Below are 144179 nucleotides of genomic sequence, written 5' to 3'. Positions count from 1 at the left end.
TATTCCACTCTATTCCATACCAATCCATTCCCTTACTTTCCGGGTGATTCCACTCCATTCCATTCCATTCCATTGCATTCCATTCCATTCCATTCCATTGCATTCCACTCCATTCCATTCCATTCCATTCCATTCCATTCGGGTTGATTCCATTCCATTCCATTCCATTCCATTCCATTTCATTCCATTCGGGTTGATTCCATTCCATTCCATTCCATTACCTTCAGGTTGATTCCATTCCATTCCATTCCATTCCATTCCATTCCATTCGGGTTGATTCTATTCCATTCCATTCCATTCCATTCGCGTTGATTCTCTTCCATTCCATTCCATTCCATTCAGGTTGATTCCATTGCATTCCATTCCATTACATTACATTACACTACAATCCATTCCATTCCTTTCCATTCCATTGCATTCCATTCCACTCCATTTCACTCCATTCAGGTTGATTCCATTCCATTCCATTCCATTGCATTCCATTCCATTCCATTCCTTTCGGGTTGATTCCATTCCATTCCATTCCATTCCATTCAATTCCATTCCATTCCATTGAACTCCATTCCATTCCATTCCATTGCATTCCATTGCATTCCATTTCATTCCATTCGCGTTGATTCCATTCCATTCCATTCCATTCCATTCGGGTTGATTCCATTACATTCCGTTCCATTCGGGTTGATTGGATTCCAGTCCATTCCATTCCATTCTATTCCATTTTATTCCATTTGTGTTGATTCCATTCCATTCCATTCCATTCCATTCCATTACATTACATTCAGGTTGATTCCATTCCATTCCTTTCCATTCCCTTCCATTGCATTCCATTTCATTCCATTCCATTCCATTCCATTGCATTCCATTGCATTCTATTTCATTCCATTCGGGTTGATTCCTTTCCATTCCATTCCATTCCTTTCGGGTTGATTCGATTACATTCCATTCCATTCAGGTTGATTGGATTCCATTCCATTCCATTCCATTCCATTCCATTTTATTCCATTTGGGTTGATTCCATTCCATTTCATTCCATTCCATTCGGGTTGATTCCATTCCATTCCATTCCATTCCATTCCATTCCATTTCATTGCATTCCATTCGGGTTGATTCCATTCCATTCCATTCCATTCCATTCCATTCTATTCCCTTCGCGTTTATTCCATTCTATTCCATTCCATTCCATTCCATTCCATTCGGGTTGATTCTGTTTCATTCCATTCCATTCCATTCGGGTTGATTCCATTCCATTCCATTCCATTCCAATCAATTCGGGTTGATTCCATTCTATTCCATTCCATTCCATTCCATTTGGGTTGATTCCTTTCCATTCCATTACATTCCATTCCATTTGGGTTGATACCATTGCATTCCATTCCATTCTATTCCATTCCATTCCGTTCGTGATGCTTCCATTCCATTCCATTCCATTCCATTCCATTCCATTGCATTCTACTCCGGTTAATTCCATTCCATTCCAATCCATTCGTTTTGATTCCATTCCATTCCATTGCATTGCATTCCATTCCATTGCATTGCATTGCGTTGCATTCCATTCCATTACATTCCATTGAATTCCATTCCATTCCATTGCATTCCATTCCATTCCATTTCATTCCATTCGGTTTGATTCTATTCCATTCCATTCCATTCCATTCCGTTTCATTCCATTACATTCGGATTGATTCCATTCCATTCCATTCCATTCCATTCCCTTCGGGTTTATTCCATTCCATTCCATTCCATTCCATTGCATTCCATTCCATTCCAGTTCATTCCACTACATTCGGGTTGATTCCCTTCCATTCAATTCCATTCCCTTCGGGTTGATTCCATTCCATTCCATTCCATTCCATTCCATTCGGTTGATTCCATTCCATTCCATTTCATTCCATTCTCGTTGATTCCATTCCATTCCATTCCATTCCATTCCATTCCTTTCCATTCCATTGCATTCCATACCATTCCATTCCATTGCATTCCATTCCATTCCATTCCATTCCATTGCATTCCATTCCATTCCATTCCATTGCATTCCATTCCATTTCATTCCACTCATGTTGATTCCATTCCATTCCGTTCCATTCCATTCCATTCCATTCTATTGCATTCCATTTCATTCCATTCGTGTATATTCCATTCTATTCCATTCCAATCCATTCCCTTACTTTCCGGGTGATTACACTCCATTCCATTCCATTCCATTGCATTCCATTCCATTGCATTCCATTCCATTCCATTCCATTGCATTCCACTCCATTCCATTCCATTCCATTCCATTCCATTCCATTCGGGTTGATTCCATTCCATGCCATTCCATTTCATTCCATTCGGGTTGATTCCATTCCATTCCATTCCATTCCCTTCAGGTTGATTCCATTCTATTCCATTCCATTCCACTCCATTCCATTCCATTCGGGTTGATTCTATTCCATTCCATTCCATTCAGGTTGATTCCATTCCATTCCATTCCATTCCATTCCATTCCATTACATTGCAATCCATTCCATTCCTTTCCATTCCATTGCATTCCATTCCACTCCATTTCACTCCATTCAGGTTGATTCCATTCCATTCCATTCCATTGCATTCCATTCCATTCCATTTAATTCGGGTTGATTCCATTCCATTCCATTACATTCCATTACATTCGGGTTGATTCCATTCCATTCCATTCCATTCCATTCCATTCCATTCTGGTGGATTCCATTCCTTTCCCTTCCATTCCATTCCATTCCTTTCCATTCCATTCCATTCGCGTTGATTCCATTCCATTCCATTCCATTCAATCCCATTCCATTCCATTTCATTCGGGTTTATTCGATTCGATTCCATTCAATTCCATTCCATTCCATTCTGGTTGATTCTTTCCATTCCATTCAATTAAATTCCATTCTATTCCATTCCATTCGGGTTGATTCCATTCCATTCCATTGCATTCCATTCCATTCCATTCCATTGCATTCCATTCCATTCCATTTCATTCCACTCATGTTGATTCCATTCCATTCCGTTCCATTCCATTCCATTACATTCTATTGCATTCCATTTCATTCCATTCGTGTATATTCCATTCTATTCCATTCCAATCCATTCCCTTACTTTCCGGGTGATTGCACTCCATTGCATTCCATTCCATTCCATTCCATTCCATTCCTTTGCATTGCATTCCATTCCATTCCATTGCATTCCACTCCATTCCATTCCATTCCATTCCATTCCATTCCATTCGGGTTGATTCCATTCCATGCCATTCCATTTCATTCCATTCGGGTTGATTCCATTCCATTCCATTCCATTCTATTCCCTTCAGGTTGATTGCATTCCATTCCATTCCATTCCATTCCATTCCATTCCATTCAGGTTGATTCCATTCCATTCCATTCCATTACATTGCATTACACTGCAATCCATTGCATTCCTTTCCATTCCGTTGCATGCCATTCCACTCCATTTCACTCCATTCAGGTTGATTCCATTCCATTCCATTCCATTGCATTCCATTCCATTCCATTCCATTCGGGTTGATTCCATTCCATTCCATTCCATTCCATTCCATTCCATTCCATTCTGGTGGATTCCATTCCTTTCCATTCCATTCCATTCCATTCCTTTCCATTCCATTCCATTCGTGTTTATTCCATTCCTTTCCATTCTATTCCACTCAATTAAATTCAATTCGTGTTGATTCCATTCCATTCCATTCCATTCCATTCCATTCCATTTGGGTTGATTCCTTTCCATTCTATTACATGCCATTACATTTGGGTTGATACCATTGCATTCCATTCCATTCTATTCCATTCCATTCCGTTCGGGATGATTCCATTCCATTCCAGAACATTCCATTCCATTCCATTCTACTCCGGTTCATTCCATTCCTTTCCAATCCATTCGTTTCGATTCCATTCCATTCCATTCCATTCCATTGCATTGCATTGCATTCCATTCCGTTCCATTCCATTGAATTCCATTCCATTCCATTTCATTCCATTCCATTCCATTCCATTCCATTCCATTCCATTCTACTCCGGGTCATTCCCTTCCTTTCCAATCCATTCGTTTTGATTCCATTCCATTCCATTCCATTCCATTGCATTCCATTCCATTCCATTCCTTTCCAATCCATTCGGTTTGATTCCATTTCATTGCATGCCATTCCATTCCAATTCATTCGATTCGGGTTGATTCCATTCCATTCCATTCCATTCCATTCGGGTTATTTCCATTCCATTCCATTTCATTCCATTCGTGTTGATTCCATTCCATTCCACTCCATTCCATTCCATTCCATTGCATTCCTTTCCATTCCATTCCATTGCATTCCACTCCGTTCCATTCCATTCCATTCCAATCCATTCCATTCCATTCGGGTTGATTCCATTCCATTCCATTCCATTCCATTCCATTCCATTTCATTCCATTCGGGTTGATTCCATTCCATTCCATTCCATTCCCTTCAGGTTTATTCCATTCCATTCCATTCCATTCCATTCCATTCGGGTTGATTCTATTCCATTCCATTCCATTCCATTCGGGTTGATTCTATTCCATTCCATTCCATTCCATTCAGGTTGATTCCATTCCATTCCATTCCATTCCATTACATTGCATTGCAATCCATTCCATTCCTTTCCATTCCATTGCATTCCATTCCACTCCATTTCACTCCATTCAGATTGATTCCATTCCATTCCATTACATTGCCTTCCATTCCTTTCCATTCCATTCGGGTTGATTCCATTCCATTCCATTCCATTCCATTCCATTCCATTGCACTCCATTCCATTCCATTCCATTGCATTCCATTGCATTCCATTTCATTCCATTCGCGTTGATTCCATCCCATTCCGTTCCATTCCATTCGGGTTGATTCCATTACATTCCGTTCCATTCGGGTTGATTGGATTCCAGTCCATTCCATTCCATTCCATTCCATTCTATTCCATTTTATTCCATTTGGGTTGATTCCATTCCATTCCATTCCATTCCATTACATTACATTCAGGTTGATTCCATTCCATTCCTTTCCATTCCATTCCATTGCATTCCATTTCAGTCCATTCCATTCCATTCCATTGCATTCCATTTATTCTATTTCATTCCATTCGGGTTGATTTCTTTCCATTCCACTCCATTCCTTTCGGGTTGATTCGATTACATTCCATTCCATTCAGGTTGATTGGATTCCATTCCATTCCATTCCATTCCATTTTATTCCATTTGGGTTGATTCCATTCCATTCGATTCCATTCCATTCGGGTTGATTCCATTCCATTCCATTGCATTCCATTCCATTCCATTCCATTCGGGTTGATTCCATTCCATTGCATTCCATTCAATTCCATTTCATTCCATTCGGGTTGATTCCATCCTATTCCATTCCATTCCATTCGCGTGGATTCCATTCCATTCCATTCCATTCCATTCCATTGTATTCCATTCCATTCCAATCCATTGCATTCCATTCCATTCCATTCCATTGCATTTCGTTCCATTCCATTGCATTCCATTCCATTCCATTCCATTGCATTCCATTCCATTCCATTTCTTTCCACACATGTTGATTCCATTCCATTCCGTTCCATTCCATTCCGTTCCGTTCTATTGCATTCCATTTCATTCCATTCGTGTATATTCCACTCTATTCCATACCAGTCCTTTCCCTTACTTTCCGGGTGATTCCACTCCATTCCATTCCATTCCATTGCATTCCATTCCATTCCATTCCATTGCATTCCACTCCATTCCATTCCATTCCATTCCATTCCATTTCATTCCATTCGGGTTGATTCCATTCCATTCCATTCCATTCCCTTCAGGTTTATTCCATTCCATTCCATTCCATTCCATTCCATTCCATTCGGGTTGATTCTTTCCATTCCATTCCATTCCATTCGGTTTGATTCTATTCCATTCCATTCCATTCCATTCAGATTGATTCCATTCCATTCCATTCCATTCCATTACATAACATTGCAATCCATTCCATTCCTTTCCATTCCATTGCATTCCATTCCACTCCATTTCACTCCATTCAGATTGATTCCATTCCATTCGATTCCATTGCCTTCCATTCCATTCCATTCCGTTCGGGTTGATTCCATTCCATTCCATTCCATTCCATTCCATTCCATTCCATTGCACTCCATTCCATTCCATTCCATTGCATTCCATTTCATTCCTTTCGTGTTGATTCCATTCCATTCCATTCCATTCCATTCGGGTTGATTCCATTACATTCCGTTCCATTCGGGTTGATTGGATTCCAGTCCATTCCATTGCATTCCATTCCATTCTATTCCATTTTATTCCATTTGGGTTGATTCCATTCCATTCCATTCCATTCCATTCCGTTACATTACATTACATTCAGGTTGATTCCATTCCATTCCTTTCCATTCCATTCCATTGCATTCCATTTCATTCCATTCCATTCCATTCCATTGCATTCCATTGCATTCTATTTCATTCCATTCGGGTTGATTCCTTTCCATTCCATTCCATTCCTTTCGGGTTGATTCGATTACATTCCATTCCATTCAGGTTGATTGGATTCCATTCCATTCCTTCCCATTCCATTTTATTCCATTTGGGTTGATTCCATTCCATTCCATTCCATTCCATTCGGGTTGATTCCATTCCATTCCATTCCATTCCATTCAATTCCATTCTATTGCATTCCATTTCATTCCATTCGTGTATATTCCATTCTATTCCATTCCAATCCATTCCCTTATTTTCCGGGTGATTACACTCCATTCAATTCCATTCCATTGCATTCCATTCCATTGCATTCCATTCCATTCCATTCCATTGCATTCCACTCCATTCCATTCCATTCCATTCCATTCCATTCCATTCGGGTTGATTCCATTCCATGCCATTCCATTTCATTCCATTCAGGTTGATTCCATTCCATTCCATTCCATTCCATTCCATTCCCTTCAGGTTGATTCCATTCTATTCCATTCCATTCCATTCCATTCCATTCCATTCGGGTTGATTCTATTCCATTCCATTCCATTCAGTTTGATTCCATTCCATTCCATTCCATTCCATTCCATTACATTACATTACATTGCAATCCATTCCATTCCTTTCCATTCCATTGCATTCCATTCCACTCCATTTCACTCCATTCAGGTTGATTCCATCCCATTCCATTCCATTGCATTCCATTCCATTCCATTCCATTCGGGTTGATTCCATTCCATTCCATTCCATTCCATTCGGGTTGATTCCGTTCCATTCCATTCCATTCCATTCCATTCCATTCTGGTGGATTCCATTCCTTTCCATTCCATTCCATTCCATTCCTTTCCTTTCCATTCCATTCCATTCGTGTTGATTCCATTCCATTCCATTCTATTCCATTCCATTACATTCTATTCGCGTTGATTCCATTCCATTCCATTCCATTCAATCTCATTCCATTCCATTTCATTCGGGTTTATTCGATTCGATTCCATTCCATTCCATTCCATTCCATTCTGGTTGATTCTTTCCATTCCATTCCATTCCATTCAGTTAAATTCCATTCTATTCCATTCCATTCGGGTTGATTCCATTCCATTCCATTGCATTCCATTCCATTCCATTCCATTGCATTCCATTCCATTCCATTTCATTCCACTCATGTTGATTCCATTCCATTCCGTTCCATTCCATTCCATTCCATTCTATTGCATTCCATATCATTCCATTCGTGTATATTCCATTCTATGCCATTCCAATCCATTCCCTTACTTTCCGGGTGAATGCACTCCATTCCTTTCCGTTCCATTCCATTCCATTCCATTCCATTCCATTCCATTGCATTCCATTCCATTCCATTCCATTGCATTCCACTCCATTCCATTCCATTCCATTCCATTCCATTGCATTCCATTCCATTCCATTGCATTCCACTCCATTCCATTCCATTCCATTCCTTTCCATTCCATTCGGGTTGATTCCATTCCATGCCATTCCATTTCATTCCATTCGGGTTGATTCCATTCCATTCCATTCCATTCTATTCCCTTCAGGTTGATTCCATTCCATTCCATTCTATTCCATTCCATTCGGGTTGATTCTATTCCATTCCATTCCATTCCATTCAGGTTGATTCCATTCCCTTCCGTTCCATTACATTACATTACATTGCAATCCATTCCATTCCTTTCCATTCCATTGCATTCCATTCCACTCCATTTCACTACATTCAGGTTGATTCCATTCCATTCCATTCCATTGCATTCCATTCCATTCCATTCCATTCGGGTTGATTCCATTCCATTCCATTCCATTCCATTCCATTCTGGTACATTCCATTCCTTTCCATTCCATTCCATTCCATTCCTTTCCATTCCATTCCATTCGTGTTTATTCCATTCCATTCCAGTCTATTCCACTCCATTAAATTCAATTCGTGTTGATTCCATTCCATTCCATTCCATTCCATTCCATTCCATTCTATTCCATTCCATTCGGGTTGATTCCATTCCATTCCATTCCATTCCATTCCAATCAATTCGGGTTGATTCCATTCTTTTCCATTCCATTCCATTCCATTCCATTTGGGTTGATTCCTTTCCATTCTATTACATTCCATTACATTTGGGTTGATACCATTGCATTCCATTCCATTCTATTCCATTCCATTCCGTTCGGGATGATTCCATTCCATTCCAGAACATTCCATTCCATTCCATTCCATTCCATCCTACTCCGGTTCATTCCATTCTTTCCAATCCATTCGTTTCGATTCCATTCCATTCCATTCCATTCCATTGCATTGCATTGCATTCCATTCCATTCCAACCCATTGAATTCCATTCCATTCCATTTCATTCCATTCCATTCCATTCCATTCCATTCCATTCCATTCTACTCCGGTTCATTCCCTTCCTTTCCAATCCATTCGTTTTGACTCCATTCCATTCCATTCCATTCCATTGCATTCCATTCCATTCCATTCCTTTCCAATCCATTCGGTTTGATTCCATTTCATTGCATGCCATTCCATTCCAATTCATTCGATTCGGGTTGATTCCATTCCATTCCATTCCATTCCATTCCATTCCATTCGGGTTGATTCCATTCCATTCCATTTCATTCCATTCGGGTTGATTCCATTCCATTCCACTCCATTCTATTCCATTCCATTTCATTCCATTCCATTGCATTCCATTCCATTCCATTCCCTTCTATTCCACTCCATTAAATTCAATTCGTGTTGATTCCATTCCATTCCATTCCATTCCATTCCATTCTATTCCATTCCATTCGGGTTGATTCCATTCCATTCCATTCCATTCCATTCCAATCAATTCGGGTTGATTCCATTCTTTTCCATTCCATTCCATTCCATTCCATTTGGGTTGATTCGTTTCCATTCTCTTACATTACATTACATTTGGGTTGATACCATTGCATTCCATTCCATTCTATTCCATTCCATTCCGTTCGGGATGATTCCATTCCATTCCAGAACATTCCATTCCATTCCATTCCATTCCATTCTACTCCGGTTCATTCCATTCCTTTCCAATCCATTCGTTTCGATTGCATTCCATTCCATTCCATTCCATTCCATTGCATTGCATTGCATTCCATTCCATTCCATTCCATTGAATTCCATTCCATTCCATTTCATTCCATTCCATTCCATTCCATTCCATTCCATTCCATTCTACTCCGGTTCATTCCCTTCCTTTCCAATCCATTCGTTTTGATTCCATTCCATTCCATTCCATTCCGTTGCATTCCATTCCATTCCATTCCTTTCCAATCCATTCGGTTTGATTCCATTTCATTGCATGCCATTCCATTCCAATTCATTCGATTCGGGTTGATTCCATTCCATTCCATTCCATTCCATTCCATTCGGGTTGATTCCATTCCATTCCATTTCATTCCATTCGGGTTGATTCCATTCCATTCCACTCCATTCTATTCCATTCCATTTCATTCCATTCCATTGCATTCCATTCCATTCCATTCCATTGCATTTCATTCCATTCCATTCCATTCCATTCCATTCCGTTCCATTGCATTCCATTCCATTCCATTCCATTGCATTCCATTCCAGTCCATTTCTTTCCACTCATGTTGATTCTATTCCATTCCGTTCCATTCCATTCCATTCCATTCTATTGCATTCCATTTCATTCCATTCGTGTATATTCCACTCTATTCCATACCAATCCATTCCCTTACTTTCCGGGTGATTCCACTCCATTCCATTCCATTCCATTGCATTCCATTCCATTCCATTCCATTGCATTCCACTCCATTCCATTCCATTCCATTCCATTCCATTCGGGTTGATTCCATTCCATTCCATTCCATTCCATTCCATTTCATTCCATTCGGGTTGATTCCATTCCATTCCATTCCATTACCTTCAGGTTGATTCCATTCCATTCCATTCCATTCCATTCCATTCCATTCGGGTTGATTCTATTCCATTCCATTCCATTCCATTCGCGTTGATTCTCTTCCATTCCATTCCATTCCATTCAGGTTGATTCCATTGCATTCCATTCCATTCCATTACATTACACTACAATCCATTCCATTCCTTTCCATTCCATTGCATTCCATTCCACTCCATTTCACTCCATTCAGGTTGATTCCATTCCATTCCATTCCATTGCATTCCATTCCATTCCATTCCTTTCGGGTTGATTCCATTACATTCCATTCCATTCCATTCAATTCCATTCCATTCCATTGCACTCCATTCCATTCCATTCCATTGCATTCCATTGCATTCCATTTCATTCCATTCGCGTTGATTCCATTCCATTCCATTCCATTCCATTCGGGTTGATTCCATTACATTCCGTTCCATTCGGGTTGATTGGATTCCAGTCCATTCCATTCCATTCTATTCCATTTTATTCCATTTGTGTTGATTCCATTCCATTCCATTCCATTCCATTCCATTACATTACATTCAGGTTGATTCCATTCCATTCCTTTCCATTCCCTTCCATTGCATTCCATTTCATTCCATTCCATTCCATTCCATTGCATTCCATTGCATTCTATTTCATTCCATTCGGGTTGATTCCTTTCCATTCCATTCCATTCCTTTCGGGTTGATTCGATTACATTCCATTCCATTCAGGTTGATTGGATTCCATTCCATTCCATTCCATTCCATTCCATTTTATTCCATTTGGGTTGATTCCATTCCATTTCATTCCATTCCATTCGGGTTGATTCCATTCCATTCCATTCCATTCCATTCCATTCCATTTCATTGCATTCCATTCGGGTTGATTCCATTCCATTCCATTCCATTCCATTCCATTCTATTCCCTTCGCGTTTATTCCATTCTATTCCATTCCATTCCATTCCATTCCATTCCGGTTGATTCTGTTTCATTCCATTCCATTCCATTCGGGTTGATTCCATTCCATTCCATTCCATTCCAATCAATTCGGGTTGATTCCATTCTATTCCATTCCATTCCATTCCATTTGGGTTGATTCCTTTCCATTCCATTACATTCCATTCCATTTGGGTTGATACCATTGCATTCCATTCCATTCTATTCCATTCCATTCCGTTCGTGATGCTTCCATTCCATTCCATTCCATTCCATTCCATTCCATTCCATTGCATTCTACTCCGGTTAATTCCATTCCATTCCAATCCATTCGTTTTGATTCCATTCCATTCCATTGCATTGCATTCCATTCCATTGCATTGCATTGCGTTGCATTCCATTCCATTACATTCCATTGAATTCCATTCCATTCCATTGCATTCCATTCCATTCCATTTCATTCCATTCGGTTTGATTCTATTCCATTCCATTCCATTCCATTCTGTTTCATTCCATTCCATTCGGATTGATTCCATTCCATTCCATTCCATTCCATTCCCTTCGGGTTTATTCCATTCCATTCCATTCCATTCCATTGCATTCCATTCCATTCCAGTTCATTCCACTACATTCGGGTTGATTCCCTTCCATTCAATTCCATTCCCTTCGGGTTGATTCCATTCCATTCCATTCCATTCCATTCCATTCGGTTGATTCCATTCCATTCCATTTCATTCCATTCTCGTTGATTCCATTCCATTCCATTCCATTCCATTCCATTCCTTTCCATTCCATTGCATTCCATACCATTCCATTCCATTGCATTCCATTCCATTCCATTCCATTCCATTGCATTCCATTCCATTCCATTCCATTGCATTCCATTCCATTCCATTCCATTGCATTCCACTCCATTTCATTCCACTCATGTTGATTCCATTCCATTCCGTTCCATTCCATTCCATTCCATTCTATTGCATTCCATTTCATTCCATTCGTGTATATTCCATACTATTCCATTCCAATCCATTCCCTTACTTTCCGGGTGATTACACTCCATTCCATTCCATTCCATTGCATTCCATTCCATTGCATTCCATTCCATTCCATTCCATTGCATTCCACTCCATTCCATTCCGTTCCATTCCTTTCCATTCGGGTTGATTCCATTCCATGCCATTCCATTTCATTCCATTCGGGTTGATTCCATTCCATTCCATTCCATTCCCCTCAGGTTGATTCCATTCTATTCCATTCCATTCCATTCCATTCCATTCCGGTTGATTCTATTCCATTCCATTCCATTCAGGTTGATTCCATTCCATTCCATTCCATTCCATTCCATTACATTACATTGCAATCCATTCCATTCCTTTCCATTCCATTGCATTCCATTCCACTCCATTTCACTCCATTCAGGTTGATTCCATTCCATTCCATTCCATTGCATTCCATTCCATTCCATTTAATTCGGGTTGATTCCATTCCATTCCATTACATTCCATTACATTCGGGTTGATTCCATTCCATTCCATTCCATTCCATTCCATTCTGGTGGATTCCATTCCTTTCCCTTCCATTCCATTCCATTCCTTTCCATTCCATTCCATTCGTGTTGATTCCATTCCATTCCATTCTATTCCATTCCATTACATTCTATTCGCGTTGATTCCATTCATTCCATTCCATTCAATCCCATTCCATTCCATTTCATTCGGGTTTATTCGATTCGATTCCATTCCATTCCATTCCATTCCATTCTGGTTGATTCTTTCCATTCCATTCAATTAAATTCCATTCTATTCCATTCCATTCGGGTTGATTCCATTCCATTCCATTGCATTCCATTCCATTCCATTCCATTGCATTCCATTCCATTCCACTTCATTCCACTCATGTTGATTCCATTCCATTCCGTTCCATTCCATTCCATTCCATTCTATTGCATTCCATTTCATTCCATTCGTGTATATTCCATTCTATTCCATTCCAATCCATTCCCTTACTTTCCGGGTGATTGCACTCCATTGCATTCCATTCCATTCCATTCCATTCCATTCCTTTGCATTGCATTCCATTCCATTCCATTGCATTCCACTCCATTCCATTCCATTCCATTCCATTCCATTCCATTCCATTCCATTCGGGTTGATTCCATTCCATGCCATTCCATTTCATTCCATTCGGGTTGATTCCATTCCATTCCATTCCATTCTATTCCCTTCAGGTTGAGTCCATTCCATGCCATTCCTTTCCATTCCATTCCATTCGGGTTGATTCTATTCCATTCCATTCCATTCCATTCAGGTTGATTCCATTCCATTCCATTCCATTCCATTACATTACATTGCAATCCATTGCATTCCTTTCCATTCCATTGCATGCCATTCCACTCCATTTCACTCCATTCAGGTTGATTCCATTCCATTCCATTCCATTGCATTCCATTCCATTCCATTCCATTCGGGTTGATTCCATTCCATTCCATTCCATTCCATTCCATTCCATTCCATTCTGTTGGATTCCATTCCTTTCCATTCCATTCCATTCCATTCCTTTCCATTCCATTCCATTCGCGTTGATTCCATTCCATTCCATTCCATTCCATTCCATTGCATTCCATTCCATTCCATTCCATTCCACTCCATTCCTTTCCATTCCATTTGGGTTAATTGCATTCCATTCCATTCCATTCCATTCTTTTGGGTTGATTCCATTCCATTCCATTCCATTCCATTCAGTTGCTTCTATTCCATTCCAGAACATTTCATTCCATTCCATTCCGGTTGATTCCATTCCATTCCATTCCATTCCATTCCATTCCATTTCGTTCCATTCTATTCCATTCCATTCCTTTTGATTCCATTCCATTCAATTCCATTCTATTGCATTCGGGTTGATTGGATTCCAGTCCATTCCATTCCATTCCATTCCATTCTATTCCATTTTATTCCATTTGTGTTGATTCCATTCCATTCCATTCCATTCCATTCCATTCCATTCCATTACATTACATTACATTACATTCAGGTTGATTCCATTCCATTCCTTTCCATTCCCTTCCATTGCATTCCATTTCATTCCATTCGCGTTGATTCCATTCCATTCCATTCCATTCCATTCGGGTTGATTCCATTACATTCCGTTCCATTCGGGTTGATTGGATTCCAGTCCATTCCATTCCATTCCATTCCATTACATTACATTCAGGTTGATTCCATTCCATTCCTTTCCATTCCCTTCCATTGCATTCCATTTCATTCCATTCCATTCCATTCCATTGCATTCCATTGCATTCTATTTCATTCCATTCGGGTTGATTCCTTTCCATTCCATTCCATTCCTTTCGGGTTGATTCGATTACATTCCATTCCATTCAGGTTGATTGGATTCCATTCCATTCCATTCCATTCCATTCCATTCCATTTTATTCCATTTGGGTTGATTCCATTCCATTTCATTCCATTCCATTCGGGTTGATTCCATTCCATTCCATTCCATTCCATTCCATTCCATTTCATTGCATTCCATTCGGGTTGATTCCATTCCATTCCATTCCATTCTATTCCCTTCGCGTTTATTCCATTCTATTCCATTCCATTCCATTCCATTCCATTCGGGTTGATTCTGTTTCATTCCATTCCATTCCATTCGGGTTGATTCCATTCCATTCCATTCCATTCCAATCAATTCGGGTTGATTCCATTCTATTCCATTCCATTCCATTCCATTTGGGTTGATTCCTTTCCATTCCATTACATTCCATTCCATTTGGGTTGATACCATTGCATTCCATTCCATTCCGTTCGTGATGCTTCCATTCCATTCCATTCCATTCCATTCCATTCCATTGCATTCTACTCCGGTTAATTCCATTCCATTCCAATCCATTCGTTTTGATTCCATTCCATTCCATTGCATTGCATTCCATTCCATTGCATTGCATTGCGTTGCATTCCATTCCATTACATTCCATTGAATTCCATTCCATTCCATTGCATTCCATTCCATTCCATTTCATTCCATTCGGTTTGATTCTATTCCATTCCATTCCATTCCATTCCGTTTCATTCCATTACATTCGGATTGATTCCATTCCATTCCATTCCCTTCGGGTTTATTCCATTCCATTCCATTCCATTCCATTGCATTCCATTCCATTCCAGTTCATTCCACTACATTCGGGTTGATTCCCTTCCATTCAATTCCATTCCCTTCGGGTTGATTCCATTCCATTCCATTCCATTCCATTCCATTCGGTTGATTCCATTCCATTCCATTTCATTCCATTCTCGTTGATTCCATTCCATTCCATTCCATTCCATTCCTTTCCATTCCATTGCATTCCATACCATTCCATTCCATTGCATTCCATTCCATTCCATTCCATTCCATTGCATTCCATTCCATTCCATTCCATTGCATTCCATTCCATTTCATTCCACTCATGTTGATTCCATTCCATTCCGTTCCATTCCATTCCATTCCATTCTATTGCATTCCATTTCATTCCTTTCGTGTATATTCCATTCTATTCCATTCCAATCCATTCCCTTACTTTCCGGGTGATTACACTCCATTCCATTCCATTCCATTGCATTCCATTCCATTGCATTCCATTCCATTCCATTCCATTGCATTCCACTCCATTCCATTCCATTCCATTCCATTCCATTCCGGTTGATTCCATTCCATGCCATTCCATTTCATTCCATTCGGGTTGATTCCATTCCATTCCATTCCATTCCCTTCAGGTTGATTCCATTCTATTCCATTCCATTCCACTCCATTCCATTCCATTCGGGTTGATTCTATTCCATTCCATTCCATTCAGGTTGATTCCATTCCATTCCATTCCATTCCATTCCATTGCATTCCATTCCATTCCATTCCATTCCATTCCATTCCATTGCACTCCATTCCATTCCATTCCATTGCATTCCATTGCATTCCATTTCATTCCATTCGCGTTGATTCCATTCCATTCCATTCGGGTTGATTCCATTACATTCCGTTCCATTCGGGTTGATTGGATTCCAGTCCATTCCATTCCATTCCATTCCATTCTATTCCATTTTATTCCATTTGTGTTGATTCCATTCCATTCCATTCCATTCCATTCCATTCCATTACATTCAGGTTGATTCCATTCCATTCCTTTCCATTCCCTTCCATTGCATTCCATTTCATTCCATTCCATTCCATTCCATTGCATTCCATTGGATTCTATTTCATTCCATTCGGGTTGATTCCTTTCCATTCCATTCCATTCCTTTTGGGTTGATTCGATTACATTCCATTCCATTCAGGTTGATTGGATTCCATTCCATTCCATCCCATTCCATTCCATTTTATTCCATTTGGGTTGATTCCATTCCATTCCATTCCATTCCATTCGTTTTGATTCCATTCCATTCGTTTCCATTGCATGTCATTCCATTCGGTTTGATTCCATTCCATAGCATTCCATTCCATTACAATTCATTCCATTCTTGTTGATTCCATTCCATTCCATTCAATTCCATTCCATTCGTGTAGATTCCATTCTTTTCCATTCCAATCCATTCCATTGCATTCCGATTGATTCCACTCCATTCCATTCCATTGCATTCCAATCCATTCCATTCCATTGCATTCCATTCCATTCCATTCCATTGGTTTTGATTCCATTCCATTCCATTCGTTTCCATTCTATTCCATTCGCTTTGATTCCATTCCATTCCATTCCATTGCATTCCATTCCATTCCATCCCATTCCATTCGGTTTTTTTCCATTCCATTCCATTCCATTCCGGTTGATTCCATTCCATTCCATTCCCTTCCATTCCATTCCATTCCATTCCATTCAGGTTGCTTCTATTCCATTCCAGAACTTTCCACTCCTTTCCATTCCATTCCGGTTGATTCCTTTCCATTCCATTCCCTTCCATTCCATTCCATTCCATTCGGGTTGCTTCTATTCCATTCCAGAACATTCCACTCCCTTCCATTCCATTCCATTCCATTCCGGTTGATTGCATTCCATTCCATTCCATTCCATTCGTTTTGATTCCATTCCACTCCATTCTATTCCATTCCATTCAATTCCATTCGGTTTGATTCCATTCCATTTCATTCCATTGCATTCCATTCTATTCCATTTCATTCAATTCGGTTTGATTCCATTCTTTTCCATTCCATCCCATTCCATTCTGGTTGATTCCATTCCATTCCCTTCCATTCCATTCCATTCCATTCCATTCGGTTTGCTTCTATTCCATTCCAGAACATTCCATTCTATTCCATTCCACTCCATTGCATTCCATTTCATTCCATTCGGGTAGATTCCATTCTATTCCATTCCAAATCATTCAATTCCATTCCGGGTGTTTCCATTCCTTTCCATTCCATTCCAATCCATTCCATTTGGGTTGATTCCATTCCATTCCATTCCATTCCATTCCATTCCATTCTATTCCATTCTATTCGCGTTGATTCCATTCCATTCCATTCCATTCCATTCCATCCAATCCCATTCCATTCCATTCCATTCAGGTTGATTCGATTCCATTCCAATCCATTCCATTCCAATCCATTCCGGTTGATTCCATTCCATTTCATTCGTAGTGATTCCATTCCATTCCATTCTATTTCATTGCATTCCATTTAATTCATGTTGATTCCATTCCATTCCATTCCATACCATTCCATGACATTCGGGTTGATTCCATTCCTTTCCATTTGATTCCATTCCATTCCATTCCATTCCATTTGGTTTGATTCCATTCCATTCCATTCTAATGCATTCCATTTCATTCCATTCGTGTAGATTCCATTCTTTTCCATTCCAATCCATTACATTCCATTCAGGTTGATTCCACTCCATTCCATTCCATTGCATTCCAATCCATTCCATTCCATTGCTTTCCATTCCATTCCATTCCGTTCCATTGGTTTTGAATCCATTCCATTCCATTCGATTCCATTCCATTCCATTCCATTCCATTCGCTTTGATTCCATTCCATTCCATTCCATTGCATTCCATTCCTTTCCATTTCATTCCATTCGGTTTGGTTCCATTCCAGTCCATTCCATTCCATTCCGGTTGATTTCATTCTATTCCATTCCCTTCCATTCCATTCCATTCCATTCGGGTTGCTTCTATTCCATTCCAGAACATTCCACTAAATTCCATTCCATTCCATTCCGGTTGAATCCATTCCATTCCATTCCATTCCATTCGTTTTGATTCCATTCCATTCAATTCCATTCCGTTCTATTCAATTCCATTCGGTTTGATTCCATTCCATTTCATTCCGTTGCATTCCATTCCATTCCATTTCATTGCATTCGGTTTGATTCCATTCTTTTCCATTCCATTCCATTCCATTCTGGTTGATTCCATTCCATTCCATTCCCTTCCAGTACATTCCATTCTGGTTGCGTCTATTCCATTCCAGAACATTCCATTCCATTATATTCCATTCCATTCGTGTTGTCTCGATTCCATTCCATTCCATTCCATTGCATTGAATTTCATTACATTTGGGTTGATTCCGTTCTATTCCATTCCTATCCATTCCATTCCATTCCGGTTGCTTCCATTCCTTTCCATTCCATTCCACTCCATTCCATTTGGGTTGATTCAATTCCATTCCATTCCATTCCATTTGGTTTGATTCCTTCCGTTCCATTCCATTCCATTCCATTGCATTCCATTCGGGTTCATTCCATTCCATCCCATTGCATTCCATTCCATTCCATTCCATTCCATTCGGGTTGATTCCATTCCATTCCATTCCATTCCATTCCATTGCATTCCATTCGGGTTGATTCCATTCCATTCCATTCCATTCCACTCCATTCCATTTGGGTTGATTCCATTCCGTTCCATTCCATTCCATTTCATTCCTTTCGGTTCCTTCGATTCCATTCCAGAACATTCCATTCCATTGCATTCCATTCCATTCCATTCCAGTTGATTTCATTCCGTTCTATTCCATTCCATTCCATTTTATTCAATTCTGGTTGATTCCATTCCATTCCATTCCATTGCATTCCTTTCGGGTTGATTCCATTCCATTCAATTTTATTCCATTCCATTCCATTCTATTCGAGTTGAATTCATTCCATTCCATTCCATTCCATTTGCATTGATTCCATTCCATTCCATTCCATTGCATTCAATTCCATTCCATTCCATTGCATTCCATTCCATTCCATTGCATTCTATTCCACTCCATTCCATTGCATTCCATTCCATTCCATTTCATTCCATTTGGGTTGATTCCATTCCCTTCCATTCCATTCCATTCGGGTTGATTCCATTCCATTCCATTCCATTCAATTCCATTGCATTCCGTTCCATTCCATTCCTTTGCATTCCATTCCATTCCATTTCATTCCATTCCGTTCGGGTTGATTCCATTCCATTCCATTGCATTCGGGGTGATTCCATTCCATTCCATTCCATTGCATTCCATTCCATTCCATCTCATTCCATTCTGGTCAATTCCATTCCATTCCATTCCATTCCATTCCATTTTCCCTGATACCATTCCATTCCATTCCATTCCTTTCCATTCCATTCCATTCCATTCCATTGCATTCCATTCCATTGCATTCCATTCAATTCCATTTCATTCCATTCGGGTTGATTCCATCCTATTCCATTCCATTCCATTCGCGTTGATTCCATCCCATTCCATTCCATTCCATTCCATTCCATTGGATTCCTTTCCATTCCAGTGCATTGCATTCCATTCCATTCCATTGCATTCCATTCGGGTTGATTCCATTCCTTTACATTGCATTCCATTCCATTTAATTCCATTCCGTTCGGGTTGATTCCATTCCTTTCCATTCCATACCATTCCATTCCATTCGGGTTGATTCTATTCCATTCCATTCCATTCCATTCCATTTGAGTTGATTCCATTCCATTCCACTCCATTCCATTCAGGTTGATTCCACTCCATTCCATTCCATTACATTCCATTCCATTTAATTTCATTCCATAAGGGTTGATTCCATTCCATTCCATTCCATTCCATTCCATTCCATTCCATTCCCTGCGGGTTGATTCCATTCCATTCCTATCCATTCCATTCCATTCCATTCCGTTGTTTCCATTCCATTGCAGAACAGTCCATTCCATTCCATTCCATTCCATTCCCTTCGATTCGGTCTGATTCCATTCCATTCCATTCCAATGCATTCCATTCCATTCCATTCCCTTCCATTCGGTCGCATTCCATTTCATTCCATTCCAATGCATTCCATTCCATTCCATTTCATTCCATTCGGATTGATTCCATTCCATTCCATTCCATTCCATTGGGGTTGATTCCATTCCATTCCATTCCATTCCATTGCATTCCATTCCATTCCATTCCATTGCATTCCATTCCATTCCATTCCATTGCATTCCATTCCATTCCATTCCATTGCATACCATTCGTGAGGATTCCTTTGCATTCCATTCCATTCCATTCCATTTCATTCCATTCCGTTCAGGTTGATTCCATTAAATTCCATTCCACTCCATTCCATTCCATTCGGGTTCATTCTATTCCATTCCATTCCATTCCATTCGGGTTGATTCCATTCCATTACTTTCCATTCCATTCCATTCCATTCCATTGCATTCCATTCCGTTCCTTTCCATTCCATTGCATTGCATTCAACTCCATTTCACTCCATTCAGGTTGATTCCATTCCATTCCATTTCATTCCTTTCCATTGCATTCCATTCCATTCGGGTTGATTCCATTCGATTCCATTCCACTCCATTCCATTGAATCCCATTCCATTCTGGTTGATTCCATTCCATTCCATTCCATTCCATTCCATTCCATTTAGTTTGATTCCATTCCATTCCATTACATTCCACTCCATTTGGTTTTATTCCATTTCATTCCATTCCATTCCATTTCATTCCATTCCATTCGGGTTGCTTCCATTCCATTCCAGAACATTCCATTCCAGTCCATTCCACTCCGATTGATTCCATTCCATTCCATTCCATTCCACTCCGGTTGATTCCATTCCATTCCATTCCATTCCATTCGTTTTGATTCCATTCCATTCGTTTCCATTGCATTTCATTCCATTATGTTTGATTCCATTCCATTGCATTCCATTCCATTACAATTCATTCCATTCTTGTTGATTCCATTCCAATCCATTCCATTCCATTCCATCCAATCCCATTCCATTCCATTCCATTCGGGTTGATTCGATTCCATTCCATTGCATTCCATTCCAATACATTCGGGTTGATTCCATTCCATTCCATTGCATTCCATTTCATTGCATTCCATTCCATTCCATTCCATTTCATTCCATCCGGGTTGATTCCGTTCCATTCCATTCCATTCCATTCCATTCCATTCCATTCCATTCCATTCCCTTCGGGTTGATTCCATTCCATTTCTTTCCAGTCCATTCCATTTCATTAAATTCCATTCAATTCGGGTTGATTCCATTCCATTCCATCCCATTGCATTCCAATCCATTCCATTCCATTCCATTCCATTCCATTCGGGTTGATTCCATTCCATTTCATTCCATTCCATTCCATTGCATTCCATTTGGGTTGATTCCATTCCATTTGATTCCACTCCATTCCATTCCACTCCATTCCATTCGGGTTGATTCCATTCCATTCCATTCCATTCTATTCCATTCCATTCGTAGTGATTCCATTCCATTCCATTCTATTTCATTGCTTTCCATTTCGTTCAGGTTGATTTCATTCCATTCCATTCCATACCATTCCATTACATTCGGGTTGATTCCATTCCATTCCATTTGATTCCATTCCATTCCATTCCATTCCATTCGGGTTGATTCCATTCCATTCCATTCTATCGCATTCCATTTCATTCCAATCGTGTAGATTCCATTCTTTTCCATTCCAATCCATTCCATTCCATTCCGGTTGATTCCACTCCATTCCATTCCATTCCATTCCATTGCATTCCATTCCATTCCATTCCATTGCATTCCATTCCATTCCATTGCATTCCATTCATGTTGATACCATTCCATTCCATTCCCTTCGTGTTGAATCCATTCCATTCCATTCCATTCCGGTTGATTCCATTCCATTCCATGCAATTGCATTGCATTCCATTCCATTTCATTCCCTTTGGATTGATTCCATTCCATTCCATTCCATTCCATTCGTTTTGATTCCATTCCATTCCATTCTATTGCATTCTATTCAATTCCATTCGGTTTGATTCCATATCATTTCATTCCATTTCATTCCATTCTATTCCATTTCATACTATTAGGGTTGATTCCATAATTTTCCATTCCATTCCATTCCATTCTGGTTGACTCCACTCCATTCCCTTCCATTCCATTCCATTCCATTCCATTCGGTTTGCTTCTATTCCATTCCAGAACATTCCATTCCATTCCATTCCATTCGGGTTGTCTCGATTCCATTCCATTCCATTCCATTCCACTCCATTGCATTCCATTTCATTCTATTCGGGTAGATTCCGTTCTATTCCATTCCAAACAATTCCATTCCATTCCGGTTGTTTCCATTCCTTTCCATTCCATTGCACTCCATTCCATTCGGGTTGATTCCATTCGATTCCATTCCATTCCATTCCATTCCATCCAATCCCACTCCATTCCATTCCATTCGGGTTGATTCTATTCCATTCCATTCCATTCCATTCGGGTTGATTCCATTCCATTTCATACCATTCCATTCCATTCCATTCCATTCCATTCCATTGCATTCCATTCGGGTTGATTCGATTCCATTCCATTCCATTCCATTCCATTCCTTTCCATTCTGTTCCATTCCATTCGTGGTGATTCCATTCCATTTCATTCCATTCAATTGCATTCCATTTCATTCAGGTTGATTCCATTCCAATCCATTCCATTCCATTCCATTCGGGTCGATTTCATTTCATTCCATTTGATTCCATTCCATTCCATTCCTTTCCATTCAGGTTGATTCCATTCAATTCCATTTCATTCCATTCGTGTAGATTCCATTCTATTCCGTTCCAATCCATTACTTTCCATTCCGGGTGATTCCAGTACATTCCATTCCATTCCATTCCATTCCATTCCATTGCACTGCGTTCCATTCCATTCCATTCCATTCCATTGCATTCCATTCCAATCCAATCCATTCCATTGCCTTCCATTCCATTCCATTTCACTCCACTCAGGTTGATTCCATTCAATTCCGTTTCATTCCATTCCATTCCATTCCATTCGGGTTGATTCCATTCCATTCCATTCCATTAATTTGCATTCCATTCCATTCCATTCCATTCCATTCCATTGCATTCCATTCCATTCCATTCCATTGCATTCCATTCCATTCCATTTTATTCCATTCGGGTTGCTTCCATTTCATTCCAGAACATTCCATTCCATTCCATTCCATTCCATTCCGGTTGATTCCATTCCATTCCGGTCCATTCCATTCCACTCCATTACACTTGGGTTGATTCCATTCCATTCCATTCGTGTTGATTCCATTCCATTCCATTCCATTCCATTGCATTCCATTCCATTTCATTCCATTCGGGTTTATTCCATTCAACTCCATTCCATTCCATTCTGGTGGATTCCATTCCATTCCATTCCATTCCATTAGGTTTGATTCCATTCCATTCCATTCTATTCCATTCCATTCCATTCTATTCGCCTTGATTCCATTCCATTCCATTCCATTCAATCCCATTCCATTCCATTTCATTCGGGTTGAATCGATTCCATTCCATGCCATTCCATTCGGGTTGATTCCATTCCATTCCATTCCATTCCATTCCTCTCCATTACATTCAATTCGTGTTGATTCCATTCCATTTCATTCCATTCCATTCAATTCCATTCCATTCTATTCCATTCCATTCTGGTTGATTCCATTCCATTCCATTCCATTCCATTCCAATCCATTCGGGTTGATTCCATTCTATTCCATTCCATTCCATTCCATTTGGGTTGATTCCTTTCCATTCCATTACATTCCATTCCATTTCGGTTGATACCGTTGCATTCCATTCCATTCCATTCCATTCCGTTCGTGATGCTTCCATTCCATTCCAGAACATTCCATTTCATTCCATTCCACTCCGGTTGAATCCATTCCATTCCATTCCAGTCGTTTTGATTCCATTCCATTCCATTCCATTCCATTGCATTCCATTCCATTCCATTCTATTCCATTGCATTCCATTCCATTCCATTTGATTCCATTCGTGTTGATTCTATTCCATTCCATTCCATTCCATTCCATTTCATTCCATTCCATTCGTGTTGATTCTATTCCATTCCATTCCATTCCATTCCATTTCATTCCATTCCATTCGGGTTGACTCCATTCCATTCCATTCCCCTCGGGTTGATTCCATTCCATTCCATTCCATTGCATTCGGGTTGATTCCACTCCATTCCATTCCATTCCATTCCATTCCATTGCATTCCATTCCATTCCATTCCATTTCAATCCACTCAGGTTGATTCAATTCCATTCCGTTCCATTCCATTCCATTCCATTCCATTCCATTACTTTGCATTCCATTCCATTCCAATCCATTCCATCGCATTCCATTCCATTCCATTTCATTCCATTTGGGTTGCTTCCATTCCATTCCAGAACATTCCATTCCATTCCATTCCATTCCAGTTGATTCCATTCCATTCCATTCCATTCCATTCGTTTTGATTCCATTCCATTCCATTCCATTCCATTCCATTACATTCGGTTTGATTCCAGTCCATTCCATTCGGGTTGATTCCATTCCATTCCATTCCATTCCATTGCATTCCATTCAATTGCATTCCATTCGGGTTGATTCCATTCCATTCCATTCCATTCCATTCCATTCCATTCCATTCCATTCTGGTGGATTCCATTCCATTCCATTCCATTCCATACCATTCGGGTTGATTCCATTCCATTCCATTCTATTCCATTCCATTCCATTGTATTCGCTTTGATTCTATTCCATTCTATTCCATTCCATTCCATTCGGGTTGATTCCATTCCATTCCATTCCATTCCATTCCACTCCATTCCACTCAATTACATTCAAATCCTGTTGATTCCATTCCATTCCATTCCATTCCATTTTATTCCATTTAGGGTGATTCCATTCCATTCCATTCCATTCCATTACTTTCCATTCAGGTTGATTCCATTCCTTTCCATTCCTTTGCATTCCATTCCATTCCATTGCATTCCAAGCATTCCATTTCATTCCATTCGGGTTGATTCCATTCCATTCCATTCCATTCCAATCCATTCGGGTTGATTCGATTCCATTCAATTCTTTCCATTCCATTCCATTCTGTTCCATTCCATTCGGGTTGATTCCATTCCATTTCATTCCATTCCATTGCATTCTATTTCATTCAGGTTGATTCCATTCCATTCCATTCCATTCCATTCGGGTTGATTCGATTCGATTCCATGCCATTCCATTCCATTCCTTTCCATTCTGTTCCATTCCATTCGTGGTGATTCCATTCCAATTCATTCCATTCCATTGCATTCCATTTCATTCAGGTTGATTCCATTCCATTCCATACCATTCCTTTCCATTCGGGTTGATTTCATTCCATTCCATTTGATTCCATTCCATTCCATTCCATTCCATTCCGGTTGATTCCATTCAATTCCATTCCAATCCATTCGTGTAGATTCCATTCTATTCCATTCCAATCCATTACTTTCCATTCCGGGTGATTCCACTACTTTCCTTTCCATTCCATTCCATTCCATTCCATTCCATTCCATTCCACTCCATTCCGTTGCACTGCGTTCCATTCCATTCCATTCCTTTCCGTTGCATTCCATTCCAATCCATTCCATTCCATTGCCTTCCATTCCATTCCATTTCACTCCACTCAGGTTGATTCCATTCCATTCCATTCTTTTTGATTCCATTCCATTCCATTCCATTCCATTCGGGTTGATTCCATTCCATTCCATTCCATTCCATTGCATTCCATTCCATTCCATTCCATTGGATTCCATTCCATTCCATTCCATTCCATTTCATTCCACTCATGTTGATTCCATTCCATTCCCTTCCATTCCATTCCATTCCATTCCATTTGGGTTGATTCCATTCTGTTTCATTCCATTACTTTGCATTCCATTCCATTCCATTCCATTCCATTCCATTCCATTGCATTCCATTCCATTTCATTCCATTCGGGGTGCTTCCATTCCATTCCAGAACATTCCATTCCATTCCATTCCATTCCGGTTGATTCCATTCCATTCGTTTTCATTCCATTCCTGTCCATTCCATTCCATTCCATTACATTTGGGTTGATTCCATTCCATTCCATTCGGGTTGATTCTATTCCATTCCATGCCATTCCATTGCATTCCATTCCATTTCATTCCATTCGGGTTTATTCCATTCAATTCCATTCCATTCCATTCTGCTGGATTCCATTCCATTCCATTCCATTCCATTCGGTTTGATTCCATTTCATTCCATTCTATTCCATTCCATTCATTTCTATTCGCCTTGATTCCATTCCATTCCATTCCATTCAATCCCATTCCATTCCATTTCATTCGGGTTGATTCGATTCCAATCCATTCCATTCAATTCCATTCCATTCGGGTTGATTCCATTCCATTCCATTCCATTCCATTCCACTTCATTACATTCAATTCGTGTTGATTCCATTCCATTTCATTCCATTCCATTCAATTCCATTCCATTCTATTCCATTCCATTCGGGTTGATTCCATTCCATTCCATTACATTCCATTCCAATCCATTCGGGTTGATTCCATTCTATTCCATTCCATTCCATTCCATTTGGGTTGATTCCTTTCCATTCCATTCCATTCCATTCCATTTGGGGTGATACGATTGCATTCCATTCCATTCCATTCCATTCCATTCCGTTTGGGATGCTTCCATTCCATTCCAGAACATTCCATTCCATTCCATTCCACTCCGGTTGATTCCATTCCATTCCATTCCATTCGTTTTGATTCCATTCCATTCCATTCCATTCCATTGCATTCCATTCCATTCCATTGCATTCCATTCCATTCCATTGCATTGCATTCCATTCCATTGCATTCCATTCCATTACATTGCATTCCATTCCATTCCATTGCATTGCATTCCATTCCATTCCATTCCATTGCATTCCATTCCATTCCATTTGATACCATTCGTGTTGCTTCTATTCCATTCCATTCCGTTCCATTCCATTTCATCCCAATCCATTCGGGTTGATTCCATTCCATTCCATTCCATTCCATTCCCTTCGGGTTGATTCCATTCCATTCCGTTCCATTCCATTCCATGCGGGTTGATTCCATTCCATTCCATTCCATTGCACTCGGGTTGATTCCATTGCATTCCATTCCATTGCATTCCATTCCATTCCATTCCATTCCATTGCATTCCATTCCATTCCATTTCATCCCACTCAGGTTGATTCAATTCCATTCCGTTCCATTCCATTCCATTCCATTCCCTTCCATTCCATTCCATTCCATTCGGGTTGATTCCATTCCTTTCCATTCCATTACTTTGCATTCCATTCCATTCCATTCCATTCCATCGCATTCCATTCCATTCCATTTCATTCCACTCGGGTTGCATCCATTCAATTCCAGAACATTCCATTCCATTCCATTCCATTCCAGTTGATTCCATTCCATTCCATTCCATTCCATTGGTTTTGATTCCATTCCAGTTCATTCCATTCCATTCCATTACATTCGGTTTGATTCCAGTCCATTCCATTCGGGTTGATTCCATTCCATTCCATTCCATTCCATTGCATTCCATTCAATTGCATTCCATTCGGGTTGATTCCATTCCATTCCATTCCTTTCCATTCCATTCCATTCCAATCCATTCTGGTGGATTCCATTCCATTCCATTCCATTCCATTGTATTCGCCTTGATTCCACTCCATTCATTCCATTCAATCCCATTCCATTCCATTTCATTCGGGCTTATTCGATTCCATTCCATTCCATTCCATTGCATTCCATTCGGGTTGCATCCATTCCATTCCATTCCATTACATTACATTCCACTCAATTGCATTCAATTCGTGTTGATTCCATTCCATTCCATTCCATTCCATTCCATTCCATTTGGGTTGGTTCCATTGCATTCCATTCCATTCCATTCCATTCTACTCGGATTGATTCCTTTCCATTCCATTCCATTCCATTCCATTCGGGTTGATTCGATTCCATTCCATTCCATTTAATTCCATTCCATTGCATTGCATTTCATGCCATTCGGGGGTGTCCGTTCTATTCCATTCCAATCCATTCCATTCCATTCTAGTTGATTCCATTCCATTCCATTCCATTCCATTCCATTACATTCGGGTTGATTCCATTCCATTCCATTCTATTCCATTCCATTACATTCAATTCGCGTTGATTCCATTCCATTCCATTCCATTCCATTCCATCCCATCCCGTTCCATTCCATTCAATTTGGTTTGATTCCATTTCATTCCATTCCATTCCATTCCATTTTATTCCATTTGGTGTGATTCCATTCCATTCCATTCCATTCCATTACTTTCCATTCAGGTTGATTCCATTCCTTTCCATTCCATTGCATTCCATTCCATTCCATTCCATTGCATTCCATTGCATTCCAATTCATTCCATTCGGGTTGATTCCATTCCATTCCATTCCATTCCATTCCATTCCATTCCATTCGGGTTGATTCGATTCCATTCCATTCCATTCCATTCCATTCTGTTCCATTCCATTCGGGTTGATTCCATTCCATTTCATTCCATTACATTGCATTCCATTTCATTCAGTTTGATTCCATTCCATTCCATTCCATTCCATTCCATTCGGGTTGATTCGATTCCATTCCATTCCATTCCATTCCATTCCTTTCCATTCTGTTCCATTCCATTCGTGGTGATTCCATTCCATTTCATTCCATTCCATTGCATTCCATTTCATTCAGGTTGATTCCATTCCATTCCATACCATTCCATTCCATTCGGGTTGATTTCATTCCATTCCATTTGAATCCATTCCATTCCATTCCATTCCATTCCGGTTGATTCCATTCAATTCCATTCCATTCCATTCGTGTAGATTCCATTCTATTCCATTCCAATCCATTACTTTCCATTCCGGGTGATTCCACTACATACTATTCCATTCCATTCCATTCCATTCCATTCCATTGCACTGCGTTCCATTCCATTCCATTGCATTCCATTCCAATCCGTTCCATTCCATTGCCTTCCATTCCATTGCATTTCACTCCACTCAGGTTGATTCCATTCAATTCCATTCTTTTTGATTCCATTCCATTCCATTACATTCCATTCGGGTAGATTCCATTCCATTCCATTCCATTCCATTGCATTCCATTCCATTCCATTCCATTGGATTCCATTCCATTCCATTCCATTCCATTCCATTGCATTCCATTCTATTCCATTCCATTCCATTTCATTCCACTCATGTTGATTCCATTCCATTCCATTCCATTCGGGTTGATTCCATTCCATTTCATTCCATTACTTTGCTTTCCATTCCATTCCAATCCATTCCATTCCATTGCATTCCATTCCATTCCATTTCATTCCATTCGGAGTGCTTCCATTCCATTCCAGAACATTCCATTCCATTCCATTCCATTCCATTCCATTCCATTCCATTCCGGTTGATTCCATTCCATTCCATTCCATTCCATTCCATTCGTTTTCATTCCATTCCATTCCATTACATTTGGGTTGATTCCATTCCATTCCATTCGGGTTGATTCTATTCCATTCCATTCCATTCCATTCCATTCCATTCCATTCCATTCCATTCTATTCCATTCATGTTGATTCCTTACCATTCCATACCATTAAATTCCATTCCATTACATTAGGGTTGATTCCATTCCATTCCATTCCACTCCATTCCGGTTGATTGCATTCCATTCCATTCCATTCCATTCGCGTTGATTACATTCCACTCCGTTCCATTCCATTCTATTCCTTTCCATTCGGGTTGATTCCATTCCACTCCATTCCATTCCATTCCATTCCATGCAGGTTGATTCCATTCCATTCCATTCCATTGCATTCGGGTTGATTCCATTCCATTCCATTCCATTCCATTTCATTGCATTCCGTTCCATTACATTCCATTCCATTGCATTCCATTCCATTCCATTTCAATCCACTAAGGTTGATTCAATTCCATTCCGTTCCATTCCATTCCATTCCATTCCATTCGGGTTGATTCCATTCCTTTCCATTCCATTACTTTGAATTCCATTCCATTCCATTCCATTCCATCGCATTCCATTCCATTCCATTTCATTCCATTCGGGTTGCTTCCATTCCATTCCAGAACATTCCATTCCATTCCATTCCATTCCAGTTGATTCCATTCCATTCCATTCCATTCCATTCGTTTTGATTCCATTCCTGTCCATTCCATTCCATTCCATTACATTCGGGTTGATTTCAGTCCATTCCATTCGGGTTGATTACATTCCATTCCATTCCATTCCATTGCATTCCATTCAATTGCATTCCATTCGGGTTGATTCCATTCCATTCCATTCCTTTCCATTCCATTCCATTCCATTCCATTCCATTCCTTTCCTTTCCATTCTGGTGGATTCCATTCCATTCCATTCCATTCCATTCCATACCATTCGGGTTGATTCCATTCCATTAAATTCTATTCCCTTCCATTGCATTGTATTCGCGTTGATTCCATTCCATTCCATTCCATTACTTTGCATTCCATTCCATTCCACTCAATTACATTCAATTCGTGTTGATTCCATTGAATTCCATTCCATTCCATTCCATTCCATTCCATTTGGGTTGGTTCCACTGCATTCCATTCCATTCCATTCCATTCGGGATGCTTCCATTCAATTCCAGAACATTCCATTCCATTCCATCCCATTCCATTCCATACCACTCCGGTTGATTCCATTCCATTCCATTCGTTTTGATTCCCTTTAATTCCATTCCATCCCATTCCATTCGATTTAATTCCATTCCATTCCATTCCATTGCATTCCATTCCATTCCATTGCATTCCATTCCATTCCATTTCATTGCATTCGGGTTGATTAAATTCCATTCCATTCCATTCCACTCCATTCTGGTTGATTCCATTCCATTCCATTCCATTCTACTCGGATTGATTCCTTTCCATTCCATTCCAATCCATTCCATTCAATCCCATTCCATTCCATTCCATTCGGGTTGATTCGATTCCATTCCATTCCATTTAATTCCATTCCATTGCATTCCATTTTATGCCATTCGGGGGTGTCCGTTCTATTCCATTCCAATCCATTCCATTCCATTCTGGATGATTCCATTCCATTCCACTCCATTCCATTCCATTCTGGTTGATTCCATTCCATTCCATTCCATTCCATTGCATTACTTACGGGTTGATTCCGTTCCATTCCATTCTATTCCATTCCATTACATTCAATTCGCGTTGATTCCATTCCATTCCATTCCATTCCATCCCATTCCATTCCATTCAATTTGGGTTGATTCCATTTCATTCCATTCCATTCCATTCCATTTTATTCCATTTAGGGTGATTCCATTCCATTCCATTACTTTCCATTCAGGTTGATTCCATTCCTTTCCATTCCATTCGGGTTGATTCGATTCCATTCCATTCCATTCGGGTTGATTCGATTCCATTCCATTCCATTCCATTCCATTCCAATCTGTTCCATTCCATTCGTGTTGATTCCATTCCATTCCATTCCATTCCATTCGGGTTGATTCCATTCCATACCATTCCATTCCATTCGGGTTGATTTCATTCCATTCCGTTTGATTCCATTCCATTCCATTCCATTCCCTTCCGGTTGATTCCATTCAATTCCATTTCATTCCATTCGTGTAGATTCCATTCTATTCCATTCCAATCCATTACTTTCCATTCTGGGTGATTCCACTACATTCCATTCCATTCCATTCCATTCCATTCCATTCCATTGCACTGCATTCCATTCCATTCCATTCCATTCCATTGCATTCCATTGCAATCCATTCCATTCCATTGCCTTCCATTCCATTCCATTTCACTCCACTCAGGTTGATTCCATTCAATTCCATTCTTTTTGATTCCATTACATTCCATTCGTGTTGATTCCATTCCATTCCATTCCATTCCATTCCATTGCATTCCATTCCATTCCATTCCATTGGATTCCATTACATTCCATTACATTCCATTGCATTCCATTCAATTCCATTCCATTGTATTCCATTCCATTCCATTTCATTCCACTCATGTTGATTCCATTCCATTCCGTTCCATTCCATTCCATTCCATTCGGGTTGATTCCATTCCATTCCATTCCATTACTTTGCATTCCTTTCCATTCCATTCCATTGCATTCCAACCCATTCCATTCTATTCCATTGCATTCCATTCCATTCCATTTCATTCCATTCGGGGTGCTTCCATTCCATTCCAGAACCTTCCATTCCATTCCATTCCATTCCGGTTGATTCCATTCCATTCCATTCGTTTTCATTCCATTCCGGTCCATTCCATTCCATTCCATTACATTTGGGTTGATTCCATTCCATTCCATTCGGGTTGATTCCATTCCATTCCATTCCATTCCATTCCATTCCATTGCATTCCATTCCATTTCATTCCATTCGGGTTTATTCCATTCAATTCCATTCCATTCCATTCTGGTGGATTCCATTCCATTCCATTCCATTCCATTCTGTTTGATTCCATTCCATTCCATTCTATTCCATTCCATTCCATTCTATTCGCCTTGATTCCATTCCATTCCATTCCATTCAATCCAATTCCATTCCATTTCATTCGGGTTGATTCGATTCTATTCCATTCCATTCCATTCCATTCCATTCGGGTTGATTCCATTCCATTCCATTCCATTCCATTCCATTCCACACCATTACATTCAATTCGTGTTGATTCCATTCCATTTCATTCCATTCCATTCAATTCCATTCCATTCTATTCCATTCCATTCGGGTTGATTCCATTCCATTCCATTCCATTCCATTCCAATCCATTCGGGTTGATTCCATTCTATTCCAATCCATTCCGTTCCACTTGGGTTGATTCCTTTCCATTCCATTACATTCCATTCCATTTCGGTTGATACCATTGCATTCCATTCCATTCCATTCCATTCCATTCCGTTCGGGATGCTTCCATTCCATTCCAGAACATTCCATTCCATTCCATTCCACTCCGGTTGATTCCATTCCATTCCATTCCATTCGTTTTGATTCCATTCCATTCCATTCCATTGCATTGCCTTCCATTCCATTCCATTGCATTCCATTCCATTCCATTCCATTCCATTCCATTTGATTCCATTCGTGTTGATTCTATTCCATTCCATTCCATTCCATTCCATTCCATTTCATTCCATTCCTTTCGGGTTGATTCCATTCCATTCCATTCCATTCCATTCCCTTCGGGTTGATTCCATTCCATTACATTCCATTCCATTCCATGTGGGTTGATTCCATTCCATTCCATTCCATTGCATTCGGGTTGATTCCATTCCATTCCATTGCATTCCATTCCATTCCATTCCATTCCATTCCATTGCATTCGATTCCATTCCATTTCACTACACTCAGGTTGATTCAATTCCATTCCGTTCCATTCCATTCCATTCCATTCCATTCCATTGGGGTTGATTCCATTCCTTTCCATTCCATTACTTTGCATTCCATTCCATTCCATTCCATTCAATCGCATTCACTTCCATTCCATTTCATTCCATTCAGGTTGCTTCCATTCCATTCCAGAACATTCCATTCCATTCCATTCCATTCCAGTTGATTCCATTCCATTCCATTCCATTCCATTCGTTTTGATTCCATTCCATTCCATTCCATCCCATTCCATTCGGTTTTATTCCATTCCATTCCATTGCATTCCATTCCATTCCATTTCATTCCATTCGGGTTGATTAAATTCCATTCCATTCCATTCCATTCCATTCTGGTTGATTCCATTCCATTCCATTCGATTCCATTCTATTCGGATTGATTCCATTCCATTCCATTCCTTCCATTCCATTCAATCCCATTCCATTCCATTCCATTCGGGTTGATTCGATTCCATTCCATTCCATTTAATTCCATTCCATTGCATTCCATTTCATGCCATTCGGGGGTGTCCGTTCTATCCATTCCAATCCATTCCATTCCCTTCTGGATGATTCCATTCCATTCCACTCCATTCCATTCCATTCTGGTTGATTCCATTCCATTCCATTCTATTACATTCAATTCGCGTTGATTCCATTCCATTCCATTCCATTCCATTCCATTCCATCCCATCCCATTCCATTCCATTCCATCCCATTCCATTCCATTCAATTTGGGTTGATTCCATTTCATTCCATTCCATTCCATTCCATTTTATTCCATTTGGGGTGATTCCATTCCATTCCATTCCATTCCATTACCTTCCATTCAGGTTGATTCCATTCCTTTCCATTCCATTCCATTCCATTCCATTCCATTCCATTCCGGTTGATTCCATTCAATTCCATTCCATTCCATTCGTGTAGATTCCATTCTATTCCATTCCAATCCATTACTCTCCATTCCGTGTGACTCCACTACATTCCATTCCATTCAATTCCATTCCATTCCATTGCACTGCGTTCCATTCCATTCCATTCCATTCCATTGCATTCCATTCCAATCCATTCCATTCCATTGCCTTTCATTCCATTCCATTTCACTACACTCAAGTTGATTCCATTCAATTCCATTCTTTTTGATTCCATTCCATTCAATTCCATTCCATTCCATTCAGGTCGATTCCATTCCATTCCATTGCATTCCATTCCATTGCATTCCATTCAATTCCATTCCACTAGATTCCATTCCATTCCGTTCCATTGCATTGCATTCCATTCTATTCCATTCCATTGCATTCCATTCCATTCCATTTCATTCCACTCATGTTGATTCCATTCCATTCCGTTCCATTCCATTCTGATGGATTCCATTCCATTCCATTCCATTCCATTCGGGTTGATTCGATTCCATTCCATTCCATTCCATTCCATTCCATTTCATTCCATTCCATTCCATTCCATTGCGTACCATTTGGGTTGATTCCATTCCATTCCATTCCATTCGTTTTGATTCCATTCCATTCCATTCCATTCCATTCCATTCCATTCCATTCGGTTTGATTCCATTCCATTCCAATCCATTGCATTCCATTCCATTCCATTTCATTCCATTCGGTTTGATTCCATTCCATTCCATAATATTCTGGTTGATTCTATTCCATTCCGTTCCCGTCCATTCCATTCCATTCCATTCCATTCTATTCGGGTTGCCTCTATTCCATTCCATTCCATTCCATTCAATTCCATTCCATTCCGGTTGATTCCCTTCCGTTCCATTCCATTCGTTTTGATTCCATTCCATTCCATTCCATTGCATTGCATTCCATTTCATTCCATGTCATTCCATTCTGGTTGAGTCCATTACATTCCATTCCATTGCATTCCATTCCATTCCATTCCATTCCATTGCTTTCCATTCCATTCCATTCGGGTTGATTCCATTCCATTCCATTCCATTCCATTCGAGTTGATTCCATTCCATTCCAATCCATTCCATTCCATTCCATTGAATTCCATTCCATTCCATTCCATTCCATTGGATTCCATTCCATTCCATTGCATTCCATTCGCGTTGCTTCCATTCCATTCCATCCCATTCCATTCCCTTCGGGTTGATTCCATTCCATTCCATTCCATTCCATTTCATTCCTGTTGATTCCATTCCATTCCATTCCATTCTACTCCATTCCATTCCTTTTGATTCCATTCGATTCCAGTCCAGTCCATTCCATTCCATTCCATTCGGTTTGATTCCATTTCATTCCATTCCAATGCATTCCATTCTATTCCATTTCATTCCAATCGGGTTGATTCCGTTCCATTCCATTCCATTCGGTTCCATTCCATTCCATTCCATTCAATTCCATTCTGGTTGATTTCATTCCATTCCATGCCATTCCATTCCATTCGGATTGATTCCATTCCATTCCATTCTATTCCATTCCATTCCATTCTATGCGCGTTGATTCCATTGCATCCCATTCCATTCCATTCCATCCCATTCCATTCCATTCTATTCGGGTTTATTCCATTCCATTCCATTCCATTCCATTCCATTTGTGTCGATTCCATTCCATTCCATTGCATTCGGGTTGATTCCATTAAATTCCATTCCATTGCATTCCATTCCATTCTATTCCATTCCATTCGTGTTGATTCCATTCCATTCCATTCCATTGCATTCCATTCCATTCCGTTTCATTCCATTCATGTTGATTCCATTCCATTCCATTCCATTCCATTCCATTTTATTCCATTCCCTTCGATTCGGGTTTTTTCCATTCCATTCCATTTGATTCCATCCCATTCCATTCCATTCCGGTTGATTCCACTCCATTCAATTCCATTCCATTCCATTGCATTCCACATCATTCCATTCCATTCCATTGCATTCCATTCCATTCCATTGCATTCCATTCGGATTGATTCCATTTCATTCCATTCCATTCCATTTCATTCCTTTCCATTCGTGTTGATTCCATTAATTTCCATTCCATTCCATTAAATTCCATTCCCTTCGGGTTAAATCCATTCCATTCCGTTCTGTTCCATTCCATTCCATTCCATTCCATTGCATTCCATTCCATTCCTTTCCATTCCATTGCATTCCATTCCACTCCATTTCACTCCATTCAGGTTGATTCCATTCCATTCCATTCCATTGCATTCCATTCCATTCCTGTCGGGTTGATTCCATTCCATTCCATTCCATTCCATTCTGGTGGATTCCATTCCATTCCATTCGTGTTGATTCCATTCCTTTTCATTCTATTCCATTCCATTCCATTCTATTCGCGTTGATTCCATTCCATTCCATTCCATTCAATCCCATTCCATTCTATTTCATTCGGGTTGATTCGATTCCATTCCATTCCATTACATTCCATTCCATTCTGGTTAATTCCACTCCATTCCATTCCATTCCATTCCATTGCACTCCACTCCATTACGTTCAATTCGGGTTGATTCCATTCTATTCCATTCCATTCCATACCATTCCATTTGGGTTGATTCCATTCCATTCCATTCCATTCCATTCCATTCCATTCCCTTCAGGTTGATTCCATTCCATTCCATTCCATTCGGGTTGATTCTATTCCATTCCATTCCATTCCATTCAGGTTGATTCCATTCCATTCCATTCCATTCCATTCCATTACATTGCAATCCATTACATTCCTTTCCATTCCATTGCATTCCATTCCATTCCTTTCCATTCCATTGCATTGCATTCCACTCCATTTCACTCCATTCAGGTTGATTCCATTCCATTCCATTCCATTGCATTCCATTCCAATCCATTCCATTCGTGTTGATTCCATTCCATTCCATTCCATTCCATTCCATTCCATTAAATTCCATTCCATTCCATTCTGGTGGATTCCATTCCATTCCATTCCATTCCATTCAATTCGTGTTGATTCCATTCCATTTCATTCTATTCCATTCCATTCCATTCTATTCGTGTTGATTCCATTCCATTCCATTCCATTCAATCGCATTGCATTCCATTTCCTTCGGTTGCTTCGATTCCATTCCATTCCATTCCATTCCATTCCATTCGGGTTGATTCCACTCCATTCCATTCCATTCCATCCCATTACTTTCTGTTTAATTCCATTCCATTCCATTCCATTGCATTCGATTCCATTCCATTTCATTAAATTCGGGTTGATTAAATTCCATTGCATTCCATTCGGGTTGATTCCATTCCATTCCATTTGATTCCACTCCATTCCTTTCTGGTTGATTCCATTCCATTCCATTCTATTCCATTCCATTCCATTGTATTCGCGTTGATTCCATTCCATTCCATTTCATTCCATTCGGGTTGATTCCATTCCATTTCATCCCATTCCATTCCATTCCATTCCATTCCATTCCATTTCATTCGGCTTGATTCGATTCCATTCGATTCCATTCCATTCCATTCTATTCCATTACATTCGTGGGATTCCATTCCATTTCATTCCATTCCATTGCATTCCATTTCATTCAGGTTGTTTCCATTCCATTCCATTCCATACCATTCCATTCCATTCGGGTTGATTCCATTCCATTCCATTTGATTACATTCCATTACATTCCATTCCTTTATGGTTGATTCCATTCCATTTCATTCCATTCCATTCCATTCCGTTCCATTCTATTGCATTCCATTTCATTCCGTTCGTGTAGATTCCATTCTATTCCATTCCAATCCATTCCCTTCCATTCCGGGTGATTCCACTCCATTCCATTCCATTCCATTCCATTCCATTCCATTCCATTCCATTCCATTGCATTCCACTCCATTCCATTCTATTCCATTCCATTTGGGTTGATTCCATTCCCGTTCCATTCCATTCCATTTCATTCCATTCCATGCTGGTTGATTCCATTCCATTCCATTCCATTCCATTCCATTCCATTCGGGGTGATTCCATTACATTCCATTCTATTCCATTCCATTCCATTCTATTCGCGTTGATTCCATTCAATCCCATTCCATTCCATTCCATCAAATTCCATTCTATTCAATCTCATTCCATTCCATTCCACTCGGGTTGATTCCATCCCATTCCATTCGCGTTGATTCCATTCCATTCCATTGCATTCCATTCCATTGTATTCCATTCCATTGCATTCCATTCCATTCCATTGCAATCCATCCGGGTTGATTCCATTCCATTCCATTCCATTTCATTTCATACCATTCCATTCCATTCCCTTCCATTCCGGTTCATTCCATTCCATTTCATTGCATTCCATTCCATTGCATTCCATTCCATTCGGGATGATTCCATTCCATTCCATTCCTTTCCATTCCATTCCACTTGGGTTGATTGATTTCCATTCCATTCCTTTCCAGTACATTCCATTCCATTCCATTCCATTCCATTTGGGTTGATTCCATTCCATTCAAATCCATTCCATTCCATTCCATTCCACTTAAATTCGGGTTGACTCCATTCCATTCCATTCCATTCGGTTCCATTCCATTCCATTCTATTCGCGTTGATTCCATTCCATTCCATTCCATTACATTACATTCACGATGACTCCATTCCATTCCTTTCCATTCCGTTCCATTCCATTCCATTCCATTCGGATTGACTCCTTTCCATTCCATTACATTCCATTCCATTCTGTTTGATTCCATTCCATTTCATTCCATTCCATTCCATTAGGGTTGATTCCATTTCCTTCCATTCCATTCCATTCCACTCCATTCCACGTGGGGTTATTCCATTCCAATCCTTCCCATTCTCTTCCATTCCATTCCATTCGGGTTGACTCCATTCCATTCCATTCCATTCCATTGCATTCCATTGCATTCCATTCCATTCCATTCCATTCCATTCCATTGCATTTCATTCCATTCCATTCCATTCCATTCTATTCCATTCCATTCCATTCCATTCAGGTCTATTCCATTCCATTATATTCCATTGCATTCCATTCCATTCCATTCGGGTTAATTCCATTCCATTCCATTCCACTCCATTCCATTGCATTCCACTCTGGTTGATTAAATTCCGTTGCATTCCATTCCACTCCATTTCATTCCATTCGGGTTGATTCCATTCCATTCCATTCCATTCCAGTCCATTCCATTCCATTCCATTCGTGTTGATTCCATTCCATTCCATTCGGATTCATACCATTCCATTCCATTCCATTCCAATCCATTCCATTCCATTCGGGTTGATTCCCTTCCATTCCATTCCATTTGATTTGATTCCATTCCTTAGCATTATATTCCATTCCATTCCATTCCATTCGGGTTGATTCCATTTTATTCCATTCCATTCCATTGCATTCCTTTCCATTCCATTCCATTCTATTCCAGTCCATACCATTCCATTCCATTCATTTCGTTTCCTTTCCATTACATTCCATTCCTTCCCATTCCGTTCCATTCGGTTTGATTCCATTTCATTCCAATCCGTTGCATTCCATTCCATTCCATCTCATTCCATTTGGGTTGACTCCATTCCATTCCATTCCATTCCTTTCCAATCCATTCCATTCCATTCCATTCGGGTTGATTTCATTCCAGTTCATTCTATTCCATTCGGGTTGATTCCATTCCATTTCATTCCATTGCATTTCATTCCATTTGGGTTGATTCCATGCCATTCCATTCCATTCCTGTTGATTCCATTCCATTCCGTTCCATTCCGATCCTTTCTATTGCATTCCATTCCATTCGGGTTGATTGCATGCCATTCCATTCCATTCCATTCCATTCCATTCCAACCCATTTGGGTTGATTTCATTCCATTCCATTCCAGTCCATTGCATTCCATTCCATTCCATTCCGTTTCGGTTGATTCCGTTCCATTCCATTCCATTCCATTCCATTCTATTCCACTAGGGTTGATTCCATTCCTTTCCATTTCATTCCATTGCATTCCATTCCATTCCATTCCATTCTATTCCATTCATTCGGGTTGATTCTATTCCATTCCATTCCATTCCATTCCAATCCATTCGTGTTGAATCCATTGTATTCCATTCCATTCCATTCCATTCAATTCCATTCCATTCCATTCGTGTTGATTCCATTCCATTCCATTCCATTCCATTCGGGTTGATTCCATTCCATTCCATTCCATTCCATTCACTTCGGGTTGATTCCATTCCATTCCATTCAATTGCATTCCATTTCATTTCACTCCTTTCCTGTCCATTCCATTCGCGTTTATTTCATTCCATTCCATTCCATTCCATACCATTCCATTCGGGTTGATTCCATTCCATTTCATACCATTCCAATCCATTCCATTCCATTCCATTGCATTCCATTCGGGTTGATTTGATTCCATTCCATTCCATTCCATTCCATTCCTTTCCATTCTGTTCCATTCCATTCGTGGTGATTCCATTCCATTTCATTCCATTCCATTTCATTCCATTTCATTCAGGTTGATTCCATTCCAATCCATTCCATTCCATTCCATTCGGGTTGATTTCATTTCACTCCATTTGATTCCATTCCATTCCATTCCATTCCATTCCGTTTGATTCCATTCAATTCCATTTCATTCCATTCGTGTAGATTCCATTCTATTCCATTCCAATGCATTACTTTCCATTTTGGGTGATTCCACTACATTCCATTCCATTACATTCCATTCCATTCCATTGCACTGCGTTCCATTCCATTCCATTGCATTTCATTCCAATCCATTCCATTCCATTGCCTTCCATTCCATTCCATTTCACTCCACTCAGGTTGATTCCATTCAATTCCATTCTTTTTGATTCCATTCCATTCCATTCGGGTTAACTCAATTCCATTCCATTCCATTCCATTCCATTCCATTGCATTCCATTCCATTCCATTCCATTGCATTCCATTCCATTCCATTCCATTGCATTGCATTCCATTCTATTCCATTCCATTGCATTCCATTCCGTTCCATTTCATTCCAATCATGTTTTTTCCATTCCATTCCGTTGCATTCAATTGCATTCCATTCCATTCGTGTTGATTCCATTCCATTCCATTCCATTAATTTGCATTCCATTCCATTCCATTCCATTCCATTCCATTGCATTCCATTCCATTCCATTGCATTCCTTTCCATTCCATTCCATTCTATTCCAGTCCATACCATTCCATTCCATTCATTTCGATTCCTTTCCATTACATTCCATTCCTTCCCATTCCGTTCCATTCGGTTTGATTCCATTTCATTCCATTCCGTTGCATTCCATTCCATTCCATCTCATTCCATTTGGGTTGACTCCATTCCATTCCATTCCATTCCTTTCCAATCCATTCCATTCCATTCCATTCGGGTTGATTTCATTCCAGTTCATTCTATTCCATTCGGGTTGATTCCATTCCATTTCATTCCATTGCATTTCATTGCATTTGGGTTGATTGCATTCCATTCCATTCCATTCCATTCCACTCCATTCCATTCCATTCCATTCGGGTTGATTCAATTCCATTCCATTCCATTCCATTCCATTCCGTTCGGGTTGATTCCATTACATTCCATTCCATTCCATTGCATTCCATTCCATTCCATTTCATTCCATTCTGGTTGATTCCATGCCATTCCATTCCATTCCTGTTGATTCCATTCCATTCCGTTCCATTCCGTTCCTTTCTATTCCATTCCATTCCATTCGGGTTGATTGCATGCCATTCCATTCCATTCCATTCCATTCCATTCCAACCCATTTGGGTTGATTTCATTCCATTCCATTCCAGTCCATTGCATTCCATTCCATTCCATTCCGTTTCGGTTGATTCCGTTCCATTCCATTCCATTCCATTCCATTCTATTCCACTAGGGTTGATTCCATTCCTTTCCATTTCATTCCATTGCATTCCATTCCATTCCATTCCATTCTATTCCATTCATTCGGGTTGATTCTATTCCATTCCATTCCATTCCATTCCAATCCATTCGTGTTGAATCCATTGTATTCCATTCCATTCCATTCCATTCAATTCCATTCCATTCCATTCGTGTTGATTCCATTCCATTCCATTCCATTCCATTCGGGTTGATTCCATTCCATTCCATTCCATTCACTTCGGGTTGATTCCATTCCATTCCATTCAATTGCATTCCATTTCATTTCACTCCTTTCCTGTCCATTCCATTCGGGTTTATTTCATTCCATTCCATTCCATTCCATACCATTCCATTCGGGTTGATTCCATTCCATTTCATAACATTCCAATCCATTCCATTCCATTCCATTGCATTCCATTCGGGTTGATTTGATTCCATTCCATTCCATTCCATTCCATTCCTTTCCATTCTGTTCCATTCCATTCGTGGTGATTCCATTCCATTTCATTCCATTCCATTGCATTCCATTTCATTCAGGTTGATTCCATTCCAATCCATTCCATTCCATTCCATTCGGGTTGATTTCATTTCACTCCATTTGATTCCATTCCATTCCATTCCATTCCATTCCGTTTGATTCCATTCAATTCCATTTCATTCCATTCGTGTAGATTCCATTCTATTCCATTCCAATGCATTACTTTCCATTCCGGGTGATTCCACTACATTCCATTCCATTACATTCCATTCCATTCCATTGCACTGCGTTCCATTCCATTCCATTCCATTCCATTGCATTTCATTCCAATCCATTCCATTCCATTGCCTTCCATTCCATTCCATTTCACTCCACTCAGGTTGATTCCATTCAATTCCATTCTTTTTGATTCCATTCCATTCCATTCGGGTTGACTCAATTCCATTCCATTCCATTCCATTCCATGCCATTGCATTCCATTCCATTCCATTCCATTGCATTCCATTCCATTCCATTCCATTGCATTGCATTCCATTCTATTCCATTCCATTGCATTCCATTCCGTTCCATTTCATTCCAATCATGTTTTTTCCATTCCATTCCGTTGCATTCCATTGCATTCCATTCCATTCGTGTTGATTCCATTCCATTCCATTCCATTAATTTGCATTCCATTCCATTCCATTCCATTCCATTGCATTCCATTCCATTCCTTTCCATTGCATTCCATTCCATTCCATTTTATTCCATTCGGGTTGCTTCCATTCCATTCCAGAACATTCCATTCCATTCCATTCCATTCCATTCCGGTTGATTCCATTCCATTCCATTCCATTCCATTCCATTCGTTTTCATTCCATTCCGGTCCATTCCATTCCATTCCATTACACTTGGGTTGATTCCATTCCATTCCATTCGGGTTGATTCCATTCCATTCGATTCCATTCCATTGCATTCCATTCCATTTCATTCCATTCGGGTTTATTCCAATGAATTCCATTCCATTCCATTCTGGAGGATTCCATTCCATTCCATTCCATTCGGTTTGATTCCATTCCATTCCATTCTATTCCATTCCATTCCATTCTATTCGCCTTGATTCCATTCCATTCCATTCCGTTCAATCCCATTCCATTCCATTTCAATCGGGTTGATTCGATTCGATTCCATTCCATTCCATTCCATTCCATTCGGGTTGATTCCATTCCATTCCATTCCATTCCATTCCATTCCTCTCCATTACATTCAATTCGTGTTGATTCCATTCCATTTCATTCCATTCCATTCAATTCCATTCCATTGTATTCCATTCCATTCGGGTTGATTCCATTCCATTCCATTCCATTCCATTCCAATCCATTGGGGTTGATTCCATTCTACTCCATTCCATTCCATTCCATTTGGGTTGATTCCTTTCCATTCCATTACATTCCATTCCATTTCGGGTGATACCATTGCATTCCATTCCATTCCATTCCATTCCATTCCATTCCATTCCATTCCGTTCGGGATGCTTCCATTCCATTCCAGAACATTCCATTCCATTCCATTCCACTCCGGTTGATTCCATTCCATTCCATTCCATTCGTTTTCATTCCATTCCATTCCAGAACATTCCATTCCATTCCATTGCATTCCATTCCATTCCATTTGATTCCATTCGTGTTGATTCTATTCCATTCCATTCCATTCCATTCCATTTCATTCCATTCCATTCGTGTTGATTCTATTCCATTCCATTCCATTCCATTCCATTTCATTCCATTCCATTTGGGTTGATTCCATTCCATTCCATTCCATTCCATTTCATTCCATTCCATTTGGGTTGATTCCATTCCATTCCATTCCATTCCATTCCCTTCGGGTTGATTCCATTCCATTCCATTCCATTCCATGCGGGTTGATTCCATTCCATTCCATTCCATTGCATTCGGGTTGATTCCATTCCATTCCATTCCATTCCATTGCATTCCATTCCATTCCATTCCATTCCATTCCATTCCATTCCATTGCATTCCATTTCATTCCATTTCAATCCACTCCGGTTGATTCAATTCCATTCCGTTCCATTCCATTCCATTCCATTCCATTCCATTCGGGTTGATTCCATTCCTTTCCATTACATTGCTTTGCATTCCATTCCATTCCAATCCATTCCATCGCATTCCATTCCATTCCATTTCATTCTATTCGGGTTGCTTCCATTCCATTCCAGAACATTCCATTCCATTCCATTCCATTCCTGTTGATTCCATTCCATTCCATTCCATTCCATTCGTTTTGATGCCATTCTAGTCCATTCCATTCCATTCCATTACATTCGGTTTGATTCCAGTCCATTCCATTCTGGTTGATTCCATTCCATTCCATTCCATTCCATTGCATTCCATTCAATTGCATTCCATTCGGGTTGATTCCATTCCATTCCATTCCTTTCCATTCCATTCCATTCCATTCCACTCCATTCCATTCCATTCTGGTGGATTCCATTCTATTCCATTCCATTCCATACCATTCGGTTTGATTCCATTCCATTCCTATCTAATCCATTCCATTCCATTTTATTCGCTTTGATTCCATTCCATTCCATTCCATTCAATCCCATTCCATTCCATTTCATTCGGGCTTATTCGATTCCATTCCATTCCATTCCATTCCATTCCATTCGTGTTGATTCCATTCCATTCCATTCCATTCCATCCCATTCCACTCAATTACATTCAATTCGTGTTGATTCCATTCCATTCCATTCCATTCCATTCCATTCCATTTGGGTTGGTTCCATTGCATTCCATTCCATTCCATTCCATTCGGGATGCTTCCATTCCATTCCAGAACATTCCATTCCATTCCATCCCATTCCATTCCATACCACTCTGGTTGATTCCATTCCATTCCATTCCATTCCATTCCATTCGTTTTGATTCCATTCCATTCCATTCCATCCCATTCCATTCGGTTTAATTCCATTGCATTCCATTGCATTCCATTCCATTCCATTTCATTCCATTCGGGTTGATTAAATTCCATTCCATTCCATTCCATTCCATTCTGGTTGATTCCATTCCATTCCATTCCATTCCATTCTATTCGGATTGATTCCATTCCATTCCATTCCATTCCATTCCATTCCATTCGGGTTGATTCGATTCTATTCCATTCCATTTAATTCCATTCCATTGCATTCCATTTCATGCCATTCGGGGGTGTCCGTTCTATTCCATTCCAATCCATTCCATTCCATTCTGGATGATTCCATTCCATTCCACTCCATTCCATTCCATTCTGGTTGATTCCATTCCATTACATTCCATTCCATTCCATTCCATTACATTCGGTTTGATTCCATTCCATTGCATTCTATTCCATTCCATTTCATTCAATTCGCGTTGATTCCATTCCATTCCATTCCATTCCATTCCATCCCATTCCATTCCATGCAATTTGGGTTGATTCCATTTCATTCCATTCCTTTCCATTCTATTTTATTCCATTTGGTGTGATTCCATTCCATTCCATTCCATTCCATTACTTTCCATTCAGGTTGATTCCATTCCTTTCCATTCCATTGCATTCCATTCCATTCCATTCCATTGCATTACAAAGCATTCCATTTGATTCCATTCGTGGTGATTCCATTCCATTCCATTCCATTCCAATCCATTCGGGTTGATTCGATTCGATTCCATTCCATTCCATTCCATTCAGTTCTGTTCCATTCCATTCGGGTTGATTCCATTCCATTTCATTCAATTCCATTGCATTCCATTTCATTCAGGTTGATTCCATTCCATTCCATACCATTGCATTCCATTCGGGTTTATTTCATTCCATTCCATTTGATTCCATTCCATTCCATTCCATTCCATTCCATTCCGGTTGATTCCATTCAATTCCATTCCATTCCATTCGTGTAGATTCCATTCTATTCCATTCCAATCCATTACTTTCCATTCCGGTTGATTCCACTACATTCCATTCCATTCCATTCCATTGCACGGCGTTCCATTCCATTCCTTTGCATTCCATTCCAATCCATTCCATTCCATTGCCTTCCATTCCATTCCATTTCACTCCACTCAGGTTGATTCCATTCAATTCCATTCTTTTTGATTCCATTCCATTCCATTCCATTCCATTCGGGTTGATTCCATTCCATTCCATTCCATTCCATTGCATTCCATTCCATTCCATTCCATTGGATTCCATTACATTCCATTACATTCCATTGCATTCCATTCTATTCCATTCCATTGCATTCCATTCCATTCCATTTCATTCCACTCATGTTGATTCCATTCCATTCCGTTCCATTCCATTCCATTCCATTCGGGTTGATTCTATTCCATTCCATTCCATTACTTTGCATTCCATTCTATTCCATTCCATTGCATTCCATTCCATTCCATTCCATTCCATTGCATTCCATTCCATTCCATTTCATTCCATTCGGGGTGCTTCCATTCCATTCCAGAACCTTCCATTCCATTCCATTCCATTCCATTCCATTCCATTCCATTCCGGTTGATTCCATTCCATTCCATCCCATTCCATTCCCTACAGGTTGATTCCATTCCATTCCATTCCATTCCATTCGGGTTGATTCCATTCCATTTCATCCCATTCCATTCCATTCCATTCTGGTTGATTCCATTCCATTCCCTTCCATTCAATTCCATTCCATTCGGGTTGCTTATACTCGATTCCAGAACATTCCATTCCATTCCATTCCATTCCATTGCGGTTTATTCCATTCCATTCCATCCCATTCCATTCCGGTTGATTCCATTCCATTCCATTCCATTCCATTCCATTCCATTCCATTTCATTCCTGTTGATTCCATTCCATTCCATTCCATTCCTTTCTAATCCTTTCCATTCCTTTTGATTCCATTCCATTCCAGTCCAGTCCATTCCATTCCATTCCATGCGGTTTGATTCGATTTCATTCCATTCCAATGCATTCCATTCTATTCCATTTCATTCCATTCGGGTTGATTCCATTCCATTCCATTCCATTCCATTCCCTTCAATTCCATTCTGGTTGATTTCATTCCATTTCATGCCATTTCATTCCATTCGGGTTGATTCCAATTCATTCCATTCTATTCCATTCCATTCCATTCTATGCGCGTTGATTCCATTGCATCCCATTCCATTCCATTCCATCTCATTCCATTCCATTCTATTCGGGTTGATTCCATTCCATTCCATTCCATTCCATTCCATTCTATTCCATTTGGGTTGATTCCATTCCATTCCATTCCATTCCATTGCATTCGGGTGGATTCCATTAAATTCCATTCCACTGCATTCCATTCCATTCTATTCCATTCCATTCGTGTTGATTCCATTCCATTCCATTCCATTGCATTCCATTCCATTCCGTTTGATTCCATTCATGTTGATTCCATTCCATTCCATTCCATTCCATTCCATTCCATTCACTTCCATTCATGTTGATTCCTTTCCATGCCATTCCATTCCATTCCATTCTGGTTGATTCCTTTCCATTCCATTCCATTGCATTCCATTGCATTCCATTCCATCCGATTTCATTCCCTTCGGGTTGACTCCATTCCATTCCATTCCATTCCATTCCCTTCGGGTTGATTCCATTCCATTCTATTCCATTCCAATCCATTCGGGTTGATTCCATTCCATTTCATCCCATTGAATTCCATTCCATTCCATTCCATTCCATCCCATCCCATTCCATTCCATTCCTTTCCATTCCATTCCATTCCATTCGGGTTGCTTATATTCCATTCCAGAACATTACATTCCATTCCATTCCATTCCGGTTGATTCCATTCCATTCCATTGCATTCCATTCGTTTTGATTCCATTCCATTCCATTCCATTCCATTCCATTCCATTGCATTCGGGGTGATTCCATTCAATTCCATTCCATTGCATTGCATTCCATTCCATGTCATTCCATTCTGGTTGATTCAATTCCATTCCATTCCATTCCATTCCACTCTGTTTGATTCCATTCCATTCCATTCCATTCGCGGTGATTCCATTCCATTCCATGCTACTCCATTCCATTCCATTCTATTAGCGTTGATGCCATTCCATTCCTTTCCATTCCATTCCATTGCATCCCATTCCATTCCATTCAATCCCATTCCATTCCATTCCATTCGGGTTGATTCGATTCGATTCCATTTCATTGCATTCCATTCCATTGCATTCCATTTCATTCCATTCGGGTAGATTCCGTTCTATTCCATTCCAATCCTTTCCATTCCATTCCAGTTCATTCCATTCCATTCCATTCCGTACCATTTTGGTTGATTCAATTCCATTCCATTCCATTCGTTTTGATTCATTCCATTCAATTCCATTCCATTCCATTCCATTCCATTCTGTTTGATTCCATTCCATTCCATTCCATTGCATGCCACATCATTCCATTCCATTCCATTGCAATCCATTCCATTCCATTTCATTCCATTCGGATTGATTTCATTTCATTCCATTCCATTCCATTTCATTCCATTCCATTCTGGTTGATTCCATTAATTTCCATTCCATTCCAATCCATTCCATTGCATTCCATTCCATTCCATTGCATTCCATTCCACTCCATTTCACTCCATTCAGGTTGATTTCATTGCATTCCATTCCACTGCATTACATTCCATTCCATTCCATTCGGGTTGATTTCATTCCATTCCATTCCACTCCTTTCTATTCCATTCCATTCCATTCCGGTTGATTCCATTCCATTCCATTCCACTCCATTCCATTCCATTCCATTGGGGTTGATTCCATTCCATTGCATTACATTCCATTCCATTTGGTTTGATTCCATTCCATTCCATTCCATTCCGTTCCATTCGGGTTTCTTCTATTCCATTCCAGAACATTCCATTCCATTCCATTCCTTCCATTCCATTTCATTCCAATCCATTCGGTTGCTTCCATTCCATTCGAGAACACTCCATTCCATTCAATTCCATTTCATTCCTGTTGATTCCATTCCATTCCATTCCATTCCATTCTAATCCATTCCATTCCTTTTGATTCCATTCCATTCCATTCCAGTCCATTCCATTCCATTCCATTCGGTTTGATCCCATTTCATTCCATTCCAATGCATTCCATTCTATTCCGCTTCATTCCATTCGGGTTGATACCATTCCATTCCATTCCATTCAATTACATTCTGGTTGATTTCATTCCATTCCACGCCATTCCATTCCATTTGGTTTGATTCCATTCCATTCCATTCCATTCCATTCCATTCCATTCCATTCTATTGGCGTTGATTCCATTGCATCCCATTCCATTGCATTCCATCCCATTCCATTCCATTCTATTCGGGTTGATTCCGTTCCATTCCATTCCATTCCATTCCATTTGGATTGATTCCATTCCATTCCATTCCATTCCATTCCATTGCATTCGGGGTGATTCCTTTCAATTCCACTCCATTGCATTCCATTCCATACCATGTCATTCCATTCTGGTTGATTCAATTCCATTCCATTCCATTCCATTCCATTAGGGGTGATTCCATTCCATTCCATTCTATTCCATTCCATTCCATTCTATTCGACTTGATTCCATTCCATTCCATTCCATTCCATTCCATTGCATCCCATTCCATTCCATTTAATCCCATTCCATTCCATTCCATTCGGGTTGATTCGATTCCATTCCATACCATTCCATTCCATTCCACTGCATTCCATTTCATTCCATTCGGGTAGATTACGTTCTATTCCGTTCCAATCCATTCCATTCCATTGCAGTTGATTCCATTCCATTCCATTCCATTCCATTCCATACCATTTGCGTTGATTCAATTCCATTCCATTCCATTCATTTTGATTCCATTCCATTCCATTCCATTCCATTCTGTTTGATTCCATTCCATTCCATTGCATTCCATTCCAATCCATTTCTTTCCATTCGGTTTGATTCCATTCCATTCCATTCAAGTCTCGTTGATTCTATTCCATTCCGTTCTCTTCCATTCCATTCCATTCCATTCTATTCGGGTTGCCTCTATTCCATTCCATTCCATTCCATTCCGTTCCATTCCATTCGGTTTGATTCCTTTCCATTCAATTCCATTGCATTCCATTCCATTCCATTTCATTCCATTCGGTTTGATTCCATTCCATTCCATTCTATTCCATTCCATTCCATTTCATTCCATTTCATTCCATGTCATTCCATTCTGGTTGATTCCATTACGTTCCATTCCGTTGCATTGCATTCTATTAAATTCCATTCCATTCCATTGCATTCCATTCCATTCCATTCGGGTTGATTCCATTCCCTTCCATTCCATTCCATTCGAGTTGATTCCATTCCATTCCATTCCATTGAATTCCATTCCATTCCATTCCATTGAATTCCATTCCATTCCATTCCATCGGATTCCATTCCATTGCATTGCATTCCGTTCGCGTTGATTCCATTCCATTGCATCCCTTTCCATTCCCTTCAGGTTGATTCCATTCCATTCCAATCCCTTCCATTCCATTCCATTCCATTCCATTCGGGTTGATTCCATTCCATTTCATCCCATTCCATTCCATTCCATTCTGGTTGATTCCATTCCATTCCGTTCCATTCCATTCCATTCCATTCCATTCCATTCCATTCGGGTTGTTTATATTCCATTCCAGAACATTCCATTCCATTTCATTCCATTCCATTCCATTCCATTCCATTTCATTCCATTCCATTCCATTCCGGTTTATTCCATTCCATTCCATCCCATTCCATTCCGGTTGTTTCCATTCCATTCCATTCCATTCCATTCCATATCATTCCTGTTGATTCCATTCCATTCCATGCCATTCCATTCCATTTGGGTTGATTCCATTCCATTCCATTCTATTCCATTCCATTCCATTCTATGCGCGTTGATTCCATTGCATCCCATTCCATTCCATTCCATCCCATTCCATTCCATTCCATTTGGGTTGATTCCATTCCATTCCATTCCATTCCATTGCATTCGGGTTGATTCCATTAAATTCCATTCCATTGCATTCCATTCCATTCTATTCCATTCCTTTCGTGTTGGTTCCATTCCATTCCATTCCATTGCATTCCATTCCATTCCGTTTCATACCGTTCATGTTGATTCCATTCCATTCCATTCCATTCCATTCCATTCCATTCCATTCGAGTTGATTCCATTCCATGCCATTCCATTCCATTCCATTCTGGTTGATTCCATTCCATTCAATTCCATTGCATTCCATTCCATTCCATTTCATTCCCTTCGGGTTGACTCCATTCCATTCCATTCCATTCCATTCCATTCCATTCCATTCCCTTTGGGTTGATTCCATTCCAATCTATTCCATTCCAATCCATTCGGGTTGATTCCATTCCATTTCATCCCATTGCATTCCATTCCATTCCATTCCATTCCATCCCATTCCATTCCATTCCATTCGGGTTGCTTATATTCCATTCCAGAACATTCCATTCCATTCCATTCCATTCCGTTCCATTCCGGTTGATTCCATTCCATTCCATTGCATTCCATTCGTTTTGATTCCATTCCATTCCATTCCATTCCATTCCATTCCATTCCATTGCATTCGTGGTGATTCCATTCAATTCCATTCCATTGCATTCCATTCCATTCCATGTTATTCCATTCTGGTTGATTGAATTCCATTCCATTCCATTCCATTCCATTCTGTTTGTTTCCATTCCATTCCATTCCATTCCATTCCATTCCATTCCATTCCATTCGGGGTGATTCCATTCCATTCCATGCTATTCCATTCCATTCCATTCTATTCGCGTTGATTCCATTCCATTCCATTCCATTCCATTGCATCCCATTCCATTGCATTCACTCCCATTCCATTCCATTCCATTCCATTCGGGTTGATTCAATTCCATTCCCTTCCATTCCATTCCATTCCATTGCATTTCATTTCATTCCATTCGGGTAGATTCCGTTCTATTCCATTCCAATCCATTCCATTCCATTCCAGTTGATTCCATTCCATTCCATTCCATTCCGTACCATTTGGGTTGATTCCATTCCATTCCTTTCGTTTTGATTCCATTCCATTCCATTCCATTCCATTCCATTCGGTTTGATTCCATTCCATTCCATTCCATTGCATTCCATTCCATTCCATTTCATTCCATTCGGTTTGATTCCATTACATTCCATTCTATTCTGGTTGATTCTATTCCATTCCGTTCCCTTCCATTCCATTCCATTCCATTCTATTCGGGATGCCTCTATTCCATTCCATTCCATTCCATTCCATTCCATTCCATTCCATTCCATTCCATTCCACTCCATTCCATTCCGGTTGATTCCCTTCCATTCCATTCCATTCGTTTTGATTCCATTGCATTCCATTCCATTCCATTGCATTCCATTTCATTCCATGTCATTCCATTCTGGTTGATTCCATTCCATTCCATTCCATTCCATTCCATTCCATTGAATTCCATTCCATTCCATTCCATTGGATTCCATTCCATTCCATTGCATTCCATTCGGGTTGATTCCATTCCATTCCATCCCATTCCATTCCCTTCGTGTTGATTCTATTCCATTCCATTCCATTCTATTCCACTCCATTCCATTCGGGTTGATTCCATTCCATTTCATCCCATTCCATTCCATTCCATTCTGGTTGATTCCATTCCATTCCGTTCCATTCCATTCCATTCCATTCCATTCCATTCCATTCCATTCCGGTTTATTCCATTCCATTCCATCCCATTCCATTCCGGTTGATTCCATTCCATTCCATTCCATTCCATTCCGTTTCATTCCTGTTGATTCCATTCTATTCCATTCCATTCCATTCTAATACATTCCATGCTTTTGATTCCATTCCATTCCAGTCCAGTCCATTCCATTCCATTCCATTCGGTTTGATTCCACTTCATTCCATTCCAATGCATTCCATTCTATTCCATTTCATTCCATTCGGGTTGATTCCATTCCATTCCATTCCATTCCATTCCATTCCATTCCATTGCGGTTGGTTTCATTCCATTCCATGCCATTCCATTCCATTCGGGTTGATTCCATTCCATTCCATTCTATTCCATTCCATTCCATTCTATGCGCGTTGATTCCATTGCATCCCATTCAATTCCATTCCATCCCATTCCATTCCATTCTATTTGGGTTGATTCCATTCCATTCCATTCCATTCCATTTGTGTTGATTCCATTCCATTCCATTCCATTCCACTGCATTCGGGTTGATTCCATTAAATTCCATTCTATTGCATTCCATTCCATTCTATTCCATTCCATTCGTGTTGATTCCATTCCATTCCATTGCATTCCATTCCATTCCGTTTCATTCCATTCATGTTGATTCCATTCCATTCCATTCCATTCCATTCCATTCCCTTCCATTTGTGTTGATTCCATTCCATGCCATTCCATTCCATTCCATTCCATTCTTGTTGATTCCATTCCATTCAATTCCTTTGCATTCCATTGCATTCCATTCCATTCCATTTCATTCCCTTCGGGTTGACTCCATTCCATTCCATTCCATTACATTCCATTCCATTCCATTCCATTCCCTTAGGGTTTATTCCATTCCATTCTATTCCATTCAAATCCATTCGGGTTGATTGCATTCCATTTCATCCCATTGCATTCCATTACATTCCATTGCATTCCATCGCATTCCATTCCATTCCATTCCATTCCATTCCATTCGGGTTGCTTAAATTCCATTCCAGAACATTCCATTCCATTCCATTGCATTGCATTCCATTGCATTATGGTTGATTCCATTCCATTCCATTGCATTGCGTTCGTTTTTATTCCATTCCATTCCATTCCATTCCATTGCATTCGGGGTGATTCCCTTCAATTCCTTTACATTGCATTCCATTCCATTCCATGTCATTCCATTCTGGTTGATTCCATTCCATTCCATTCCATTCTGTTTGATTCCATTCCATTCCATTCCATTCCATTCCATTCCATTCCTTTCGTGGTGATTCCATACCATTCCATGGTATTCCATTCCATTCCATTCTATTCGCGTTGATTCCATTCCATTCCATTCCATTGCATCCGATTCCATTCCATTCCATTCTGTTTGATTCCATTCCATTCCATTCCATTCCATTCCATTCCATTCCATTCTGGTTGATTCCATTCCATTCCATTCCATTCCATTCCGGTTGATTCCTTTCCATTCCATTCTATTCCATTCAATTCCTTTCTATTCGCGTTGATTGCATTCCATCACATTCCATTCCATTCCATCCCATTCCATTCCATTCGTGTTGACTCCATTCTATTCCATTCGATTTCATTTCATTCCATTCGTGTTGATTCCATTCCATCCCATTCCATTCCATTCCATCCCATTCCATTCCATTCGTGTTGATTCCATTCCATTCCATTTAATCCCATTCCATTTCATTCCATTCGGGTTGATTCGATTCCATTCCATTCAATTCCATTCCATTCCATTGCATTCCAGTTGATTCCATTCCTCTCCATTCCATTCCATTCCGTACCATTTGGGTTGATTCCATTCCATTCCATTCCATTCCATTCGGTTTGATTCCATTCCATTCCATTCCATTGTATTCCATTCCATTCCATTTCATTCAATTCGGTTTGATTCCATTCCATTCAATTCTATTCTGGTTGATTCTATTGCATTCCTTTCCCTTCCCTTCCATTCCATTCCATTCTATTCGGGTTGCCTCTATTCCATTCCATTCCCTTCCTTTCCATTCCATTCCATTCCATTCGGGTTGCTTATATTCCATTCCAGAACATTCCATTCCATTCCATTCCGGTTGATTCTATTCCATTCCATCCCATTCCATTCCGGTTGATTCCATTCAATTCCATTCCATTCCCTTCCTTTCCATTCCATTCCATTTGGTCTGATTCCATTCCATTCCATTACATTCCATTCCATTTGGTTTGATTCCATTCCGTTCCATTCCTTTCCGTTCCATTCAATTCCATTCCATTCCATTCGGGTTGCTTCCATTCCATTCCACAACATTCATTCCATTCCATTCCACTCCGGTTGATTTCATTCCATTCCATTCCACTCCGGTTGATTCCATTCCATTCCGTTCCATTCCATTCGTTTTGATTCCATTCCATTCCATTCCACTCCATTCCATTCCAATCCATTCGGTTTGATTCCTTTCCACTGCATTCCATTCCACTCCAATTCATTCCATTCGTGTTGATTCCATTCCATTCCATTCCATTTCATTCCATGCTGGTTGATTCCATTCCATTAAATTCCATTCCATTTGGGTTGATTCCATTCCATTCCATTCTATTCCATTCCATTCTATTGGTGTTGATTCCATTCCATTCCATTCCATTCCATTCAATCCCATTCCATTCCATTCCATTCGGGTTGATTCGATTCCATTCCATTCCATTGCATTCCAAACCATTATGGTTGATTCCATTCTATTCCATTCCATTCCCTTCCATTCCATTCCATTCCATTTGGGTTGGTATTCCATTCCATTCCGTTCCATTCCATTCGGGTTGAGTCCATTCCATTCCATTCCATTCCATTCGATTTCATTCCATTCGGGTTGATTCCATTCCATTCCATTCCATTCCATTCCATTCCATTCCCTTCGGGTTGATTCCATTCCATTCCTTTCCAGTCAATTCCATTCCATTCCATTCCATTCCATTCGGTTGCTTCCATTCCATTCCAGAACATTCCGTTCCATTCCATTCCATTCCATTGCATTCCATTTCATTCCGGTTGATTCCATTCCATTCCATTCCGTTCTATTCCATTCCATTCCTTTTTATTCCATTCCATTCCATTCCATTCCACTTCCTTCCATTCGGTCTGACTCCATTCCATTCCATTCCAATGCAATCCATTCCAATCCATTCCCTTCCATTCGGTCTGATTCTATTACATCCCATTCCAATACATTCCATTCCATTCCATTTCATTCCATTCGGGATGATTCCGTTCCATTCCATTCCATTCCATTCCATTCCATTCTGGTTGATTCCATTCCATTCCATTCCATTCCATTCCGGTTGATTCCTTTCCATTCCATTCTATTCCATTCAATTCCTTTCTATTCGCGTTGATTGCATTCCATCACATTCCATTCCATTCCATCCCATTCCATTCCATTCGTGTTGACTCCATTCTATTCCATTCGATTTCATTTCATTCCATTCGTGTTGATTCCATTCCATCCCATTCGATTCCATTCCATCCCATTCCATTCCATTCGTGTTGATTCCATTCCATTCCATTCGATTCCATTCCATTCCATTCGTGTTGATTCCATTCCATTCCATTCCATTGCATTCCATTCCATTCCGTTTCATTATATTCATGTTGATTCCATTCCATTCCATTCCATTCCATTCCATTCCATTCCCTTCGGGTTGATTCCATTCCATTCCATTCCATTCTATTCATGTTGATTCCATTCCATTCCATTCCATTCCATTCGTGTTGATTCCATTCCATTCCATTCTATTGCATTCCATTACATTACATTCCGTTTCATTATATTCATGTTGATTCCATTCCATTCCATTCCATTCCCTTCGGGTTGAATCCATTCCATTCCATTCCATTCCATTCCATTCGGGTTGATTCCATTCCATTTCATCCCATTCCATTCCATTCCATTCCATTCCTTTCGGGTTGATTCCATTCCATTCCATTCCATTCCATTCCATTCCATTCCATTCAATTCCATTCCATTCATGTTGATAACATTCCGTTCCACGCCATTCCATTCCATTCCATTCCATTTGGGTTGATACCATTCCATTCCATTCCATTCCATTCCTTTCCATTCGGGTTAATTCCATTCCATTCCATTCCATACCATTCCATTAAATTCCATTCCATTCCATCCTATTCGGGTTGCTTCCATTACACTCACGAACATTCCATTCCATTCCTTTCCATTCCGGTTCATTCCATTCCATTCCATTCCATTCGTTTTGATTCCATTCCATGCCATTCGATACCATTCCATTCCATTCCATTCGCTTTGATTCCATTCCATTCCATTCCATTGCATTCCATTCCATTCGATTTCATTCGATTCGGTTTGGTACCATTCCATTAAATTCCATTCTGGTTGATTCCATTCCATTCCATTCCCTTCCATTCCATTCCATTCCATTCCATTCGGGTTGCTTCTATTCCATTCCAGAACATTCCACTCCATTCCATTCCATTCTATTCCATTCCATTCCATTCTGGTTGCTTGTATTCCATTCCAGAACATTCCACTCCATTCCATTCCATTCTATTCCATTCCATTCCCTTCGGGTTGATTCCATTCCATTCCATTCCATTCGGGTTGCTTATATTCCGTTCCAGAACATTCCATTCCATTCCATTCCATTCCATTGCATTCCATTCGTTTTGATTCCTTTCCATTCCATTCCATTCCATTCCATTCCTTTGCATTCGGGGTGATTCCATTCAATTCCATTCCATTGCATTCCATTCCATTCCATGTCATTCCATTCTGTTTGATTCCATTCCACTCCATTCCATTCCATTCCATTCCATTCTTGTTGATTCCATTCCATTCCAATCCATTTCATTCGGGGTGATTCCATTGCATTCCATTCTATTCCATTCCATTCTATTCGCTTTGATTCCATTCCATTTCATTCCATTCCATTCCATTGCATCCAATTCCATTCCATTCAATCCCATTCCATTCCATTCCATTGGGGTTGATTCGATTCCCTTCCATTCCATTCCATTCCATTCTATTGCATTCCAGTTCATTCCATTCGGGTAGATTCCGTTCTATTCCATTCCAATCCATTCCATTCCATTCCAGTTGATTCCATTCCATTCCATTTCATTCCATTCGGTTTGATTCCATTCCATTCCATTCCATTGCATTCCATTCCATTCCATTTCATTTCATTCCATTCGGTTTGATTCCATTCCCTTCCATTCTATTCTGGTTGATTCTATTCCATTCCGTTCCCTTCCATTCCATTCCATTCCATTCTATTCTGGTTGCCTCTATTCCATTCCATTCCATTCCATTCCATTCCATTCCGGTTGATTCCCTTCCATTCCATTCCATTCGTTTTGATTCCATTCCATTCCATTCCAATCCATTGCATTCCATGTCATTCCATGTCATTCCATTCTGGTTGATTCCGTTACATTCCATTCCATTGCATTCCATTCCATTCCATTCCATTCCATTCCATTGTATTCCATTCCATTCCATTTCATTCCATTCGAGTTGATTCCATTCCATTCCATTCCATTGAATTCCATTCCATTCCATTCCATTCCATTGGATTTTATTCCATTCCATTGCATTCCATTCGGGTTGATTCCATTCTATTCCATCCCATTCCATTCCCTTCGGGTTGATTCCATTCCATTCCTTTGCATTCCATTCCATTCCATGCAGGTTGATTCCATTCCATTTCATCCCATTCCATTCCATTCCATTCTGGTTGATTCCATTGCACTCCGTTCCATTCCATTCCATTCCACTCCATTCCATTCGGGTTGCTTATATTCCATTCCAGAACATTCCATTCCATTCCATTCCACTCCATTCCGGTTGATTCCATTCCATTCCATCCCATTCCATTCCGGATGATTCCATTCCATTCCGTTCCTTTCCATTCCATTCCATTCCATTTGGTCGGATTCCATTCCATTCCATTCCATTCCATTTGGTTTGGTTCCATTGCATTCCATTCCATTCCATTCCACTCCATTCCATTCCATTCGGGTTGCTTCCATTCCATTGCACAACATTCCATTCCATTCCATTCCACTCCGGTTGATTCCATTCCATTCCATTCGACTCCGGTTGATTCCATTCCATTCCGTTCCATTCCATTCGTTTTGATTCCATTCCATTCGTTTCCATTCCATTCCATTCCAATCCACTCGGTTTGATTCCATTCCATTGCATTCCATTCCATTCCAATTCATTCCATTTGGGTTGATTCCATTCAATTCCATTCCATTTCATTCCATGCTGTTTGATTCCATTCCATTAAATTCCATTCCATTCGGGTTGATTCCATTCCATTCCATTCTATTCCATTCCATTCTATTCGCGTTGATTCCATTCCATTCCATTCCATTCCATTCCATTCAATCCCATTCCATTCCATTCCATTCGGTTTGATTCGATTCCATTCCATTCCATTGCCTTCCAATTCATTAGGGTTGATTCCATTCTAATCCATTCCATTCCATTCCATTCCATTCCATTTGGGTTGATTCCATTCCATTCCGTTCCATTCCATTCGGGATGATTCCATTCCATTCCATTCCATTCCATTCAATTTCATTCCATTCGGGTTGATGCCATTCCATTCTATTCCATTCCATTCCATTCCATTCCCTTCGCGTTGATTCCATTCCATTCCTTTCCAGTCCATTCCATTCCATTCCATTCAATTCGGTTGCTTCCATTCCATTCCAGAACATTCCGTTCCGTTCCATTCCATTCCACTGCATTCCATTTCATTCCGGTTGATTCCATTCCATTCCATTCCTTTCTATTCCATTCCATTACTTTTTAATCCATTCCATTCCTTTCTATTCCATTCCATTCCTTTTTATTCCATTCCATTCCATTTCCTTCCATTCGGTCGGATTCCACTCCATTCCTTCTCAATGCAATCCATTCCAATCCATTCCCTTCCATTCGGTCTCATTCAATTCCATTCCATTCCAATGCATTCCATTCCATTCCATTTCATTCCATTTGGGATGATTCCATTCCATTCCATTCCATTCAATTCCATTCCATTCCATTCCATTCTGGTTGATTCCATTCCATTCCATTCCATTCCATTCCGGTTGATTCCGTTCCATTCCATTCTATTCGATTCCATTCTTTTCTATTCGCGCTGATTGCATTCCATCCCATTCCATTCCATTCCAACCCATTCCATTCCATTCGTGTTGATTCCATTCCATTCCACTCGATTCCATTCCATTCCATTCGTGTTGATTCCATTCTATTGCATTCCATTCCATTCCGTTTCATGATATTCATGTTGATTCCATTCATGTTGATTCCATGTTGAATGGAATCCCAATCCATTCAATTCCATTCCATTCCAATCCATTTGGGTTGATTCCATTCCATTCCATTCCATTCCATTCCATTCCATTCCATTCCGGTTGATTCCCTTCCATTCCATTCCATTCGTTTTGATTCCATTCCATTCCATTGCATTCCATTTCATTCCATGTCATTCCATTCTGGTTGATTCCATTACATTCCATTCCATTGCTTTCCATTCCATTCCTTTCCATTCCATTGCATTCCATTCCATTCCATTCGGGTTGATTCCTTTCCATTCCAGAACATTCCATTCCATTACATTGCATTCCATTCCGGTTTATTCCATTCCATTCCATCCCACTCCATTCCGGTTGATTCCATTCCATTCCATTCCATTCCATTTCATTCCTGTTGATTCCATTCCATTCCATTCTGATCCATTCCATTCCTTTTGATTCCATTCCATTCCAGTCAAGTCCATTCCATTCCATTCCATTCGGTTTGATTCCATTTCATTCCATTCCAATGCATTCCATTCTATTCCATTTCATTCCATTCGGGTTGATTCCATTCCATTCCATTCCATTCCATTCTGGTTGATTTCATTCCATTCCATGCCATTCCATTCCATTCGGGTTGATTCCATTCCATTCCATTCTATTCCATTCCATTCCATTCTATGCGCGTTGATTCCATTGCATCCCATTCCATTCCATTCCATTCCATTCCATTCCATTCTATTCGGGTTGATTCCCTTCCATTCCATTCCATTCCATTTGCGATGATTCCATTCCATTCCATTCCATTCCACTGCATTCGGGTTGATTCTATTAAATTCCATTCCATTGCATTCCATTCCATTCTATTCCATTCCATTCTTGTTGATTCCATTCCATTCCATTCCATTGCATGCCATTCCATGCCGTTTCATTACATTCATGGTGATTCCATTCCATTCCATTCCATTCCATTCCACTCCATTCCATTCCCTTCCATTCGTGTTGATTCCATTCCATGCCATTCCATTGCATTACATTACATTCCATTCCATTCCATTCTTGTTGATTCCATTCCATTCAATTCGATTGCATTCCATTGCACTCCATTCCATTCCATTTCATTCCCTTCGGGTTGACTCCATTCCATTCCATTCCATTCCATTCCATTCCATTCCCTTCGGGTTTGTTCCATTCCATTCTATTCCATTCCAATCCATTCGGGTTGATTCCATACCATTTCATCCCATTGCATTCCATTAAATTCCATTGCATTCCATCCCATTCCATTCCACTCCATCCCATTCCATTCCATTCCATTCCATTCCATTCCATTCCATTCCATTCGGGTTGCTTATATTCCATTCCACAACATTCCATTCCGTTCCATTCCATTCCATTCCATTCCATTCCGGTTGATTCCATTCCATTCCATTGCATTGCGTTCGTTTTGATTCCATTCCATTCCATTCCATTGCATTCGGGGTGATTCCATTCAATTCCTTTACATTACATTCCATTCCATTCCATGTCATACCATTCTGGTTGATTCCATTCCATTCCATTCCATTCCATTCTGTTTGATTCCATTCCATTCCATTCCATTCGGGGTGATTCCATTCCATTCCATGGTATTCCATTCCATTCCATTCTATTCGCGTTAATTCCATTCCATTCCATTCCATTCCATTACAATGCATCCCATTCCATTCCATTCAATCCCATTCCATTCCATTCCATTCGGGTTGATTCGATTCCATTGCATTCCATTCCATTGCATTCCATTTCATTCCATTCGGGTAGATTCCGTTCTATTCCATTCCAATCCATTCCATTCCATTCCAGTTGATTCCATTCCATTCCATTCCATTCCATTCCGTACCATTTGGGTTGATTCCATTCCATTCCATTCCATTCGTTTTGATTGCATTCCATTCCATTCCATTCCATTCGGTTTGATTCCATTCCATTCCATTCCATTGCATTCCATTCCATTCCATTTCATTCCATTCGGTTTGATTCCATTCCATTCCATTCTATTCTGGTTGATTCTATTGCATTCCGTTCCATTCCATTCCATTCCATTCCATTCCATTCCATTCCGTTTGATTCCATTCCATTCCATTCCATTGCATTCCATTCCTTTCCATTTCATTCCTTTCGGTTTGATTCCATTCCATTCCATTCTATTCTGGTTGATTCTATTGCATTCCGTTCCCTTCCATTCCATTCCATTCCATTCTATTCGGGTTGCCTCTATTCCATTCCATTCCATTCCATTCCATTCCATTCCATTCCATTCCATTCGGGTTGCTTATATTCCATTCCAGAACATTCCATTCCATTCCATTCCGGTTGATTCCATTCCATTCCGTCCCAATCCATTCCGGTTGATTCCATTCAATTCCATTCCATTCCCTTCCTTTCCATTCCATTCCATTTGGTCTCATTCCATTCCATTCCATTACATTCCATTCCATTTGGTTTGATTCCATTGCATTCCATTCCATTCCATTCCATTCGGGTTGCTTCCATTCCATTCCACAACATTCCATTCCATTCCAATCCACTCCGGTTGATTTTATTCCATTCCATTCCACTCCGGTTGATTCCATTCCATTCCGTTCCATTCCATTCGTTTTGATTCCATTCCATTCGATTCCATTCCATTTCATTCCAATCCATTCGGTTTGATTCCATTCCATTGCATTCCATTCCATTCCAATTCATTCCATTCGTGTTGATTCCATTCCATTCCATTCCATTTCATTCCATGCTGGTTGACACCATTTCATTAAATTCCATTCCATTTGGGTTGATTCCATTCCATTCCATTCCATTCAATTTCATTCCATTCGGATTGATTCCATTCCATTCCATTCCATTCCATTCCATTCCATTCGGATTGATTCCATTCCATTCCATTCCATTCCATTCCATTCCATTTCCTTCGGGTTCATTCCATTCCATTCCTTTCCAGTCCATTCCATTCCATTCCATTCCATTCGGTTGCTTCCATTCCATTCCAGAACATTCCGTTCCATTCCATTCCATTCCATTGCATTCCATTTCATTCCGGTTGATTCCAATCAATTCCATTCCGTTCTATTCCATTCCATTCCTTTTTATTCCATTCCATTCCATTCCATTCCATTTCCTTCCATTCGGTCTGATTCCATTCCATTCCATTCCAATGCAATCCATTCCAATCCGTTCCCTTCCATTCTGTCTGATTCCATTTCATTCCATTCCAATGCATTCCATTCCATTCCATTACATTCAATTCGGGATGATTCCGTTCCATTCCATTCCATTCAATTCCATTCCATTCCATTCCATTCTGGTTGATTCCATTCCATTCCATTCCGGTCGATTCCTTTCCATTCCATTCTACTCCATTGAATTCCTTTCTATTCGCGTTGATTGCATTCCATCACGCTCCATTCCATTCCATCCCATTCCATTCCATTCCATTCGTATTGATTCTATTCTATTCCATTCGATTCCATTTCATTCCATTCATGTTGATTCCATTCCATCCCATTCCATTCCATTCCATCCCATTCCATTCCATTCCATTCGTGTTGATTCCATTCCATTCCATTCGATTCCATTCCATTCCATTCGTGTTGATTCCATTCCATTCCATTCCATTGCATTCCATTGCATTCCGTTTCATTATATTCATGTTGATTCCATTCCATTCCATTCCATTCCATTCGGGTTGATTCTATTCCATTACATTCCATTGCAATCCATTCCATTCCATTTCAATCCATTCGGGTTGATTCCATTCCATTCCATTCCATTCCATTCTCTTCGGGTTGACTCCTTTCCATTCCATTCCATTCGGGTTGATTCCATTCCATTTCATCCCATTCCATTCCATTCCATTCCATTCGGGTTGATTCCATTCCATTCCATTCCATTCCATTACATTACATTTGATTCCATTCCATTCCATTCCATTCCGTACCATCTGGGTTGATTCCATTCCATTCCATTCCATTCGTATTGATTCCATTCCATTCCATTCCGTTCCATTCCATTCGGTTTGATTCCATTCCATTCCATTCTATTCTGGTTGATTCTATTCCATTCTGTTGCCTTCCATTCCATTCCATTCCATTTTATTCGGGTTGCCTCTATTCCATTCCATTCCATTCCATTCCGGTTGATTCCCTTCCATTCCATTCCATTCGTTTTGATTGCATTCCATTCCATTCCATTCCATTGCAATCCATTTCATTCCACGTCATTCCATTCTGGTTGATTCCGTTACATTCCATTCCATTGCATTCCATCCCATTCCATTCCATTCCATTCCATTGCATTCCATTCCATTCAATTCCATTCCATTGCATTCCATTCCATTCCATTCCATTCCATTCGAGTTGATTCCATTCCATGGAATTCCATTCCATTCCATTCCATGGAATTCCATTCCATTCCATTCCATTGGATTCCATTCCATTCCATTGCATTCCATTCGGTTTGACTCCATTCTATTCCATCCCATTCCATTCCCTTCGGGTTGATTCCATTCCATTCCTTTGCATTCCATTCCATTCCATTCGGGTTGATTCCATTCCATTTCATACCATTCCATTCCATTCCATTCTGGTTGATTCCATTCCACTCCGTTGCATTCCATTCCATTCGATTCCATTCCATTCGGTTTGCCTATATTCCATTCCAGAACATTCCATTCCATTCCATTCCATCCCATTCCATTCCGGATGATACCATTCCATTCCATTCCATTCCATTCCTTTCCATTCCATTCCATTTGGTCGGATTCCATTCCATTCCATTACATTACATTCCATTTGGTTTGATTCCATTGCATTCCATTCCATTCCATTCCATTCCATTCCATTCCATTCTATTCGGGTTGCTTCCATTCCGTTGCACAACATTCCAATCCATTCCATTCCACTCCGGTTGATTCCATTCCATTCCTTTCCACTCCGGTTGATTCCATTCCATTCCGTTCCATTCCATTCGTTATGATTCCATTCCATTCGATACCATTCCATTCCATTCCAATCCATTCGGTTTGATTCCATTCCATTGCATTCCATTCCATTCCAATTCATTCCATTCGGGTTGATTCCATTCCATTCCATTCCATTTCATTCCATGCTGCTTGATTCCGTTCCATTAAATTCCATTCCATTCGGGTTGATTCCATTCCATTCCATTCTATTCCATTCCTTTCTATTCGCGTTGATTCCATTCCATTCCATTCCATTCCATTCCATTCCATTCCATTCCATTCAATCCCATTCCATTCCATTCCATTCCTGTTGATTCGATTCCATTCCATTCAATTGCATTCCAATCCATTAGGGTTGATTCCATTCTATTCCATTCCATTCCATTACATTCCATTTGGGTTGATTCCATTCCATTCTGTTCCATTCCATTCGGATTGATTCCATTCCATTCCATTCCATTCCATTCGATTCAATTTCATTTCATTCGGGTTGATGCCATTCCATTCCATTCCAGATGCTTTCCAGTCCATTCCATTCCATTCCATTCCATTCGGTTGCTTCCATTCCATTCCAGAACATTTCGTTCCATTCCATTCCATTCCATTGCATTCCATTTCATTCCGGTTGATTCCATTCCATTCCATTCCGTTCTATTCCGTTCCATTCCTTTTTATTCCATTCCATTCCATTTCCTTCCATTCGGTCTGATTCCATTCCATTCCATTTCAATGCAATCCAGTCCAATCCATTCCCTTCCATTCGGTCTGATTCAATTGCATTCCATTCCAATGCATTCCATTCCAATCTGGTTGATTCCATTCCATTCCATTCCATTCCATTCCATTCCATTCCGGTTGATTCCGTTCCATTCCATTCTATTGCATTCCTTTGCTTTCTATTCGCGTTGATTGCATTCCATCCCATTCCATTCCATTCCATCCCATTCCATTCCATTCCATTCGTGTTGATTCCATTCCACTCCATTCGATTCCATTCCATTCCATTCGTGTTGTTTCCATTCCATTGCATTCCATTCCATTCCGTTTCATGATATTCATGTTGATTCCATTCCATTCCATTCCATTCAATTCCATTCCATTCCATTACATTTGGGTTGATTCTATTCCATTACATTCCATTGCATTCCATTCCATTACATTGCATTCCATTCGAGTTGATTCCATTCCATTCCATTACATTCCATTCCCTTCGGATTGATTCCATTCCATTCCATTCCATTCCATTCCATTCCATTCCATTCGGGTTGATTCTATTCCATTTCATCCCATTCCATTCCATTCCATTCCATTCGGTTTGATTCCATTCCATTCCATTCCATTCTATTCCATTCCATTCCATTCATGTTGATACCATTCCGTTCCACGCCATTCCATTCCATTCCATTCCATTCCATTCGGGTTGTCTCGATTTCCTTCCATTCCATTCCATTCCACCATTGCATTCCAATTCATTCCTTTCCGGTATATTCCATTCTATTCCATTCCAAACCATTCCATTCCATTCCGGTTGTTTCCATTCCTTTCCATTCCATTCCACTCCATTCCATTCGGGTTGATTCCATTCCATTCCTTTCCATTCCATTCCATTTGGGTAGATTCCATTCCGTTGCATTCCGTTCCATTACTTTCGGTTGCTTCCATTCCATTCCAGAACATTCCATTCCATTGAATTCCATTCCATTCCATTCCGGTTGATTCTTTCCATTCCATTCCATTCCATTCCACTCCATTCCATTCCATTGCCTTCCATTCCATTCCTTTGCATTCCATTCCATTCCATTCCATTCCATTCCATTGCATTCCATTCGATTCCATTTCATTCCATTCGGGTTGATTTCATTCCATTCCATTCCATTCCATTCGGGTTGATTGCATTCCATTTCATTCCATTCCATTCTATTCAATTCCATTTCATTCCATTCCATTGCATTCCATTCGTGTTGATTCCATGGCATTCCATTCCATTCCATATCATTTCATTCCATACCGTTCGGGTTGATTCCATTCCATTCCATTCCATTCCCTTCCATTCCATTGCTTTCCATTCCACTCCATTTCACTCCATTCAAGTTGATTCCATTCCATTCCATTCCATTGCTTTCCATTCCATTCCATTCCATTCAGGTTGATTCCATTCCATTCCATTCCACTCCATTCCATTCCATCCCATTCCATTCTGTTTGATTCCATTCCATCCCATTCCATTCCATTCCATTCCATTCCATTTATTTTTGTTTGATTCCATTCCATTCCATTACATTCCATTCCATTCGGTTTGATTCCATTTCATTCCATACAATTCCATTCCATTCCATTCCATTTGGTTTGATTCCATTTCATTCCATTCCATTCCATTCCATTCCATTCGGGTTGCTTCCATTCCATTAAAGAACATTCCATTCAATTCCATTCCACTCCGGTTGATTCCATTCTATTCCATTCCATTTCATTCCATTCGGTTTGATTCCATTCCATACCATTCCATTCCAATCCATTCTGGTTGATTCTATTCCATTCCGTTCCCTTCCATTCCATTCCATTCCATTCTATTCGGGTTGCCTATATTCCATTCCAGAACATTCCATTCCATTCCGTTCCATTCCATTCCATTCCGGTTGATTCCACTCCATTCCGTTCCATTCCATTCGTTTTGATTCCATTCCATTCCATTTCATTCCAATCCATTCCATTGCATTCGGAGTGATTCCGTTCCATTCCATTCCATTGCATTCCATTCCATTCCATGTCATTCCATTCTGGTTGATTCCATTCCATTCCATTCCATTCCATTCTATTCGGGTTTCTTCTATTCCATTCCAGAACATTCCATTCCATTCCGTTCCATTCCATTCCATTCCGGTTGATTCCATTCCATTCCGTTCTATTCCATTCGTTTTGATTCCATTCCATTCCGTTTCATTCCATTCCATTCCATTGCATTCGGGGTGATTCCATTCCATTGCATTCCATTCCATTCCATGTCATTCCATTCTGGTTGATTCCATTCAATTCCATTCCATTCCATTCCATTTGCATTCATTAAATTCAATTCAATTCCATTCCATTCCATTCGGGTTGATTCCACTCCATTCCATTCCATTCCATGCCATTCCATTCCATTCCATTTCTTTCCATTGAATTCCATTCCATTGCATTCCATTCCATTCCATTTCATTCCATTCGGGTTGATTCCATTCCATTCCATTCCATTCCATTTGGGTTGATTTCATTCCATTTCATTCCATTCCATTCCATTCTATTCAATTCCATTTCATTCCATTCCATTCCATTCTATTCAATTCCATTTCATTCCATTCCATTCCATTCCAATGCATTCCATTCCATTCCATTGCATTCCAGTCGGGTTGATTCCATTCCATTCCATTCCATTTCATTCCATTCCGTTCGGGTTGATTCCATTCCATTCCATTCCATTCCATTCGCTTTGTGTTGATTCCATTCCGTTCCATTCCATTCCATTCCATTCCATTCCTTTCGGGTTGATTCTATTGCATTCCATTCGGGTTGATTCCATTCCATTCCATTCCATTGCATTCCATTCCATTCATTTCCATTCCATTGCATTCCATTCTACTCCATTTCACTCCATTCAGATTGATTCCATTCCATTCCATTCCATTGCATTGCGTTCCATTCCATTCCATTCGATTTGATTCCATTCCATCCCATTCCACTCCATTCCATTCCATCCCATTCCATTCCGGTTGATTCCATTCCATTCCATTCCATTTGGTCTGATTCCATTCCATTCCATTGCATTCCATTCCATTTTGTTTGATTCCATTGCATTGCGTTCCATTCCATTCCGTTCCATTTCATTCCATTCCGTTCGGGTTGATTCCATTCCATTCCATTCCATTCCATTCCCTTCGTGTTGATTCCATTCCATTCCATTCCATTCCATTCAATTCGGGTTGCTTCTATTCCATTCCATTCCATTCCATTCGGGTTGATTCCATTCCATTCCATTCCATTCCATTCCATTGCATTCCATTCCGTTCCTTTCCATTCCATTGCATTGCATTCCACTCCATTTCACTCCATTCAGGTTGATTCCATTCCATTCCATTTCATTGCTTTCCATTCCATTCCATTCCATTCGGGTTGATTCCATTCCATTCCATTCCACTCCATTCCATTCCATCCCATTCCATTCTGGTTGATTCCATTCCATTCCATTCCATTCCATTTTGTTTCATTTCATTCCTTTTCATTACATTCCACTCCATTTGGTTTTATTCCACTTCATTCCATTCCATTCCATTCCATTCCATTCCATTCCATTCGGGTTGCTTCCATTCCATTCCAGAACATTCCAATCCATTCCATTCCACTCCGATTCATTCCATTCCATTCCATTCCATTCCATTCCACTCCGGTTGATTCCATTCCATTCCATTCGTTTTGATTCCATTCCATTCGGTTCCATTGCATTTCATTCCATTCGGTTTGATTCCATTCCATTGCATTCCATTCCATTACAATTCATTCCATTCTTGTTGATTCCATTCCATTCCATTCCATTCCACTCCATTCCATTCCGGTTGATTCCATTCCTTTCCATTCTATCGCATTCCATTTCATTCCATTCTTGTAGATTCCATTCTTTTCCATACCAATCCATTCCATTCCATTCCGGTTGTTTCCACTCCATTCCATTCCATTCCATTCCATTGCATTCCAATCCATTCCATTCCATTGCATTCCATTCCATTCCATTCCATTCCATTGGTTTTGATTCCATTCCATTCGATTCCATTCCACTCCATTCCATTCCATTCGCTTTGATTCCATTCCATTCCATTCCATTGCATTCCATTCCTTTCCATTTCATTACATTCCGTTTTTTTCCATTCCATTCCATTCCATTCCATTCCATTCCATTCCGGTTGATTCCATTCCTTTCCATTCCCTTCCATTCCATTCCATTCAGGTTGCTTCTATTCCATTCCAGAACATTCCACTCCATTCCATTCCATTCCATTCCATTCCGGTTGATTCCTTTCCATTCCATTCCCTTACATTCCATTCCATTCCATTCGGGTTGCTTCTATTCCATTCCAGAACATTTCACTCCATTCCATTCCATTCCATTCCATTCCATTCCATTCGTTTTGATTCCATTCCATTCCATTCTATTCCATTCTATTCAATTCCATTCGGTTTGATTCCATTCCATTTCATTCCATTGCATTCCATTCTATTCCATTTCATTCAATTCGGTTTGATTCAATTCTTTTCCATTCCATTCCATTCCATTCTGGTTGATTCCATTCCATTCCCTTCCATTCCATTCCATTCCATTCCATTCGGTTTGCTTCTATTCCATTCCAGAACATTCCATTCCATTCCATTCCATTCGGGTTGTCTCGATTCCATTCCATTCCATTCCATTCCACTCCATTGCATTCCATTTCATTCCATTCGGGTAGATTCCGTTGTATGCCATTCCAAATCATTCCATTCCATTCCGGTTGTTTCCATTCCTTTCCATTCCATTCCACTCCATTCCATTTTGGCTGATTCCATTCCATTCCATTCCATTCCATTTGGGTTGATTCCATTCCATTCCATTCCGTTCCATTCCATTCTATTCGCGTTGATTCCATTCCTTTCCATTCCATTCCATTCCATTCCATCCAATCCCATTCCATTCCATTCCATTCGGGTTGATTCGATTCCATTCCATTCCATTCCATTCCAATCCATTCGGGTTGATTCCATTCCATTCCATTCCATTCTATTCCATTCCATTCGTAGTGATTCCATTCCATTCCATTCTATTTCATTGCATTCCATTTCATTCAGGTTGATTCCATTCCATTCCATTCCATACCATTCCATTACATTCGGGTTGATTCCATTCCATTCCATTTGATTCCATTCCATTCCATTCCATTCCATTCCATTCGGTTTGATTCCATTCCATTCCATTCTATCTCATTCCATTTCATTCCATTCGTGTAGATTCCATTCTTTTCCATTCCAATCCATTCCATTACATTCAGGTTGATACCACTCCATTCCATTCCATTCCATTCCATTCCATTGCATTCCAATCCATTCCATTCCATTGCATTCCTTTCCATTCCATTCCGTTCCATTGGTTTTGATTCCATTCCATTCCATTCGATTCCATTCCATTCCATTGCATTCCATTCGCTTTGATTCCATTCCATTGCATTCCATTCCTTTCCATTTCATTCCATTCGGTTTGGTTCCATTCCATTCCATTCCATTCCATTCCCGTTGATTGCATTCCATTCCATTCCCTTCCGTTCCATTCCATTCAATTCGGGTTGCTTCCATTCCATTCCAGATCATTCCACTAATTTCCATTCCATTCCATTCCGGTTGATTCCATTCCATTAAATTCCATTCCATTCGTTTTGATTCCATTCCATTCAATTCCATTCCGTTCTATTCAATTCCATTCGTTTTGATTCCATTCCATTTCATTCCATTGCATTCCATTCCATTCCATTTCATTCCATTCGGTTTGATTCCATTCTTTTCCATTCCATTCCATTCCATTCAGGTTGATTCCATTCCATTCCATACCTTTCCATTCCATTCCATTCGGGTTGCGTCTATTCCATTCCAGAAAATTCCATTCCATTCCATTCCATTCGTGTTGTCTCGATTCCATTCCATTCCATTCCATTGCATTCCATTTGATTACATTTGGGTAGATTCCGTTCTATTCCATTCCTATCCATTCCATTCCATTCCGGTTGATTCCATTCCATTCCACTCCATTGCATTCCTTTCTGGTTGATTCCATTCCATTCCACTTTATTCCGTTCCATTCCATTCTATTCGCGTTGAATCCATTCCATTCCATTCCATTCCATTCCATTTGCATTGATTCCATTCCATTCCATTCCATTCCATTGCATTCCGTTCCATTCCATTCCATTCCATTCCATACCATTCCTTTCGGGTTGATTCCATTCCTTTGCATTCCATTCTATTCCATTCCATTGGCTTCCATTCCACCCCATTGCATTCTATTCCATTCCATTCCATTGCATTCCATTCCATTCCATTTCATTCCATTCGGTTTGATTCCATTCCATTCCATTCCATTCCATTCGGGTTGATTCCATTCCATTCCATTGCAATCGGGGTGATTCCATTCCATTCCATTCCATTGCATTCCATTCCATTCCATCTCCTTCCATTCTGGTTAATTCCACCCCATTCCATTCCATTCCATTCCATTCCATTTGCATTGATACCATTCCATTCCATTCCGTTCCATTCCATTCCATTCCATTGCATTCCATTCAATTCCATTTCATTCCATTCGGGTTGATTCCATCCTATTCCATTCCATTCCATTCGCGTTGATTTCATTCCATTCCATTCCATTCCATTCCATTCCATTGTATTCCATTCCATTCCAATCCATTGCATTCCATTGCATTCCATTCGCGTTGATTCCATTCCATTCCATTCCATTCCTTTCCATTTTGGTTGATTCCATTCCGTTCCATTCCATTCCATTCCTTTCGGTTGCTTCCATTCCATTCCAGAACATTCCATTCCATTGCATTCCATTCCATTCCATTCCAGTTGGTTGCATTCCGTTCCATTCCATTCCATTCCATTCTTGTTGATTAAATTCCATTCCATGCCATTGCATTCCATTCGGGTTGATTCCATTCCATTCCATTTTACTGCATTCCATTCCATTCTATTCGCGTTGAATCCATTCCATTCCATTCCATTCCATTCCATTTGCATTGATTCCATTCCATTCCATTCCGTTCCATTGCATTCCATTCCATTCCATTCCATTGCATTCCATTCCATACCATTCAATTCGGGTTGATTTCATTCCTTTCCATTCCATTCTATTCCATTCCATTGGCTTCCATTCCATTGCACTGCATTCCATTCCATTCCATTCAATTCGGGTTGATTTCGTTCCTTTCCACTCCATTCTATTCCATTCCATTGGCTTCCATTCCATTCCATTGCATTCCATTCCACTCCATTCCATTGCATTCCATTCCATTCCATTTCATTCCATTCGGGTTGATTCCATTCCATTCCATTCCATTCCATTCGGGTTGATTCCATTCCATTCAATTCCATTGCATTCCATTCCATTCCATTCCATTGCATTCCATTCCATTCCATTCCATTTCATTCCATTCCATTCCATTGCATTCCATTCCATTCCATTCCATTTCATTCCATTCCGTTCGGGATGCTTCCATTCCATTCCATTGCATTCGCGGTGAATCCATTCCATTCCATTCCATTGCATTCCATTCCATTCCATCTCATTCCATTCTGATTAATTCCATTCCATTCCATTCCATTCCATTCCATTTCATTCCATTTTCCTTGATACCATTCCATTCCATTCCATTCCTTTCCATTCCATTCCATTGCATTCCATTCCATTCCATTGCATTGCATTCCATTCAATTCCATTTCATTCCATTCGGGTTGATTCCATCCTATTCCATTCCATTCCATTCGCGTTGATTCCATTCCATTCCATTCCATTCCATTCCAATCCATTCGGGTTGATTCCATTCCATTCCATTCCATTCCATTCCATTCCACTGCATTCCATTCCATTCCATTCCATTTCATTCCATCCGGGTTGCTTCCGTTCCATTCCATTCCATTCCATTCCCTTCGGGTTGTTTCCATTCCATTTCTTTCCAGTCCTTTCCATTCGATTCCATTCCATTCAATTCGGGTTGATTCGATTCAATTCCATCCCATTGCATTCCATTCCATTCCATTCCATTCCATTCCATTCCATTCGGGTTGATTCAATTCCATTTCATTCCATTCCATTCCATTGCATTCCATTCGGGTTGATTCCATTCCATTTGATTCCACTCCATTCCATTCCATTCCATTCCATTTGGGTTGATTCCATTCCATTCCAATCCATTCCATTCTATTCCATTCCATTCGTAGTGATTCCATTCCATTCCATTCTATTCCATTGCATTCCATTTCATTCAGGTTGATTCCATTCCATTCCTTTCCAAACCACTCCATTACATTCGGGTTGATTCCATTCCATTCCATTTGATTCCATTCCTTTCCATTCCATTCCACTCGGGTTGATTCCATTCCATTCCATTCTATCGCATTGCATTTCATTCCATTCGTGTAGATTCCATTCTTTTCCATTCCAATCCATTCCATTCCATTCCGGTTGATGCCACTCCATTCCATTCCATTCCATTCCGTTCCATTGCATTCCATTCCATTCCATTGCATTCCATTCATGTTGATTCCATTCCATTCCATTCCTTTTGGGTTGAGTCCATTCCATTCCATTCCATTCCATTCCAGTTGATTCCATTCCATTCCATTTCATTGCATTCCATTCCATTCCATTTCATTCCATTTGGGTTGATTCCATTCCATTCCATTCCATTCCCTTCGCGTTGATTTCATTCCATTCCATTCCATTCCATTCTATTCCATTCCATTCGGGTTGATTCCATTCCATTTCATCCCATTTCATTCCTTTCCATTCCATTCCATTCCATCTCATCCCATCCCATTCCATTCCATTCCATTCCATTCCATTCGGGTTGATTCCATTCCATTTCATTTCATTCCATTCATGTTGATACCATTCCTTTCCACGCCATTCCATTCCATTCCATTCCATTAGGGTTGATGCCATTCCATTCCATACCATTCCATTCCATATGGGTTGATTCCATTCAATTCCATTCCATTCGGGTTAATTCCATTCCATTCCATTCCATTCCATTCCATTCCATTCCATTCGGGTTTTTTCCATTGCAGTCAGGAACATTCCATTCCATTCCTTTCAAATCCGGTTGATTCCATTCCATTCTATTCCATTCCATTCGTTTTGATTCCATTCCGTTCCATTCCATTCCATTCCATTCCATTCGGTTTGATTCCAGTCCATTCTATTCCATTGCATTCCATTCCATTCCGTTTCATTACATTCAGTTTGATTCCTATCCATTCCATTCCATTCCATTCCATTCCATTCTGCTTGATTCCATTCCATTACGTTCCCTTCCTTTCCATTCCATTCCATTCCATTCAGGTTGCTTCTATTCCATTACAGAACATTCCACTCCATTCCATTCCATTCCGGTTGATTCCATTCCATTCCATTCCCTTCCATTCCATTCCATTCCTTTCGGGTTGCTTCTATTCCATTCCAGAACATTCCACTCCATTCCATTCAATTCCATTCCATTCCGGTTTATTCCATTCCATTCCATTCCATTCCATTCGTTTTGATTCCATTTCATTGCATTCTATTCCATTCTATTCAATTCCATTCGGTTTGATTCCATTCCATTTCATTCCATTGCATTCCATTCCATTCCATTTCATTCAATTCGGTTTGATTCCATTCCTTTCCATTCCATTCCACTCCATTCCATTTGGGTTGATTCCATTCCATCCCATTCCATTCCATTCGGGTTGATTACTTTCCATTCCATTCCATTCCATTGCATTCCATTCCATTCCATTTCATTCCATTCTGGCTGATTCCATGCCATTCCATTCCATTCGTGTTGATTCCATTCCATTCCCTACCGTTCCATTCCTTTCTATTCCATTCCATTCCATTCGGGTTGATTGCTTTCCATTCCATTCCATTCCATTTCATTCCATTCCATTCCATCCCATTTGGGTGGATTTCCTTCCATTCCATTCCAGTCCATTGAATTCCATTCCATTCCATTGCGTTTCGGTTGATTCCATTCCATTCCATTCCATTTCATTCCATTCTATTCCACTCGGGTTGATTCCATTCCTTTCCATTCCATTTCATTGCATTCCATTCCATTCCATTCCATTCTCTTCCATTCCGTTCCATTCCATTCTCTTCCATTCCATTCCATTCCATTCAGTTCGATTCCATTCCATTACATTCTCTTCCATTCCGTTCCATTCCATTCCATTCCATTCGGGTGAATTCCTTTCCATTCATTCCATTCCATTCCATTCCATTCCATTCTGGTTGATTAAATTCCATTGCATTCCATTCCACTGCATTTCATTCCTTTCTGGTTGATTAAATTCCGCTCCATTCCATTTCATTCCATTCCATTCCATTCCGGTTCATTCCATTCCATTCCATTCCATTGCATTCCATTGCATTCGGGTTGATTCCATTCCATTCCATTCTATTCCATTCCATTCCATTCCACATGGGTTGATTGATTTCCATTCCACTCCTTTCCAGTACATTACATTCCATTTCATTTGGGTTGATTCCATTCCATTCCAATCCATTCCATTCCATTCCATTACATTTAAATTCGGATTGACCCCATTCCACTCCATTCCATTCGCATCCATTCCATTCCATTCTATTCGCACTGATTCCATTCAATTCCATTCCATTCCATTCCATTCCCGTTTACTCCATTCCATTCCCTTTTATTCAGTTCCATTCCATTCCATTCCATTCGGATTGATTCCATTCCATTCCATTACATTCCATTCCATTCGGTTTGATTCCTTTCCATTTCATTCCATTCCATTCCATTAGGGTTGATTCCATTTCCTTCCATTCCATTCCATTCCACTCCATTCCACTTGTGTTGATTCCATTCCAATCCTTTCCATTCTATTCCATTCTCTTCCATTCCATTCCATTCGGGTTGATTCCATTCCATTCCATTCCATTGCATTCCATTGCATTCCATTCCATTCCATTCCATTCCATTCCATTGCATTCCATTCCATTCCATTCCATTCTCTTCCATTCCATTCCATTCCATTCAGGCCTATTCCATTCCATTATATTCAGTTCCATTCCATTCCATTCCATTAGGGTTAATTCCCTTCCATTTCATTCCACTCCATTCCATTCCATTCCACTCTGGTTGATTAAATTCCGTTGCATTCCATTCCACTCCATTTCATTCCATTCGGGTTGATTCCATTCCATTCCATTCCATTCCATTCCATTCCATTCCATTCGGGTTGATTTCATTCCATTTCATTCCATTCCATTCGGGTTGATTCCATTCCATTTCATTCCATTTCATTCCATTGGATTCCGTTCCATTTGGGTTGATTGCATTCCATTCCATTCCATTCCATTCCATTCCATTCCATTCCGGTTGATTCCATTCCATTCCATTCCATTCCATTCCATTCCATTCCATTCGGGTTGATTCCATTCCATTCCGTTCCATTGCATTCCATTCTAATCCGTTCCATTCCATTCGGGTTGATTCCATTCCATTCCATTCCATTCGATTTGATTCCATTCCTTAGCATTCCATTCCATTCCATTCCATTCCATTCCATTCGGATTGATTCCATTTTATTCCATTCCATTCCATTCCATTCTATTCCAGTCCATTCCATTCCATTTCATTCATTTCTATTCCTTTCCATTCCATTCCATTCCATTCCATTCCATTCCATCCCATTCTTTTCCGTTCGGTTTGATTCCATTTCATTCCATTCAGTTGCATTCCATTCCATTCCATCTCATTCCATTTGGGTTGATTCCATTCCATTCCATTCCATTCCTTTCCATTCCATTCCATTCAAGTAGATTTCATTCCATTTCATTGCATTCCATTCGGGTTGATTCCATTCCATTTCATTCCATTGCATTTCATTCCATTTTGTTTGATTGCATTCCATTTCATTGCATTCCATTCCACTCTATTCCATTCCATTCCATTCGGGTTGATTCCATTCCATTCCATTCCATTCCATTCGTGTTGATTCCATTCCATTCCATTCCATTCCTTTGCATTCCATTCCATTACATTTCATTCCATTCGGGTTGATTCCATGCCATTCCATTCCATTCGGGTTGATTCCATTCAATTTCTTTCCGTTCCGTTCCATTCTATTCCATTCCATTCCATTCGGGTTGATTGCATTCCATTCCATTCCATTCCATTCCATTCCATTCCATTCCATTTGGGTTGATTTCATTCCATTCCATTCCATTCACGATGACTCCATTCCATTCCTTTCCATTCCGTTCCATTCCATTCCATTCCATTACATTCCATTCCATTCTGTTTGATTCCATTCCATTTCATTCCATTCCGTTCCATTAGGGTTGATTCCATTTCCTTCCATTCCATTCCATTCCACTCCATTCCACGTGGGTTTATTCCATTCCAATCCTTCCCATTCTCTTCCATTCCATTCCATTCGGATTGATTCCATTCCATTACATTACATTTCTTTCCATTCTGTTTGATTCCATTCCATTTCATTCCATTCCATTCCATTAGGTTTGATTCCATTTCCTTCCATTCCATTCCATTCCACTCCATTCCACGTGGGTTTATTTCATTCCAATCCTTCCCATTCTCTTCCATTCCATTCCATTCGGGTTGATTCCATTCCATTCCATTCCATTGCATTCCATTGCATTCCATTCCATTCCATTCCATTCCATTGCATTCCATTCCATTCCATTCCATTCTATTCCATTCCATTACATTCAGTTCTATTCCATTCCATTATATTCCATTGCCTTCCATTCCATTCCATTCGGGTTAATTCCCTTCCATTCCATTCCACTCTATTCCATTCCATTCCACTCTGGTTGATTAAATTCCGTTGCATTCCATTCCACTCCATTTCATTCCATTCGTGTTGATTCCATACCATTCCATTCCATTCCATTCCATTCCATTCGTGTTGATTAAATTCCATTCCATTCCATTCCATTCCATTCCATTCCAATCCATTCCATTCCATTCGCGTTGATTCCATTCCATTCCATTCCATTCGATTTGATTCCATTCCTTAGCATTCCATTCCATTCCATTCCATTCGTGTTGATTCCATTTTATTCCATTCCATTCCATTGCATTGCATTCCATTCCATTCCATTCCATTCCATTAATTTGCATTCCATTCCATTCCATTCATTTCGATTCCTTTCCATTACATTCCATTCCATCCCATTCCTTTCCATTCGGTTTGATTCCATTTCATTCCATTCCGTTTCATTCCATTCCATTCCATCTCATTCCATTTGGGTTGATTCCATTCCATTCCATTCCATTCCTTTCCATTCCATTCCATTCGGGTTGATTTCATTCCATTTCATTCCATTCCATTCGGGTTGATTCCATTCCATTTCATTCCATTGCATTTCATTCCATTTGGGTTGATTGCATTCCATTCCATTCCATTCCATTCCACTCCATTCCATTCCATTCCATTCGGGTTGATTCCATTCCATTCCATTCCATTCCATTCGGGTTGATTCTATTCCATTCCATTCCATTCCATTGCATTGCATTCCATTCCATTTCATTCCATGCTGGTTGATTCCATGCCATTCCATTCCATTCGTGTTGATTCCATTCCATTCCGTTCCGTTCCGTTCCTTTCTATTCCATTCCATTCCTTTCGGGATGATTGCATTCCATTCCATTCTTTTCCATTTCATTCCATTCCATTCCATCCCATTTGGGTTGATTTCATTCCATTCCATTCTAGTCCATTGCATTCCATTCCATTCCATTCCGTTTCGGTTGATTCCTTTCCATTCCATTCCGTTCCATTCCATTCTATTCCACTCGGGTTGATTCCATTCCTTTCCATTCAATTCCATTGCATTCCATTCCATTCCATTCCATTCTCTTCCATTCCATTCCATTCCATTCAGTTCGATTCCATTCCATTACATTCTCTTCCATTCCGTTCCATCCCATTCCATTCCATTCGGGTGAATTCCTTTCCATTCATTCCATTCCATTCCATTCCATTCCATTCCGTTCTGGTTGATTAAATTCCATTGCATTCCATTCCACTCCATTTTATTGCATTCTGGTTGATTAAATTCCGCTCCATTCCATTTCATTCCATTCCATTCCATTCCATTCGGGTTCATTCCATTCCAATTCATTCCATTCCATTCCATTCCATTACATTCAATTCCATTCGGGTTGATTCCATTCCATTCCATTCTATTCCATTCCATTCAATTCCACTTGGGTTGATTGATTTCCATTCCATTCCTTTCCAGTACATTACATTCCATTCCATTTGGGTTGATTCCATTCCATTCCAATCCATTCCATTCCATTCCATTCCATTCCATTTAAATTCGGGTTGACTCCATTCCATTCCATTCCATTCGGTTCCATTCCATTCCATTCTATTCGCGTTGATTCCATTCCATTCCATTCCATTCCATTCCATTCACGTTGACTCCATTCCATTCCATTCCATTCCGTTCCATTCCATTCCATTCCATTCGGATTGATTCCATTCCATTCCATTCCATTCGGTTTGATTCCATTCCATTTCATTCCATTCCATTCCATTAATGTTGATTCCATTTCCTTCCATTCCATTCCGTTCCACTTCATTCCACTTGGGTTGATTCCATTCCAATCCTTTCCATTCTATTACATTGCATTGCATTCCATTCCATTCCATTCCATTGCATTCCATTCCATACCATTCCATTCCATTCTATTCCATTCCTTTCCATTCCATTCAGGTCGATTCCATTCCATTATATTCCTTTCCATTCCATTCCATTCCATTGCATTCGGGTTAATTCCATTCCATTCCATTCCACTCCATTCCATTCCATTCCACTCTGTTTGATTAAATTCCATTGCTTTCTATTCCACTCCATTTCACTCCATTCGTGTTGATTCCATTCCATTCCATTCCACTCCATTCCATTCCATTCCAATCCATTCCATTCCTTTCCATTCCATTCGGGTTTATTTCATTCCACTTCATTCCATTCCATTCGGGTTGATTCCATTCCATTTCATTCCATTTCATTCCATTGCATTCCGTTCCATTTGGGTTGATTGCATTCCATTCCTTTGCATTCCATTCCATTCGAATTCATTCCATTCAGGTTGATTCCATTCCATTCCATTCCGTTCCATTCCATTCCATTCCATTCGGGTTGATTCCATTCCATTCCATTACTTTCCATTCCATTCCATTCCGTTCCGTTCCATTCTATTCCATTCCATTCCATTCGGGTTGATTGAATTCCATTCCATTCCATTCCTTTCCATTCCTTTTGGTTGCAATCCATTCCATTCCATTCCATTCGGGTTCATTCCATTCCATTTCATTCCATTTAATTCCTTTGCATTCCATTCCATTCGGGTTGATTCCATTCCATTCCATTCCATTCCATTCCATTCCATTCCACTTGGGTTGATTGATTTCCATTCCATTCCTTTCCAGCACATTACATTCCATTCCATTTTGGTTGATTCCATTCCTTTCCAATGCATTCCATTCCATTCCATTCCATTTAAATTCGGGTTGACTCCATTCCATTCCATTCGATTCGGTTCCATTCCACTCCATTCCATTCGCGTTGATTCCCTTCTATTCCATTCCATTCCATTTCGTTCACGTTGACTCAATTCCATTCCATTCCATTCCGTTCCATTCCATTCGGGTTGATTCCATTCCATTCCATTCCATTCCATTCCATTCGGTTTGATTCCATTCCACTTCTTTCCATTCCATTCCATTCGGGTTGATTCCATTTCCTTCCATTCCATTCCATTCCATTCCATTCCACTCCATTCCACTTCGGTTGATTCTATTCCAATCCTTTCCATTCTATTCCATTCCATTCCATTTGAGTTGATTCCATTCCATTCCATTCCATTGCATTCCATTCCATTCCATTCCATTCCATTCCATTGCATTCCACTCCATTCCATTCCATTCCATTATGTTCCATTCCATTCCATTCCTTTCTGGTTAATTCCATTCCCTCCCATTCCACTCCATTCCATTCCATTTCACTCTCGTTGATTAAATTCCGTTGCATTCCATTCCACTCCATTTTATTCCATTCTGGTTGATTCCATTCCATTCCATTCCATTCCATTCCATTCCATTTCATTCCATTCCATTCCATTCCATTCCATTCCATTCGGATTGATTTCATTCCATTTCATTCCATTCCATTCGGGTTGATTCCATTCCATTTCATTCCATTTCATTCCATTGGATTCCGTTCCATTTGGCTTGATTGCATTCCATTCAATTCCATTCCATTCCATTGCATTCCTTTTGGGGTGATTCCATTCCATTCAATTCCATTCCATTCAGGTTGATTCCATTCCATTCCATTCCATTGCATTCCATTCCATTCCAATTCATTCCATTCGGGTTGATTCCATTCCATTCCCTTCCATTCCATTCCATTCCATTGCATTCCTTTTGGGTTGATTCCATTCCATTCCATTCCATTCCATTCAGGTTGATTCCATTCCATTCCTTTCCATTGCATTCCATTCCATTCCAATTCATTCCATTCGGGTTGATTCCATTCCATTCCCTTCCATTCCATTCCATTCCATTCCATTCGGGTTGATTCCATTCCATTCCATTACCTTCCATTCCTTTCCATTCCTTTGCGTTCCATTCTATTCCATTCCATTCCATTTGTGTTGATTGCATTCCATTCCATTCCAATCCATTCCATTTGGCTGGATTCCATTCCATTCCATTCCATTCCATTCCATGCCATTCCATTCGGGTTGATTGCATTCCATTCCATTCCATTCCATTCCATTCCATTCGGTTTTATTCCACTCCATTCCATTCCACTCCATTCCATTCCATTCCACTCTGGTTGATTAAATTCCATTGAATTCCATTCCCCACCATTTCATTCCATTCGGGTTGATTGCATTCCATAACCTTCCACTACATTCCTTTCCATTCCATTCCATTCCATTCCATTCCATTCCATTCGGGTTGATTTCATTCCATTTCATTCCATTTGATTCGGGTTGACTCCATTCCATTTCATTCCATTTCATTCCATTGCATTCCGTTCCATTTGGGTTGATGGCATTCCATTCCATTGCATTCCATTCCATTCCAATTCATTCCATTCGGGTTGACTCCATTCCATTCCATTCCATTCCATTCCATTCCATTCCATTCCATTCCATTCGGGTTGATTCCATTCCATTCCATTCCTTTTCATTCCATTCCATTCCGTTCCGTTCCATTCTATTCCATTCCATTCCATTCGGGCTGATTGCATTCCATTCCATTCCATTCCGTTCCATTTGGGTTGATTCCATTCCATTCCATTCCATTCAATTGCATTCCATTCCATTCCATTCCGTTTCGGTTGATTCCATTCAAATCCATTCCATTCGGTTTCATTCCTTTCCATTCGGTTTGATTCGATTCCATTCCATTCCGGTTGATTCCATTCCATTCCATTCCATTGCATTCCATTCCATTCCATTCCATTCCATTGCGTTGCCTTCCATTCCATTCCATCTCATTCCATTCCAGTTGATTCCATTCCATTCCATTCGACTCCATTCCATTCCTTTCCATTCCATTCCATTCCATTCCATTCGGGTTGATTCCATTCCATTTCATTCCATTCCATTCCATTCCATTTGGGTTGATTCCACTCCATTCCATTCCATTCCTTTGCATTCCATTCCATTCCATTTCATTCCATTCGGGTTGATTCCTTTGCATTCCATTCCATTCCTTTTGGGTTGATTCCATTCCATTCCATTCCATTCCGTTCCATTCTATTCCATTCCATTCCATTCGGGTTGATTGCATTCCATTCCATTCCATTCCATTTCATTCGATTCCATTCCATTCCATTTGGGTTGATTACATTCCATTCCATTCCGTTTCAGTTGATTCCATTCCATTCCATTCCATTCCATTCCATTCCATTCCACTCGGGTTGATTCCGTTCCTTTCCATTCCATTCCATTGCATTCCATTCCATTCCATTCCATTCCATTCCATTTTCTTCCATTCCATTCCATTCCATTCAGTTCGATTCCACTCCATTACATTCTCTTCCATTCCGTTCCATTCCATTCCATTTGATTCCATTCGGGAGAATTCCTTTCCATTCATTCCACTCCATTTCATTCCATTCCATTCTGCTTGATGAAATTCCATTGCATTCCATTCCACTCCATTTCTTTCCATTCGGGTTGATTAAATTCCGCTCCATTCCATTCCATTCGATAGCATTCCATTCGGGTTCATTCCATTCCATTTCTTTCCATTCCATTCCATTGCATTCCATTCCATTCGGGTTGATTCCATTCCATTCCCTTCCATTCCATTCCATTCCACTAGGGTTGATTGATTTCCATTCCATTCCTTTCCAGTACATTCCATTCCATTCCATTCCATTTAAATTCGGGTTGACTCCATTCCATTCCATTCCATTCGGTTCCATTCCTTTCCATTCCATTCGGGTTGACTCCATTCCATTCCATTCCATTCCATTCCATTCCATTCGGGTTGATTCCATTACATTCCATTCCTTTTCATTCCATTCCATTCCGTTCCGTTCCATTCTATTCCATTCCATTCCATTCGGGCTGATTGCATTCCATTCCATTCCATTCCATTCCATTCCATTCCATTCCATTTGGGTGGATTCCATTCCATTCCATTCCTTTCAATTGCATTCCATTCCATTCCATTCCGTTTGGGTTGATTCCATTCCAATCCATTCCCTTCCGTTTCATTCCATTCCATTCGGTTTGATTCCATTCCATTCCATTCCATTCCATTCCGGTTGATTCCATTCCATTCCATTCCATTGCATTCCATTCCATTCCATTCCATTGCGTTGCGTTCCATTCCAGTCCATCTCATTCCATTCCAGTTGATTCCATTCCATTCCATTCCACTCCATTCCATTCCTTTCCATTCCATTCCATTCCATTCCATTCCATTCGGGTTGATTTCATTCCATTTCATTCCATTCCATTCGGGTTGATTCCATTCCATTGCATTCCATTGCATTCCATTCCATTCCATTCCATTACATTGCATTCCATTCCATTCCATTCCATTCGTGTGTATTCCATTCCATTCCATTCCATTCCACTTGTCTTAATTCCATTCCATTCCTTTCCATTCCATTCCATTCCTATCAATTCGGGTTGATTTTGTTCCATTCCATTCCATTCCGTTCCATTCCATTCCATTCCACTCCTGTTGATTCCATTCCATTGCATTCAATTACACTCCATTTCATTCGATTCGGGTTGATTCCATTCCATTCCATTCCATGCCATTCCATTCCATCCGGGTTGATTCTATTCCATTTGATTCCATTCCATTCCATTGCCTGCCATGCCATTCAGTTGATTCCATTCCATTCCATTCCATTCCATTCCATTCCATTCCATTCCACTCGGGTTGATTCCGTTCCTTTCCATTCCATTCCATTGCATTCCATTCCATTCCATTCCATTCCATTCCATTCCATTTTCTTCCATTCCATTCCATTCCATTCAGTTCGATTCCATTCCATTACATTCTCTTCCAATCCGTTCCATTCCATTCCATTCCATTCGGGAGAATTCCTTTCCATTCATTCCACTCCATTTCATTCCATTCCATTCTGCTTGATTAAATTCCATTGCATTCCATTCCACTCCATTTCATTCCATTCGGGTTGATTAAATTCCGCTCCATTCCATTCCATTCGATTCCATTCCATTCGGGTTCATTCCATTCCATTTCTTTCCAATCCATTCCATTCCATTCCATTCGGGTTGATTCCATTCCATTCCCTTCCATTCCATTCCATTCCACTAGGGTTGATTGATTTCCATTCCATTCCTTTCCCGTACATTCCATTCCATTCCATTCCATTTAAATTCGGGTTGACTCCATTCCATTCCATTCCATTCGGTTCCATTCCTTTCCATTCCATTCGGGTTGACTCCATTCCATTCCATTCCATTCCATTCCATTCCATTCGGGTTGATTCCATTCCATTCCATTCCTTCTCATTCCATTCCATTCCGTTCCGTTCCATTCTATTCCATTCCATTCCATTCTGGCTGATTGCATTCCATTCCATTCCATTCCATTCCATTCCATTTGGGTGGATTCCATTCCATTCCATTCCTTTCAATTGCATTCCATTCCATTCCATTCTGTTTCGGTTGATTCCATTCCAATCCATTCCCTTCCGTTTCATTCCATTCCATTCGGTTTGATTCCATTCCATTCCATTCCATTCCATTCCGGTTGATTCCATTCCATTCCATTCCATTGCATTCCATTCCATTCCATTCCATTCCATTGCGTTGCATTCCATTCCATTCCATCTCATTCCATTCCAGTTGATTCCATTCCATTCCATTCCACTCCATTCCATTCCTTTCCATTCCATTCCATTCCATTCCATTCGGGTTGATTTCATTCCATTTCATTCCATTCCATTCGGGTTGATTCCATTCCATTTCATTCCATTCCATTCCATTCCATTCGGGTTGATTCCACTCCATTCCATTCCATTCCTTTGCATTCCATTCCATTCCATTTCATTCCATTCGGGTTGATTCCATTGCATTCCATTCCATTCCATTTGGGTTGATTCCATTCCATTCCATTCCATTCCGTTCCATTCTATTCCATTCCATTCCATTCGGGTTGACTGCATTCCATTCCATTCCATTCCATTTCATTCCATTCTATTCCATTCCATTTGGGTTGATTACATTCCATTTCATTCCGTTTCAGTTGATTCCATTCCATTCCATTCCATTCCATTCCATTCCACTCAGGTTGATTCCGTTCGTTTCCATTCCATTCCATTGCATTCCATTCCATTCCATTCCATTCCATTCCATTCCATTTTCTTCCATTCCATTCCATTTCATTCAGTTCGATTCCATTCCTTTACATTCTCTTCGATTCCGTTCCATTCCATTCCATTCCATTCGGGAGAATTCCTTTCCATTCATTCCACTCCATTTCATTCCATTCCATTCTGCTTGATTAAATTCCATTGCATTCCATTCCACTCCATTTCATTCCATTCGGGTTGGTTAAATTCCGCTCCATTCCATTCCATTCGATTCTTTCCATTCGGGTTCATTCCATTCCATTTCTTTCCATTCCATTCCATTGCATTCCATTCCATTCGGGTTGATTCCATTCCATTCCCTTCCATTCCATTCCATTCCACTTGGGTTGATTGATTTCCATTCCATTCCTTTCCAGTACTTTGCATTCCATTCCATTCCATTTAAATTCGGGTTGACTGCATTCCACTCCATTCCATTCGGTTCCATTCCATTCGCGTTAATTCCATTCAATTCCATTCCATTCCATTCCATTCGCGTTGACTCCATTCCGTTCCATTCCATTCCGTTCCATTCCATTCCATTCCATTCGGGTTGATTCCATTCCATTCCATTACATTCCATTCTATTCGGTTTGATTCCATTCCATTTCATTCCGTTTCATTCCATTGGGGTTGATTCCATTTCATTCCATTCCATTCCATTCCATTCCACTCCATTCCAATTGGGTTGATTCCATTCCAATCTTTTCCATTCTGTTCCATTCCATTCCATTCCATTCCATTCGAGTTGATTCCATTCCATTGCATTCCATTGCATTCCATTCCATTCCATTCCATTACATTGCATTCCATTCCATTCCATTCCATTCTATTCCATTCCATTCCATTCCATTCAGGTCGATTCCTTTCCATTATATTCCATTCCATTCCATTCCATTCCATTCGGGTTAATTCCATTCCATTCCATTCCACTCCATTCCATTCCATTCCACTCTGGTTGATTAAATTCCATTGCATTCCATTCCACTCCATTTCATTCCATTCGGGTTGATTCCATTCCATTCCATTGCATTCGGGTTGATTTCATTCCATTTCATTCCATTCCATTCGGGTTGATTCCATTCCATTTCATTCCATTTCATTCCATTGGATTCCGTTCCATTTGGGTTGGTTGCATTCAATTCCATTCCATTCCATTGCATTCCATTCCATTCCATTTGGGTTGATTCCATTCCATTCCATTCCATTCCATTCCATTCCATTCGCGTTCATTCCATTCCATTCCGTTCCATTGCATTCCATTCCATTCCAATTCATTCCATTCGGGTTGATTCCATTCAATTCCATTGCATTCCATTCCATTCCATTCGGGTTGATTCCATTCCATTCCATTCCTTTCCATTCCATTCCTTTCCGTTGCTTTCCATTCTATTCCATTCCGTTCCATTCGAGTTGATTGCATTCCATTCCATTCCATTCCATTCCATTCCATTTGGGTAGATTCCATTCCATTGAATTCCATTCCACTCCATTCCATTCCTTTCCATTCCATTCCATTCCATTCCATTCGGGTTGATTTCATTCTATTTCTTTCCATTCCATTCGGGTTGATTCCATTCCATTCAATTCCATTCCATTCCATTCCTTTTGGGTTGATTCAATTCAATTCCAATCCAATGCATTCCATTCCATTCGGGTTGATTCCACTCCATTCCATTCCATTACCTACCAATCGGGTTGATAGCGTTCCATTCCATACCATTCCATTCCATTTGGGTCGATTCCATTCCATTCCATTCCATTCCGTTCCATTCCCTTCCATTACATTCCATTCGGGTTGATTGCTTTCCATTCCATTCCATTCAATTCCATTCCATTGCATTCGGGAGGATTCCATTCCATTGCATTCCATTCCATTCTATTCCATTCCATTCCATTCGTTAGGATTCCATTCCATTGCATTCCATTCCATTCCATTCCTTTCCTTTTGAGTTGATTCCATTCAATTCCATTCCATTGCATTCCATTCCATTCCGGTTGATTCAATAACATTCCACTCCATTCCCTTCCATTCGGGTGGATTCCATTCCATTGCATTCCATTCCATTTGGGTCGATTCCAATCCATTCCATTCCATTCCATTCCGTTCCATTCCATTCCATTACATTACATTAGGGTTGATTGCTTTCCATTCCGTTCCATTCAATTCCATTCCATTCGGGTTGATTCCATTCCATTCCATTCCATTGCATTCCATTCCATTCCACTCTGGTTGGTTCCATTCCATTCCATTCCGTTCCATTCCATTCCATTCCATTCTATTCCATTCGGGTTTAATCCATTCCATTCCATGCCATTGCATTCCATTCCCTTTGGGTTGATTGCATTCCATTCCATTCCTTTCCATTCCATTCGGGTTGGTTCCATTCCATTCCTTTCCATTCCATTCCGTTCCATTCCATTCCATTCCAAACCATTCCATTCCATTCGGGTTCATTGCACTCCATTCCATTCCATTCCATTCCATTCGTGTTATTCCATTTCATTCCATTCCATTCCATTCCATTCCATTCCACTCGGGTTGATTCCATTCCATTCCATTCCATTCCATTTGGGTTGATTCCATTCCATTTCATTCCATTCCTTTAAATTCCATTCCATCCATTCGATTTGATTCCATTCCTTAGCATTCCATTCCATTCCATTCCATTCCATTCCATTCGGGTTGATTCCATTCCATTGCATTCCATTCCATTGCATTCCATTCCATTCCATTCCATTCCATTCCGTTCCACTCGGGTTGATTCCATTGCATTCCATTCCGTTGCATTCCATTCCATTCCATCTGATTCCGTTCGGTAGATTCCATTCCATTCCATTCCTTTCCATTCCGTTCCATTCCATACCATTCGGGTTGATTTCATTCCATTTCATTGCATTGCATTATATTCCATTTGGTTTGATTGCATTCCATTCCATTCCATTCCATTCCACTCCATTCCACTCCATTCCATTCGGGTTGATTCCATTCCATTCCATTCGAGACTGGTTGATTCCATTCCATTCCATTGCATTCCATTCCATTCCATTTCATTCCATTCGGGTTGATTCCATGCCATTCCATTGCATTCCATTCCATTCGGGTTGATTCCATTTTGTTCCGTTCCATTCTATTCCATTCCATTGCATTCGGTTTGATTGCATTCCATTCCATTCCATTCCATTTGGATTGATTCCATTCTATTCCATTCCAGTCCATTGCATTCCATTCCATTCCATTCCGCTTTGGTTGATTCCATTCCATTCCATTCCAATCCATTCCATTCCATTCCATTCGGGTTGATTTCATTCCATTCCATTCCGTTCTGTTCCATTCGATTCCATTCCATTTCTGGTGATTCCATTCCATTCCATTCCATTAAATTCCATTCCATTCCATTCCATTCGTGTTGAATCCATTCCATTCCATTCTATTCGGGTCGATTCCACTCCATTACATTCCATTCCATTCCATTCCACTCCATTCCATTCCATTCGGGTTGATTCCATTCCATTTCATTCCATTGCATTCCATTCCATTCCATTCCATTCCCTTCTATTCCATTCCATTCCATTCTCTTCCGTTCCATTGCATTCCATTCAGTTCGATTCCATTGCATTTCATTCTATTCCATTCCGTTCCATTCCACTCCATTCCATTCGGGTGAATTCCTTTCCATTCATTCCACTCCATTCCATTCCATTTCACTCTGTTTGATGAAATTCCATTGCATTCCATTCCACTCCATTTCATTCCATTCGGGTTGATTAAATTCCACTCCTTTCCATTCCATTCCATTCCATTCCATTCGTGTTCATTCCATTCCATTTCATTCCATTCCATTCCATTGCATTCCATTACATTCGGGTTGATTCCATTCCATTCCATTCCATTCGATTCCATTCCACTTGGATTGATTGATTTCCATTCCATTCCTTTCAAATACATTACATTCCATTGCATTTGAGTTGATTCCATTCCATTCCAATCCATTCGATTCCATTCCATTCCATTCCTGTTGATTCCATTCCATTCCATTCCAGTCCATTTGGGTCGATTCCAATCCATTCCATTCCATTCCGTTCCATTCCATTCCATTATATTATATTCGGGTTGATTGCTATCCATTCCATTCCATTCAATTCCATTCCATTCCGGTTGATTCCATTCCAATCCATTCCATTTCATTCCATTCCATGCCATTCGGGTTGGTTCCATTCCATTCCATTCCGTTCCATTCCATTACATTCCATTGCATTCGGGTTTAATCCATTCCATTCCATTCCATTGCATTCCATTCCCTTCGGGTTGATTCCATTCCATTCCATTCCATTCCATTCCATTCCATTCCATTCGGGTTGATTCCATTCCATTTCTTCCCATTCTTTGCTTTCCATTCCATTCCGCTCCGTTCCATTCCATTCTAATCCATTCCATTCCATTCGGGCGGATTACATTCCATTCCATTTCATTCCATTGCATTCCATTCCATTCCATTCCATTCGTGTTGTTTCCATTCCATTCCATTCCATTCCATTCCACTCGGTAAGATTCCATTCCATTCCATTCCATTCCATTCCATGCCATTCCATTCGGGTTGATTCCATTCCATTCCATTCCATTCCATTCCTTTCCATTCCATTCCATTCCATATAATTTGATTCCATTCCATTCCATTCCATTCCATTCAGTTCGATTCCGTTCCATTCCAATCCATTCCATTCCATTCCATTCCTTTCGGGTTGATTTCATTCCTTGTCATTCCTTTCCATTCGGGGTTGATTCCATTCCATTTCAGTCCATTGCATTCCATTCCATTTTTGTTGATTGCATTCCATTCCATTCCATTCGGGTTGATTCCATTCCATTCTATTCCATTCCATTCCATTCCATTCCGTTCGGGTCTATTCCATTCCATTCCATTCCATTGCATTCCATTCCATTCCATTTCATTCCATTCGGGTTGACTCCATTGGATTGCATTCCATTCCATTCCATTCCATTCCATTCCATTTCATTCGTGTTGATTCCAATCCATTCCTTTCCATTCTGTTCCATTCCGTTCCATTCTATTCCATTCCATTGCATTCGGGTTGATTGCATTCCATTGCTTTCTATTCCATTCCATTCCATTCCACTCCATTCCATTTTGGGTTGATTCCATTCCATTCCATTGCGTTCCATTCCATTCCTTTCCGTTTCGGTTGATTCCATTCCATTCCATTACATTTGGGTTGATTCCATTCCATTGCATTCCATTCTGTGCCATTCCATTCAATTCCATTCGCGTTGATTCCATTCCATTCCATTCCACTCCATTCCGGTTGATTCCATTCCATTCCATTCCATTGCATTCCATTCCATTCCATTCCATTTGTGTTGATTCCATTCCCTTCAATTCCATTCCATTCAATTCCGTTCCATTCCATTACATTCCATTCGGGTTGATTCCATTCCATTCCATTCCATTCCATTCCATTCCATTCCATTCATGTCGATTCCATTCCATTCCATTCCGTTCCATTCCATTCCATTCGGTTTTATTCCATTCCATTCCTTTCCACTCCATTCCATTCGTGTTGATTCCATTCCATTCCATTCCATTGCATTCCATTGCACTGCATTCCACTCCATTCCATTCCATTCTATTCCATTCCATTCCATTCCATTCATGTGGATTCCATTCCATTATAGTCCATTCCATTCCGTTGCATTCCATTCCATTCGGGTTAATTCCATTCCATTCCATTCCACTCCATTCCATTCCTTTCCACTCTGGGTGATTAAATTCCATTGCATTCCATTCCCCTCCATTTCATTCCATTCGGATTGATTCCATTCCATTCCATTCCACTCCATTCCATTCCATTCCAATCGATTGCATTCCCTTCCATTCCATTCCATTGCATTCCATTCCATTCCATTTCATCCATTAGTGTTGATTCCTTTCCATTCCATTCCATTCCATTCCATTCCATTTGGGTGGATTCCATTCCATTTCATTCCATTCTGTTCCATTCCATTCCATTACATTCCATGCGGGTTGATTCCATTCCATTCCATTCCATTCGGGTTGATTCAATTCCTTTGCATTCCATTCCATTCCATTCCAATCTATTGTATTTGGGTTGATTCCATTCCATTCCATTCCATTCCATTCCATTCCATTGTCTTCCATTCCATTCCGGTTGATTCCATTCCATTCCATTCCTTTCCATTCCATTCCATTCGGTTTGATTCCATTCCATTCCATTCCATTCCTTTCCATTTCGGTTGATTCCATTCCATTCCATTACATTCCGTTCCATTCAATTCCATTACATTCGCGTTGATTTCATTTCATTCCATTCCATTCCATTACAGTACATTCGGGTTCATTCCATTCCATTCCGTTTAATTCCATCGCATTCCATTCCATTCGGGTTGATTCCATTCCATTCCATTCCATTCTGGTTGATTCCATTCCATTCCATTCCATTGCATTCCATTCCATTCCATTCGGGTTGATTCCATTCCATTTCATTCCATTCCATTCCATTCCATTTCTTTCAGGTTTTTTCCATTCCATTCCATTCCATTTCATTCCATTCCATTCCATTCCACTTGTGTTAATTCCATTCCATTCATTTCCATTCTATTCCATTCCTATCTATTCGGTTTGATTCCGTTCCATTCCATTCCATTCCATTCCACTCCGGTTGATTCCATTCCATTACATTCCATTACACTCCATTTCATTCCATTCGTGTTCATTCCATTCCATTCCATTCCATTCCATTCCATTCCATTCCTTCCCATTCAGGTTGATTCCATTCCATTCCATTGCATTCCATTCCATTCCATTGCATTCCATTCCATTCCATTCCATTCACCTTGATTTCAATCCATTCCACTCCTTTCCATTCCATTTCATTACAGTCCATTCGGGTTGATTCCATTCCTTTCCATTTCATTCCATTGCATTCCATTCCATTCGGTTTGATTCCTTTCCATTCCATTGAATTCTGGTTGATTCCATTCCATTCCATTCCATTGCATTCCTTTCCATTCCATTCGTGTTGATTCCATTCCATTCCATTCCATTCCATTCCATTCCATTCCATTCCGTTCCATTCCATTCCATTACTTTCCATTCGGGTTGATTGCTCTCCATTCCATTCCATTCAATTCCGTTCCATTGCATTCCATTCGGGTTGATTCCATTCCATTCCATTCCATTGCATTCCATTCTATTCCATTCTGGTTGATTCCACTCCATTCCATTCCATTCCATTCCATTCGCGTTTATTCCATTCCATTCCATTACGTTCCATTCCATTCGCTTTGATTCCATTCCATTCCATTCCATTCCATTCGATTCCATTCCATTCCATCCCATTCCATTCCATTCCATTCGGGTTGATTCTATTCCTTTCCATTCAATTCCATTCGAATGCATTCCAATCCATTCCATTCGGGTTGATTGCATTCCATTCCATTCCATTCCATTCCATTCCATTCCATTCCATTCCATTCGGGTTGATTCCATTCCATTCCATTCCATTCCATTCCATTCCGTTCCGTTCCCTTCCATTCCATTCCATTCCATTTAATTTGATTCCATTCCATTTCATTCCGTTCAGTTCGATTCCATTCCATTCCAATCCATTCCATTCCATTCCATTCCTTTCGGGTTGATTTCATTCCTTGTCATTCCTTTCCAATCGGGTTGATTCCATTACATTTCATTCCATTGCATTCCATTCCATTTTTTTTTATTGCATTCCATTCCGTTCCATTCCATTCGGTTTGATTCCATTCCATTCGGGATTATTCCATTCCATTCCATTTCATTGCATTCCATTCCATTCCATTTCATTACATTCGGGTTGACTCCATTGCATTGCATTCCATTCAATTCCATTCCATTCCATTCCATTCCATTTGGGTTGATTCCATTCGATTCCATTCCATTCCATTCCATTCCGTTCCATTCTATTCCATTCCATTCCATTCGGGTTAATTGCATTCCATTGCTTTCCATTCCATTCCATTCCATTCCACTCCATTCCATTTGGGTTGATTCCATTCCATTCCATTCCATTCCATTCCATTGCGTTCCATTCCATTCCTTTCCGTTTCAGTTGATTCCATTCCATTCCATTCCATTCCATTCCATTCCATTCGGGTTGATTCCATTCTATTGCATTCCATTCTGTTCCATTCCATTGAATTCCATTCGCGTTGATTCCATTCCATTCCATTCCACTCCATTCCATTTGGGTTGGTTCCATTCCATTCCATTCCATTCCATTCCATTGCATTCCATTCCATTCCTTTCCGTTTCGGTTGATTCCATTCCATTCAATTCCATTCCATTCGGGTTGATTCCATTCCATTGCATTCCATTCTGTTCCATTCCATTCAATTCCATTCGCGTTGATTCCATTCCATTCCATTCCACTCCATTCGGGTTGATTCCATTACATTCCATTCCATTGCATTCCATTCCATTCCATTCCATTTTTTTGATTCCATTCCCTTCAATTCCATTCCATTCAATTCCGTTCCATTCCATTCCATTCCATTCGGGTTGATTCCATTCCATTCCATTCCATTCCCTTCCATTCCATTCCATTCCATTCCATTCCATTCCATTCGGGTAGATTCCATTCCATTCCATTCCATTCCGTTCCATTCCATTCCATTCGGTTTGATTCCATTCCATTCCATTCCATTCCATTCGTGTTGATTCCATTCCATTCCATTCCATTCCATTGCATTCCATTGCATTCAATTCCATTCCATTTCTTTCCATTCTATTTCATTCCATTCCATTCCATTCAGGTGGATTCCATTCCATTATATTCCATTCCATTCCATTCCATTCCATTCCATTCTGGTTAATTCCTTTCCATTCCATTCCACTCCATTCCATTCCATTCCACTCTGGGTGATTAAATTCCATTGCATTCCATTCCACTCCATTTCATTCCATTCGGGTTGATTCCATTCCATTCCATTCCACTCCATTCCATTCCATTCCATTTGGGTTGATTTCATTCCATTTCATTCCACTCCATTCCATTCCATTCCAATCGATTCCATTCCATTCCATTCCATTCGGGTTGATTTCATTCCATTCCATTCCGTTGCATTCCACCCCATTCCATTCCATTTGTGTTGATTCCATTCCATTCCATTCCATTCCATTCCATACCATTCCGTTCGGGTTGATTCCATTCCATACGATTCTATTCCATTAAATTCCATTCCATTCCATTCCGGATGATTCCATTCCATTCCATTCCATTGCATTCCATTCCATTCCATTCCGTTCTATTCCATTCCATTCCATTCAGGTCGATTCCGATCCATTCCATTCCATTCCATTCCATTCCATTCCATTCCATTCCATTCGGGTTGATTCCATTCCATTCCATTCCATTGCATTTCATTCCATTCAATCTCATCCATTCGGATTGATTCCATTCCATTCCATTCCATTCCATTTGGGTCGATTCCATTCCATTTCATTCCATTCCGTTCCGTTCCATTCCATTACATTCCATGTGGGTTGATTCCATTCCATTCCATTCCATTCGGGTTGATTCAATTCCTTTCCATTCCATTCCATTCCATTCCAATCTATTGCATTCGTGTTGATTCCGTTCCATTCCATTCCATTCCATTCCTTTCCATTCCATTCCATTCTATTCCATTCCATTCGGGTTGATTCCATTCCATTCCATTCCTTTCCATTCCATTCCATTCGGTTTGATTCCATTCCATTCCATTCCATTTCATTCCTTTCCATTTCGGTTGATTCCATTCCATTCCATTACATTCCATTCCGTTCCATTACATCACATTCGCGTTGATTTCTTTTCATTCCATTCCATTCCATTACTTTCCATTACATTCCATTCGTGTTCATTCCATTCCATTCCATTTCATTCCATCGCATTCCATTCCATTCGGGTTGATTCCATTCCATTCCATTCCATTCTGGTTGATTCCATTCCATTCCATTCCATTCCATTCCATTGCATTCCATTCCATTCCATTCGGGTTGATTCCATTCCATTTCATTCCATTCCATTCCATTCCATTCCATTCAGGTTTTTTCCATTCCATTCCATTCCATTTCATTCCATTCCATTCCATTCCACTTGGGATAATTCCATTAAATTACTTTCCATTCTATTCCATTCCTATCTATTCGGGTTGATTCCGTTCCATTCCGTCCCATTCCATTCCATTCCATTCCACTCCGGTTGATTCCATTCCATTGCATTCCATTACACTCCGTTTCATTCCATTCGTGTTGATTCCATTCCATTCCATTCCATTACATTACATTCCTTTCCATTCAGGTTGATTCCCTTCCATTCCATTCCATTCCTTTCCATTCGCCTAGATTTCAATCCATTCCATTCCATTCCATTCCATTCCATTACAGTCCATTCGCGTTGATTCCATTCCATTCCATTTCATTCCGTTGCATTCCATTCCATTCGGTTTGATTCCATTCCATTCCATTCAATTCTGGTTGATTCCAATCCATTCCATTCCATTCCATTGCATTCCTTTCCATTCCATTCGGGTTGATTCCATTCCATTCCATTCCATTCCGTTCCATTCCATTCCATTCCATTCCATTCCTTTTGGGTTGATTCTATTCAATTCCATACCTTTGCATTCCATTCCATTCGTGTTAATTCCGTTCCATTCCATTCCACTCCATTCCATTCCATTCCATTCCATTCCTTTTGGGTTGATTCCATTCAATTCCATACCTTTGCATTCCATTCCATTCGTGTAAATTCCTTTCCATTCCATTCCATTCCCTTCCATTCCATTCGTGTTGATTCCATTCCATTCCATTGCATTCCATTCCATTTTGGTCGCTTCCATTCCATTCCATTCCATTCCGTTCCATTCCATTCCATTACTTTCCATTCGGGTTGATTGCTCTCCATTCCATTCCATTCAATTCCGTTCCATTGCTTTCCATTCGGGTTGATTCCAATCCATTCCATTCCATTCCATTCCATTCCATTCCATTCCATTCTGGTTGATTCCACTCCATTCCATTCCATTCCATTCGCGTTTATTCCATTCCATTCCATTGCATTCCATTCCATTCGCTTTGATTCCATCCCATTCCATTCCATTCCATTCCATTCCATTCCATCCCATTCCATTCCATTCCACTCGGTTTGATTCCATTCCTTTCCATTCAATTCCATTCGAATCCATTCCATTCCATTCCATTCGGGTTGATTGAATTCCATTCCATTCCATTCCATTCCATTCCATTCCGTTCCATTCGGGTTGATTCCAATCAATTCCATTCCATTCGGGTGTATTCCGTTTCATTCCATTCCATTCAAATCCATTCCGTTCCATTCCTTTCGATTTGATTCCATTCCATACCATACCATTCCATTCCATTCCATTCAGGTTGATTCCATTCCATTCAATTCCATTCCATTGCATTCCATTCCATTCCATTCCATTCCATTCCATTCTGTTCCATTCAATTCCATTCCATTCAGGTCGATTCCAATCCATTCCATTCCATTCCATTCCATTCAGTACGGGTTGATTCCATTCCATTCCATTGCATTTCATTCCATTCCATTCCATTCCATTCTAGTTGATTTCATTCCATTTCATTCCATTCCATTCGGGTTGATTCCATTCCATTTCATTCCATTTCATTCCATTGCATTCCATTCCATTTGGGATGATTCCATTCTATTCCATTCCATTCCATTCCATTCCATACCATTCGAGTTGATTCCATTCCATTCCATTCCATTCCATTCCATTCGGGTTGATTCCATTCCATTCCATTCCATTCCGTTCCGTTCCATTCCATTCCATTCGCATTGATTCCAATCCATTCCATTCCATTCCTTTCCATTCGGTTTGATTCCATTCCATACCATGCCATTGCATGCCATTCCATTTGTGTTGATTCCATTCCATTCCATTCGGGTTGATTCCATTCCATTGCATTCCATTCCGTTCCATTCCATTACATTCCATTCAATTCCAATTGGTTTGATTCCATTCCATTCCATTCCACTCCATTGCATTCCAGTCCATTCCCTTCCGTTAGGGTTGATTCCATTCCATTCCATTCCATTCCATTCCATTCCATTCCTTTCCATTCGTGTTGATTCCATTCCATTCCATTCCATTCCATTCCGTTCCATTCCATTCCATTACATTCGCGTTGATTTCATTCCATTCATTTCCATTCCATTCCATTCCATTCGTGTGTATTCCATTCCATTCCATTCCATTCCACTTGTCTTAATTCCATTCCATTCCTTTCCATTCCATTCCATTCCTATCAATTCGGGTTGATTTTGTTCCATTCCATTCCATTCCGTTCCATTCCATTCCATTCCACTCCTGTTGATTCCATTCCATTGCATTCAATTACACTCCATTTCATTCGATTCGGGTTGATTCCATTCCATTCCATTCCATGCCATTCCATTCCATCCGGGTTGATTCTATTCCATTTGATTCCATTCCATTCCATTGCCTGCCATGCCATTCAGTTGATTCCATTCCATTCCATTCCATTCCATTCCATTCCATTGCATTTCATTCCATTCCCTTCCGTTTGGGTTGATTCCATTCATTTCCAGTCCATTCCATTCCATTCACTTGGGTTGATTGCATTCCATTCCATTCCATTGCATTCCATTCCATTCCAATTGGGTTGATTCCATTACATTACATTCCATTGCATTCCATTCCATTCCATTCCGTTTGCGTTGATTCCATTGCATTCGGATTTATTCCACTCCATTCCACTACATTCCATTCCATTCCGTTCCATTCCATTCGCGCTGACTCCATTCCATTCCATTCCATTCCATTCCATTCCATTCCTTTCGGGTTTATTCCATTCAATTCCATTCCATTGTATTCCATTCCATTTGGGTTGATTCCATTCCATTCCATTCCCTTCCATTACATTCGTGTTGATTCCATTCCATTCCATTCCATTTGGGTTGATTCCATTCCACTCCATTCCCTTCCATTACATTCGTGTTGATTCCATTCCATTCCATTCCATTCCATTTGGGTCTCTTCCATTCCATTCCATTCCATTCCATTCCATTCCATTCCATTAGCGTTTATTCCATTCCATTCCATCCCATTCCATTCCATTCCATTCGGGTTGATTGCATTCCATTCCATTCCATTCCATTCCATTCCATTCCATTCCATTCCATTACATTCCATGAGGGTTGATTCCATTCCATTCCATTCCATTCGGGTTGATTCAATTCCTTTCCATTCCATTCCATTCCATTCCAATCTATTGCATTCGTGTTGATTCCGTTCCATTCCATTCCATTCCATTCCTTTCCATTCCATTCCATTCTATTCCATTCCATTCGGGTTGATTCCATTCCATTCCATTCCTTTCCATTCCATTCCATTCTGTTTGATTCCATTCCATTCCATTCCATTTCATTCCTTTCCATTTCGGTTGATTCCATTCCATTCCATTACATTCCATTCCGTTCCATTACATCACATTCGCGTTGATTTCTTTTCATTCCATTCCATTCCATTACTTTCCATTACATTCCATTCGTGTTCATTCCATTCCATTCCATTTCATTCCAGCGCATTCCATTCCATTCGGGTTGATTCCATTCCATTCCATTCCATTCTGTTTGATTCCATTCCATTCCATTCCATTCCATTCCATTCCATTGCATTCCATTCCATTCCATTCGGGTTGATTCCATTCCATTTCATTCCATTCCATTCCATTCCATTCCATTCAGGTTTTTTCCATTCCATTCCATTCCATTTCATTCCATTCCATTCCATTCCACTTGGGATAATTCCATTAAATTACTTTCCATTCTATTCCATTCCTATCTATTCGGGTTGATTCCGTTCCATTCCGTCCCATTCCATTCCATTCCATTCCACTCCGGTTGATTCCATTCCATTGCATTCCATTACACTCCGTTTGATTCCATTCCATTGCATTCCATTACACTCCGTTTCATTCCATTCGTGTTGATTCCATTCCATTCCATTACATTACATTGCATTCCTTTCCATTCAGGTTGATTCCCTTCCATTCCATTCCATTCCTTTCCATTCGCCTAGATTTCAATCCATTCCATTCCATTCCATTCCATTCCATTACAGTCCATTCGCGTTGATTCCATTCCATTCCATTTCATTCCGTTGCATTCCATTCCATTCGGTTTGATTCCATTCCATTCCATTCAATTCTGGTTGATTCCAATCCATTCCATTCCATTCCATTGCATTCCTTTCCATTCCATTCGGGTTGATTCCATTCCATTCCATTCCATTCCGTTCCATTCCATTCCAATCCATTCCATTCCTTTTGGGTTGATTCTATTCAATTCCATACCTTTGCATTCCATTCCATTCGTGTTAATTCCGTTCCATTCCATTCCACTCCATTCCATTCCATTCCTTTTGGGTTGATTCCATTCAATTCCATACCTTTGCATTCCATTCCATTCGTGTAAATTCCTTTCCATTCCATTCCATTCCCTTCCATTCCATTCGTGTTGATTCCATTCCATTCCATTGCATTCCATTCCATTTTGGTCGCTTCCATTCCATTCCATTCCATTCCGTTCCATTCCATTCCATTACTTTCCATTCGGGTTGATTGCTCTCCATTCCATTCCATTCAATTCCGTTCCATTGCTTTCCATTCGGGTTGATTCCAATCCATTCCATTCCATTCCATTCCATTCCATTCCATTCCATTCCATTCTGGTTGATTCCACTCCATTCCATTCCATTCCATTCGCGTTTATTCCATTCCATTCCATTGCATTCCATTCCAGTCGCTTTGATTCCATCCCATTCCATTCCATTCCATTCCATTCCATTCCATCCCATTCCATTCCATTCCACTCGGTTTGATTCCATTCCTTTCCATTCAATTCCATTCGAATCCATTCCATTCCATTCCATTCGGGTTGATTGAATTCCATTCCATTCCATTCCATTCCATTCCATTCCGTTCCATTCGGGTTGATTCCAATCAATTCCATTCCATTCGGGTGTATTCCGTTTCATTCCATTCCATTCAAATCCATTCCGTTCCATTCCTTTCGATTTGATTCCATTCCATACCATAGCATTCCATTCCATTCGGGTTGATTCCATTCCATTCAATTCCATTCCATTGCATTCCATTCCATTCCATTCCATTCCATTCTATTCCATTCAATTCCATTCCATTCAGGTCGATTCCAATCCATTCCATTCCATTCCATTCCATTCAGTACGGGTTGATTCCATTCCATTCCATTGCATTTCATTCCATTCCATTCCATTCCATTCTAGTTGATTTCATTCCATTTCATTCCATTCCATTCGGGTTGATTCCATTCCATTTCATTCCATTTCATTCCATTGCATTCCATTCCATTTGGGATGATTCCATTCTATTCCATTCCATTCCATTCCATTCCATACCATTCGAGTTGATTCCATTCCATTCCATTCCATTCCATTCCATTCGGGTTGATTCCATTCCATTCCATTCCATTCCGTTCCGTTCCATTCCATTCCATTCGCATTGATTCCAATCCATTCCATTCCATTCCTTTCCATTCGGTTTGATTCCATTCCATACCATGCCATTGCATGCCATTCCATTTGTGTTGATTCCATTCCATTCCATTCCATTCCTTTCGGTTTGATTCCATTCCATTGCATTCCATTCCGTTGCATTCCATTACATTCCATTCAATTCCAATTGGTTTGATTCCGTTCCATTCCATTCCACTCCATTGCATTCCAGTCCATTCCCTTCCGTTAGGGTTGATTCCATTCCATTCCATTCCATTCCATTCCATTCCATTCCTTTCCATTCGTGTTGATTCCATTCCATTCCATTCCATTCCATTCCGTTCCATTCCATTCCATTACATTCGCGTTGATTTCATTCCATTCATTTCCATTCCATTCCATTCCATTCGTGTGTATTCCATTCCATTCCATTCCATTCCACTTGTCTTAATTCCATTCCATTCCTTTCCATTCCATTCCATTCCTATCAATTCGGGTTGATTTTGTTCCATTCCATTCCATTCTGTTCCATTCCATTCCATTCCACTCCTGTTGATTCCATTCCATTGCATTCAATTACACTCCATTTCATTCGATTCGGGTTGATTCCATTCCATTCCATTCCATGCCATTCCATTCCATCCGGGTTGATTCTATTCCATTTGATTCCATTCCATTCCATTGCCTGCCATGCCATTCAGTTGATTCCATTCCATTCCATTCCATTCCATTCCATTCCATTGCATTTCATTTCATTCCCTTCCGTTTGGGTTGATTCCATTCATTTCCAGTCCATTCCATTCCATTCACTTGGGTTGATTGCATTCCATTCCATTCCATTGCATTCCATTCCATTCCAATTGGGTTGATTCCATTACATTACATTCCATTGCATTCCATTCCATTCCATTCCGTTTGCGTTGATTCCATTGCATTCGGATTTATTCCACTCCATTCCACTACATTCCATTCCATTCCGTTCCATTCCATTCGCGCTGACTCCATTCCATTCCATTCCATTCCATTCCATTCCATTCCATTCCATTCCTTTCGGGTTTATTCCATTCAATTCCATTCCATTGTATTCCATTCCATTTGGGTTGATTCCATTCCATTCCATTCCCTTCCATTACATTCGTGTTGATTCCATTCCATTCCATTCCATTTGGGTTGATTCCATTCCACTCCATTCCCTTCCATTACATTCGTGTTGATTCCATTCCATTCCATTCCATTTGGGTTGATTCCATTCCACTCCATTCCCTTCCATTACATTCGTGTTGATTCCATTCCATTCCATTCCATTCCATTTGGGTCTCTTCCATTCCATTCCATTCCATTCCATTCCATTAGCGTTTATTCCATTCCATTCCATCCCATTCCATTCCATTCCATTCGGGTTGATTGCATTCCATTCCATCCCATTTCATTCCATTACGGTTGATTGCATTCCATTCCATTCCATTCCATTCCATTCCATTCCATTCCATTACATTACATTCCATGCGGGTTGATTCCATTCCATTCCATTCCATTCGGGTTGATTCAATTCCTTTCCATTCCATTCCATTCCATTCCAATCTATTGCATTCGTGTTGATTCCGTTCCATTCCATTCCATTCCATTCCTTTCCATTCCATTCCATTCTATTCCATTCCATTCGGGTTGATTCCATTCCATTCCATTCCTTTCCATTCCATTCCATTCTGTTTGATTCCATTCCATTCCATTCCATTTCATTCCTTTCCATTTCGGTTGATTCCATTCCATTCCATTACATTCCATTCCGTTCCATTACATCACATTCGCGTTGATTTCTTTTCATTCCATTCCATTCCATTACTTTCCATTACATTCCATTCGTGTTCATTCCATTCCATTCCATTTCATTCCATCGCATTCCATTCCATTCGGGTTGATTCCATTCCATTCCATTCCATTCTGGTTGATTCCATTCCATTCCATTCCATTCCATTCCATTGCATTCCATTCCATTCCATTCGGGTTGATTCCATTCCATTTCATTCCATTCCATTCCATTCCATTCCATTCAGGTTTTTTCCATTCCATTCCATTCCATTTCATTCCATTCCATTCCATTCCACTTGGGATAATTCCATTAAATTACTTTCCATTCTATTCCATTCCTATCTATTCGGGTTGATTCCGTTCCATTCCGTCCCATTCCATTCCATTCCATTCCACTCCGGTTGATTCCATTCCATTGCATTCCATTACACTCCGTTTCATTCCATTCGTGTTGATTCCATTCCATTCCATTCCATTACATTACATTCCTTTCCATTCAGGTTGATTCCCTTCCATTCCATTCCATTCCTTTCCATTCGCCTAGATTTCAATCCATTCCATTCCATTCCATTCCATTCCATTACAGTCCATTCGCGTTGATTCCATTCCATTCCATTTCATTCCGTTGCATTCCATTCCATTCGGTTTGATTCCATTCCATTCCATTCAATTCTGGTTGATTCCAATCCATTCCATTCCATTCCATTGCATTCCTTTCCATTCCATTCGGGTTGATTCCATTCCATTCCATTCCATTCCGTTCCATTCCATTCCATTCCATTCCATTCCTTTTGGGTTGATTCTATTCAATTCCATACCTTTGCATTCCATTCCATTCGTGTTAATTCCGTTCCATTCCATTCCACTCCATTCCATTCCATTCCATTCCATTCCTTTTGGGTTGATTCCATTCAATTCCATACCTTTGCATTCCATTCCATTCGTGTAAATTCCTTTCCATTCCATTCCATTCCCTTCCATTCCATTCGTGTTGATTCCATTCCATTCCATTGCATTCCATTCCATTTTCGTCGCTTCCATTCCATTCCATTCCATTCCGTTCCATTCCATTCCATTACTTTCCATTCGGGTTGATTGCTCTCCATTCCATTCCATTCAATTCCGTTCCATTGCTTTCCATTCGGGTTGATTCCAATCCATTCCATTCCATTCCATTCCATTCCATTCCATTACATTACATTCTGGTTGATTCCACTCCATTCCATTCCATTCCATTCGCGTTTATTCCATTCCATTCCATTGCATTCCATTCCATTCGCTTTGATTCCATCCCATTCCATTCCATTCCATTCCATTCCATCCCATTCCATTCCATTCCACTCGGTTTGATTCCATTCCTTTCCATTCAATTCCATTCGAATCCATTCCATTCCATTCCATTCGGGTTGATTGAATTCCATTCCATTCCATTCCATTCCATTCCATTCCGTTCCATTCGGGTTGATTCCAATCAATTCCATTCCATTCGGGTGTATTCCGTTTCATTCCATTCCATTCAAATCCATTCCGTTCCATTCCTTTCGATTTGATTCCATTCCATACCATACCATTCCATTCCATTCCATTCGGGTTGATTCCATTCCATTCAATTCCATTCCATTGCATTCCATTCCATTCCATTCCATTCCATTCTATTCCATTCAATTCCATTCCATTCAGGTCGATTCCAATCCATTCCATTCCATTCCATTCCATTCAGTACGGGTTGATTCCATTCCATTCCATTGCATTTCATTCCATTCCATTCCATTCCATTCTAGTTGATTTCATTCCATTTCATTCCATTCCATTCGGGTTGATTCCATTCCATTTCATTCCATTTCATTCCATTGCATTCCATTCCATTTGGGATGATTCCATTCTATTCCATTCCATTCCATTCCATTCCATACCATTCGAGTTGATTCCATTCCATTCCATTCCATTCCATTCCATTCGGGTTGATTCCATTCCATTCCATTCCATTCCGTTCCGTTCCATTCCATTCCATTCGCATTGATTCCAATCCATTCCATTCCATTCCTTTCCATTCGGTTTGATTCCATTCCATACCATGCCATTGCATGCCATTCCATTTGTGTTGATTCCATTCCATTCCATTCCATTCCATTCGGGTTGATTCCATTCCATTGCATTCCATTCCGTTCCATTCCATTACATTCCATTCAATTCCAATTGGTTTGATTCCATTCCATTCCATTCCACTCCATTGCATTCCAGTCCATTCCCTTCCGTTAGGGTTGATTCCATTCCATTCCATTCCATTCCATTCCATTCCGTTCCATTCCATTCCATTAAATTCGCGTTGATTTCATTCCATTCATTTCCATTCCATTCCATTCCATTCGTGTGTATTCCATTCCATTCCATTCCATTCCACTTGTCTTAATTCCATTCCATTCCTTTCCATTCCATTCCATTCCTATCAATTCGGGTTGATTTTGTTCCATTCCATTCCATTCCGTTCCATTCCATTCCATTCCACTCCTGTTGATTCCATTCCATTGCATTCAATTACACTCCATTTCATTCGATTCGGGTTGATTCCATTCCATTCCATTCCATGCCATTCCATTCCATCCGGGTTGATTCTATTCCATTTGATTCCATTCCATTCCATTGCCTGCCATGCCATTCAGTTGATTCCATTCCATTCCATTCCATTCCATTCCATTCCATTGCATTTCATTCCATTCCCTTCCGTTTGGGTTGATTCCATTCATTTCCAGTCCATTCCATTCCATTCACTTGGGTTGATTGCATTCCATTCCATTCCATTGCATTCCATTCCATTCCAATTGGGTTGATTCCATTACATTACATTCCATTGCATTCCATTCCATTCCATTCCGTTTGCGTTGATTCCATTGCATTCGGATTTATTCCACTCCATTCCACTACATTCCATTCCATTCCGTTCCATTCCATTCGCGCTGACTCCATTCCATTCCATTCCATTCCATTCCATTCCATTCCTTTCGGGTTTATTCCATTCAATTCCATTCCATTGTATTCCATTCCATTTGGGTTGATTCCATTCCATTCCATTCCCTTCCATTACATTCGTGTTGATTCCATTCCATTCCATTCCATTTGGGTTGATTCCATTCCACTCCATTCCCTTCCATTACATTCGTGTTGATTCCATTCCATTCCATTCCATTCCATTCCATTCCATTTGGGTCTCTTCCATTCCATTCCATTCCATTCCATTCCATTAGCGTTTATTCCATTCCATTCCATCCCATTCCATTCCATTCCATTCGGGTTGATTGCATTCCATTCCATTCCATTTCATTCCATTACGGTTGATTGCATTCCATTCCATTCCATTCCATTCCATTCCATTCCATTCCATTACATTCCATGCGGGTTGATTCCATTCCATTCCATTCCATTCGGGTTGATTCAATTCCTTTCCATTCCATTCCATTCCATTCCAATCTATTGCATTCGTGTTGATTCCGTTCCATTCCATTCCATTCCATTCCTTTCCATTCCATTCCATTCTATTCCATTCCATTCGGGTTGATTCCATTCCATTCCATTCCTTTCCATTCCATTCCATTCTGTTTGATTCCATTCCATTCCATTCCATTTCATTCCTTTCCATTTCGGTTGATTCCATTCCATTCCATTACATTCCATTCCGTTCCATTACATCACATTCGCGTTGATTTCTTTTCATTCCATTCCATTCCATTACTTTCCATTACATTCCATTCGTGTTCATTCCATTCCATTCCATTTCATTCCATCGCATTCCATTCCATTCGGGTTGATTCCATTCCATTCCATTCCATTCTGGTTGATTCCATTGCATTCCATTCCATTCCATTCCATTGCATTCCATTCCATTCCATTCGGGTTGATTCCATTCCATTTCATTCCATTCCATTCCATTCAGGTTTTTTCCATTCCATTCCATTCCATTTGATTCCATTCCATTCCATTCCACTTGGGATAATTCCATTAAATTACTTTCCATTCTATTCCATTCCTATCTATTCGGGTTGATTCCGTTCCATTCCGCCCCATTCCATTCCATTCCATTCCACTCCGGTTGATTCCATTCCATTGCATTCCATTACACTCCGTTTCATTCCATTCGTGTTGATTCCATTCCATTCCATTACATTACATTACATTCCTTTCCATTCATGTTGATTCCCTTCCATTCCATTCCATTCCTTTCCATTCGCCTAGATTTCAATCCATTCCATTCCATTCCATTCCATTCCATTACAGTCCATTCGCGTTGATTCCATTCCATTCCATTTCATTCCGTTGCATTCCATTCCATTCGGTTTATTTCCATTCCATTCCATTCAATTCTGGTTGATTCCAATCCATTCCATTCCATTCCATTGCATTCCTTTCCATTCCATTCGGGTTGATTCCATTCCATTCCATTCCATTCCATTCCATTCCTTTTGGGTTGATTCTATTCAATTCCATACCTTTGCATTCCATTCCATTCGTGTTAATTCCGTTCCATTCCATTCCACTCCATTCCATTCCATTCCATTCCATTCCTTTTGGGTTGATTCCATTCAATTCCATACCTTTGCATTCCATTCCATTCGTGTAAATTCCTTTCCATTCCATTCCATTCCCTTCCATTCCATTCGTGTTGATTCCATTCCATTCCATTGCATTCCATTCCATTTTGGTCGCTTCCATTCCATTCCATTCCATTCCGTTCCATTCCATTCCATTACTTTCCATTCGGGTTGATTGCTCTCCATTCCATTCCATTCAATTCCGTTCCATTGCTTTCCATTCGGGTTGATTCCAATCCATTCCATTCCATTCCATTCCATTCCATTCCATTCCATTCCATTCCATTCCATTCCATTCCATTCTGGTTGATTCCACTCCATTCCATTCCATTCCATTCGCGTTTATTCCATTCCATTCCATTGCATTCCATTCCATTCGCTTTGATTCCATCCCATTCCATTCCATTCCATTCCATTCCATTCCATTCCATCCCATTCCATTCCATTCCACTCGGTTTGATTCCATTCCTTTCCATTCAATTCCATTCGAATTCATTCCATTCCATTCCATTCGGGTTGATTGAATTCCATTCCATTCCATTCCATTCCATTCCATTCCGTTCCATTCGGGTTGATTCCAATCAATTCCATTCCATTCGGGTGTATTCCGTTTCATTCCATTCCATTCAAATCCATTCCGTTCCATTCCTTTCGATTTGATTCCATTCCATACCATACCATTCCATTCCATTCCATTCGGGTTGATTCCATTCCATTCAATTCCATTCCATTGCATTCCATTCCATTCCATTCCATTCCATTCTATTCCATTCAATTCCATTCCATTCAGGTCGATTCCAATCCATTCCATTCCATTCCATTCCATTCAGTACGGGTTGATTCCATTCCATTCCATTGCATTTCATTCCATTCCATTCCATTCCATTCTAGTTGATTTCATTCCATTTCATTCCATTCCATTCGGGTTGATTCCATTCCATTTCATTCCATTTCATTCCATTGCATTCCATTCCATTTGGGATGATTCCATTCTATTCCATTCCATTCCATTCCATTCCATACCATTCGAGTTGATTCCATTCCATTCCATTCCATTCCATTCCATTCGGGTTGATTCCATTCCATTCCATTCCATTCCGTTCCGTTCCATTCCATTCCATTCGCATTGATTCCAATCCATTCCATTCCATTCCTTTCCATTCGGTTTGATTCCATTCCATACCATGCCATTGCATGCCATTCCATTTGTGTTGATTCCATTCCATTCCATTCCATTCCATTCGGGTTGATTCCATTCCATTGCATTCCATTCCGTTCCATTCCATTACATTCCATTCAATTCCAATTGGTTTGATTCCATTCCATTCCATTCCACTCCATTGCATTCCAGTCCATTCCCTTCCGTTAGGGTTGATTACATTCCATTCCATTCCATTCCATTCCATTCCATTCCATTCCTTTCCATTCGTGTTGATTCCATTCCATTCCATTCCATTCCATTCCGTTCCATTCCATTCCATTACATTCGCGTTGATTTCATTCCATTCATTTCCATTCCATTCCATTCCGTTCGTGTGTATTCCATTCCATTCCATTCCATTCCACTTGTCTTAATTCCATTCCATTCCTTTCCATTCCATTCCATTCCTATCAATTCGGGTTGATTTTGTTCCATTCCATTCCATTCCGTTCCATTCCATTCCATTCCACTCCTGTTGATTCCATTCCATTGCATTCAATTACACTCCATTTCATTCGATTCGGGTTGATTCCATTCCATTCCATTCCATGCCATTCCATTCCATCCGGGTTGATTCTATTCCATTTGATTCCATTCCATTCCATTGCCTGCCATGCCATTCAGTTGATTCCATTCCATTCCATTCCATTCCATTCCATTCCATTCCATTCCATTGCATTTCATTCCATTCCCTTCCGTTTGGGTTGATTCCATTCATTTCCAGTCCATTCCATTCCATTCACTTGGGTTGATTGCATTCCATTCCATTCCATTGCATTCCATTCCATTCCAATTGGGTTGATTCCATTACATTACATTCCATTGCATTCCATTCCATTCCATTCCGTTTGCGTTGATTCCATTGCATTCGGATTTATTCCACTCCATTCCACTACATTCCATTCCATTCCGTTCCATTCCATTCGCGCTGACTCCATTCCATTCCATTCCATTCCATTCCATTCCTTTCGGGTTTATTCCATTCAATTCCATTCCATTGTATTCCATTCCATTTGGGTTGATTCCATTCCATTCCATTCCCTTCCATTACATTCGTGTTGATTCCATTCCATTCCATTCCATTTGGGTTGATTCCATTCCACTCCATTACCTTCCATTACATTCGTGTTGATTCCATTCCATTCCATTCCATTCCATTCCATTCCATTTGGGTCTCTTCCATTCCATTCCATTCCATTCCATTCCATTCCATTCCATTAGCGTTTATTCCATTCCATTCCATCCCATTCCATTCCATTCCATTCGGGTTGATTGCATTCCATTCCATTCCATTTCATTCCATTACGGTTGATTGCATTCCATTCCATTCCATTCCATTCCATTCCATTACATTCCATGCGGGTTGATTCCATTCCATTCCATTCCATTCGGGTTGATTCAATTCCTTTCCATTCCATTCCATTCCATTCCAATCTATTGCATTCGTGTTGATTCCGTTCCATTCCATTCCATTCCATTCCTTTACATTCCATTCCATTCTATTCCATTCCATTCGGGTTGATTCCATTCCATTCCATTCCTTTCCATTCCATTCCATTCGGTTGATTCCATTCCATTCCATTACATTCCATTCCGTTCCATTACATCACATTCGCGTTGATTTCTTTTCATTCCATTCCATTCCATTACTTTCCATTACATTCCATTCGTGTTCATTCCATTCCATTCCATTTCATTCCATCGCATTCCATTCCATTCGGGTTGATTCCATTCCATTCCATTCCATACTGGTTGATTCCATTGCATTCCATTCCATTCCATTCCATTGCATTCCATTCCATTCCATTCGGGTTGATTCCATTCCATTTCATTCCATTCCATTCCATTCCATTCCATTCAGGTTTTTTCCATTCCATTCCATTCCATTCCATTTCATTCCATTCCATTCCATTCCACTTGGGATTATTCCATTAAATTACTTTCCATTCTATTCCATTCCTATCTATTCGGGTTGATTCCGTTCCATTCCGCCCCATTCCATTCCATTCCATTCCACTCCGGTTGATTCCATTCCATTGCATTCCATTACACTCCGTTTCATTCCATTCGTGTTGATTCCATTCCATTCCATTACATTACATTACATTCCTTTCCATTCATGTTGATTCCCTTCCATTCCATTCCATTCCTTTCCATTCGCCTAGATTTCAATCCATTCCATTCCATTCCATTCCATTACAGTCCATTCGCGTTGATTCCATTCCATTCCATTTCATTCCGTTGCATTCCATTCCATTCGGTTTGATTCCATTCAATTCCATTCAATTCTGGTTGATTCCAATCCATTCCATTCCATTCCATTGCATTCCTTTCCATTCCATTCGGGTTGATTCCATTCCATTCCATTCCATTCCGTTCCATTCCATTCCATTAAATTCCATTCCTTTTGGGTTGATTCTATTCAATTCCATACCTTTGCATTCCATTCCATTCGTGTTAATTCCGTTCCATTCCATTCCACTCCATTCCATTCCATTCCATTCCATTCCATTCAGTACGGGTTGATTCCATTCCATTCCATTGCATTTCATTCCATTCCATTCCATTCCATTCTAATTGATTTCATTCCATTTCATTCCATTCCATTCGGGTTGATTCCATTCCATTTCATTCCATTTCATTCCATTGCATTCCATTCCATTTGGGATGATTCCATTCTATTCCATTCCATTCCATTCCATTCCATACCATTCGATTTGATTCCATTCCATTCCATTCCATTCCATTCCATTCGGGTTGATTCCATTCCATTCCATTCCATTCCGTTCCGTTCCATTCCATTCCATTCGCATTGATTCCAATCCATTCCATTCCATTCCTTTCCATTCGGTTTGATTCCATTCCATACCATGCCATTGCATGCCATTCCATTTGTGTTGATTCCATTCCATTCCATTCCATTCCATTCGGGTTGATTCCATTCCATTGCATTCCATTCCGTTCCATTCCATTACATTCCATTCAATTCCAATTGGTTTGATTCCATTCCATTCCATTCCACTCCATTGCATTCCAGTCCATTCCCTTCCGTTAGGGTTGATTCCATTCCATTCCATTCCATTCCATTCCTTTCCATTCGTGTTGATTCCATTCCATTCCATTCCATTCCATTCCGTTCCATTCCATTACATTACATTCGCATTGATTTCATTCCATTCATTTCCATTCCATTCCATTCCATTCGTGTTTATTCCATTCCATTCCATTCCATTCCACTTGTCTTAATTCCATTCCATTCCTTTCCATTCCATTCCATTCCTATCAATTCGGGTTGATTTTGTTCCATTCCATTCCATTCCGTTCCATTCCATTCCATTCCACTCCTGTTGATTCCATTCCATTGCATTCAATTACACTCCATTTCATTCGATTCGGGTTGATTCCATTCCATTCCATTCCATGCCATTCCATTCCATCCGGGTTGATTCTATTCCATTTGATTCCATTCCATTCCATTGCCTGCCATGCCATTCAGTTGATTCCATTCCATTCCATTCCATTCCATTCCATTCCATTCCATTGCATTTCATTCCATTCCCTTCCGTTTGGGTTGATTCCATTCATTTCCAGTCCATTCCATTCCATTCACTTGGGTTGATTGCATTCCATTCCATTCCATTGCATTCCATTCCATTCCAATTGGGTTGATTCCATTACATTCCATTCCATTGCATTCCATTCCATTCCATTCCGTTTGCGTTGATTCCATTGCATTCGGATTTATTCCACTCCATTCCACTACATTCCATTCCATTCCGTTCCATTCCATTCGCGCTGACTCCATTCCATTCCATTCCATTCCATTCCATTCCATTCCTTTCGGGTTTATTCCATTCAATTCCATTCCATTGTATTCCATTCCATTTGGGTTGATTCCATTCCATTCCATTCCCTTCCATTACATTCGTGTTGATTCCATTCCATTCCATTCCATTTGGGTTGATTCCATTCCACTCCATTCCCTTCCATTACATTCGTGTTGATTCCATTCCATTCCATTCCATTCCATTCCATTGCATTCCATTTGGGTCTCTTCCATTCCATTCCATTCCATTCCATTCCATTAGCGTTTATTCCATTCCATTCCATCCCATTCCATTCGGGTTGATTGCATTCCATTCCATTCCATTTCATTCCATTACGGTTGATTGCATTCCATTCCATTCCATTCCATTACATTACATTACATTACATTCCATGCGGGTTGATTCCATTCCATTCCATTCCATTCGGGTTGATTCAATTCCTTTCCATTCCATTCCATTCCATTCCAATCTATTGCATTCGTGTTGATTCTGTTCCATTCCATTCCATTCCATTCCTTTCCATTCCATTCCATTCTATTCCATTCCATTCGGGTTGATTCCATTCCATTCCATTCCTTTCCATTCCATTCCATTCTGTTTGATTCCATTCCATTCCATTCCATTTCATTCCTTTCCATTTCGGTTGATTCCATTCCATTCCATTACATTCCATTCCGTTCCATTACATCACATTCGCGTTGATTTCTTTTCATTCCATTCCATTCCATTACTTTCCATTACATTCCATTCGTGTTCATTCCATTCCATTCCATTTCATTCCATCGCATTCCATTCCATTCGGGTTGATTCCATTCCATTCCATTCCATTCTGGTTGATTCCATTGCATTCCATTCCATTCCATTCCATTGCATTCCATTCCATTCCATTCGGGTTGATTCCATTCCATTTCATTTCATTACATTCCATTCCATTCCATTCCATTCAGGTTTTTTCCATTCCATTCCATTCCATTTCATTCCATTCCATTCCATTCCACTTGGGATAATTCCATTAAATTACTTTCCATTCTATTCCATTCCTATCTATTCGGGTTGATTCCGTTCCATTCCGCCCCATTCCATTCCATTCCATTCCACTCCGGTTGATTCCATTCCATTGCATTCCATTACACTCCGTTTCATTCCATTCGTGTTGATTCCATTCCATTCCATTACATTACATTACATTCCTTTCCATTCATGTTGATTCCCTTCCATTCCATTCCATTCCTTTCCATTCGCCTAGATTTCAATCCATTCCATTCCATTCCATTCCATTCCATTCCATTACAGTCCATTCGCGTTGATTCCATTCCATTCCATTTCATTCCGTTGCATTCCATTCCATTCGGTTTGATTCCATTCCATTCCATTCAATTCTGGTTGATTCCAATCCATTCCATTCCATTCCATTGCATTCCTTTCCATTCCATTCGGGTTGATTCCATTCCATTCCATTCCATTCCGTTCCATTCCATTCCATTCCATTCCATTCCTTTTGGGTTGATTCTATTCAATTCCATACCTTTGCATTCCATTCCATTCGTGTTAATTCCGTTCCATTCCATTCCACTCCATTCCATTCCATTCCATTCCATTCCTTTTGGGTTGATTCCATTCAATTCCATACCTTTGCATTCCATTCCATTCGTGTAAATTCCTTTCCATTCCATTCCATTCCCTTCCATTCCATTCGTGTTGATTCCATTCCATTCCATTGCATTCCATTCCATTTTGGTCGCTTCCATTCCATTCCATTCCATTCCGTTCCATTCCATTCCATTACTTTCCATTCGGGTTGATTGCTCTCCATTCCATTCCATTCAATTCCGTTCCATTGCTTTCCTTTCGGGTTGATTCCAATCCATTCCATTCCATTCCATTCCATTCCATTCCATTACATTCTGGTTGATTCCACTCCATTCCATTCCATTCCATTCGCGTTTATTCCATTCCATTCCATTGCATTCCATTCCATTCGCTTTGATTCCATCCCATTCCATTCCATTCCATTCCATTCCATTCCATCCCATTCCATTCCATTCCACTCGGTTTGATTCCATTCCTTTCCATTCAATTCCATTCGAATCCATTCCATTCCATTCCATTCGGGTTGATTGAATTCCATTCCATTCCATTCCATTCCATTCCATTCCGTTCCATTCGGGTTGATTCCAATCAATTCCATTCCATTCGGGTGTATTCCGTTTCATTCCATTCCATTCAAATCCATTCCGTTCCATTCCTTTCGATTTGATTCCATTCCATACCATACCATTCCATTCCATTCCATTCGGGTTGATTCCATTCCATTCAATTCCATTCCATTGCATTCCATTCCATTCCATTCCATTCCATTCTATTCCATTCAATTCCATTCCATTCAGGTCGATTCCAATCCATTCCATTCCATTCCATTCCATTCAGTACGGGTTGATTCCATTCCATTCCATTGCATTTCATTCCATTCCATTCCATTCCATTCTAGTTGATTTCATTCCATTTCATTCCATTCCATTCGGGTTGATTCCATTCCATTTCATTCCATTTCATTCCATTGCATTCCATTCCATTTGGGATGATTCCATTCTATTCCATTCCATTCCATTCCATTCCATACCATTCGAGTTGATTCCATTCCATTCCATTCCATTCCATTCCATTCGGGTTGATTCCATTCCATTCCATTCCATTCCGTTCCGTTCCATTCCATTCCATTCGCATTGATTCCAATCCATTCCATTCCATTCCTTTCCATTCGGTTTGATTCCATTCCATACCATGCCATTGCATGCCATTCCATTTGTGTTGATTCCATTCCATTCCATTCCATTCCATTCGGGTTGATTCCATTCCATTGCATTCCATTCCGTTCCATTCCATTACATTCCATTCAATTCCAATTGGTTTGATTCCATTCCATTCCATTCCACTCCATTGCATTCCAGTCCATTCCCTTCCGTTAGGGTTGATTACATTCCATTCCATTCCATTCCATTCCATTCCATTCCTTTCCATTCGTGTTGATTCCATTCCATTCCATTCCATTCCATTCCGTTCCATTCCATTCCATTACATTCGCGTTGATTTCATTCCATTCATTTCCATTCCATTCCATTCCATTCGTGTGTATTCCATTCCATTCCATTCCATTCCACTTGTCTTAATTCCATTCCATTCCTTTCCATTCCATTCCATTCCTATCAATTCGGGTTGATTTTGTTCCATTCCATTCCATTCCGTTCCATTCCATTCCATTCCACTCCTGTTGATTCCATTCCATTGCATTCAATTACACTCCATTTCATTCGATTCGGGTTGATTCCATTCCATTCCATTCCATGCCATTCCATTCCATCCGGGTTGATTCTATTCCATTTGATTCCATTCCATTCCATTGCCTGCCATGCCATTCAGTTGATTCCATTCCATTCCATTCCATTCCATTCCATTCCATTCCATTGCATTTCATTCCATTCCCTTCCGTTTGGGTTGATTCCATTCATTTCCAGTCCATTCCATTCCATTCACTTGGGTTGATTGCATTCCATTCCATTCCATTGCATTCCATTCCATTCCAATTGGGTTGATTCCATTACATTACATTCCATTGCATTCCATTCCATTCCATTCCGTTTGCGTTGATTCCATTGCATTCGGATTTATTCCACTCCATTCCACTACATTCAATTCCATTCCGTTCCATTCCATTCGCGCTGACTCCATTCCATTCCATTCCATTCCATTCCTTTCGGGTTTATTCCATTCAATTCCATTCCATTGTATTCCATTCCATTTGGGTTGATTCCATTCCATTCCATTACCTTCCATTACATTCGTGTTGATTCCATTCCATTCCATTCCATTTGGGTTGATTCCATTCCACTCCATTCCCTTCCATTACATTCGTGTTGATTCCATTCCATTCCATTCCATTCCATTTGGGTCTCTTCCATTCCATTCCATTCCATTCCATTCCATTAGCGTTTATTCCATTCCATTCCATCCCATTCCATTCCATTCCATTCGGGTTGATTGCATTCCATTCCATTCCATTTCATTCCATTACGGTTGATTGCATTCCATTCCATTCCATTCCATTACATTCCATTACATTCCATGCGGGTTGATTCCATTCCATTCCATTCCATTCGGGTTGATTCAATTCCTTTCCATTCCATTCCATTCCATTCCAATCTATTGCATTCTTGTTGATTCCGTTCCATTCCATTCCATTCCATTCCTTTACATTCCATTCCATTCTATTCCATTCCATTCGGGTTGATTCCATTCCATTCCATTCCTTTCCATTCCATTCCATTCTGTTTGATTCCATTCCATTCCATTCCATTTCATTCCTTTCCATTTCGGTTGATTCCATTCCATTCCATTACATTCCATTCCGTTCCATTACATCACATTCGCGTTGATTTCTTTTCATTCCATTCCATTCCATTACTTTCCATTACATTCCATTCGTGTTCATTCCATTCCATTCCATTTCATTCCATCGCATTCCATTCCATTCGGGTTGATTCCATTCCATTCCATTCCATTCTGGTTGATTCCATTGCATTCCATTCCATTCCATTCCATTGCATTCCATTCCATTCCATTCGGGTTGATTCCATTCCATTTCATTCCATTCCATTCCATTCCATTCCATTCAGGTTTTTTCCATTCCATTCCATTCCATTTCATTCCATTCCATTCCATTCCACTTGGGATTATTCCATTAAATTACTTTCCATTCTATTCCATTCCTATCTATTCGGGTTGATTCCGTTCCATTCCGCCCCATTCCATTCCATTCCATTCCACTCCGGTTGATTCCATTCCATTGCATTCCATTACACTCCGTTTCATTCCATTCGTGTTGATTCCATTCCATTCCATTACATTACATTACATTCCTTTCCATTCATGTTGATTCCCTTCCATTCCATTCCATTCCTTTCCATTCGCCTAGATTTCAATCCATTCCATTCCATTCCATTCCATTCCATTACAGTCCATTCGCGTTGATTCCATTCCATTCCATTTCATTCCGTTGCATTCCATTCCATTCGGTTTGATTCCATTCAATTCCATTCAATTCTGGTTGATTCCAATCCATTCCATTCCATTCCATTCCATTCCGTTCCATTCCATTCCATTCCATTCCATTCCTTTTGGGTTCATTCTATTCAATTCCATACCTTTGCATTCCATTCCATTCGTGTTAATTCCGTTCCATTCCATTCCACTCCATTCCATTCCATTCCATTCCATTCCATTCAGTACGGGTTGATTCCATTCCATTCCATTGCATTTCATTCCATTCCATTCCATTCCATTCTAATTGATTTCATTCCATTTCATTCCATTCCATTCGGGTTGATTCCATTCCATTTCATTCCATTTCATTCCATTGCATTCCATTCCATTTGGGATGATTCCATTCTATTCCATTCCATTCCATTCCATTCCATACCATTCGATTTGATTCCATTCCATTCCATTCCATTCCATTCCATTCGGGTTGATTCCATTCCATTCCATTCCATTCCGTTCCGTTCCATTCCATTCCATTCGCATTGATTCCAATCCATTCCATTCCATTCCTTTCCATTCGGTTTGATTCCATTCCATACCATGCCATTGCATGCCATTCCATTTGTGTTGATTCCATTCCATTCCATTCCATTCCATTCGGGTTGATTCCATTCCATTGCATTCCATTCCGTTCCATTCCATTACATTCCATTCAATTCCAATTGGTTTGATTCCATTCCATTCCATTCCACTCCATTGCATTCCAGTCCATTCCCTTCCGTTAGGGTTGATTCCATTCCATTCCATTCCATTCCATTCCATTCCTTTCCATTCGTGTTGATTCCATTCCATTCCATTCCATTCCATTCCGTTCCATTCCATTACATTACATTCGCATTGATTTCATTCCATTCATTTCCATTCCATTCCATTCCATTCGTGTTTATTCCATTCCATTCCATTCCATTCCACTTGTCTTAATTCCATTCCATTCCTTTCCATTCCATTCCATTCATATCAATTCGGGTTGATTTTGTTCCATTCCATTCCATTCCGTTCCATTCCATTCCATTCCACTCCTGTTGATTCCATTCCATTGCATTCAATTACACTCCATTTCATTCGATTCGGGTTGATTCCATTCCATTCCATTCCATGCCATTCCATTCCATCCGGGTTGATTCTATTCCATTTGATTCCATTCCATTCCATTGCCTGCCATGCCATTCAGTTGATTCCATTCCATTCCATTCCATTCCATTCCATTCCATTCCATTGCATTTCATTCCATTCCCTTCCGTTTGGGTTGATTCCATTCATTTCCAGTCCATTCCATTCCATTCACTTGGGTTGATTGCATTCCATTCCATTCCATTGCATTCCATTCCATTCCAATTGGGTTGATTCCATTACATTCCATTCCATTGCATTCCATTCCATTCCATTCCGTTTGCGTTGATTCCATTGCATTCGGATTTATTCCACTCCATTCCACTACATTCCATTCCATTCCGTTCCATTCCATTCGGGCTGACTCCATTCCATTCCATTCCATTCCATTCCATTCCATTCCATTCCTTTCGGGTTTATTCCATTCAATTCCATTCCATTGTATTCCATTCCATTTGGGTTGATTCCATTCCATTCCATTCCCTTCCATTACATTCGTGTTGATTCCATTCCATTCCATTCCATTTGGGTTGATTCCATTCCACTCCATTCCCTTCCATTACATTCGTGTTGATTCCATTCCATTCCATTCCATTCCATTCCATTCCATTTGGGTCTCTTCCATTCCATTCCATTCCATTCCATTCCATTAGCGTTTATTCCATTCCATTCCATCCCATTCCATTCCATTCCATTCGGGTTGATTGCATTCCATTCCATTCCATTTCATTCCATTACGGTTGATTGCATTCCATTCCATTCCATTCCATTCCATTCCATTCCATTACATTACATTCCATGCGGGTTGATTCCATTCCATTCCATTCCATTCGGGTTGATTCAATTCCTTTCCATTCCATTCCATTCCATTCCAATCTATTGCATTCGTGTGGATTCCGTTCCATTCCATTCCATTCCATTCCTTTCCATTCCATTCCATTCTATTCCATTCCATTCGGGTTGATTCCATTCCATTCCATTCCTTTCCATTCCATTCCATTCTGTTTGATTCCATTCCATTCCATTCCATTTCATTCCTTTCCATTTCGGTTGATTCCATTCCATTCCATTACATTCCATTCCGTTCCATTACATCACATTCGCGTTGATTTCTTTTCATTCCATTCCATTCCATTACTTTCCATTACATTCCATTCGTGTTCATTCCATTCCATTCCATTTCATTCCATCGCATTCCATTCCATTTGGGTTGATTCCATTCCATTCCATTCCATTCTGGTTGATTCCATTGCATTCCATTCCATTCCATTCCATTGCATTCCATTCCATTCCATTCGGGTTGATTCCATTCCATTTCATTTCATTCCATTCCATTCCATTCCATTCCATTCAGGTTTTTTCCATTCCATTCCATTCCATTTCATTCCATTCCATTCCATTCCACTTGGGATAATTCCATTAAATTACTTTCCATTCTATTCCATTCCTATCTATTCGGGTTGATTCCGTTCCATTCCGCCCCATTCCATTCCATTCCATTCCACTCCGGTTGATTCCATTCCATTGCATTCCATTACACTCCGTTTCATTCCATTCGTGTTGATTCCATTCCATTCCATTACATTACATTACATTCCTTTCCATTCATGTTGATTCCCTTCCATTCCATTCCATTCCTTTCCATTCGCCTAGATTTCAATCCATTCCATTCCATTCCATTCCATTACAGTCCATTCGCGTTGATTCCATTCCATTCCATTTCATTCCGTTGCATTCTATTCCATTCGGTTTGATTCCATTCCATTCCATTCAATTCTGGTTGATTCCAATCCATTCCATTCCATTCCATTGCATTCCTTTCCATTCCATTCGGGTTGATTCCATTCCATTCCGTTCCATTCCATTCCATTCCATTCCATTCCTTTTGGGTTGATTCTATTCAATTCCATACCTTTGCATTCCATTCCATTCGTGTTAATTCCGTTCCATTCCATTCCACTCCATTCCATTCCATTCCATTCCATTCCTTTTGGGTTGATTCCATTCAATTCCATACCTTTGCATTCCATTCCATTCGTGTAACTTCCTTTCCATTCCATTCCATTCCCTTCCATTCCATTCGTGTTGATTCCATTCCATTCCATTGCATTCCATTCCATTTTGGTCGCTTCCATTCCATTCCATTCCATTCCGTTCCATTCCATTCCATTACTTTCCATTCGGGTTGATTGCTCTCCATTCCATTCCATTCAATTCCGTTCCATTGCTTTCCATTCGGGTTGATTCCAATCCATTCCATTCCATTCCATTCCATTCCATTCCATTCCATTCCATTCTGGTTGATTCCACTCCATTCCATTCCATTCCATTCGCGTTTATTCCATTCCATTCCATTGCATTCCATTCCATTCGCTTTGATTCCATCCCATTCCATTCCATTCCATTCCATTCCATTCCATTCCATCCCATTCCATTCCATTCCACTCGGTTTGATTCCATTCCTTTCCATTCAATTCCATTCGAATCCATTCCATTCCATTCCTTTCGGGTTGATTGAATTCCATTCCATTCCATTCCATTCCATTCCATTCCGTTCCATTCGGGTTGATTCCAATCAATTCCATTCCATTCGGGTGTATTCCGTTTCATTCCATTCCATTCAAATCCATTCCGTTCCATTCCTTTCGATTTGATTCCATTCCATACCATACCATTCCATTCCATTCCATTCGGGTTGATTCCATTCCATTCAATTCCATTCCATTGCATTCCATTCCATTCCATTCCATTCCATTCTGTTCCATTCAATTCCATTCCATTCAGGTCGATTCCAATCCATTCCATTCCATTCCATTCCATTCAGTACGGGTTGATTCCATTCCATTCCATTGCATTTCATTCCATTCCATTCCATTCCATTCTAGTTGATTTCATTCCATTTCATTCCATTCCATTCGGGTTGATTCCATTCCATTTCATTCCATTTCATTCCATTGCATTCCATTCCATTTGGGATGATTCCATTCTATTCCATTCCATTCCATTCCATTCCATACCATTCGAGTTGATTCCATTCCATTCCATTCCATTCCATTCCATTCCGTTCCGTTCCATTCCATTCCATTCGCATTGATTCCAATCCATTCCATTCCATTCCTTTCCATTCGGTTTGATTCCATTCCATACCATGCCATTGCATGCCATTCCATTTGTGTTGATTCCATTCCATTCCATTCCATTCCATTCGGGTTGATTCCATTCCATTGCATTCCATTCCGTTCCATTCCATTACATTCCATTCAATTCCAATTGGTTTGATTCCATTCCATTCCATTCCACTCCATTGCATTCCAGTCCATTCCCTTCCGTTAGGGTTGATTCCATTCCATTCCATTCCATTCCATTCCATTCCTTTCCATTCGTGTTGATTCCATTCCATTCCATTCCATTCCATTCCGTTCCATTCCATTACATTACATTCGCATTGATTTCATTCCATTCATTTCCATTCCATTCCATTCCATTCGTGTTTATTCCATTCCATTCCATTCCATTCCATTCCACTTGTCTTAATTCCATTCCATTCCTTTCCATTCCATTCCATTCCTATCAATTCGGGTTGATTTTGTTCCATTCCATTCCATTCCGTTCCATTCCATTCCATTCCACTCCTGTTGATTCCATTCCATTGCATTCAATTACACTCCATTTCATTCGATTCGGGTTGATTCCATTCCATTCCATTCCATGCCATTCCTTTCCATCCGGGTTGATTCTATACCATTTGATTCCATTCCATTCCATTGCCTGCCATGCCATTCAGTTGATTCCATTCCATTCCATTCCATTCCATTCCATTCCATTCCATTGCATTTCATTCCATTCCCTTCCGTTTGGGTTGATTCCATTCATTTCCAGTCCATTCCATTCCATTCACTTGGGTTGATTGCATTCCATTCCATTCCATTGCATTCCATTCCATTCCAATTGGGTTGATTCCATTACATTCCATTCCATTGCATTCCATTCCATTCCATTCCGTTTGCGTTGATTCCATTGCATTCGGATATATTCCACTCCATTCCACTACATTCCATTCCATTCCGTTCCATTCCATTCGCGCTGACTCCATTCCATTCCATTCCATTCCATTCCATTCCATTCCTTTCGGGTTTATTCCATTCAATTCCATTCCATTGTATTCCATTCCATTTGGGTTGATTCCATTCCATTCCATTCCCTTCCATTACATTCGTGTTGATTCCATTCCATTCCATTCCATTTGGGTTGATTCCATTCCACTCCATTCCCTTCCATTACATTCGTGTTGATTCCATTCCATTCCATTCCATTCCATTTGGGTCTCTTCCATTCCATTCCATTCCATTCCATTCCATTAGCGTTTATTCCATTCCATTCCATCCCATTCCATTCCATTCCATTCGGGTTGATTGCATTCCATTCCATCCCATTTCATTCCATTACGGTTGATTGCATTCCATTCCATTCCATTCCATTCCATTCCATTCCATTCCATTCCATTCCATTACATTCCATGCGGGTTGATTCCATTCCATTCCATTCCATTCGGGTTGATTCAATTCCTTTCCATTCCATTCCATTCCATTCCAATCTATTGCATTCGTGTTGATTCCGTTCCATTCCATTCCATTCCATTCCTTTCCATTCCATTCCATTCTATTCCATTCCATTCGGGTTGATTCCATTCCATTCCATTCCTTTCCATTCCATTCCATTCTGTTTGATTCCATTCCATTCCATTCCATTTCATTCCTTTCCATTTCGGTTGATTCCATTCCATTCCATTACATTCCATTCCGTTCCATTACATCACATTCGCGTTGATTTCTTTTCATTCCATTCCATTCCATTACTTTCCATTACATTCCATTCGTGTTCATTCCATTCCATTCCATTTCATTCCATTGCATTCCATTCCATTCGGGTTGATTCCATTCCATTCCATTCCATTCTGGTTGATTCCATTCCATTCCATTCCATTCCATTCCATTGCATTCCATTCCATTCCATTCGGGTTGATTCCATTCCATTTCATTCCATTCCATTCCATTCCATTCCATTCAGGTTTTTTCCATTCCATTCCATTCCATTTCATTCCATTCCATTCCATTCCACTTGGGATAATTCCATTAAATTACTTTCCATTCTATTCCATTCCTATCTATTCGGGTTGATTCCGTTCCATTCCGTCCCATTCCATTCCATTCCATTCCACTCCGGTTGATTCCATTCCATTGCATTCCATTACACTCCGTTTCATTCCATTCGTGTTGATTCCATTCCATTCCATTCCATTACATTACATTCCTTTCCATTCAGGTTGATTCCCTTCCATTCCATTCCATTCCTTTCCATTCGCCTAGATTTCAATCCATTCCATTCCATTCCATTCCATTCCATTACAGTCCATTCGCGTTGATTCCATTCCATTCCATTTCATTCCGTTGCATTCCATTCCATTCGGTTTGATTCCATTCCATTCCATTCAATTCTGGTTGATTCCAATCCATTCCATTCCATTCCATTGCATTCCTTTCCATTCCATTCGGGTTGATTCCATTCCATTCCATTCCATTCCGTTCCATTCCATTCCATTCCATTCCATTCCTTTTGGGTTGATTCTATTCAATTCCATACCTTTGCATTCCATTCCATTCGTGTTAATTCCGTTCCATTCCATTCCACTCCATTCCATTCCATTCCATTCCATTCCTTTTGGGTTGATTCCATTCAATTCCATACCTTTGCATTCCATTCCATTCGTGTAAATTCCTTTCCATTCCATTCCATTCCCTTCCATTCCATTCGTGTTGATTCCATTCCATTCCATTGCATTCCATTCCATTTTGGTCGCTTCCATTCCATTCCATTCCATTCCGTTCCATTCCATTCCATTACTTTCCATTCGGGTTGATTGCTCTCCATTCCATTCCATTCAATTCCGTTCCATTGCTTTCCATTCGGGTTGATTCCAATCCATTCCATTCCATTCCATTCCATTCCATTCCATTACATTACATTCTGGTTGATTCCACTCCATTCCATTCCATTCCATTCGCGTTTATTCCATTCCATTCCATTGCATTCCATTCCGTTCGCTTTGATTCCATCCCATTCCATTCCATTCCATTCCATTCCATCCCATTCCATTGCATTCCACTCGGTTTGATTCCATTCCTTTCCATTCAATTCCATTCGAATCCATTCCATTCCATTCCATTCGGGTTGATTGAATTCCATTCCATTCCATTCCATTCCATTCCATTCCGTTCCATTCGGGTTGATTCCAATCAATTCCATTCCATTCGGGTGTATTCCGTTTCATTCCATTCCATTCAAATCCATTCCGTTCCATTCCTTTCGATTTGATTCCATTCCATACCATACCATTCCATTCCATTCCATTCGGGTTGATTCCATTCCATTCAATTCCATTCCATTGCATTCCATTCCATTCCATTCCATTCCATTCTATTCCATTCAATTCCATTCCATTCAGGTCGATTCCAATCCATTCCATTCCATTCCATTCCATTCAGTACGGGTTGATTCCATTCCATTCCATTGCATTTCATTCCATTCCATTCCATTCCATTCTAGTTGATTTCATTCCATTTCATTCCATTCCATTCGGGTTGATTCCATTCCATTTCATTCCATTTCATTCCATTGCATTCCATTCCATTTGGGATGATTCCATTGTATTCCATTCCATTCCATTCCATTCCATACCATTCGAGTTGATTCCATTCCATTCCATTCCATTCCATTCCATTCCATTCGGGTTGATTCCATTCCATTCCATTCCATTCCGTTCCGTTCCATTCCATTCCATTCGCATTGATTCCAATCCATTCCATTCCATTCCTTTCCATTCGGTTTGATTCCATTCCATACCATGCCATTGCATGCCATTCCATTTGTGTTGATTCCATTCCATTCCATTCCATTCCATTCGGGTTGATTCCATTCCATTGCATTCCATTCCGTTCCATTCCATTACATTCCATTCAATTCCAATTGGTTTGATTCCATTCCATTCCATTCCACTCCATTGCATTCCAGTCCATTCCCTTCCGTTAGGGTTGATTACATTCCATTCCATTCCATTCCATTCCATTCCATTCCATTCCATTCCTTTCCATTCGTGTTGATTCCATTCCATTCCATTCCATTCCATTCCGTTCCATTCCATTCCATTACATTCGCGTTGATTTCATTCCATTCATTTCCATTCCATTCCATTCCATTCGTGTGTATTCCATTCCATTCCATTCCATTCCACTTGTCTTAATTCCATTCCATTCCTTTCCATTCCATTCCATTCCTATCAATTCGGGTTGACTTTGTTCCATTCCATTCCATTCCGTTCCATTCCATTCCATTCCACTCCTGTTGATTCCATTCCATTGCATTCAATTACACTCCATTTCATTCGATTCGGGTTGATTCCATTCCATTCCATTCCATGCCATTCCATTCCATCCGGGTTGATTCTATTCCATTTGATTCCATTCCATTCCATTGCCTGCCATGCCATTCAGTTGATTCCATTCCATTCCATTCCATTCCATTCCATTCCATTCCATTCCATTCCATTGCATTTCATTCCATTCCCTTCCGTTTGGGTTGATTCCATTCATTTCCAGTCCATTCCATTCCATTCACTTGGGTTGATTGCATTCCATTCCATTCCATTGCATTCCATTCCATTCCAATTGGGTTGATTCCATTACATTCCATTCCATTGCATTCCATTCCATTCCATTCCGTTTGCGTTGATTCCATTGCATTCGGATTTATTCCACTCCATTCCACTACATTCCATTCCATTCCGTTCCATTCCATTCGCGCTGACTCCATTCCATTCCATTCCATTCCATTCCATTCCATTCCATTCCTTTCGGGTTTATTCCATTCAATTCCATTCCATTGTATTCCATTCCATTTGGGTTGATTCCATTCCATTCCATTCCCTTCCATTACATTCGTGTTGATTCCATTCCATTCCATTCCATTTGGGTTGATTCCATTCCACTCCATTCCCTTCCATTACATTCGTGTTGATTCCATTCCATTCCATTCCATTCCATTCCATTCCATTCCATTCCATTTGGGTCTCTTCCATTCCATTCCATTCCATTCCATTCCATTCCATTAGCGTTTATTCCATTCCATTCCATCCCATTCCATTCCATTCCATTCGGGTTGATTGCATTCCATTCCATTCCATTTCATTCCATTACGGTTGATTGCATTCCATTCCATTCCATTCCATTCCATTCCATTCCATTCCATTCCTTTCCATTTGGGTTGATTCCATTCCATTCCATTCCATTCCATTCGGGTTGATTGCATTCCATTCCATTCAATTCAATTCCATTCCATTCCATTGCATTCGATTTGATTCCATTCCCTTCCATTCCATTCAATTCCATTCAATTCCATTGCATTCGATTTGATTCCATTCCCTTCCATTCCATTCCATTCCATTCCATTCCATTCGCGTTGATTCAATTCCATTCCATTCCATTCCATTCCATTCCACTGCATTCCATTCCATTCCATTCCATTCCATTCCATTCGGATTAATTCCATTCCATTCCATTCCATTGCATTCCATTCCATTGCATTTCATTCCATTCCGGTTGATTCCATTCCATTCCATTCCATTCCATTCGAGTTGATTTCATTACATTTCATTCCATTGCATTCCATTCCATTGCATTTCAGTCCATTCCGGTTGATTCCATTCCATTCCATTCCATTCCATTCCATTCGAGTTGATTTCATTACATTTCATTCCATTCCATTCGGGTTGATTCCGTTCCCTTTCATTCCATTCTATTCCATTCCGTTTCGGTTGAATCCTTTCCATTCCATTCCGTTTCGATTGACTCCATTCCATTCCATTCTATTCCATTCCATTCCATTACATTCCATTCGGGTTGATTCCATTCCATTCCATTCCAATCTATTCCTTTCCATTCCATTCCATTTCATTCTATTCCATTCCATTCCAATCCATTCCATTCCATTCCATTCCATTCCTTTTGGGTTCATTCCATTCCATTCCATACCATTCCATGGCATTCCATTCCATTCCATTCCATTTCTGTTGATTCCATTCCATTCCATTCCATTCCATTCCATTCCATTCCATTCGGGTTGATTCTATTCCGTTCCATTCCATTGTATTCCATTCCATTCCACTCCAGTTGATTCCATTCCATTCCATTCGATTACACTCCCTTTCATTCCATTAGGATTGATTCCATTCCATTCCTTTCCATTCGGGTTGATTTCATTCCATTCCATTCCATTCCATGTCATTCCGTTCCATTCCATTACAGTCCATTTGGGTTGGTTCCATTCCATTACATTCCATTCCATGTCATTCCGTTCCATTCCATTACAGTCCATTCGGGTTGGTTCCATTCCATTCCATTTCATTTCATTGCATTCCATTCCATTCGGGTTGATTCCTTTCGATTCCATTCCATTCTGGTTGATTCCATTTCATTCCACTCCGTTGCATTCCATTCCATTCCATTTGGTTGATTCCATTCCATTCCATTCCATTCCATTCCATTCGGGTTTATTCCATTCCATTCCATTCCATTCCATTCCATTCCATTCCATTCCACTTGGCTTAATTCCATTCCATTCCTTTCCATTCCATTCCATTCCTATCAATTCGGGTTGATTCCGTTCCATTCCATTCCATTCCTTTCCATTCCATTCCATTTCCCTCCGGTTGATTCCATTCCACTGCATTCCATTACACTCCGTTTCATTCCATTCGTCTTGATTCCATTCCATTCCATCCCATTCCATTCGGGGTGATTCCATTCCATTGAACTCCATTGCATTCCATTCCATTTTAATTCATTCCATTCTTGTTGACTCCATTCCATTCCATTCCATTCCATGCCATCCGAGTTGATTCTATTCCATTTGATTGCATTCCATTCCATTGCATTCCATGCCATTCAGGTTGATTCCATTCCATTCCATTCCATTCCTTTCCATTCCATTGCATTCCATTCCATTCCCTTCCGTTTGGGTTGATTCCATTCCATTCCAGTCCATTCCATTCCATTCCACTTGGGTTGATTGCATTCCATTCAATTCCATTCCATTCCATTCCATTCCAATTGGGTTGATTCCATTCCATTCCATTCCATTCCATTCCGTTGCATTCCATTCCATTCCATTCTGTTTGCGTTGATTCCATTGCATTCGGATTGATTCCACTCCATTCCACTACATTCTGTTCCATTCCATTCCATTCCATTCGCGTTGATTCCATCCATTCCATTCCATTCCATTCCATTCCATTCCATTCCTTTCGGGTTGATTCCATTCCATTCCATTCCCTTCCATTCCATTCGTGTTGATTCCATTCCATTCCATTCCATTCCATTTGAGTCGCTTCCATTCCATTCCATTCCATTCCGTTCCATTCCATTCCATTACTTTCCATTCGGGTTAATTGCTTTCCATTCGATTCCATTCAATTCCATACTATTCCATTCCATTCGGATTGATTCCATTCCATTCCATTAAATTGCATTCCATTCCATTCCATTCGGGTTGATTCCACTCCATTCCATTCCATTCCATTCCATTCCATTCTATTCCATTCCATTCCATTCCATTCAGGTCGATTCCATTCCATTCCATTCTGTTCCATTCGGGTTGATTCCATTCCATTCCATTCCATTCCATTCCATTCCATTCGTGTTAAAATCATTCCATTTCATTGCATTACCTTCGGGTTGATTACGTTCCATTTCATTCCATTGCATTCCATTCCACTAGCGTTGATTGCATTCCATTCCATTCCACTCAATTCCAATCCATTCCATTCCACTCCATTCCATTGCATTCCATTCGGGTTAGTTCCATTCCATTCCATTCCATTACAGTCCATTCGCGTTGATTCCATTCCATTCCATTTCATTCCGTTGCATTCCATTCCATTCGGTTTGATTCCATTCCATTCCATTCAATTCTGGTTGATTCCAATCCATTCCATTCCATTCCATTGCATTCCTTTCCATTCCATTCGGGTTGATTCCATTCCATTCCATTCCATTCCGTTCCATTCCATTCCATTCCATTCCATTCCATTCCTTTTGGGTTGATTCTATTCAATTCCATACCTTTGCATTCCATTCCATTCGTGTTAATTCCGTTCCATTCCATTCCACTCCATTCCATTCCATTCCATTCCATTCCATTCCATCCCATTCCATTCCATTCCACTCGGTTTGATTCCATTCCTTTCCATTCAATTCCATTCGAATCCATTCCATTCCATTCCATTCGGGTTGATTGAATTCCATTCCATTCCATTCCATTCCATTCCATTCCGTTCCATTCGGGTTGATTCCAATCAATTCCATTCCATTCGGGTGTATTCCGTTTCATTCCATTCCATTCAAATCCATTCCGTTCCATTCCTTTCGATTTGATTCCATTCCATACCATACCATTCCATTCCATTCCATTCGGGTTGATTCCATTCCATTCAATTCCATTCCATTGCATTCCATTCCATTCCATTCCATTCCATTCTATTCCATTCAATTCCATTCCATTCAGGTCGATTCCAATCCATTCCATTCCATTCCATTCCATTCAGTACGGGTTGATTCCATTCCATTCCATTGCATTTCATTCCATTCCATTCCATTCCATTCTAGTTGATTTCATTCCATTTCATTCCATTCCATTCGGGTTGATTCCATTCCATTTCATTCCATTTCATTCCATTGCATTCCATTCCATTTGGGATGATTCCATTGTATTCCATTCCATTCCATTCCATTCCATACCATTCGAGTTGATTCCATTCCATTCCATTCCATTCCATTCCATTCCATTCGGGTTGATTCCATTCCATTCCATTCCATTCCGTTCCGTTCCATTCCATTCCATTCGCATTGATTCCAATCCATTCCATTCCATTCCTTTCCATTCGGTTTGATTCCATTCCATACCATGCCATTGCATGCCATTCCATTTGTGTTGATTCCATTCCATTACATTCCATTCCATTCCATTCTATTCCATTCCATTCCATTCCATTCAAGTCGATTCCATTCCATTCCATTCTGTTCCATTCGGGTTGATTCCATTCCATTCCATTCCATTCCATTCCATTCCATTCGTGTTAAAATCATTCCATTTCATTGCATTACCTTCGGGTTGATTACGTTCCATTTCATTCCATTGCATTCCATTCCACTAGCGTTGATTGCATTCCATTCCATTCCACTCAATTCCAATCCATTCCATTCCACTCCATTCCATTGCATTCCATTCGGGTTAGTTCCATTCCATTCCATTCCATTCCATTCCATTACAGTCCATTCGCGTTGATTCCATTCCATTCCATTTCATTCCGTTGCATTCCATTCCATTCGGTTTGATTCCATTCCATTCCATTCAATTCTGGTTGATTCCAATCCATTCCATTCCATTCCATTGCATTCCTTTCCATTCCATTCGGGTTGATTCCATTCCATTCCATTCCATTCCGTTCCATTCCATTCCATTCCATTCCTTTTGGGTTGATTCTATTCAATTCCATACCTTTGCATTCCATTCCATTTGTGTTAATTCCGTTCCATTCCATTCCACTCCATTCCATTCCATTCCATTCCATTCCTTTTGGGTTGATTCCATTCAATTCCATACCTTTGCATTCCATTCCATTCGTGTAAATTCCTTTCCATTCCATTCCATTCCCTTCCATTCCATTCGTGTTGATTCCATTCCATTCCATTGCATTCCATTCCATTTTGGTCGCTTCCATTCCATTCCATTCCATTCCGTTCCATTCCATTCCATTACTTTCCATTCGGGTTGATTGCTCTCCATTCCATTCCATTCAATTCCGTTCCATTGCTTTCCATTCGGGTTGATTCCAATCCATTCCATTCCATTCCATTCCATTCCATTCCATTACATTACATTCTGGTTGATTCCACTCCATTCCATTCCATTCCATTCGCGTTTATTCCATTCCATTCCATTGCATTCCATTCCGTTCGCTTTGATTCCATCCCATTCCATTCCATTCCATTCCATTCCATCCCATTCCATTGCATTCCACTCGGTTTGATTCCATTCCTTTCCATTCAATTCCATTCGAATCCATTCCATTCCATTCCATTCGGGTTGATTGAATTCCATTCCATTCCATTCCATTCCATTCCATTCCGTTCCATTCGGGTTGATTCCAATCAATTCCATTCCATTCGGGTGTATTCCGTTTCATTCCATTCCATTCAAATCCATTCCGTTCCATTCCTTTCGATTTGATTCCATTCCATACCATACCATTCCATTCCATTCCATTCGGGTTGATTCCATTCCATTCAATTCCATTCCATTGCATTCCATTCCATTCCATTCCATTCCATTCTATTCCATTCAATTCCATTCCATTCAGGTCGATTCCAATCCATTCCATTCCATTCCATTCCATTCAGTACGGGTTGATTCCATTCCATTCCATTGCATTTCATTCCATTCCATTCCATTCCATTCTAGTTGATTTCATTCCATTTCATTTCATTCCATTCGGGTTGATTCCATTCCATTTCATTCCATTTCATTCCATTGCATTCCATTCCATTTGGGATGATTCCATTGTATTCCATTCCATTCCATTCCATTCCATACCATTCGAGTTGATTCCATTCCATTCCATTCCATTCCATTCCATTCCATTCGGGTTGATTCCATTCCATTCCATTACATTCCGTTCCGTTCCATTCCATTCCATTCGCATTGATTCCAATCCATTCCATTCCATTCCTTTCCATTCGGTTTGATTCCATTCCATACCATGCCATTGCATGCCATTCCATTTGTGTTGATTCCATTCCATTCCATTCCATTCCATTCGGGTTGATTCCATTCCATTGCATTCCATTCCGTTCCATTCCATTACATTCCATTCAATTCCAATTGGTTTGATTCCATTCCATTCCATTCCACTCCATTGCATTCCAGTCCATTCCCTTCCGTTAGGGTTGATTACATTCCATTCCATTCCATTCCATTCCATTCCATTCCATTCCATTCCATTCCTTTCCATTCGTGTTGATTCCATTCCATTCCATTCCATTCCATTCCGTTCCATTCCATTCCATTACATTCGCGTTGATTTCATTCCATTCATTTCCATTCCATTCCATTCCATTCGTGTGTATTCCATTCCATTCCATTCCATTCCACTTGTCTTAATTCCATTCAATTCCTTTCCATTCCATTCCATTCCTATCAATTCGGGTTGATTTTGTTCCAATCCATTCCATTCCGTTCCATTCCATTCCATTCCACTCCTGTTGATTCCATTCCATTGCATTCAATTACACTCCATTTCATTCGATTCGGGTTGATTCCATTCCATTCCATTCCATGCCATTCCATTCCATCCGGGTTGATTCTATTCCATTTGATTCCATTCCATTCCATTGCCTGCCATGCCATTCAGTTGATTCCATTCCATTCCATTCCATTCCATTCCATTCCATTCCATTCCATTGCATTTCATTCCATTCCCTTCCGTTTGGGTTGATTCCATTCATTTCCAGTCCATTCCATTCCATTCACTTGGGTTGATTGCATTCCATTCCATTCCATTGCATTCCATTCCATTCCAATTGGGTTGATTCCATTACATTCCATTCCATTGCATTCCATTCCATTCCATTCCGTTTGCGTTGATTCCATTGCATTCGGATTTATTCCACTCCATTCCACTACATTCCATTCCATTCCGTTCCATTCCATTCGCGCTGACTCCATTCCATTCCATTCCATTCCATTCCATTCCATTCCATTCCTTTCGGGTTTATTCCATTCAATTCCATTCCATTGTATTCCATTCCATTTGGGTTGATTCCATTCCATTCCATTCCCTTCCATTACATTCGTGTTGATTCCATTCCATTCCATTCCATTTGGGTTGATTCCATTCCACTCCATTCCCTTCCATTACATTCGTGTTGATTCCATTCCATTCCATTCCATTCCATTCCATTCCATTCCATTTGGGTCTCTTCCATTCCATTCCATTCCATTCCATTCCATTCCATTAGCGTTTATTCCATTCCATTCCATCCCATTCCATTCCATTCCATTCGGGTTGATTGCATTCCATTCCATTCCATTTCATTCCATTACGGTTGATTGCATTCCATTCCATTCCATTCCATTCCATTCCATTCCATTCCATTCCATTCCTTTCCATTTGGGTTGATTCCATTCCATTCCATTCCATTCCATTCGGGTTGATTGCATTCCATTCCATTCAATTCAATTCCATTCCATTCCATTGCATTCGATTTGATTCCATTCCCTTCCATTCCATTCAATTCCATTCCATTCCATTCGCGTTGATTCAATTCCATTCCATTCCATTCCATTCCATTCCACTGCATTCCATTCCATTCCATTCCATTCCATTCCATTCGGATTAATTCCATTCCATTCCATTCCATTGCATTCCATTCCATTGCATTTCATTCCATTCCGGTTGATTCCATTCCATTCCATTCCATTCCATTCCATTCGAGTTGATTTCATTACATTTCATTCCATTGCATTCCATTCCATTGCATTTCATTCCATTCCGGTTGATTCCATTCCATTCCATTCCATTCCATTCCATTCGAGTTGATTTCATTACATTTCATTCCATTCCATTCGGGTTGATTCCGTTCCCTTTCATTCCATTCTATTCCATTCCGTTTCGGTTGAATCCTTTCCATTCCATTCCGTTTCGATTGACTCCATTCCATTCCATTCTATTCCATTCCATTCCATTACATTCCATTCGGGTTGATTCCATTCCATTCCATTCCAATCTATTCCTTTCCATTCCATTCCATTTCATTCTATTCCATTCCATTCCAATCCATTCCATTCCATTCCATTCCATTCCTTTTGGGTTCATTCCATTCCATTCCATACCATTCCATTGCATTCCATTCCATTCCATTCCATTTCTGTTGATTCCATTCCATTCCATTCCATTCCATTCCATTCCATTCCATTCGGGTTGATTCTATTCCGTTCCATTCCATTGTATTCCATTCCATTCCACTCCAGTTGATTCCATTCCATTCCATTCGATTACACTCCCTTTCATTCCATTAGGATTGATTCCATTCCATTCCTTTCCATTCGGGTTGATTTCATTCCATTCCATTCCATTCCATGTCATTCCGTTCCATTCCATTACAGTCCATTTGGGTTGGTTCCATTCCATTCCATTCCATTCCATGTCATTCCGTTCCATTCCATTACAGTCCATTCGGGTTGGTTCCATTCCATTCCATTTCATTTCATTGCATTCCATTCCATTCGGGTTGATTCCTTTCGATTCCATTCCATTCTGGTTGATTCCATTTCATTCCACTCCGTTGCATTCCATTCCATTCCATTTGGTTGATTCCATTCCATTCCATTCCATTCCATTCCATTCGGGTTTATTCCATTCCATTCCATTCCATTCCATTCCATTCCATTCCACTTGGCTTAATTCCATTCCATTCCTTTCCATTCCATTCCATTCCTATCAATTCGGGTTGATTCCGTTCCATTCCATTCCATTCCTTTCCATTCCATTCCATTTCCCTCCGGTTGATTCCATTCCACTGCATTCCATTACACTCCGTTTCATTCCATTCGGCTTGATTCCATTCCATTCCATCCCATTCCATTCGGGGTGATTCCATTCCATTGAACTCCATTGCATTCCATTCCATTTTAATTCATTCCATTCTTGTTGACTCCATTCCATTCCATTCCATTCCATGCCATCCGAGTTGATTCTATTCCATTTGATTGCATTCCATTCCATTGCATTCCATGCCATTCAGGTTGATTCCATTCCATTCCATTCCATTGCTTTCCATTCCATTGCATTCCATTCCATTCCCTTCCGTTTGGGTTGATTCCATTCCATTCCAGTCCATTCCATTCCATTCCACTTGGGTTGATTGCATTCCATTCAATTCCATTCCATTCCATTCCATTCCAATTGGGTTGATTCCATTCCATTCCATTCCATTCCATTCCGTTGCATTCCATTCCATTCCATTCTGTTTGCGTTGATTCCATTGCATTCGGATTGATTCCACTCCATTCCACTACATTCCGTTCCATTCCATTCCATTCCATTCGCGTTGATTCCATCCATTCCATTCCATTCCATTCCATTCCATTCCATTCCTTTCGGGTTGATTCCATTCCATTCCATTCCCTTCCATTCCATTCGTGTTGATTCCATTCCATTCCATTCCATTCCATTTGAGTCGCTTCCATTCCATTCCATTCCATTCCGTTCCATTCCATTCCATTACTTTCCATTCGGGTTAATTGCTTTCCATTCGATTCCATTCAATTCCATACTATTCCATTCCATTCGGATTGATTCCATTCCATTCCATTAAATTGCATTCCATTCCATTCCATTCGGGTTGATTCCACTCCATTCCATTCCATTCCATTCCATTCCATTCTATTCCATTCCATTCCATTCCATTCAGGTCGATTCCATTCCATTCCATTCTGTTCCATTCGGGTTGATTCCATTCCATTCCATTCCATTCCATTCCATTCCATTCGTGTTAAAATCATTCCATTTCATTGCATTACCTTCGGGTTGATTACGTTCCATTTCATTCCATTGCATTCCATTCCACTAGCGTTGATTGCATTCCATTCCATTCCACTCAATTCCAATCCATTCCATTCCACTCCATTCCATTGCATTCCATTCGGGTTAGTTCCATTCCATTCCATTCCATTCCATTCAACTTGGGTTGATTACATTCCATTCCATTCCATTTGATTCCATTCCATTCCTTTCCGTTCCATTCCATTCCATTCCATTTGGGTTGATTCCATTCCATTCCATTCCATTCCATTCCATTGCATTCCATTCCATTCCATTCTATTTCGATTTATTCCCTTCCCTTCCATTCCATTCCATTCCATTCCATTCCATTCCATACCATTCCATTCGGGTTGATTCCATTCCATTCCATTCCATTCCGTTCCATTCCATTCCATTCCATTCGCGTTGATTCCTTTCCATTCCATTCCATTCCATTCCATTCCATCCCATTCCATTCCATTCCATTCGGGTGGATTCCATTCCATTCCATTAACTTCCTTTCCGTTCCATTCCATTCCATTCCATTCCATTCCATTCAGGTTGATTGCATTCCATTCCATTCCATTCCATTCAATTCCCTTCCATTCCATTCCATTCGGGTTGATGCCATTCCATTCCATTAGGGTTGATTCCACTCCATTCCATTCCATTCCATTCCATTCCATTCGGGTTGATTCCATTCCATTCCATTAATTTCCTTTCCTTTCCATTCCATTCCATTCCGTTCCATTCCATTCCATTCCATTCCATTCCATTCAGGTTGATTGCATTCCATTCCATTCCATTCCATTCCATTCGGGTTGATGCCATTCCATTCCATTCGGGTTGATTCCACTCCATTCCATTCCATTCCACTCCATTCCATTCCATCCGATTTCATTCCATTCCATACCATTCCATTCCATTCCATTCCATTCCATTTCATTCCATTCGGGTTGATTCCATTCCATTCCATTCCATTGCATTCCATTCCATTCCATTGCATTCTGTTCCATTCCATTCCATTCCATTCCATTCAGGTCGATTCCATTCCATTCCATTCCATTCCATTCCATTCGGGTTGATTCCATGCCATTCCATTCCATTGCATTCCATTCCATTCCATTTCATTCCATTCGGGTGTTTTCCATTCAATTCCATTCCATTCCATTCCATACCATTCCATTCCATTCCATTGGAGTTGATTTCATTCCATGTCATTCCATTCCATTCGGGTTGATTCCATTCCTTTTCATTGCATTTCACTCCATTGCATTCCAAACCATTTGGGTTGATTGCATTCCATTCCATTCCATTCCATTCCATTCCATTTCATTCCATTCCATTCGGGTTGATTCCATTCCATTCCATTCCATTCCACTTGGGTTGATTACATTTCATTCCATTCCATTTCATTCCATTCCATTCCATTCCATTTCATTCCATCCCATTCCATTCCATTCCATTCCATTCCATTCCATTCCATTCCATCCCATTCAATTCCATTCCATTCGGGTTGATTCCATTCCATTCCATTAACTTCCTTTCTGATCCATTCCATTCCATTCCATTCCATTCCATTCCATTCAGGTTGATTGCATTCCATTCCATTCCATTCGACTCCATTCCCTTCCATTCCATTCCATTCGGGTTGATGCCATTCCATTCCATTCGGGTTGATTCCACTCCATTCCATTCCATTGCACTCCATTCCATTCCATACGATTTGATTCCATTCCATACCATTCCATTCCATTCCATTCCATTCCATTCGGGTTGCTTCCATTCCATTCCATTCCATGACATTCCATTCCATTCCATTCCATTCTATTCCATTCCATTCCATTCCATTCCATTCCATTCAGGTCGGTTCCATTCCATTCCATTCCATTCCATTCCATTCCATTTCATTCCATTCGGTTTGATGCCATTCCATTCCACTCCAATCCTTTCCATTCGAGTAGATTCCGTACCATTCCATTCCATTCCATTCCGTTCCAATCCATTTGGGTTGACTCCCTTCCATTCCGTCCCATTCCATTCCATACCGTTCCATTCGGGTTGATACCATTCCATTCCATAACATTCCCTTCCTTTCCGTTCCTTTCCATGCCATTCCATTCCATTCGGGTTGATTCCATTCCATTCCGTTACATTCCATTCAGGTTGATTCCATTCCATTCAATACCATTCCATTCCATTCCATTCCATTCCATTCTATTCCATTCCATTCCATTCCGTTTGTGTTGATTCCATTCCACTCCATTCCATTCCATTCCACTCCATCGCATTCCATTCCATTCCATTCCATTCTAGTCCACTTGGGTTGATTCCCTTCCATTACATTGCATTCCATTCCATTCCATTCCATCGCATTCCATTCCATTCCATTCCATTCCATTGCATTCCATTCCATTCCAGTCCATTTGGATTGATTCCATTCCATTCCATTCCATTCCATTCCATTGCATTCTGTTTCATTCCATTCCATTCCATTCCGGTTGATTCCATTCAATTCCATTCCATTTCATTCCATTCCATTCCATAGCATTCTGTTTCATTCCATTCCATTCCATTCCGGTTGATTCCATTCAATTCCATTCCATTTCATTCCATTCCATTCCATTCCATTCCATTCCATTCCATTCCATTCGGGTTGATTCCATTCCATTCCATTCCATTGCATTCCATTCCATTCCATTCCATTCCATTCTATTCCATTCCATTCGATTCCATTCAGGTCGATTCCATTCCATTCCATTCCATTCCATTCCATTCCATTCGTGTTGATTTCATTCCATTTCATTGCATTACTTTCGGGTTGATTCCATTCCATTTCATTCCATTGCATTCCATTCTATTCCATTCCATTCGTTTTTATTCCATTCCATTACATTACATTCGCGTTGATTCCGTTCCATTCCATTCCATTCCATTCAGGTCTATTCCCTTCCATTCCATTCCATTCCGTTCCATTCCATTGAGGTTGGTTACATTCCATCCCATTCCATTGCATTGCATTCCATTCCATTCCATTCCATTTGGGTTGTTTCCATTCCATTCCATTCCATTCCATTCCATTCCATTCCAATCCGGTTGATTCCATTCCATTCCATTGTCTTCCATTCCATTCCTTTCTATTCGCGTTGATTGCGTTCCATGTCATTCCATTCCATCCCATTCCATTCCATTCCATTCGTGTTGATTCCATTCCATTCCATTCGGTTCCATTCCATTCCATTATTGTTGATTCCATTCCGTTCCATTCCATTGCATTCCATTCCATTCCGTTTCATTATATTCATGTTGATTCCATTCCATTCCATTCCATTCCATTCCATTCGGGTGGATTCCATTCCATTACATTCCATTGCATTCCATTCCATTCCATTTCATTCAATTCGGGTTGATTCCATTCCCTTGGGTTTGATTCCATTCCATTCCATTCCATTCCATTCGGGTTGATTCCATTCCATTTCATCGCATTCCATTCCATTCCATTCCATTCGGGTTGGTTCCATTCCATTCCATTCCATTCCATTTCATTCCATTCCATTCCATTCTATTCCATTCCATTCCATTTCATTCCATTCCATTCCATTCTATTCCATTCCATTCCATTCCATTTCATTCCTTTCCATTCAATTCCATTCCATTCCTTTCCATTCCATGCAATTACATTCCTTTTGGGTTGATTCCATTCCATTCCATTCCATTCCGTTCCATGCAATTACATTCCTTTTGGGTTGATTCCATTCCATTCCATTCCATTCCTTTCCATTCCATTCCATTCTATTCCATTCCGTTTCAGTTGATTCCATTCCATTCCATTCCATTCCATTCCATTCCATTCTATTCCATTCCGTTTCGGTTGATTCCATTCCATTGCATTCCATTCCATTCCAGACCATTCCATTCCATTCGTTTTGATTCCGTTCCATTCCATTCCATTACATTACATTCGGGTTGATTCCATTCCATTCCTTTGCATTCCATTCGGGTCGAATCCAATCCATTCCATTCCAATCCATTCCATTCGGTTTGATTCCATTCCATTCCATTCTATTCCAATCCATTCCATTCCATTCCATTCGGTTTGATTCCTTTCCAATCCATTCCATTCCATTCCATTCCACTCCATTCTATGTCATTCCATTCGGGTTGATTCCATTCCATTCCATAACATTCCATTCCATTCCATTCCATTCTATGCCATTCCATTCGGGTTGATTCCTTTCCATTCAATACCATTCCATTCCATTCCATTCCATTCAATTCCATTCTTTTCGGGTCAATTCCATTCCATTCCCTTCCATTGCATTCCATTCCATTCGTGTTGATTCCATTCCATTCCATTCCATTCCATTCCATTCCATTCCATTCCATTTCATTCCATTCGGTTTGATGCCATTCCATTCCACTCCAATCCTTTCCATTCGAGTAGATTCCGTTCCATTCCATTCCATTCCATTCCGTTCCAATCCATTTCGGTTGATTCCCTTCCATTCCGTCCCATTCCATTCCATACCGTTCCATTCGGGTTGATACCATTCCATTCCATAACATTCCCTTCCTTTCCGTTCCTTTCCATGCCATTCCATTCCCTTCGGGTCGATTCCATTCCATTCCGTTACATTCCGTTCAGGTTGATTCCATTCCATTCAATACCATTCCATTCCATTCCATTCTATTCCATTCCATTCCATTCCGTTTGTGTTGATTCCATTCCACTCCATTCCATTCCATTGCACTCCATCGCATTCCATTCCATTCCATTCCATTCTAGTCCACTTGGGTTGATTCCCTTCCATTACATTGCATTCCATTCCATTCCATTCCATCGCATTCCATTCCATTCCATTCCATTGCATTCCATTCCATTCCAGTCCATTTGGATTGATTCCATTCCATTCCATTCCATTCCATTGCATTCTGTTTCATTCCATTCCATTCCATTCCGGTTGATTCCATTCAATTCCATTCCATTCCATTCCATTCCATTCCATTCCATTCCATTCCATTCCATTCCATTCCGGTTGATTCCATTCCATTCCATTCCATTGCATTCCATTCCATTCCATTCCATTCCATTCTATTCCATTCCATTCCATTCCATTCAGGTCGATTCCATTCCATTCCATTCCATTCCATTCTGTTCCATTCGGGTTGATTGCATTCCATTCCATTCCATTCCATTCGTGTTGATTTCATTCCATTTCATTGCATTACTTTCGGGTTGATTCCATTCCATTTCATTCCATTGCATTCCATTCCATTCACGTTGATTGCATTCCATTCC

This window comes from Pan troglodytes, chromosome 18 (genome assembly GCF_028858775.2).
Source record: "Pan troglodytes isolate AG18354 chromosome 18, NHGRI_mPanTro3-v2.0_pri, whole genome shotgun sequence".
NCBI lineage: Eukaryota > Metazoa > Chordata > Mammalia > Primates > Hominidae > Pan > Pan troglodytes.
This window is presented reverse-complemented; position numbering follows the sequence as displayed.